Here is a 144,179-nt window from a genome sequence, read left to right on the forward strand (position 1 = left end):
GCAATGTTTAACACATCTCTCATAGCCTCAATCATGAGCTGCACCCTCTTTGCAAGGGATGCTGTCCCCCCCCCCTCAGCACATCCCCATCACCGTCTGCCGTGTCAGAGTCGGTATCCGTGTCATCTTGCATAATCTGGGCAAGAGCACGTTTCTGTGGGTATAAGTTAGAGGGTTTGGAAGAAATAGGAACAGAACCTGACCAAACAGCCATAGAATTCTTTAAAACCTGCGTTTCAGTCTCAGTATGAGCTACCCTAGTAGATATCTGAGAGATCATTCCCTTAATAGAAGTTAGCCATTCCGGCTCAGTAATGGGAATCTGAGACAAGGCATTACATTCCTGGGTACAAGGAATTGATTCCTCTGGAGAAGAAATGTCCTCTGCAGCATAAGAGACCGAATCCCTTGATATGGCTATGTGAGAAATACACACACACACACACACACACACACACACACACACACACAGGAAAATGTCAGACACAGTTTCCCCCCAAGTATGCCACAGAGAAGCACAGAGCTTGGAGCCAGCACACACACAGCGCTTCTGTAGGTAGATATAATACAACTACCTCGCGCTGTGTACCTTAATAGACTACACAGTAATTACACAGCATCCCCCCTTCTACAACCCCCTGGTACCGCACAGCATAGATGGAGTTGCGTGGAGGGACAGCTCTCCATGTCAGCGTCTCTGTAGCTGGATCTGCAGGCAGAAAAATGGCGCTGAATGCTGCTGGGTCTGCTCTGAGGAGAAGCTACGCCCCCTGAACATGGCGCTGCTTCCCACACTTTATATCTTTATACTGGCCGGAGGAATGGTGCTGGCAGCGTTACCGAGGTCCCTGACAGCCTGAGTGACCAGTGTAGGGTATAGGAGCTGGCTCAGGGAGCCTTTCATAGCGCCGCACTGTGTACCGCTGAGCCTCCGGAGCGCAGTTAGTACTGCGCTCCCACTCTGTTGCCACCATCTTCACACCGGCTCCCCGCTTGCCAGGGGGTCGGGGACTCACTCGCCACCCTGGTACCACAGAGGTATGCTGGAGTTATGTGGAGGACAGCGCTCCCGGTCAGCGTCTCTGTCTGTATGATCTGCAGGGAGAAAATGGCGCTGGTGAGTGCTGGATCCACTCTGAGGAGAAGCCCCGCCCCCTGTAATGGCGTGCGGCTTCCCGCACTAATTGTATTATACTGGCCTGAGGATTTTTTTCGCTAACAGCGGGATAAGCCCGTTAGCTGCTTGACCAGTGTAGGGTGATCCGCGCTGGCTCAGGAAGCCTCTCAAAGCACCTACACTGTGTGTTGCTGAGCCTTCCCAGAGCGCAGCCTGTCAGAGCTGCGCTCCCACCCTTGTGCCACCATTCCCACCGGTGACCTGCTAACCGGGCCGCCGGCGCTGTACTCATCACTCTTCTTTCTTCTGGCTCTGTTAGGGGGTGGCGGCATGCTGCGGGAGTGAGCAGTCGCCTGGGGCGGCTAACGATCATCACCCTCAGGAGTTCAGTGTCCTGTCAGCGGAGATAGTGGCCATTAACCTCTCAGGGTTGGACACTACTCCCCCCCTAAGTCCCCCGAAGCAGGGAGGCTGTTACCAGCAGCCTCCCTGTGCCTAACTCTATGAAAAATAATAATACTAGAAAAACTCCTATGGAGCTCCCCTAGCTGTGACCGGCTCCTCCGGGCACATTTTCTAAACTGAGTCTTGTAGGAGGGGCATAGAAGGAGGAGCCAGCCCACACTGTTAAACTCTTAAAGTGCCAATGGCTCCTAGTGGACCCGTCTATACCCCATGGTACTAATGTGGACCCCAGCATCCTCTAGGAGGTAAGATAAATTGTGTAAATAAACCAATAATTGGTACTAATTGGCCCTTTTAGACTTTTGTTTGGGTGATTTTCTTGTGAGGGCATATCTGTTTCAGGATCCCGGGAAAACAATCTTTATAAGAATTCTCCAATCTACAGTCTACAACTATTTTGGAAGATTTGAAGAATAAATATTCAATGAATATAGCGCACTTGGGAATCTTGTTTTTTTCTATGTATATCTGAGATCTTACAACAGAGATCTCTCCTGTAGTGCTGCTCTTGTTTGTGTGCAAGATAAGGATATCGTTTTTTATTTTATATAAAACATAGCGCGGTCCTAGACCGGAGGTATATATCAGAATACTCGTACAATGTATCCTGTAAGGTATCCGTTCAGATGGTCGACTATGTCATGGTCGACAGTCATTAGGTCGACCACTATTGGTCGACATTGACATGGTCGACATGGACACATGGTCGACACATGAAAATGGTCGACACATGAAAAGGTCGACATGAGTTTTTTAACTTTTTTTTCTTTTGGGAAACTGTTCCATACTTGACGATCCACGTGGACTACGATTGGAACGGTAATCTGTGCCGAGTGAAGCGGTAGCGGAGCGAAGGCACCATGCCCGAAGCATGGCGAGCGAAGCGAGCCATGCGAGGGGACGCGGTGCACTAATTGGGGTTCCCGGTCACTTTACGCTAAAAACGACACCAAAAAAAGTAAAAAAACTCATGTCGACCTTTTCATGTGTCGACCTTTTATGCGTCGACCATGTGTCCATGTCGACCATGTTAATGTCGACCAATAGTGGTCGACCTAATGACTGTCGACCATAACATGGTTGACCATTCATACCGGAACCATCCTGTAAATAGGTACACTTTTTCTTAACTAACGCTGTCTGTATAAAGACATGTAGAATACCATACCTCCCAACTTCTTGGTTTTCTAAAGAGGGACACACGTGCGGCACAGCCTCGCGCGCTCCCGAAAAAGGGGCGTGACCTAAGAAAAGGGGCGTGGTTTCGTGGGAGGACCCGCGGTCGTGAGCCACGTCCCCGTTTTCGTCACTGAGGGGGCATGCCCAGCGCTCTGTGAGCCGCTGGCATGCCCCCTCTCCCTTTGACTCAAGTGAATAGACGCGTCTATTCACCGCTGCTCTGCTAAGCAGGGCAGCGACAGACAGAGCCTCCCAACTGCCCCCCCCCCCCACCGCGGGACACTGCGGCCCACGGGTGGAACAGCGGGACAGTCCCCAAAAAACGTGACTGTCCCGCGAAAGTTGGGGGGTATGGAATACTCAAGTGTTTGTAAAGTCACAGTGCTGTATACAGGAGGCTTTACAAGGGAGACTTTGCCCTGCAGTCACAGAGACTAGCCGCAACTATGCTTATAAGATGGCGACCAGCGTCTCAGTCAGGGAGTGAGGGAGAGTGTGAGGCAGCTCCAGGGCGGGAAAATCTGTAGTACTAGATATTGCCCTGGGCCGGGGAGAAGCTACAGGTCAAGCACCAGCTCCCCTATGCCTGACTTCCACACCAGGTACTAGCGAGTCTTATTAAATGGAACGTTAGTACACCCGACCTGTGCTCTATTGCCCTGGTGGTCTTGTGGGGTCCCTGCTCGGTGACAGTGTCCACGCCAGTGCCGCGACCCTTCTCCCTAGGTCATGGACGGAACGTGATTTAATGGCAGGTCCCGCTTGGGGGACCCTCTTGCCTCCTTCCAGTAGCAGCCACGCGAACCAGGAGAGCGACTGCGACCGTGTGCCTAAAGCCGGAGCGTCTCTGCCGCAAGTACCCGGGAACAGGCTGTGACGCCGCTTGGGAGGTGATGGAGCTGCAGCGCTAAAGTGTCACCCTGACATACAGCACTGAGAGCCCAGTTCAGAAAAAGCTTTTTCAGTGCCCGCCAGTGCAGCCCACCTGTTAAGTGACCTACTGCTGCAGACACCAACTGAAACTGAGCTCACAGTGCCTGGAGGCGGGGTTATAGAGGAGGCCCCAATGAATCCTGTACCAGCCTAAAGCTTTAGCCTATTGGTGCCTCTGTATCAAGATCCACTCTACACTCTTGATGTTTCCCTGTGGAAACCAATGTAACCTGCTGCAGAACTATGTATCGTACGTATGTACAGTTTGTATCAGAGGCGGAACTACCGCCAGTGCAACCAGTGCATTGCACTGGGGCCCGCCACTGTCCAGGGGCCCAAAGCATGTAATGAGTCAAACTGACTCATTACATGTCGCTGTATGCTGCGGGCAACTGCTGACTGCAGCACACAGCCACCCGCAGGACACAGGAGTCGGAGAGGAGCGCAGCGCAGTGGTCACGGGCACAGGGGGAAGGAGGAGGAGGGAGGTGGAGGAGGGAGCCGCAGCAGCGCTTTGCTACAGGTTGACGCGCTGCTGCTGCTGTCCCTCTGCTTCACTATAGGCTGTCTTCCGAGAACAGCCTATAGTGAAGCAGAGGGACAGCAGCAGCAGCGCCTCAACCAATAACACAGCGCTGCTGCGGCTCCCTCCTCCTCCTTCTTTCCTGCCCGGGAACTCTGCCAGAAGCTGCACCGAGGAGCCTGAGCCAGCGGAGAGGGTAAGTATAATTCATTCTTTCTTTCTTTCTTTCTTTCTTTCTTTCTTTCTTTCTTTCTTTCTTTCTTTCTTTCTTTCTTTCTTTCTTTCTTTCTTTCTTTCTTTCCAAGTTGATCGCAGCAGGATATTTTTTAGCAGTTGGGCAAAACCATGTGCACTGCAGGGGGGACAGATATAACATGTGCAGAGACAGTTAGATTTGGGTGGGTTATTTTATTTTTTGTGCAGGGTAAATACTGGCTGCTTTATTTTTACACTGCAATTTAGATTGCAGATTGAACTCACCACACCCAAATCTAACTCTCTCTGCACATGTTATATCTGCCTCCCCTGCAGTGCACATGGTTTTGCCCAACTGCTAAAAAATTTCCTGCTGCGATCAACTTGGAATTACCCCCTATGTGCAAAAAGGGGGACTGTCTGCCACAATGTGTAAAAAGGTGGAATCTGACTGCCGCAATGTGTAAAAAGGGGGAATCTGCCTGCCGCAATGTGTACAAAGGGGGAATCTGCCTGCCGTAATGTGTAAAAAGGGGGAATCTTTGCCGCAATGTGTAAAAAGGGGGAATCTGCCTGACGTAATGTGTAAAAAGGGGGAATCTGCCTGACGTGATGTGTAAAAAGGGGGAATCTTTGCCGCAATGTGTAAAAAGGGGGAATCTGCCTGCCGTAATGTGTAAAAAGGGGGACGCTGTCTGCCGTAATGTGTAACAAGGGCACGCTGTCTGCCGTAATGTGTAAAAAGGGGACGCTGTGTGCCGTTATGTGTAAAAAGGGCACGCTGTCTGCCATAATGTGTAAAAAGTGTACTGTCTGCCGTTATGTGTAACAAGGGCACGCTGTCTGCCGTTATGTGTAACAAGGGCACGCTGTCTGCTGTTATGTGTAAAAAGTGTATGCTGTCTGCCGCTATGTGTAACAAGGGAACGCTGTCTGCCTTTATGTGTAAAAAGGGCACGCTGTCTGCCATTTTGTGTAAAAAATGTACGCTGTCTGCCGCTATGTGTAACATGGGCACGCTGTCTGCCGTTATGTGTAAAAAGTGCACGCTGTCTGCCGCTATGTGTAAACAGGGCACGCTGTCTGCCGTTATGTGTAAAAAGGGGGACGCTGTCTGCCGTAATGTGTAAAAAGGGGACGCTGTCTGCTTTAATGTGTAAAAAGAGGAATCTGTCCGCCGTAAGGTGTAAAAGGGTCTCTACCTGGTGTAGTGGTGCTACTGTGCGGCGTAATTTGAATAATGGAGACTACTGTGCACTGTTTCATGAATTGGTATTATTTTGTGGCCACACCCCTTCCCCACGAAGCCACGCCACTATGCGTTGGCCGGACCGCGCCCTGTAAACGGCAGCAAAACGCAGCCGTGCCAACCCCTCCTGCCCAGCGTCCGCCTCTGCCTGTCAATCAGGCAGAGGCGATTGCTAGGCAAAGACGGCCGTCTGGCATGTGCTGGCGCACAGCGGCACCGGCGCATGCGCAGTTCTGACCCGATCTCTCCGCTGCCAAAAATTGCAGTGTGCGATCGGGTCGGAATGACCCCTAATGCCAAAGACTGGAATGTGGATAGGAAAATCGCTATATGCCGGGGCAACAAATGCACTGCACTCAAATTTTTCTCCAGTTCATAAATGACCATGTGAGTTACACTAAATGTAGTCTTCCCACAGTCTTAGACCTTGGCGCTTGAACTTTGGTAAAAAGTCATGTACTGCATATTAGTTATACAAACCTAACATAATTAATATGATAGCCTGCCACCATATTGCCAGTTCACACATCACCATAAAAGTCCATGGGCTCTCATATAAAAGACAAAAACAATAAAAAACCATATAGTGTATTCTATTATGAACTTTATAATAACCAGTGAACTGAGCAAATATTGGCCTCGTACTATAAAAAATTGTCTACTGTTTAAGGTAGACAATAAACGTATGTGGGAGCGGGTCCAACCCAATATGGATATTTCTCCTTATTCCTCTTCCCGATTTCGTCCTTTATTCTCAGCAAATCATATGTAAGAAAATGGAGATTTTCTCATAGTGTAACACCATTTTATTCTAAACAATGATTAAAAACATTTATAGATTGTATAGGTGGTCTCTCACCAATCCAAATGGTCTACAAAACAAGTAGACAAAACAGCAAGATTTTAAATAGGCCAGTCATCCCCGTGATTCAAATGGTGGTTCTCCTCCTTCCTTCTGTCAAACCCTCCTACCCAACGCGTTTCAACACCTTTAATGGTGTCTTTTTCAAGGCATAATGAGGGTAAACTCCTATCCCTACCTTTATACCCCTTTTTATTAGTATTAGGGTAAAACCTATTTCCAGACATAGATCTTCTACCGTCTATTTCCTCCACTAATCCTGCCTAAAAGGAGCCTTTCCATATATCCACTCCGGTAAACCACTATGTCTTTTATTTCCCGTCATTTCACACGTGGGTAAGTCCCGGCCATTATCCAATCGGTCATGATCGGAAGTTGTCATATCCATGGTGCCGGGAGGAAGATGTCATACTCGGTGAGCCGCGAGTAGTCCTCCCTGGTTGCTTATATTGTCGCTGCCGGAAATTGTCATCTCGATCTCCGGCGGAAGTATTACTCTGTGTACCGGAAGTTCACTCGTCCGTGCAAGATCAATTAATTCCACAATATCAAATGTCCTCTGGTGACCGGGCGGCCATTTTTCAGTAGATCCTTATTTTTAACATGTATGCCGCGGGCATAATGTTGTAGTCATATGTGGAATGACAAAAAACATATATGAATAAATATAAAAACATACATAAATGTAACACCTAAAAACAATATATACTAATCATTTTAAAGTGCATTTGAGGAAAAAAGGGATTATTTAGAATTCTGCCTTAAAACTGATCATAAAAACCACTTTAGCTCAAAATCCTTGTTAAGCCCTAACGGGATTAAAGTCTTACAGTCATATATCATCGACATTTTGCTTTGGGACAACTTTTGAGCTATATTATTTCCTCTTACAACCCCCTTAATTTTTTTAAGACCATAAAAGATCTTTATTTGATTAACATCACAATTGTGAACATCCTCAAAATGAGAAGATAAAGCATGGGTCTGAACCCCTTTTTTTATATTTTTCAGATGTTTGCCTATCCTAATTTTCAGGGGTCTACTTGTTCTACCAATGCAGAACTTCTCACATGTACATTCAATGCAATAAATGACATTAGATGTATGACATGTGATTAAATCTATTATTGTGTTTTTCTTTCCATTGATGTTAACTTCTGAAATTTTCATTCCATAACGATTGGTGATATTTTTACACCCCATGCATGACCCACATCTAAAGTATCCCGCGGTGACTACTTTTACGCCCTTAGGGGACGTTGGGCACAAACTCCGTACTAGTTTAGATTTTATATTGGGAGCTTTTCTAAAAATACGTGCTGGTTTGGGTGGAAGATCATCTCCTATCACGGGATCTTTTCGTAAGATTTTTCAGTGTTTCTTAAGGATATTTTGTACTTTGTTGTGTTGAGAGGAAAAAATCAGTTATAAATGCCCATTTGTATCTGTCAGTCTTTTCTTCTTCCCTTTCCCTTAGTAGTTATTTTAGTAGTGTCTTTCTATCAAGGTCTGTAACATATTTCAAAACTAAATTAGTTTTTATTTTATCATAGCCACATTTTTTAAATTGATGTTCCATCTCCTTTGCCTGAGACTCAAAAACTTTAACATCTGAACAGTTTTTCCTTAGCCTTCTAAACTGTCCCGCTGGAATGGATTCTAGCCATCTATCATGGTGGCAACTATTTCTCTTGATGTAAGTCCCTGAATCACTAGGTTTAATAAAATTCTTTGTTTTTAATTTCCCATCCTCCACATAATCAAATCTAAAAAGTTAACATTAGTTTGACTAATATCAAAACTATATTATTTTCATTAGTGTTCATATAGGTACAAAAGAGGTCTAGGTCTTCCCTACTTCCTTGCCATATAAATAAAATATCGTCTATATATCTACGCCAGGACACTAGGTTCGCCCCATATGCGTTATTTGCCCATATGCAATTGGTTTCCCACCAACCCATAAAAATGTTTGCATAACTTGGGGTGAATAAAGTGCCCATAGCGGTCCCTCTTTTCTAAATATAGAATTCCTCTTTAATAATAAAATAGTTGTTTGTTAGAATGAAATTAATCTCTTCAATTAAAAATTATTGTAAACTGGTGTCTAAATTAGTTTGTTTAAAAATTTCTTTGACTGAGTCCACCCCTTGTTGGTGTTCTACAATGGTGTATAAGGAACTGACGTCTGAAGTGACTAGAAAATAATCCTCACACCATGTTATTGTTTCTAAGACCTCCAACACATCTCCAGTATCTTTCAAGTGAGATTTGTTATCTAAAACCAAAGGTTGAAGATGAGAGTCAATATATAGGGACAGGTTGGCAGTTAGAGAATCAACCCCGGAAATGATTGGCCTTCCCGGAGGATTGAAAGGATTTTTGTGCACTTTTGGCAACACATATATGTTTGGAATTATAGGGTATTCAATTAGAAGGAATTTCATTTCCGTTTCTGTTATGGTGCCCCTCTTCATATATCTTTCTATTAAGTTTCATAATTGTAATTCCATCCTTTTTGTTGGGTTTCCCCTAATCTTTTTGTATGTGACCTTGTCTTCAAGCCGTCTGAAGACTTCTGCTTCATATTTATCCTTATCCATAAGAACTACCGACCCTCCCTTATCTGCGGGTTTTATGATAAATTTGTAATTCTTCGACAGATTTTTAAGGGCTCTTCTTTTTCTATAGATTAAATTACTTTTAATCTTATTTATATTACATTTTTCCATATCTTCCATAACTAGTGCACTGAAAGATTCTAAAAAGCACCCTTTTAAATGGGAGGGGAAAAAACTTGATTTGGGTTTAAAAGGGATTATATTGGAGAGGTCTTGAACCTGTTCTTCACCTGATTTGATTTTAAAGAATTTTTTAAGCGTTAATTTCCTAATAAATCTTTGGATGTCAATAAATGTGTTGAACTGGTTAATCTTAGTGGATGGCAAAAATTTAAGACCCTTCTCCAATAAAGATCTTTCTTCTAATAATAATATATGACTGCTTAAATTAAATATTTTTACTTTATCCTCAAAACCTTCTTTATCAACATTTGTTGAGGGATTTAAATTAATTTGTTTCTTATTGGGAAGTCTTTTATTATGTTTCTTTATTTTTTTTTTTTACTGTTATGTTTGCCTCCTCTTTTACCTCTATGTTTTGTCCTTATCTCCCTATGGGGGCCTCCCTCTCCTTTCTAAAAAAAAAAGGTGATGAAATATCTTGTAGGGAGACAAATCTATTCGGATGTTCAAAATTGTAGTCCTTTCTTCTAGATGAATAGAGATCAATCCTTTCACTTTCCTCATTGAAATTTCTACTTCTCCGTTCTGGAACATTCCTTCTATTATACCATCCCTGTTTATCTGAATAATTGGGGTGTCTAGATTTCCTCAAATCCTGTTGAGACATCCCATTATTTCTTCCCCTTGCATTATCAAAGCGTTTATTTGATTTATCACTCCTATATTGATGATTCCTATTCCACTTAAATTTATCTTATACTATCTCCCTAGGGCGTTGTGGTGTTTTATCTTGATAATCAATATCTATTCCATCTTGTTCGCCCCCATTTTTATCCCTTTGAAACTTTTTCATTTTACTATTAATTATGATCTTTTCTGCTTTGGACATTTTGTCCTCGATAATTCTCTTTTTCTTTAAAATCAGGGAGATTAAAGAAAGGGGTAGTCAGTCTTTTAAACTCTTCTATCTCACTATCTAATTTTGTTAGTTCTTTCTTTCATCTATAATTAAATACATCAAATCAAATGAACAATTTTCAATTATCATGTCCCATTTCATTTTAAAACTTTCTGTGGCTGTCGTAAAACTGGCCTTTTTCGTGATTTTTAAACCTTTCGGAATCATCTTATTTGCCAGATATTTTTCAAGTGTCACTACCTCCCACCACATTTTATTCTCTTTGATGAGAGTATTTTCTAATCTATGTAGCACATTATCTAAATCTTCATCAGCCACATTAATATCCATAATATGATTCTCAAATAAATTATGTAATTTGCTTAATCTTTCTTCTCTAATTCTAAACATGATGGCAGCACAAAATTATCTTATTAGGTGATGAATACAAATGTAGAAACAAAGAAAAAGGTAAGATAAAATGAAGTGCGCCAAGGCTGCTCCTTGGACTACAATGGAGAAAGAAAAGTGTCACCTTACACTTGAATGGATATGGACAGTTCACACATCACCATAAAAGTCCATGGGCAATCATATAACAAACAAAAACAATAAAAAAACCAAGTGTATTCTATTATGGACTTTATAATAACCAGTGAATTGAGCAAATATTGGCCTCGTACTATAAAATATTGTCTACTGTTTAAGGTAGACAATAAACGTATGTGCGAGCGGGTCCAACCTAATATGGATATTCCTCCTTATTCCTCTTCCCGATTCCGTCCTTTATTCTCAGCAAATCATATGTAAGAAAATGGAGATTTTCTCATAGTGTAACACCATTTTATTCTAAACAATGATTAAAAACATTGACAGAATGTATAGGTGGTCTCTCACCAATCCAAATGGTCTACAAAACAAGTAGACAAAACAGCAAGATTTTAAATAGGCCAGGCGTCCTCGGAACCAGCTGTGATTCAAATGGTGGTCCTCATCCTTCCTTCTGTCAAACCCTTTCCTACCAATGCGTTTCAACACCTTTAATGGTGTCTTTTTCAAGGCATAATGAGGGTAAACTCCTATCCCTACCTTTATACCCCTTTTAATTAGTATTAGAGTAAAACCTATTTCCAGACATAGATCTTCTACTGTCCATTTCCTCCACTAATCCTGCCTAAAAGGAGCCTTTCCATATATCGACTCCGGTAAACCACTATGTCTTTTATTTCCCGCCGTTTCACACATGGGTAAGTCCCGGCCATTATCCAATCGGTCATGATCGGAAGTTGTCATTTCTATGGCGTCGGATGGAAGATGTCATACTCGGTGAGCCGCGAGTAGTCCTCCCTGGTTCCTTCTATTGTCGCTGCCGGAAATTGTCATCTAGATCTCCGGCGGAAGTATTACTCTGTGTACCGCAAGTTCACTCGTCCGTGCAAGATCAATTAATTCCACAATATCAAATGTCCTCTGGTGACCGGGCGGCCATTTTTCAGTGGATCCTTATTTTTAACATGTATGCTGCGGGCATAATGTTGTGATATGTGGAATGACAAAAAACATATGTGAATAAATAAATATAAAAACATACATAAATGAAACACCTAAAAACAATATATACCAATCGTTTTAAAGTGCATTTGAGGAAAAAGGGATTATTTAGAATTCTGCCTTAAATTTGATCATAAAAACCACTTTAGCTCAAAATCTTTGTAAAGCCCTAACGGGATTAAAGTCTTACAGTCATATATCATCGACATTTCGCTTTGGGCCAACTTTTGAGCTATATTATTTCCTCTTACATTCCCTTAATTTTTTTTAAGACCATAAAAGTTCTTTATTTGATTAACATCACAATTGTGAACATCCTTAAAATGAGAAGATAATGCATGGGTCTGAACCCCTTTTTTATATTTCTCAGATGTTCGCCTATCCTAATTTTCAGGGGTCTACTTGTTCTACCAATGTAGAACTTCTCACATGTACATTCAATGCAATAAATGACATTAGACGTATGACATGTGATTAAATCTATTATTGTGTTTTTCTTTCCATTGATGTTAACTTCTGAAATTTTCATTCCAAAGCGATTGGTGATGTTTTTACACCCCATGCATGACCCACATTTAAAGAATCAACAAGATAGGAGTTATAAATCAAATAAACGCTTTGATAATGCAAGGGGAAGAAATAATGGGATGTCTCAACAGGATTTGAGGAAATCCAGACACCCCAATTATTCAGATAAACAGGGATGGTATAATAGAAGGAATGTTCCAGAATGGAGTAGAAATTTCAATGAGGAAAGAAAAAGGATTGCGCTCTATTCATCTAGAAGACAGGAGTACAATTTTGAACATCCGAATAGATTTGTCTCCCTACAAGATGATATTTCATCACCTTTTTTAGAAAGTAGAGGGAGACCCCCCCCCCATAGGGAGATAAGGACAAAACATAAAGGTAAAAAATAAAAAAAACAAAAGAAACATAATAAAAGACTTCTCAATAAGAAACAAATTAATTTAAATCCCTCAACAAATGTTGATAAAGAAGGTTTTGAGGATAAAGTCAAAATATTTAATTTGAGCAGTCATATATTATTGGAAGAAGAAAGATCTTTATTGGAGAAGGGTCTTACATTTTCGCCCCCCACTAAGATTAACCAGTTCAACACATTTACTAAAATCCAAAGATTTATTAGGAAATTAACGCTTAAAAAATTCTTTAAGATCAAATCAGGTGAAGAACAGGTTCAAGACCTCTCCAATATAACCCCTTTTAAACCCAAATCAACTTTTTTCCCCTCCCATTTAAAAGGGTGCTTTTTAGAATCTTTCAGTGCACTAGTTATGGAAGATACGGAAAAACTGAATATAAATAAGATTACAAGTAATTTAACCTATAGAGAAAGAAGAGCCCTTAAAAATCTGTCGAAGAATGACAAACTTATCATAAAACCCGCAGATAAAGGAGGGTCGGTAGTTCTTATGGATAAGGATAAATATGAAGCAGAAATCTTCAGACAGCTTGAAGACAAGGTCACATACAAAAAGATTAGGGGAAACCCAACAAAAAGGATGGAATTACAATTATGAAACTTAATAGAAAGATATATGAAGAGGGGCACCATAACAGAAACGGAAATGAAATTCCTTCTAATTGAATACCCTATAATTCCAAACATATATGTGTTGCCAAAAGTGCACAAAAATCCTTTCAATCCTCCTGGAAGGCCAATCATTTCCGGGGTGGATTCTCTAACTGCCAACCTGTCCCTATATATTGACTCTCATCTTCAACCTTTTGTTTTAGATAACAAATCTCACTTGAAAGATACTGGAGATGTGTTGGAGGTCTTAGAAACGATAACATGGTGTGAGGATTATTTTCTAGTCACTTCAGACGTCAGTTCTTTATACACCATTATAGAACATCAACAAGGGGTGGACTCAGTCAAAGAAATTTTTAAACAAACTAATTTAGACACCAGTTTACAATAATTTTTAATTGAAGCAATTAAATTTATTCTAACAAACAACTATTTTATTTTTAAAGAGGAATTCTATGTTCAGAAAAGAGGGACTGCTATGGGCACTTGATTCACCCCAAGTTATGCGAACGTTTTATGGGTTGGGGAGAAACCAATTGCATATGGGCAAATAACCCATATGGGGCGAACCTAGTGTCCTGGCGTAGAGATATAGACAATATTTTATTTATATGGCAAGGAAGTAGGGAAGACCTAGACCTCTTTTGTACCTATTTGAACACTAGTGGCAAAAATATAGTTTAAACTTTTGATATTAGTCAAACTAATGTTAACTTTTTAGATTTGATTATCTATGTGGAGGATGGGAAATTAAAAACAAAGAATTTTATTAAACCTAGTGATTCAGGGACTTACATCAAGAGAAATAGTTGCCACCATGATAGATGGCTAGAATCCATTCCAGCGGGACAGTTTAGAAGGCTAAGGAAAAACTGTTCAGATGTTAACGTTTTTGAGTCTCAGGCAAAGGAGATGGAACATCGATTTAAAAAATGTGGCTATTATAAAATAAAAACTAATTTAGTTTTGAAAGATGTTACAGACCTTGATAGAAAGACACTGCTAAAAAAAAAACATTAAGGGAAAAGGAAGAAGAAAAGACTGACAGATACAAATGGGCATTTATAACTGATTTTTCCTCTCAACACAACAAAGTACAAAATATCCTTAAGAAACAGTGGAAAATCTTACGAAAAGATCCCGTGATAGGAGATGATCTTCCACCCAAACCACACGTATTTTTAGAAAAGCTCCCAATATAAAATCTAAACTAGTACGGAGTTTGTGCCCAACGTCCCCTAAGGGCGTAAACGTAGTCACCACGGGATTCTTTAGATGTGGGTCATGCATGGGGTGTAAAAATATCACCAATCGCTTTGGAATTAAAATTTCAGAAGTTAACATCAATGGAAAGAAAAAATAAGAATTTACTTACCGATAATTCTATTTCTCGTAGTCCGTAGTGGATGCTGGGAACTCCGTAAGGACCATGGGGAATAGCGGCTCCGCAGGAGACTGGGCACAAAAGTAAAAGCTTTAGGACTACCTGGTGTGCACTGGCTCCTCCCCCTATGACCCTCCTCCAAGCCTCAGTTAGGATACTGTGCCCGGACGAGCGTACACAATAAGGAAGGATTTTGAATCCCGGGTAAGACTCATACCAGCCACACCAATCACACCGTACAACCTGTGATCTGAACCCAGTTAACAGCATGATAACAGAGGAGCCTCTGAAAAGATGGCTCACAACAATAATAACCCGATTTTTGTAACAATAACTATGTACAAGTATTGCAGACAATCCGCACTTGGGATGGGCGGCCAGCATCCACTACGGACTACGAGAAATAGAATTATCGGTAAGTAAATTCTTATTTTCTCTGACGTCCTAGTGGATGCTGGGAACTCCGTAAGGACCACGGGGATTATACCAAAGCTCCCAAACGGGCGGGAGAGTGCGGATGACTCTGCAGCACCGAATGAGAGAACTCCAGGTCCTCCTCAGCCAGGGTATCAAATTTGTAGAATTTAGCAAACGTGTTTGCCCCTGACCAAGTAGCTGCTCGGCAAAGTTGTAAAGCCGAGACCCCTCGGACAGCCGCCCAAGATGAGCCCACCTTCCCTGTGGAATGGGCTTTTACAGATTTTGGCTGTGGCAGGCCTGCCACAGAATGTGCAAGCTGAATTGTACTACAAATCCAACGAGCAATAGTCTGCTTAGAAGCAGGAGCACCCAGCTTGTTGGGTGCATACAGGATAAACAGCGAGTCAGATTTTCTGACTCCAGCCGTCCTGGAAACATATATTTTCAGGGCCCTGACTACGTCCAGCAACTTGGAGTCCTCCAAGTCCCTAGTACCCGCAGGTACCACAATAGGCTGGTTCAAGTGAAGCGCTGAAACCACCTTAGGGAGAAATTGAGGACGAGTCCTCAATTCTGCCCTGTCCGTATGAAAAATTAGGTAAGGGCTTTTATAGGATAAAGCCGCCAATTCTGAGACACGCCTGGCTGAAGCCAGGGCTAACAGCATTACCACTTTCCATGTGAGATATTTTAAGTCCACAGTGGAGAGTGGTTCAAACCAATGTGATTTTAGGAACCCCAAAACTACATTGAGATCCCAAGGTGTCACTGGAGGCACAAAAGGAGGCTGTATATGCAGTACCCCCTTGACAAACGTCTGAACTTCAGGAACTGAAGCCAGTTCTTTTTGGAAGAAAATCGACAGGGCCGAAATTTTGAACCTTAATGGACCCTAATTTTAGGCCCATAGACAGTCCTGTTTGCAGGAAATGCAGGAAACGACCCAGTTGAAATTCCTCTGTAGGGGCCTTCCTGGCCTCGCACCACGCAACATATTTACGCCAAATACGGTGATAATGTTGTACAGTTACATCCTTCCTGGCTTTGATCAGGGTAGGGATGACTTCATCCGGAATGCCTTTTTCCTTCAGGATCCGGCGTTCAACCGCCATGCCGTCAAACGCAGCCGCGGTAAGTCTTGGAACAGACAGGGTCCCTGCTGGAGCAGGTCCTTTCTTAGAGGTAGAGGCCACGGGTATGAGAGGCAGAGGAGGGAACACATACACTGACTGGTACACCCACGGTGTTACCAGAGCGTCCACAGCTATTGCCTGAGGGTCCCTTGACCTGGCGCAATACCTGTCTAGTTTTTTGTTGAGGCGGGACGCCATCATGTCCACCTTTGGTTTTTCCCAACGGTTCACAATCATGTGGAAGACTTCTGGGTGAAGTCCCCACTCCCCCGGGTGGAGGTCGTGTCTGCTGAGGAAGTCTGCTTCCCAGTTGTCCACTCCCGGAATGAACACTGCTGACAGTGCTATCACATGATTTTCCGCCCAGCGAAGAATCCTTGCAACTTCTGTCATTGCCCTCCTGCTTCTTGTGCCGCCCTGTCTGTTTACGTGGGCGACTGCCGTGATGTTGTCCGACTGGATCAGCACCGGCTGACTTTGAAGCAGAGGTCTTGCTAGGCTTAGAGCATTGTAGATGGCTCTAACCCTCCAGGATATTTATGTGAAGTGATGTCTCCAGGCTTGACCACAAGCCCTGGAAATTTTTTCCCTGTGTGACTGCTCCCCAGCCTCTCAGGCTGGCATCCGTGGTCACCAGGACCCAGTCCTGAATGCCGAATCTGCGGCCCTCTAGAAGATGAGCACTCTGCAACCACCACAGGAGAGACACCCTTGTCCTTGGTGACAAGATTATCCGCTGATGCATCTGAAGATGCGACCCGGACCATTTGTCTAGCAGATCCCACTGGAAGGTTCTTGCGTGGAATCTGCCGAATGGGATTGCTTCGTAAGAAGCCACCATCTTTCCCAGGACCCTTGTGCATTGATGCACTGAGACTTGGCCTGGCTTTAGGAGATTTCTGACTAGTTCGGATAACTCCCTGGCTTTCTCCTCCAGGAGAAACACCTTTTTCTGGACTGTGTCCAGGATCATCCCTAGGAATAGAAGTCGTGTCGTCGGGATCAGCTGCGATTTTGGAATATTGAGAATCCAACCGTGCTGGCGCAGCACTATCTGAGATAGTGCTACTCCGACTTCCAACTGTTCCCTGGATCTTGCCCTTATCAGGAGATCGTCCAAGTAAGGGATAACTAAAACTCCCTTCCTTCGAAGGAGTATCATCATTTCGGCCATTACCTTGGTAAAGACCCGGGGTGCCGTGGACAATCCAAACGGCAGCGTCTGAAACTGATAGTGACAGTTCTGTACCACAAACCTGAGGTACCCTTGGTGAGAAGGGTAAATTGGGACATGTAGGTAAGCATCTTTTTTTTTATGTAAACTGTTTTTTATTAATTAAAGCAGCAGACAAAACATTACAGCAATTATTTTCCAAAAAGAAAGGAGGATGGACACAAACATCACATATCATATATGTCAGTACAATACACATAGAGCGTCCAGAGTAGAAAAATAATTTGTCTGCTTCGCTTACAACATCAGAACTTATAAATGAGGAACATTTTAACAAAACAGCATAGGAAAATGGGAAAGAAGAAAAAGAGAGAGAAGAGGAGAAGAAAAAAGGAGAAGAGAGGGAAAATTAAGACGGGTAGAGTCAGGTGTGAGAGTCTGCACAGTAGGGACAGGTTGTTTGGGGGACAGGGGGGGGGGTCTCCACCAATTAAGGGTTTGAGCCATATTATAGAGACATCGTAATCGGAGTATGAATATGGATATGAAAATGGATATGAATATGAATATGAATAGGAGGGGGGTTATGTCGCCATGTAGGACCGATACAGAGGTGTGTCCTTAAAGTCGTACCAGGGAAACCAAATAGCTATAAAGTTAACGGTTTTCCCGGATGAGAAGGAGACAAGGTCTTCCATATCTAAAAAGTAATCGACCTTTGTGAACCATCATTTAATCGAGGGTGGTGAGGTGGATCTCCAAAGGAGTGGAACAACCGCTTTTGCTGCGTTGCTAAGGTGTCTCAACAGGGAATGTTTGTAGGAGTGTGTTCCTGTGGGGGTGTGATTGAGGAGCCAAAAACCTGGGTCTTTCGGGATCTCATCTCCCACTATCTGTTCGGTGCATTTAAATACCTCTGCCCAAAATGGGGTTATAAGAGGGCAATCCCACCAAATATGTATGAAACTCCCTGGGGCGTTTTTGCATCTCCAACACAGGTTCGAGAGAGAGGGAAACATTTTATTGAGAACACGAGGAGTCCTATACCACCTATATATAAGTTTATAGAGGGTCTCTAGTGTCGATAAGCATAGAGAACTCGACTGGGCGTTCTTAAATACGGATTCCCAGTTAATCTGCGAAGGTAGCCCTGATAGTTCCTTTTCCCAGGAAGCCAGAAAGGTAGGGGGTTGCGGGAAAAAGTTTTCCATGATAAGCACATAGATTTGTGAGATAGTATGTGTGGGAGAACTGGGAGAGGTGCATAGTTTTTCAAACCCGGTGAGATCCCTAGTTATGTCAGAGAGGTTCTTAGAAGATGATATGAAATGATGAACCTGCAGGAACCTCCAAAACTCAGCACTATGTAGGTTCCAAGAAGACTGAACATCTGAAAAGGAGCGCACCCTACCCGAGCTCACCAGCTGACCGACTCTAAAAATCCCGGCTTCCGCCCAAGGAGCGAAAGCTGTCCCATGAAGACCTGGAGCAAACTCGGAGTTATAGAGAAGGGAGGTTAGAGGGGACCATTTGGAGGATATATGGCTCTGGGATCTCAGCATGGCCCATAATTTGAGCGTGGGGGAGACCGTGGGGTGTGAAACCTTCGGGAGGGTAGGAAGCCAAGGTGCAATTTCAATATAATGTGGGAGACAGCCCTCCTCTAGTAAGACCCATTGTTTGCGGTCTTTAGCACGCGTCCATTCCAGAATCCTATTCAAATGTACTGCATGGTAGTAGTTAGGAATATGTGGGAGTTGTTGCCCCCCTTGGTGTTTTCTCCTAAATAAAATGTCGTGTTTAAACCTGGGTGTCTTACAGCCCCATACAAACGCACGAATAAGATTCTGGACGTCTCGGAGCCAAAGCAGGGGGATGTCTATCGGAAGTGTCTGGAGAAAGAATAGTATCCTAGGGAGGGCATTCATTTTGACAACGTTAATCCTGCCGAACCAAGACAGTCTTAATTTCTTCCATTTCTGGAAGTCTAGGCGAAGCCTAGCCAATAGGGGGATAAAATTTAGGGAGAATAATTTGGATAAATCGTTGGTCAGTAACACCCCCAGATATTTTAATTTGTGATCATGCCAGGTAAAAGGGAAGGCATGTTTCAAGCCCTCTACTATATCAGGAGGAGTAGTTAAATTCATGGCAATAGATTTGGAATAATTTATTTTGAAGTTAGAGAGGGCTCCAAACTTATCAAATTCTACCATCAAGTTTGGCAAAGAAGTGACCGGTTTTGTGGTTATAGCAAGTAGATCGTCGGCATATAATGCCAGTTTGTATTCAGTCCCTTTTACCAACAGACCCGAAATACTCGGGTTCGCCCTAATGCTTCGAGCTAATGTTTCCATGCAAAGGACAAAGAGCAATGGGGATAGTGGACAACCCTGTCGTGTGCCATTGGATATTGGAAAAGAATCAGAAAGGGAGCCATTAATCCTGATTTTGGCGGACGGGGAGGTATAAAGAGATAAAATTCTGTGAAGACATGCGTTACCGAGTCCCAGATGCTTCAGTATACCAGCCAGAAAGTCCCAGTCCACTCTGTCGAATGCTTTTTCAGCATCGGTCGACAGTATGATTGATGGGGATGAAAGCTGGCCGGCATAGTGAATCATGTTGAGCACTTTAGAGGTATTATCCCTAGCTTCTCGGCCTAAAACAAATCCAGCTTGATCACCATGTATCAGACCAGGTAATAATAGTTTAAGGCGGTTTGCAATCAGTTTGGCAAAAAGTTTTATGTCTATATTTAATAGTGAGATTGGCCGGTAACTGGAGCAAAGACTGGGGTCTTTACCCTCCTTGGGTAGAACAGCAATGTGGGCTTCAAGAGATTGTGGGGAGAAAGGCGATTGTTCTGATATGGTATTAAAGGCTCTTGTGAGTATAGGGACTAATTTCTCTTTAAAAGCTTTGTAATAGGCAGTGGTAAATCCATCGGGACCGGGGCTCTTGCCGTTGGGGGAGGATTCAATAGCTTTCTTAACCTCCTCAGTAGAAAACGGGGCGTCTAGATCTTCTACTTCTTTTGTGGATAGCGTGGGGAAGTCTAAGGCCCGTAAGTAGTCAGCTATAGCTGTTTGATGGGACAACTTATCAATTCTTCCGGTCGGGCCGGAGAGGTTATACAGAGTGGAATAATATGCCCTAAAGGCCCTAGCGATGTGGGGTGTCTGGTGTTGGGATTGGCCGTGGCTATTTTTAATCGTGTGAATAAAAGTAAGAGCACGTTGTTCTCTAAGTGCTTTGGCTAGTAATTTCCCAGGTTTATTGCCCCATTGATAGTATCTGCTACGGCACTTCCGATAAGAAAACTTGACTCTATCAGAGAGTAACTTATTCAGATCTGCCCTAGCAGCTTCGAGATCGGCATAATGTTGTGGGGTTTGGGATTTTTTGTGTAGGAGCTCGAGAGATTGTATTTTAGACAATAAATCACCCCTAAGTGTCTCCCTCTGCTTTTTGCGGAAGGATCCTATCTGAACACAAACCCCCCCTAATGACACATTTGTGAGCTTCCCAGACTGAGACTTTGGAAATATCATCGAAGTCATTGGTACAAATATAAGAATCTAAAGCGTTATCGATTCGGGACCTACAGTCTGCGTCCTGCAGAAAAGTGTCATTAAAACGCCAGGACCATTGGCGATGTGTATTGGGAGGCAAGCGTAAAGTGAGGTTAACTGGGGCATGATCTGACCACACAATCTGTCCTATAAAGGCATCAGAAAGGAGGTGTAAGTGCCGGTGGCTCAGAAACAAGTAATCAATTCTGGAATATGTCTGATGAGGGTGTGAGAAAAAGGAGTAATCTATCTCAGTAGGATGTGTCAGTCTCCATGTGTCAATCAGCTGGTGGTCGAGCAGGGCGCGTCTCACTCCCCTATGCCCCTTCTCCGGCCTGCAGGAGGTCTTTTTAGAATTGTCCTGGCGGGGATCTAGGGTCCAATTTAGATCACCTCCCATCACCACCACCCCCTCCAAGAGAGGTTCCACGTTATCTAGAACTGAGGATATAAAGGAAGGTTGTTTAGCGTTAGGAGCGTATATGTTCAGGAAAGAGAAACGTTGACCATGTATGTCGCATTTCACCAGCAACCCCCTACCTTCAGCTATTCTATGGGAGGCCACATTAAGAACAGGCAGGTGGCGAGCCAGTAATATGGCTACGCCCAATGTCTTACCAGCAGAGTTATTAGACAGGAAAACATGAGGATAATAGTGACATTTTAGGGACGGGACGTGTCCCATCCTGAAATGTGTTTCCTGAATAAAAGCAACGTCAACTTTCTCATCTCTAAGCCATTTGAGAAGTTTAGACCTTTTCTCAGGAACATTCAACCCTTTAACATTAAGGGTAGTTACATGTAGATCATTCACCCCCATTATCAGGCGGATCTAATTGCTTCAAAATAGTCTTCCCTACGGCAGACACTGGGGGAGGGAAAGGAAGAGCAGCAAGGGAAGGAAATAGGAAAAAAGGGAAAGAAGAGAAAAGAAGAAAAAAAAAAAGATGCAGCGTGGGAACCCACGCCGTAAAGTACTTTGACAAAAAAACAGAGATGATAATACTACAAAAAGGACTGCTGCAAAAAGGACAGGAGCGGAATCCTGCCGACTCCCAGTCCAAAGAGACAGGGGATGCAGCATAGTGGGGTCCTACGGGGGGCCCAGGACAGTGACCATCCACAAGACATAATCTAAACAAATGTGTGATATTACCGAGGTGTGCACAAGGCACAAGTGAAACAAAAATAAAAATATAAAAGCTTATATAAAAGTGTACATATAATCCTTAAACTATCAAACCAGGTTTCATGAAGGCTGGTCAATTGTGTATGTGAGTATCGACAACAAGATAATGAATTCGGTATAGAAATAGACCAAAATAACATGTCGACGATACCACATCGCTTATCTATGAAACCATAGCAACTGTGTACTATTACTAAGTTACAAAAACCGATCTCACGTGTGAGCAACACATAGCACTATTTAGGAAAAAACAACAACAACAAAAACTCAGTGTATAGCATGGGTAGCAAGTAAGTTTACGTCCACTCGGGACGAGACTTCTCATTCAGGGAGGCTCTGAAGAACGTGGACTAGGAGTAGCTCCCCGCATCCGTGGGGAACGAACTTGTTGCCACGCGTCGTCTGGAGGGAGCACAACAGGCAATTCCGGTAGGTGGTGAAAAGCGTCCCAATCTGGTAACGGTACCGGAGGAATTCCTAAGATCGTGAAGAAGGCCTGTGAATCCGAAGGTCTAGAGAGACTCGCGACTTTGCCACCATGAGAGACCTGGAGGGAGAAAGGGAAGCCCCATCTGTATTTCAGCTCGAGTTTCCTGAGAGAGTCCGTAAGAGGTTTCAAGGCTCGACGTTGTTGTAAGGTCGACCAGGCGAGGTCAGGAAATATCTGAATCTTGTCCCCTTGAAAGTCAATGCTGTCCAGCTGACGGGCCGACCTCATTATTTCCTCTTTTTGGACATAATAATGGAGCCTGCAAATCACGTCTCGTGGTCTATCAGAGGGTAAGCCACGAGGACGGAGGGCTCGGTGGGCTCTATCAAATATAATGTCCTTGTTCGGATCCAGGTCAATAAGTTCTCCGAATATCGCAGATAAGGCGGTTGTCAGGTCAGCCTGTTGGACACTCTCAGGTAAGCCCCTGACTCTGATATTGTTTCGCCGGCCGCGATTATCCATATCCTCAATGCGTGATTTTAGAAAAGAAATATCGTCCCGTTGGTGAGATAGCACCTCCCGAAATTTAGTCAGAGAATCCACAGTAGACGATTCATGGCGTTCCAGGACATCAACACGAGTCGCAATTTGGGACATATCTTGTCGGAGCGCTGTCACTTCCTGAGTGATGGTGGAAAGTAAGCGAGTCTCCAAGGCTGAGAAGTCTTGCTTCGTGGGGAGTGACCTTACATGAGATAATATCTCGCTTATCTCCGCAGACAGAGAGGGGGCCTGTGGAGGCAACGGAGTCCCGGGGGATGTCATGTCGTCCACCGGACCGTGCAGATTCGGGGAGGTCGGGACAGTTGAGGGAGTAGCGGGGATTGAGGTTGGAGTAGATAAGAACTGACGTAGGTCCGACGAATGTCGGGTCGCAGGGGATGGGGTCGCGACCGGCTTGGTCTTGGCCTTATTTTTCTTAATCCCTCTCACCATGAGATCGGTCTTCAAATAAAGCAATATAGAATTACACTTTCACATATCCTCGGCAGAATGCAGCATGTGGGTCGTCACCGTGCAAAAGCCCCCACGTGGCCTTAGGGCAACATCAGGTAGGCAGGCACATAGCTAGGGAACCAATGGCCCCGTGGGTCCGCAGGCAGCGGGAGAAGGTGTTCCAGTCACAGGGAGTTAGGAGGGGAGAGTTCCTCACCGCACCGTCGACGATCCGCAACAGTGACAGTGCAGCTCCCGTCTCCCTCCGTCTCAGGTCTTCTGAGAGCAGCCTGCAGCAGTGGAGGTAAGATGGCCGCTGGTCAGTGTGGGGTGCCGGGGACGCAGTTTTCAGCTCAATCCTCCGGGTGGCTGGGGTAAGGCAGCTCTGTTTGCCTTTGAGATCCACTAGCAGTGGGGGAGCTTGCAGGCAGCCTTGGAATGGGAACCAGCCATTCAATGTGTGGAATGCAGAAACACAGCATATGCAGCAGCCCAGCAGCAGTGTGCCTGGAGATCAGTAAGCGCTGCAGTCTAAAGATGGCCGCCCTCTCTTACCTCCTGGGCCAGGGAAACAGTGGAGGAACAGGGGCAATATCCTGTGGAGACGAGGGGCATGAGGGAGATGACCAAGGAGGGGTGCAGGGGCAGCTAATTACCGCTACCACACGGCTCCCCGGGCTCCCGTTTCCGCCGTCGCGTCTGCGATCTGGCCACGGAGCTCGTCGCCGGGCAGGAGTGAAAAATCTAGTCCCCGGCTTCCGGTTCAGGAGTAGGCCGCGGATCAGGAGAGCTCTCACAGGCCTTCCCGCGACTCGGGACGATTGCCGTGGGCTTGCTACTGCTGTGGGCAATGGCAGGGGTGATGTAGAGGAGTCCTGAAAGAGGGATTCCCACACTTTAAGGGGTGAGTAGAGGGAGCTCCCTGAGTTTGCTGCCGATCAGCTCTGACGCTAGGCCACGCCCCCCGTAGGTAAGCATCTTTGATGTCCAGCGACACCATATAGTCCCCTTCTTCCAGGTTTGCAATCACTGCTCTGAGTGACTCCATCTTGAATTTGAACCTTTGTATGTAAGTGTTCAAGGATTTTAGGTTTAAGATTGGTCTCACCGAGCCGTCCGGCTTCGGTACCACAAATAGTGTGGAATAGTACCCCTTTCCCTGTTGTAGGAGGGGTACCTTGATTATCACCTGCTGGGAATACAGCTTGTGAATGGCTTCCAATACTGCCTCCCTGTCTGAGGGAGACGTCGGTAAAGCAGACTTTAGAAAACGGCGAGGGGGAGACGTCTCGAATTCCAATTTGTACCCCTGAGATACCACCTGAAGGATCCAGGGGTCCACTTGCGAGTGGGCCCACTGCGCACTGAACTTCTTGAGACGGGCCCCCACCGTGCCTGAGTCCGCTTGTAAAGCCCCAGCGTCATGCTGAGGACTTTGCGGAGGCGGGAGAGGGCTTTTGTTCCTGGGAACTGGCTGTTTGTTGCAGCCTTTCTCCTCTCCCTCTGCCACGGGGCAGAAATGAGGCGCCTTTTGCCCGCTTGCCCTTATGGGGCCGAAAGGACTGCGCCTGATAATATGGCGTCTTCTTAGGTTGAGAAGCTACCTGGGGTAAAAATGTGGATTTTCCAGCAGTTGCCGTGGCTACCAGGTCTGATAGACCTACCCCAAATAACTCCTCCCCCTTATAAGGCAATACTTCCATGTGCCTTTTAGAATCCGCATCACCTGACCACTGCCGCGTCCATAAACCTCTTCTTGCAGAAATGGACAGCGCGCTAACTCTTGATGCCAGTCGGCAAATATCCCTCTGTGCATCACGCATATATAGAAATGCATCCTTCAAATGCTCTATAGTCAGTAATATACTGTCCCTATCTAGGGTATCAATATTTTCAGTCAGGGAATCCGACCACGCCAGGCCCGCACTGCACATCCAGGCTGAGGCGATTGCTGGTCGCAGTATAACACCCGTGTGAGAGTATATACATTTTAGGATATTCTCCAGCTTTCTATCGGCAGGTTCCTTTAGGGCGGCCGTATCAGGAGAGGGTAGTGCTACCTGTTTAGACAAGCGTGTGAGCGCTTTATCCACCCTAGGGGGTGTTTCCCAACGTGCCCTATCCTCTGGCGGGAAAGGGTACGATGCCAATAACCTTTTAGGAATTATCAGTTTTTTATCGGGGGAAACCCACGCCTCATCACACACTTCATTTAATTCCTCAGATACAGGAAAAACTACAGGCAGTTTTTTCTCACCAAACATAATACCCTTTTTAGTGGTACTTGTATTATCAGATATATGCAATACATTTTTTATTGCTTCAATCATGTAACGTGTGGCCCTAGTGGAAGTCACGTTTGTCTCCTCATCATCGACACTGGAGTCAGTATCCGTGTCTGTGTCTGCTATTTGAGGTAACGGGCGTTTTAAAGCCCCTGATGGCGTTTGAGACCCCAGGACAGGCACAAGCTGAGTAGCCGGCTGTCTCATGTCGTCAACTGTCTGTCGTAAGGAGCTGACACTGTCACGCAATTCCTTCCACAAGCTCATCCACTCAGGTGTCGACTCCCTAGGGGTGACAACTGTATAATAGGCAATTGCTCCGCCTCCATCTCATTTTCCTCCTCAAACATGTCGACACAATCGTACCGACACACCGCACACACACAGGGAATGCTCTGATAGAGGACAGGACCCCACTAGCCCTTTGGGGAGACAGAGGGAGAGTATGCCAGCACACACCAGAGCGCTATATATATACAGGAATACCACTATAAAATGTGCTTTTCCCTTTATAGCTGCTGTTAGTATAAAACTGCGCCAAATTAGTGCCCCCCTCTCTTTTTTACCCTTTTCTGTAGTGCAGGACTGCAGGGGAGAGTCAGGGAGACGTCCTTCCAGCGGAGCTGTGATGGAAAATGGCGCCCGTGTGCTGAGGAGATAGGCTCCGCCCCCTTCTCGGCGGCCTTTTCTCCCGCTTTTTAGGTGAGTTCTGGCAGGGGTTAAAATACACCCATATAGCCTGGGGGTTATATGTGGTGTATTTATGCCAGCCAAGGTGTTTTACATTGCTGCTCAGGGCGCCCCCCCCTAGCGCCCTGCACCCTCAGTGACCGGAGTGTGAAGTGTGCAGAGTAACAATGGCGCACAGCTGCAGTGCTGTGCGCTACCTTGTTGAAGACTGATGTCTTCTGCCGCCGATTTTTCCGGACCTTCTTGCTTCTGGCTCTGTAAGGGGGCCGGCGGCGCGGCTCCGGGATCGAGCTCCGAGGCTGGGCCTGTGTTTGGTCCCTCTGGAGCTAATGGTGTCCAGTAGCCTAAGAAGCCCAATCCACTCTGCACGCAGGTGAGTTCGCTTCTTCTCCCCTTAGTCCCTCGATGCAGTGAGCCTGTTGCCAGCAGGTCTCACTGAAAATAAAAAACCTAAAACTAAACTTTCACTAAGAAGCTCAGGAGAGCCCCTAGTGTGCACCCTTCTCGGCCGGGCACAAAAATCTAACTGAGGCTTGGAGGAGGGTCATAGGGGGAGGAGCCAGTGCACACCAGGTAGTCCTAAAGCTTTTCTTTTGTGCCCAGTCTCCTGCGGAGCCGCTATTCCCCATGGTCCTTACGGAGTTCCCAGCATCCACTAGGACGTCAGAGAAACACAATAATAGATTTAATCACGTCATACGTCTAATGTCATTTATTGCATTTAATGTACATGTGAGAAGTTCTACATTGGTAGAACAAGTAGACCCCTGAAAACTAGGATAGGCGAACATCTGAGAAATATAAAAAAAAAGGGGTTCAGACTATATGTTTTTTTATTGTTTTTGTCTGTTATATGAGCGCCCATGGACTTTTATGGTGATGTGTGAACTGTCCATATCCATTCAAGTGTAAGGTGACACTTTTCTTTTTCCATTGTAGTCCAAGGAGCAGCCTTGGCACACTTCATTTTATCTTACCTTTTTCTTTGTTTGCCACCATATTGCGTCTTAGGTGACATGACATATTGGTGATTCCAGTGTAACAGAGCAACTATTATACTGAAAATATCCAGGAAAATTATCCTTAACCACTAAACTGGCATGGTTAGATCACATGCGACTGCGCCACTCTACTGTGTCCCCCTAGGAGAGACAAGGAGATCTGTTCTGCAGATGTGCATAATATATTTAAATATAAAAAAAAAACTTTTGAAACTATATAAAAAAAAATGTTATGAATGGTTAATTATGAACACAGGTGGTTATTCAGAGATAAACACAGCCAGATCTGCATTCATCTCTGCATATGTTGGGGGCCACAAAGCACAGGGTAAGGCCGCCCAGCATGTGTGAGGCCGCCTCCTGATGCGTCCACAATTAGATTGCGGATGCATCAGATCTTAAGGGGGGTACACACGGAGAGATCCGTGCTTAAAATCTAAGCAATCTTGCTAGATTGCTTAGATTTTAAGCACGGATCTGCCGTGTGTATGCCCTCCAGCGATAGCGATGCGCGGCCCCGCGCATCGCTATCGCCGATGCTAGATTGAGCTGCATGCAGGCTCAATCTAGCGGGTTGCTCACTTCACCGTTGTGTGAAGTGAGCGGCCCCTCGTCGGCTTTCCCCCTCGCTCAGCACATCGCGCTGTGCTGAGCGGGGTGAGAGATGTGTGCTGAGCGGTCTGTGTTAAGATCGCTCAGCACACATCTCTCCCGTGAGTACCCCCCTTAAGGTTCTAATACCTTGAAAAAGATCCTCTGGTCGAAACGCGTTGATTTGGTGCACTGCAGCAACATCCAGGACCTTTCATTGGGGACATCCATCTCCCACACCTCTGGGTAAGACTTTTTTCCCGGGACTGTTTAACATCAGCACCAGCGGTGTGTATAGAGATGAGGACATAACACCATTGACTCCCTGTAAATGAATTGGATGTCTGCTTTTTTTTTTGTTTGTTTGGAATAAAAGTGTCTTTTTTACGTATCCTGGATATTGAGAGTTTTTTGGATAAGGATCATATTTGGTGAAAAACATACCTTGATGTGTGAGCATTAAAGATACAAGAAGCTTTCATGTGAGCACCTGATTTTATCAAAGATACCTTTATATGCACTAGCGTCAGTATACGTATGTAAGAAAAGTGAGAAGCTTTTTTGAAACAACCACAAGTGGTGATCCCTAAAGACTAATTGTCAGAAATCACCACCCCATAAAAGGATAGTGTTTTATTTTCCCAGGGAGTGTCATATGTGTTTAGCTAAGTGTTAAAAAGTTTTCACACTATGGGGGTCATTCCGAGTTGATCGATAGCTGAAAATGTTCGCTGCGCAGCGATGATGCAAAAAAAACGGCACTTCTGCGCATGCGGCACAATGCGCACGCGCGACGTACTTTCACAACGGCCGATGTAGTTTCACACAAGGTCTAGCGACGCTTTTCAGTCGCACTGCTGGCCGCAGAGTGATTGACAGGAAGTGGGCGTTTCTGGGTGTCAACTGACTGTTTTCAGGGAGCGTTCGGAAAAACGCAGGCGTGCCAGGAAAAACACAGGTGTGGCTGGGCGAACGCAGGGCGTGTTCATGACGTCAAAACAGAAACTGAACAGTCTGAAGTGATCGCAAGTGCTGAGTAGTTCTGAAGCTACTCTGAAACTGCACAAAATTATTTTGTAGCCGCTGTGTGATCCTTTCGTTTGCACTTCTGCTAATCTAAAATACACTCCCAGTGGGCAGCGGCGTAGCGTTTGCACGGCTGCTAAAAACAGCTAGCGAGCGATCAACTTGGAATGACCCCCCATGTGCGGATTCCATTTCTTCTTTTTTTACATGTAAACACGCTGAGAAAAATCCAGTGTTTGTGAAATGTTTATCTGAAGAATCCATTACCTTTACATACAACAAGATATTCCAATACTCATCTGAATAGGGAAGTATTATTCTTTATGAATTGAAAGTTATTGAATGTACCCTGCATTGTAAATCTAACTGTGGAGCGCAGAGTTATTACTTTTTCTACGTAATTATTTTCCATTCACCAGGTGGTGATAGCCCCTGACCAAAATTCTTAGCTGCTCCTATCCTGCGCAATAGAGGTCCATTTCGTTTCTTTGGCTCTAAGGTTGACCCCTGGTAGCGCAGCCTGGGGGACAATTTTTTTCTCGGAGTGGCTGCATGCGACGTCACACGCAACCATCCCGCCCCCGTTTTTCCTGCACCGCCCCTGCAATGCTGTCGGCTGTCAATCACAGTGCGGTCGTATCCATTGGCACTGTGCGCATGCCGAGGATGCGCAGTTTGCCGACACCGGCAAACTGCGCTGCGGGCCGCAGTTGCTGCCAGGTATCAAAATGCATCTCTCAGACATAAAAACGCTGGTGTTGCAGAATTATATAACCAATCTGTTATATACAGTCCCATAAAACACTATCCACAGACAGTGAGTCCCACTTCAATGGTTATAGTCACAATATCACTAGCCGGTTAGAAAGAAAAGACAGAGCGGTGGTCCTGCCCCTGCTGTGTCAGCAGGTCTGTCATGTCCTCAGTAAATGATGCGGATCCACAGAGGAGAGTGTAGGGTTTCCGCCTGCAGGTCTCCAACACCATTGCTAAGAAGGCGGAGTCTATTCTTCCAAGCTTTGAGTTCTCCCTATAGCTCAGGGGCAGGTTTTCTAGCGATTGCTCCTGTAGAACCCAAATAACAATGAACAATACATAGGACGTAAACAGCAATGTAATATTAATAAACAATGCAGGAAATGGTGCACGTGGCTACTTAAGAGAATAGTAAAATACTGCAATGTAATTACAACAGTATAAAAACACCTCGCACATTCATCACTTTCTTACTAAAGGGTCTACAAGACTGGTCCATGCTTTAATAACTTATTGTCTAGACCTGTGGTTCCCAAACACGGTCCTCAAGGCACCCCAACAGTGCAGGTTTTATGGATATCCTTACTTATGAACAGATGGTATAATCAAACTGACTTAAGTACTACTTAAGTCACCTGTACCCAAGCATTGATAGGGGGTCATTCCGACCCGATCACTCGCTGCAGTTTATTGCAGTGCAGCGATCGGGTCGGAATTGCGCATGTGCCGGCGCCGCAGTGTGCCGGCGAATGCCGGGCGGCCGAAGGCCGTCGTTTCTGTAGCAATCACCTCTGCCTGATTAACAGGCAGAGGCGGTCGCAGGGCGGAAGGGGGCAGGACGGCGGCGTTAAGCAGCCGTTTAGGGGACGCGGTCCGGCCAACGCAGGCGTGGCCGGACCGTTGGGGGGGCAGGCCGCAGCGGCTGTGTGACGTCTCACGCAGCCGCTTCGGCCAGTGGCAGCTACGATCAACTCCTGGCCAGCCGCAGGAGCTGCGCTGGCCGGGAGTTCCTCCACAAATACAAAAGCATCGCCACTGTGCAATGCTTTTGTATTTGTGCGGGAAGGGGCCGGACTGACATGCAAAGCAGATTAGTCCTGTGCTGGGCGTCCCCCCGCCTGTCAGGGAAGATGATCATAGCTGTGCTAAATTTAGCACAGCTACGATCAACTCGGAATGACCCCCCGATATCCGTAAAACTTGAACTGTTGGGGTGCCTTGAGGACCACGTTTGGGAACCAATAGTCTACACAATTTTAACACAGTCATCTGTGGTGTCCCACAAAACAACTGGCTATACTTCATATACTGCCAGTGGTCTTATAGTCCACACATATTTTCGAGCACGTCCCATATGGAAAACTCCACTCTGCTCATATATCTTTCTCTCTGTTTAATTTTAATGCTCATGCCTCAAGAATTTATCTTGTGCTGCACCTATTCTCTGGAACTCTCTACCTTAGCCTTCCAGACACTCCAAGCTGCCGCTGCCTTACGAATCATATATACCATGAACTACATACCTGATTTGTGTAGTGTACTGCTATGAATTTAATACACACTTACCCTATACTATAAGGATTGATTCTTGTGTATGTTCAAACATTAACATTCCTTAATTATCTTAAAAACATGTATATTACTTGTACTATGCCAGTGACCTAACTAATAGGCAAACAAGTTATATGCCAACTTACCTAACATAGGAGCAAACACTGAGCACTCACCTGACTAAGGACATAAAAGGTCCTGACATTCCAGTATCTGGCCTGTTCCTTTAGAAAGCTCTTCATATAAAGATTTTTAAAAGTCCGAGTGCAAACGATCAGGGTGATGAAGGTCTCGTCATCTTCACTGTCTGTCACATGGGTCAGGATAGGAAGCATTGGAGCTATTCCTGTTCCTGAGCACAGCATAAGTAGCTCCCCGTACTAAGAAGGAGAAGAGAGGGTTAATTCACAGTATTGCATTCCATCACAACTGCTGCTTGCCAATTACACCTCCTGTTTTGAAGTTGATAACCTTTAGCCACTTGGATAATCTGAATGCAAACAGCAATGCAGAGTATTTCAGGAGAAGTGTCTTGATGATCTTGTTAGAGGAAGTGACCTGTGCACTTATGTGATTATGTTAGTGAGGACAGTAGTACTGTTGTGATGTGAGGAGCAGGGACCCCCAGCAGCACAGAGTACTGACGTGAGGCTCCTGTCACAACGATGGAGAAAGGTGGAAAAACCATATGAAATAAGGCTCATACACAGAACTGTAGCCGGGTTATCAGCCCTGCACGGTCATCATAACAATCACCAATACAAAAATGTTTTATTACCATCTGAACCACAGGCAGCAAATTATGTAAACTTGCAAATTTAGTTTTTTTTTAATGGCCACAAAATCTGTGTTCATAGAATTTGAGAAAACATCCAATAAAGTGAGAGATCCGCAGAGACTTGCCAGAGATGCTTTGACTGTGTAATAGTTCTAATGTTCCCTCACTCTACTTGTTAATTTAAGACATAAATGTAGCTAAACCGATATATTAAAGGATAAATGCATGGAAATCTAGGACCAGATCATTTTATGGGCAGCTCATTGAACTGAAAGTGGACGATCACCTTGAACTATGCCAGGCGGACTAATAGAAAAGCATGGTGGAACCACATTTATGGTGTTTCCTAACAAAGTCTTATAGATGAAGAACATCCCATAATATTGGCATTTCTTCATTAGCTTCCAGCACTATTACACTATTATAATACATACAGTAATACATCTAAAATCTGACCTTGTTGGGTGTGTATGAGAAGCCCCCAAAGGGTCCCCTCCATGCTATAGATGCTCCTGGTCTCCAGCATTTTATACACTGTGACATCAAGCCGTGCTCATAAATCTGCAACAATAAACCCATACATTAATATATGTAATATCTTTTACAGACTGCTGCTAGATCTAAGCCAGGGTTGTCCAGAGTCTGGTGTCCACAAAACTTCCCAGACTTCCAGCTTCTCTCAAAAGATTTATATGACAGTATATTTAGAAGGTTAATTTGCGCTCCCCCAAGTTATTTCATTTGGTTATGGGTCATTAGGTCGACATGGTCAATAGGTCGACATGTACTAGGTCTACATGGAAAAAGGTCGATATGAGGTTTTTTTTTACTGTTTTTGGTGTCGTTTTCTTCGTAAAGTGACAAGGAACCCCAACTAGTGCACCGTGTCCCCTCGCCTTACTTCGTGCAAGGTGCCTCGCTCCGCTACCGCAGTGCTCGGCACAGGTTACCATTCCCAACTGTAGTCCACGTGGATCGTAAAGTATGAAAAAGTAAAAGAATAAATAAAATAAAAATGAAAAACTCATGTTGACTTTTTCCCATGTCAACTTATCACACGTCGACATATTGACCACGTCGACCTAATGACCATATCCCTTTCATTTTATGCTGCATTAAAGCTGGAACGCAGCATTTACAGGCATAAGAGTCTTTTTCACTGCAAAAAAGAGTGCTCCCAACACTGAGGCTCATTTCCAGGTCACACCACATGTGCTCAGAACGTACGCAGGAAAAAAACGTATTTACATGCACACGTTAAATCTGACGAACCTCAAGATGCGTCCAGCTTAAAAACAAGTGTCTCTAGCAGAGTTTCCCAAAAGTCCAGGTTTTAAGGATCTCAATGCTTGTACACATATGTAATGATGGGCAGCCACAAGCACTGGCTTTCCCTATTACATTGACCATAAATAATTTGAATTGGTCCTGGACCACCAACCCAGGGCACCCCTGCAAGTGTCCCAAGGCACCCAGTTTGGGAACCACTGCTCAACCTTATAACTTTACTATACATGTGATTTCTACAAAAATCTATTCCTTTAACTACCCATCTGAGAACGAGCTGCATCGTATGAAGCTGTATGGGTAACTAACAAGGAAATACATTTACCTTTATTAATACCTCAAAGTAGCCCGTCACATCTATGGCACTAATGGGGGTATATGCTCTTTGTATCTCCAATCCATTGACTGTTCCCCTAGGATAACAACACAATAAGACCACAAGTGTAAGGCAAATTAAATATAATACTCCTGTGACAGGGAAAAATAGGATTTTGGTTACCTACCGGTAAATCCTTTTCTCGTAGTCCGTAGAGGATGCTGGGGTCATTAGTACCACGGGGTATAGACGGGTCCACTAGGAGCCACTGGCACTTTAAGAGTTTGAGAGTGTGGGCTGGCTCCTCCCTCTATGCCCCTCCTACCAGACTCAGTCTAGAAACTGTGCCCGAGGAGAAGGACATCTTCGAGAGAAGGATTTAACACAGATAGTGGCGAGATTCATACCAGCTCACACATACTGTACAAGGCAAATCAAGCTTACTAGCTTGAAAAACTCAGCAACTGCTGAAACATTACTTACCAAGTAACAATGCAGCACATAACTAAACAAAGTTGTACTGAACCAGATAACGGTTGCAGGAAAACGAAGCGCTGGGTGGGCATCCAGCATCCTCTACGGACTACGAGAAAAGGATTTACCGGTAGGTAATCAAAATCCTATTTTCTCTTACATCCTAGAGGATGCTGGGGTCCACATTAGTACCATGGGGATGTACCAAAGCTCCCAGAACGGGAGGAAGAGCGCGGAGGCTCCTGCAGAACTGAATAACGGAACTTCAGATCATCAAAGGCCTAAGTATTGAACTTGTAGAACTTAGCAAATGTGTTCGACCCAGACCAAGTTGCCGCTCGGCAAAGTTGTAACGCCGAGACACCACAGGCAGCTGCCCAGGAAGAACCCACCTTACGAGCAGAGTGGGCCTTAACAGATTTTGGACACTGCAGTCCTGCCGCAGAATAAACATGCTGGATAGTGAATCTAATCCAGCGAGAGATCGTCTGCTTTGAAGGAGGACATCCAATTTTCTTGGGATCATACAGGACAAACAAAGAGTCCGATTTCCTGTGACGAGCAGTCCTCTTCACATAGATTCTCAAAGCCCTCACAACATCCAAGAACTTTGGCAAAATTGAGGAGTCAGTAGCCACTAGCACCACAATAGGTTGGTTGATATGAAATGCCAACACAACCTTTGGAAGAAACTGCTGACGTGTCCGGAGCTCAGCTCTATCTTCGTGGTAGATCAAGTAAGGGCTTTTACAAGAGAAAGCCCCCAATTCTGACACACGTCTAGCAGAAGCTAAGGCCAACAACGTGACAGCCTTCCATGTAAGAAACTTGACCTCAACCTCCTGTAGAGGCTCAAACCAGTCTGACTGGAGGAACTGCAACACCACGTTAAGGTCCCAAGGCGACGTAGGCGGTACAAAGGGAGGTTGAATGTGCAGAACTCCCTTCAAAAAGGTCTGAACCTCAGGGAGGGCAGCCAATTGTTTCTGGAAGAAAATGAACAGGGACAAAATCTGGGCCTTCACAGATCCCAACCTCAGGCCCATATCCACACCTGCTTGCAGGAAGAGGAGGAAACATCCCAGTTGAAACTCCACCGTAGGAAACCTCTTGGACTCACACCAAGAGACATATTTCTTCCAAATACGATGTTAATGCTTAGACGTTACCCCTTTCCTAGCCTGCATCAGTGTAGGAATGACCTTCTTCGGAATGCCCTTCCGAGCAAGTATCAGGCGCTCAACTTCCATGTCGTCAAACATAGCCGCGGTAAGTCTTGATAGGCGAACGGCCCCTGCTGCAGCAGGTCCTTCCGAAGAGGAAGAGGCCTCGGCTCTTCCTGCAAGAGATTCAGAAGGTCCGCGTACCAAGCCCGCCTTGGCCAGACTGGAGCAATGAGGATCGCTTGAACTCTTGTTCTCCTTACGAGCTTTAGAACTCTTGGAATGAGTGGAAGTGGTGGAAACACGTACACCGACTGGAACTCCCACGGAGACACCAGGGCGTCCACTGCCACTGCTTGTGGGTTCCTCCACCTGGAACAATAGCATCAAAGCTTCTTGTTGAGACAAGAGGCCATCATATCTATTTGGGGTAACCCCCAAAGGTCTGTTATTTCCTTGAACACCTCCGGATGGAGACCCCACTCCCCTGGGTGGAGAACGTGTCTGCTGAGGAATGAAGATTGCTGAGAGCGCCAACGCGTGTCTTTCTGCCCAGAGGATGATTCTTGTCACCTTTGACATTGCCGCTCTGCACTTTGTTCAGCCCTGTCGGTTTATGTAAGCCACCGTCGTTACATTGTCTGACTGTACTTGAATGGCCCGATCTCTAAGAAGATGGGCCGCCTGAAGAAGACCGTTGTAGGCGGCTCTTTAGTTCCAGGAGGTTGATCGGCAGGCCGGCTTCCAGACTTGACCACCTTCCTTGGAAGGTTTCCCCTTGAGTGACTGCGCCCCAGCCCCGAAGACTCATATCCGTGGTTAGAAGGACCCAGTCCTGAATCCCAAACCTGCGGCCCTCCAGAAGGTGAGGCAATTGGAGCCACCAGAGGAGTGAAATCCTGGCCTTTGGCGACAGACGAATTCTCTGGTGCATGTGGAGATGAGATCCTGACCACTTGATTAGGAGATCCAGTTGGAAGGCCCGAGCATGGAACCTCCCGTACTGGACAGCCTCGCAAGAGACCACCATCTTTCCCAAAAGGCGAATGCATTGATGAACCGACACCCGGGCTGGCTTCAGGACATCCCGGACCATTGTTTGTATCACCAACGCCTTTTCCTGCGGAAGAAACACCCTCTGCACGTCTGTGTCGAGGATCATCCCCAGAAAAGACAACCTCTGGGTTGGTTCCAAATGTGATTTTGGAAGGTTCAGAATCCAACCGTGGAGTCTGAGTAGGAGGGTTGTGAGAACAATGGACTGCAACAGCTTCTCCTTGGACGATGCCTTTATCAGCAGATCGTCCAGATGTGGAATGACGTTCACCCCTTGTTTGCGGAGGAGAATCATCATCATCTCTGCCATCACCTTGGATTTAACTCGACCTCCCCTAAAGAAGGTATTGGACGGTTTGGCCTTTCTAGGCTTGTTAGGCCGAAAGGACTGTGATGCTGATGAAGAGAAGTATTTCTTTGGAGCAGGTGCAGCTGAGGGAAGAAACGGAGACTTACCCGCTGTAGCCGTGAATATCCACGCATCCAAAGCTTCCTCAAAGAGAGCCTGACCTGTGTAGGGTAGGGACTCCACACTTTTCCTGGATTCTACGTCGGCCAACCACTGGTGCAGCCACAGTCCCCGACGAGCTGAAACAGACATGGAAGAGATTCCCGCAGCCATGGAACCCAGGTCTTTCATGGATTCTACCATAAAACCTGCTGAATAGTGAATGTTATGCAAAAACCATTCAACATCGCCCTTATCCATCGTATTCAATCCTCAAGTAAGGTGCCTGACCACTTTACTATAGCTTTTGCAATCCATGCACTAGCAATAGTGCGAAGTAATATGGTCCCCGAAGCGGTGTACATTGATTTAAGTGTATTATCAATTTTACGATCAGCCGGCTCCTTTGAGGCGGTAAATCCCGGAACAGGTAAAACCACCTTTTTTGAGAGTCTGGACACAGATGCGTCAACAATTGCTGGGTTTTCTCATTTTTTTCTATCCTCCTCAGGGAAAGGAAACGCCACCTGGACCCTTTTAGGGATCTGGAATTTTTTCTCAGGGTTTTCCCATGCTTTCTCTAATATAGCATTTAATTCCTTTGACGCAGGGAAGGTTAGCGAGGCTTTCTTATTTTCAGTGAAAAAAGCCTCCTCAACCTGCTCAGGTGTGGTATCATTAATATTCAACACATCCCTGATAGCCTCTATCATCAATTGCACCCCCTTTGCAAGAGAGGCAGACCCCCGCAACACATCCCCATTACCGCCTGTGGTGTCAGAATCGGTATCTGTGTGATCTTGCATGACATGAACAAGCGCACATTTGTGGGGATATAGGGGGTAATTCCAAGTTGATCGCAGCAGGAAATTTTTTAGCAGTTGTGCAAAACCATGTGCACTGCAGGGGAGGCAGATATAACATGTGCAGAGAGAGTTAGATTTGGGTGTGGTGTGTTCAATCTGCAATCTAAATTGCAGTGTAAAAAGAAAGCACCCAGTATTTACCCTGCACAGAAACAAAATAACCCACCCAAATCTAACTCTCTCTGCACATGTTATATCTGTCCCCCCTGCAGTGCACATGGTTTTGCCCAACTGCTAAAATATTTCCTGCTGCGATCAACTTGGAATTACCCCCATATAGCGGGGTATCCTGAGGTACCAGAATCGGGCCATACTGCCATAGAGTTCTGTAATACCTGGTTTGCATATTCATTACTTGCAACCCTGTCTGAGATCTGAGAAATCCAAGATATGATAGAGGAAAACCACTCAGGTTCCCTTGCTGGAATCTGTGCTAAACCAGTGCTATCCTAATTACATGGAATGGGATCATCCTGGGAGGACATATCCTCCGCAGCATATGACACAGTGTCCCTGGACATAGCTAAAGGAGACCACCAAACACTCCACACACACACAGGGGAGGGCAGACAGATTTTCTTCCCCCAAGAATGGCAAGAGAGACACAGAGATTGGAGCATACTTGCCTACTCTCCCGGAATGGTCGGGAGGCTCCCGAAAATCGGGTGACCCTCCCGGCCCCCCGGAAGAGCAGGCAAGTCTCCCGATTTGCGGGGTCCCCCCTGCCCGTCCGCCCACTTAGTGTGTAAAGTGGGCGGTCCGGGCAGTCGATGACGCGATTCTTGCTGAATCGCGTCATCATAGCCACGCCCCCTGCAGTGTATCGCGGCATTACAGGGGGCGTGGCTTAGAGGAGGTGTCACGGTGACCCCGTCCTTGCTCCACCCCCGTCCCGCCCTTGCTCCGCCCCTGTCCCGCCTCCGGCCACCCCCTCCTTTACAGCACAGCCTCCCCTGCCCGCCCGCTGAGCCGACCTGGCTGCTCTCTCCCGCAGAGAGCAGCCAGAATATCGGTAAGTATGGATTGGAGCCAACCCACACACAGCGCTTCTAACCAAAGGGAGGCCCCTTGTCAGCGCTGACTGTGCACCTTAATAGGATACACAGTCGTATTGCAGCCCCCCCGTCCCACTTCTACAACCCCCTGGTACCATTTACAGATCGCTGGAGTTGCTGTGGAGGGACCTGTTTCTCCTGATCAGCGCTGTGCAGGCAGGAAAATGGTGCTGAATGCTGCTGGGTCCACTCTGAGGAAAAGCTCCGCCTCCAAAATGGCGCTGTCTTCCCGCTCTTCCACTGATAATACTGGCCTGAGGATTGAGTGCTGGCTGAGATCCGAGAACCCCCGACAGGCTTTGGGACCAGTGTAGGGTGTAGCGCTGGCTCAGGGCGCCCCTCACAGCGCCGCACCATGTACCGCTGAGCCTCTCGAAGCGCAGTTAATACTGCGCTCCTACCCTGCTGCCGCCATCTTCACACCGATCCCCCGCTTGCTAGGGGGGTCGGTGTCTCCCTCGCCACCGATTCTTTAGCTCTGTAAGGGGGTGGCAGCATGCTGCTGGGGCGAGCGATCCCCCTTAGTCCCACGAAGCAGTGAGGCTGTTGCCAGCAGCCTCCCTGTAAAATAATAAACTCTAAATAAAACTTTTCTAGGGAAACTCTGGAGAGCTCCCCTAGCTGTGACCGGCTCATCCGGGCACATTTTCTAAACTGAGTCTGGTAGGAGGGGCAAAGAGGGAGGAGCCAGCCCACACTCTCAAACTCTTAAAGTGCCAATGGCTCCTGGTGGACCCGTCTATACCCCATGGTACTAATGTGGACCCCAGCATCCTCTAGGACGTAAGAGAAATGTCATATGGAATATTTGTACTGCTGGTGTCCTTAGTTTATGGGGGTGAATGTATGACCTGTCGATATGGGGAAGAAGCAGTATCAGTGCACGTTATGTGCACTGATACCGCTTCTCCCCCATGTATTACAGCAGTGGTGCGGGCACAGTGATATATCGGCGCTGCTAGCTAAAAGATATCAAGCTGATATGAGGGGCAATGTAGGAACGGGCAATATTTCCGGCAGCTGCAGGTGGCGATGCCCATATACCACAGTAGGGACAGAGCTGTCCCTGCCGGTTGCCAGCTCCGGACTGCTCAGGAATGAGTAGCGAGATCCCGTACATGCGCAGTGGAGGCGGCAAGGCAGGGAGACACAGCGCGTCAGCACTAAGGTGATGCGCCGTGTGCTCAGGGGGCATAGCTGGAGGGAGGAGTTTTCACTCCCCCGCTTCGGCAGACAAGATGTTCATACATATTGTCGATGTCTCTTCCTGTTTCGCCTCGGTAATGACGATCCGTGCCGCTATAATACATTTACCCTATTATCTCAATTAAGTGTATGTCTGTTGTGTTACAGGACCCTTCATGCAACAACATATTAGTAATGGCTTTCCAGGTAGAAAAAGCGATTTACATATGGAAGAGGAAGTTACTTGTGGGCTGAACCATACTTCATGAGCATGCAGCCCATGAATTCGCTAGGAACTTGAGCTTCAGGAATATTAGCCATGATGTACCTCAGTGATTGTTCCTAGTGAAATGATAATTAATTCTCATTATTACTGATACTAAGCCGAGCTGTAAAACCCAGAGCTCCTGATTGTGTTTATGCCTAATATTAAAAAGGGCAATGCTTTTACTATCAAGACACAGCTAGTAAAAGCATTGTCCTTTTAAATATCAGGCAAAAACACCTTCACACAGGCCAGGTTTTACAACCTGATGCTTCGCAAATAAACCCCTATGTCTCCATAGGGTCAACCTGAGTAAGGTCGACAGTCATTAGGTCGACACCAAAAGGCCGACAGGCACTTGGTCGACATGCCAAATAGTTCTACATTACAAAAAGGTTGACCCATGAAAAGGTCGACATGGGTTTTTGTGGGGGGTTTTGTGTTTTTTGTTACGCTGTAAAGTGGCCAGAAACCTCAATTAGTGCACCGCGTTCCCTTGCATGGCGCGCTTTGCTGCGGACAAGTTGCCTTGCTGCACTCTGCACAGGTTACTATTCCCAATCGTAGTCCACGTGGATAGTAAAGTATGAAAAAATTGAAAATGAAAACAAAATTGTAAAAAAAAGCATGTCGACCTTTCCTGTGTCGACCTAATGCATGTCAACCAATAGTGGTCAACCTAATGACTATCGACCTTAGTTATGTCAACCTAGCATCCGGATGCCGTCTCCATCGTGTGAACAGCAGGTGACAGGGTTTTTTTTCAATAATTAGTTAAAGCAGCATTTTAAAATTAGGGGATACATTTTAATAATTACCATTTATCCTTTATTTGTTCTTAATGCTGCTATTAATGATTTCTAATTCAGTGCCATGGACAACAATGGGAACCACACTCACATTATGGAGAGAGCAGAGAGGCTTTGGAACACCCATCCGCCCTCTTCCTGTGCTGTACAATCCTCCCCATCTTCCTTTGCCTACACATGACATGATGGGAGCCTGTAGACCTGATGCAGAGGTGGACGCAATGGCGACATTTGTGCAGTTCTGTTGTGAGCGGAGCCGCTGGCGTTAGATCTGGTAACACAGATCCATGGGCGTTCCTGGAGGTGACCTGAATTGAACTCAAAAAAGTCCATCTCATGGGTGTGTCCCCAGTGTGCCAGGGAACACGTCTGCGTTCCCAAACGCAGAGCTGCAGCCACAGAGGCCATGTTTAGAGGAATATCAGAATGCGTCTGCCATAGCCTGGGACATGCGTCAGTGGTGCATGCGATGGTGTGCCAAAGGTGGAGTGTTTAGAACCATAGCAGAGTTGCTCTGTCCACAGCGTAGAAAGTGTGCGCCTCGGTGGCCTGGCCATAGAGAGGGGAACACGTGCTGAATCAGTGCTCCTGACAATATAAATCACCCTCCCGGCAACAGATATAGCCTCATAACCAACACCCCAAGGCTGTTGAGCTCCTGCTGGCTGTGGAGCGGTGGGTTGCGGAGCCGGCGGGTGCCCCTGAGACCCGTGCGGGTTGCGGCCTACCTGCTCGGCAGAAGCCGGGGGCGGGAGTAGTGCGGCACCCGGACCGTAAGTGCCGCGGCGAGATTGTGAGCGGGGCCGCAGCGGTGGATCGGGGTCTCTGGACAGCTTCCCCGAGGTGCGGTCTCCCCATCTGCAGTGAGCCGACCGGGCCGGAGGACTCCCCCGGAGCTGATCACGACCCCGCTGGGTGGCCGGACGGCGCGGGAGCGCGGAACCGCGGCTGTGCCGCTCGATCTGTCCGTGGCTGCTGCTGCCGCTGTACCCAACCTCATTGCGGACGCCAGACCCGGCGGGGGAGGCTGTGACCGCGGGGATCAGACCCACTAACACCACCACCGAATCTGGAGGGAATCTCCTCTCCCTTCCACTAAGGCCTGTGACAGGAATCCAAAGCCGCCATCTTGCTCCCTGGTAATCGGCCGGAGTAAAGGTAAAGCTGCACTGCTTCATACTTTCCTCACCCCTGCAGGATTGCAGAACCAGCTCGCACTACCGCCCGTAGCTGAGACGGCCATAGAAATGCTTTAATACCCACCATGTGTACCTAGGCCACTGAATGAGAGGTTGGGCTGCGATTTACCCCAGCTGCAGGGATAGCACCTGAAAGAGTTACGGCTCCATTATTGTGACACACAGATCCATGTATCCTCGAATCATTCTTATGATGATATAATACAATATAATAAAATACTACGTGTGCCATAATTATGTAGCTGGACTTTATATATAATACTCTTTGGCACCTTCCTCCCGACTCCTTTGTTGGTGTACCTGAAGCTGACAATCCGTCCCCCTCTGGTGGCCGCTGCTGTTAACTACTTGAACTACACTAACTGAAGCCTGGAATAACTCACAATTTGGACCTCGGTTAATCTCTACGAATTTGCTGCGGCTCCCTCCTCCACCCTACGAGCTACCTAAAGCCTGAAATACTTGCTTTCCCGCCCTTGCATGGCGCGCTTTGCTGCGGACAAGTTGCCTTGCTGCACTCTGCACAGGTTACTATTCCCAATCGTAGTCCACGTGGATAGTAAAGTATGAAAAAATTGAAAATGAAAACAAAATTGTAAAAAAAAGCATGTCGACCTTTCCTGTGTCGACCTAATGCATGTCAACCAATAGTGGTCGACCTAATGACTATCGACCTTAGTTATGTCAACCTAGCATCCGGATGCCGTCTCCATCGTGTGAACAGCAGGTGACAGGGTTTTTTTTCAATAATTAGTTAAAGCAGCATTTTAAAATTAGGGGATACATTTTAATAATTACCATTTATACTTTATTTGTTCTTAATGCTGCTATTAATGATTTCTAATTCAGTGCCATGGACAACAATGGGAACCACACTCACATTATGGAGAGAGCAGAGAGGCTTTGGAACACCCATCCGCCCTCTTCCTGTGCTGTACAATCCTCCCCATCTTCCTTTGCCTACACATGACATGATGGGAGCCTGTAGACCTGATGCAGAGGTGGACGCAATGGCGACATTTGTGCAGTTCTGTTGTGAGCGGAGCCGCTGGCGTTAGATCTGGTAACACAGATCCATGGGCGTTCCTGGAGGTGACCTGAAGTGAACTCAAAAAAGTCCATCTCATGGGTGTGTCCCCAGTGTGCCAGGGAACACGTCTGCGTTCCCAAACGCAGAGCTGCAGCCACAGAGGCCATGTTTAGAGGAATATCAGAATGCGTCTGCCATAGCCTGGGACATGCGTCAGTGGTGCATGCGATGGTGTGCCAAAGGTGGAGTGTTTAGAACCATAGCAGAGTTGCTCTGTCCACAGCGTAGAAAGTGTGCGCCTCGGTGGCCTGGCCATCGAGAGGGGAACACGTGCTGAATCAGTGCTCCTGACAATATAAATCACCCTCCCGGCAACAGATATAGCCTCATAACCAACACCCCAAGGCTGTTGAGCTCCTGCTGGCTGTGGAGCGGTGGGTTGCGGAGCCGGCGGGTGCCCCTGAGACCCGTGCGGGTTGCGGCCTACCTGCTCGGCAGAAGCCGGGGGCGGGAGTAGTGCGGCACCCGGACCGTAAGTGCCGCGGCGAGATTGTGAGCGGGGCCGCAGCGGTGGATCGGGGTCTCTGGACAGCTTCCCCGAGGTGCGGTCTCCCCATCTGCAGTGAGCCGACCGGGCCGGAGGACTCCCCCGGAGCTGATCACGACCCCGCTGGGTGGCCGGACGGCGCGGGAGCGCGGAACCGCGGCTGTGCCGCTCGATCTGTCCGTGGCTGCTGCTGCCGCTGTACCCAACCTCATTGCGGACGCCAGACCCGGCGGGGGAGGCTGTGACCGCGGGGATCAGACCCACTAACACCACCACCGAATCTGGAGGGAATCTCCTCTCCCTTCCACTAAGGCCTGTGACAGGAATCCAAAGCCGCCATCTTGCTCCCTGGTAATCGGCCGGAGTAAAGGTAAAGCTGCACTGCTTCATACTTTCCTCACCCCTGCAGGATTGCAGAACCAGCTCGCACTACCGCCCGTAGCTGAGACGGCCATAGAAATGCTTTAATACCCACCATGTGTACCTAGGCCACTGAATGAGAGGTTGGGCTGCGATTTACCCCAGCTGCAGGGATAGCACCTGAAAGAGTTACGGCTCCATTATTGTGACACACAGATCCATGTATCCTCGAATCATTCTTATGATGATATAATACAATATAATAAAATACTACGTGTGCCATAATTATGTAGCTGGACTTTATATATAATACTCTTTGGCACCTTCCTCCCGACTCCTTTGTTGGTGTACCTGAAGCTGACAATCCGTCCCCCTCTGGTGGCCGCTGCTGTTAACTACTTGAACTACACTAACTGAAGCCTGGAATAACTCACAATTTGGACCTCGGTTAATCTCTACGAATTTGCTGCGGCTCCCTCCTCCACCCTACGAGCTACCTAAAGCCTGAAATACTTGCTTTCCCGCCCTTGCATGGCGCGCTTTGCTGCGGACAAGTTGCCTTGCTGCACTCTGCACAGGTTACTATTCCCAATCGTAGTCCACGTGGATAGTAAAGTATGAAAAAATTGAAAATGAAAACAAAATTGTAAAAAAAAGCATGTCGACCTTTCCTGTGTCGACCTAATGCATGTCAACCAATAGTGGTCGACCTAATGACTATCGACCTTAGTTATGTCAACCTAGCATCCGGATGCCGTCTCCATCGTGTGAACAGCAGGTGACAGGGTTTTTTTTCAATAATTAGTTAAAGCAGCATTTTAAAATTAGGGGATACATTTTAATAATTACCATTTATACTTTATTTGTTCTTAATGCTGCTATTAATGATTTCTAATTCAGTGCCATGGACAACAATGGGAACCACACTCACATTATGGAGAGAGCAGAGAGGCTTTGGAACACCCATCCGCCCTCTTCCTGTGCTGTACAATCCTCCCCATCTTCCTTTGCCTACACATGACATGATGGGAGCCTGTAGACCTGATGCAGAGGTGGACGCAATGGCGACATTTGTGCAGTTCTGTTGTGAGCGGAGCCGCTGGCGTTAGATCTGGTAACACAGATCCATGGGCGTTCCTGGAGGTGACCTGAATTGAACTCAAAAAAGTCCATCTCATGGGTGTGTCCCCAGTGTGCCAGGGAACACGTCTGCGTTCCCAAACGCAGAGCTGCAGCCACAGAGGCCATGTTTAGAGGAATATCAGAATGCGTCTGCCATAGCCTGGGACATGCGTCAGTGGTGCATGCGATGGTGTGCCAAAGGTGGAGTGTTTAGAACCATAGCAGAGTTGCTCTGTCCACAGCGTAGAAAGTGTGCGCCTCGGTGGCCTGGCCATCGAGAGGGGAACACGTGCTGAATCAGTGCTCCTGCTCCTGACAATATAAATCACCCTCCCGGCAACAGATATAGCCTCATAACCAACACCCCAAGGCTGTTGAGCTCCTGCTGGCTGTGGAGCGGTGGGTTGCGGAGCCGGCGGGTGCCCCTGAGACCCGTGCGGGTTGCGGCCTACCTGCTCGGCAGAAGCCGGGGGCGGGAGTAGTGCGGCACCCGGACCGTAAGTGCCGCGGCGAGATTGTGAGCGGGGCCGCAGCGGTGGATCGGGGTCTCTGGACAGCTTCCCCGAGGTGCGGTCTCCCCATCTGCAGTGAGCCGACCGGGCCGGAGGACTCCCCCGGAGCTGATCACGACCCCGCTGGGTGGCCGGACGGCGCGGGAGCGCGGAACCGCGGCTGTGCCGCTCGATCTGTCCGTGGCTGCTGCTGCCGCTGTACCCAACCTCATTGCGGACGCCAGACCCGGCGGGGGAGGCTGTGACCGCGGGGATCAGACCCACTAACACCACCACCGAATCTGGAGGGAATCTCCTCTCCCTTCCACTAAGGCCTGTGACAGGAATCCAAAGCCGCCATCTTGCTCCCTGGCAATCGGCCGGAGTAAAGGTAAAGCTGCACTGCTTCATACTTTCCTCACCCCTGTCGGATTGCAGAACCAGCTCGCACTACCGCCCGTAGCTGAGACGGCCATAGAAATGCTTTAATACCCACCATGTGTACCTAGGCCACTGGATGAGAGGTTGGGCTGCGATTTACCCCAGCTGCAGGGATAGCACCTGAAAGAGTTACGGCTCCATTATTGTGACACACAGATCCATGTATCCTCGAATCATTCTTATGATGATATAATACAATATAATAAAATACTACGCGTGCCATAATTATGTAGCTGGACTTTATATATAATACTCTTTGGCACCTTCCTCCCGACTCCTTTGTTGGTGTACCTGAAGCTGACAATCCGTCCCCCTCTGGTGGCCGCTGCTGTTAACTACTTGAACTACACTAACTGAAGCCTGGAATAACTCACAATTTGGACCTCGGTTAATCTCTACGAATTTGCTGCGGCTCCCTCCTCCACCCTACGAGCTACCTAAAGCCTGAAATACTTGCTTTCCCGCTCCCATAGGAGCCCGGGTTGGAGCCGTAAGTCAGCAACCTGACCTGCCTGGGCCGCTCGCCTACTATACAATTTACGGACTGTGTCCTTTCTTTAATAATTTTTTCTTCCTTTTTTTTTTCTTTTTTCTTTTTCTCTCCCACTCCTTTCCCCTTTTATATGTACCATTATGTCCAAAAACAAGAAAGTAACGCAAGCCCCGACTAACTTCTCTGGCTCAAAATCAAAGGGCCCGCAGAACCCCAACATGACCACAAACTCCCCTCCCTCTCCGTGCTCTTCAGAAGCTGGGATCGACCCCCAGATTCAGGCGGTAATGTCGAGCCTACTGGAGGGAGTGCAGTCGGTGTTCAAACAGGAACTCTCTAACGCTATTGCAGAATTTAAACAGCTCTCGGTAACTGAACGGATGCATTGGAAACGAAGACTGATGATCTCTGCCGCTCCCAACATTGCCTTGACAGAGAGCTCATTAGGTTGCACGAAAAAATGGAGACTCTTAAAGAGCGACAAGAGGACCAGGAAAATCGCTCGCGTAGGAATAACTTACGAATACGCAAAGTTCCGGAATCGGTCCTCGGCCCATCGCTGCCGTCTTTCCTGAGAGAATTCTACACACACCTCGTACCAGACCTCACAGACGAAGAGTGTCTCTGTGATAGGGCTCATAGAGCACTTCGTGCAAAACCCTCTCCCGCTCAACCGCCCAGGGATGTTATTGTCCGTTTCCATTATTTCCGTTCAAAAGAGAAAATCCTGTCCTCTGTCCGAGACTCCCCAGAGATCCTGTTTAAAGGTATGCAGTTACAAATCTTTCAGGATCTGGCTCCCTCCACTATCCAAAAACGACGGGACCTCCAATCGGTCTCCCGGGTCCTGCGACAGCACCAGATAAGATATAGATGGGGATTCCCCTTTCAACTTCATGTTTCAGTCAACAACTCTGTTCACTCTGTCAAAACTTTGACTCAAGGACAGGAATTACTGGCAAATCTGGATCTCCTCCCAGTATCATCTGCAGTCGACTTGGCGACCCCATCATCTAAATCGTCACACCCTCAGCCTCCCCTTCCTGACTGGACAAGGGTGACCCGCCAGCGCACTGTGGACAGTGATCCTCCCTGACCTGGGGGGACCCCCCCCCCGCAGTGGTTTGCCCTCAAAATGTCGGAGCAGCGCCTCCGTGCCTCGTAATGAGCAATGGCTGCGGAGGATTTGACCTCCGTCCAAAATCCTATGTCGTAACTATCTTCTGTTACTGCTGTTACAGTTAAGTTATATTAGTTTGTACTCCCGTGGTAACCCCCCCCCCCCTTTTTTTTTTTTTTTTTGTATTGTCTGGACACAGTCCTATATGTTCTATATTATATTATGTTTTTTATAGCTGTAAAGTGGCCACGACCACACTCATCCCTTGTGGTCCGGGTAGTCTACCCTCTCTCACATGGTACCTCAGTTACCCCCCAACACTCCCTTTCTGTTGTATACATTGTTACTTATGCAGTTTTCTTTTCCTGCGGTTCTCGAAAGGGACCCACAATTTCAGGGATTTGTCCCCGTTTGGGTTTTTTCTTCTCTATGTTTCTCCCCTTCTCTTTTCTCTTGTGGCTTCTGTCTGACCCTTCCGCTCCTTCTCTCTCTCTGTCCCGAGGGGTGGCCTCCTCCTGGCTCAAATAGTATTTTATCTGATCATGTTTTGCAATATGTCGTACTCCCTCATGTGAATAGCCATGTCCCTTAAAATATTTTCGGTCAATGTAAATGGCCTGAACTCCCCTAGGAAGCGTAATGTGTTTCTGAGTGCTTGCAGGCGAGAGAAAGTCGACATAGCCTTTCTTCAGGAAACACATCTCACTGGTTCCCATACTCAGCTTAAAGGTAAATGGTTCTCCCAGTCCTACTTTGCCTCGGCAGACTGTAAAAAACGTGGGGCAGCCATTTTAATTCACCGTAATATTCCGTTTATCCACTCTAGGACAGTGACGGACCCAGACGGACGGTTTCTTATGGTGATGGGTACCCTCCGCTCTGTGGCTCTCACTTTGGTCTCCATTTACGCTCCCAACCAAGACCAATCTCTGTTTTTTGACTCTCTGTCTAAACGCCTGTCCCGAGAAGCATAGGGGGCCCATTATCATGGGCGGTGATTTTAATACCATCATCGACCCGTTGTTAGATAGATCCGGCCCTCCACCTCACGCTTCCACGACATCCCTGCTTCGGGCCTCCCGCACTCTCACTGCTACCTTGAAACACCACGGCCTCTGTGACACCTGGCGATCCCAACACCCCCACACCAAAGATTTTACCCATTTCTCGGCTCCACACCAACACTATTCCAGGATCGATATGATCCACATCTCCTCTGCCCTTGTACCACTGATTTCTGATGCGGGTATCACGCCACTGGCATGGACGGACCATGCTGGGGTTTACCTTCTCATAGATATATACCGCTCACCACGTAGGAAATACAAATGGCGTCTTGACGATTCGCTTTTGCAACACCCTTCTGCACTGGAGGAAATTCGACTAGCAATTACACATTACTTCACCGAAAATACATCTCCTGACATCTCGCTTAGTGTCCTGTGGGAAGCTCACAAGGCCACGATTCGCGGCGCTTTGCTGGCGAAATCGTCGGCAACTAGGAAAAAAGCTGCGCAGGAGATTACCTCACTCAAATCAGAGATAGCCACCTTACTAACTAGACATAAAGCATCCCCCGACGCTTCCCTGCTCTCTCAGATTGACTCCCTCCGGGGACAACTTAATACCCTTCTTTCTAACCGTGCAGCACTAATTCTTCGGAAGCTACAGCAACACTTTTATGATAAAATGGATAAAATAGACTCCCTACTGGTCAACAAACTACGTCGTAAACAGGCGCTGGGCGCAATAGATAAGTTGTACTCGCCACAAAGGGGAACCTACACATATGACCCTGAAGTGATGACCGAAGATTTCCGCTTGTTTTATAGCTCCCTCTATAACTTGTCTGACTCGCCCCCTCTGTCTCCTGACGGGATTGGAGGAGTACACTCATACTTGTCTGAGACCCCCCTCCCAGCCCTATCTGACACTCAGAAAGACGCCCTTAATAGTCGGATCTCGGATGAGGAGACAATAGCCGCTATACGCTTCATGCGTTCGTCAGCCGCTCCGGGACCGGATGGTTTCACAGCCCAATACTATAAACTGTTTGCGAAAGAGCTGGCCCCACATCTATCCTCTTTATTTAACAATATTCTTGAGGGAGCCTCCTTTCTGCCGGAGACGACCAGGGCCGACATAGTGGTAATCCCAAAGCCTGACAAAGACCCGACTAGTTGCTCAAATTATAGACCAATCTCACTATTGAATGTCGATCTGAAGATATATGCGAAAATATTAGCCAACCGCCTGGCTCCCCTAATGCCCGGTCTGGTCCATCCGGACCAGGTCGGCTTCATTCCTGGACGCCAGGCGTCTGACAACACTAGAAGGGCTATAGACCTATTTTACTCCATTCAAAAGCGGAAGTCTCCCTCTCTCATTCTGGCTCTCGACGCGGAGAAGGCTTTCGACCGCATTTCGTGGTCTTTTGCCTTCGCAGTCCTTGGCAAAATGGGATTCTCTGGAAAATTTCTAGAGGGGATTAAAGCACTCTACCGCTCCCCATCTGCCCAGGTTTTGGTTAACGGTGTTTCCTCCGCCAGTTTTGGGATTGCCAATGGCACCAGGCAGGGATGCCCCCTCTCACCTTTAATTTTCGCACTAGTCATGGAGCCCCTTGCAGCAAAGATCCGTAATAACACCACTATCCACGGAGTATCCACAGGCCTATCCGAGCACAAGATAGCGTTATATGCTGATGATGTCCTGATTTCCCTCACAAATCCAGCCCAGTCCCTCCCCTCTCTTTTAACTGAGATCCGTTCATATTCACGGTTTTCCGGTTATAAAATCAACGTTAACAAAACAGAGGTCCTTAACTTTCATATCCCGGCAGCTCTCAAACAAGACCTACAAATTATCCTACCCTGTAACTGGTATACAAAGAAAATCAAGTACCTCGGTACGTACTTGACCCATCATCACCACCAACTTTTCCAAGCAAATTACCCCCGCTTATTGCAGAAAATCAAGGATGATTTGCTGGAATGGTCCAGCTACTTCATCTCATGGATAGGCAGAATAAATTCTCTCAAGATGAGTGGGCTCCCCCGACTTCTGTATTTGTTTCAGACACTCCCGATTTATGTTCCTACCTATGTCTTTAAGACTTTGCAACGCCAATCCTCCTTTTTTGTCTGGAACCGTAAACGCCCCCGCATCAGCCTTAAACTGCTTCAGCGCCCTTCCAGAGGTGGGGGGCTGGGTATCCCGGACTTTAGGAAATACTTCTATGCTGCGCAACTCTTTCAATGTGTACAATGGTGCAACGAGGGCGGGACGGGGAAAGTTTGAGTGGGGATTGAGACAGAGGAGATGGGTCTAGCTACACTATCCTCCCTACTATGGCTTCGCCGGAACCAGCGCCCCCGTGCGGCCCTCTCACACCCTGTGGTAAGTCGCTCATTAGCGACATGGGACCTGGCAAACAGACGGTTCACTTTGGCCCCACATCCGTCCCCGCTAATTCCGTTATTTCACAATCCAGCCTTCCCCCCGGGTACGTGTAGATCCTCGTATACATCCTGGCGCTCGAGCGGTATGCTATATGTTAATGACATCACTTCTAACGCTACCTTCCCACAATTCGCAGATATTCGAGAAGGAACAGTAATCCCTCCTTCGGACTTCTTTCGCTATCTGCAAATTAGACATTTTCACTCCACCATTACCACTACCCTTCTCCACAGACAATTATCCCCCTTCGAATACATTAGCTGGAAACGCACCAACACTAAGGGCCTCATTTCAGATATTTATGCTTTACTTAGCGACCACCCTACTTCATCCCGGGCCCCTCACGAGTTGGCATGGGAAAAGGAGCTGGGATTCACTATAGACAATGAAGATTGGGTGGATATCTGGGATAATGCAGCCTCCAGTTCCATATGTGTAAGAATTAAAGAAAATATCTACAAATTACTCTATCGCTGGTATTATGTCCCTTCCCGTTTACACACTATGTTTCCAGACACTCCGGATAGATGCTGGAGGGGTTGTGCGGACGTTGGCTCGTTCATACACATCTGGTGGACCTGCCCAAAAATCTTTAAAATTTGGGGTGAGCTTATTACCTTGCTCTCGCGCTTATTTGACACCTCCATTTCTCCTGACCCCCAATACTTTCTGCTCCCTATGACCCTCCCTACTCTTAACAGACACCAAAACAAGCTATTTCGACATGTAGTTTCGGCAATGACATGCCAAATAGCCACGGACTGGAAGAGCCCGACTCCCTCCCCAATGCCGGTGATAATCTCCCGAATTTGGTATGTACATAAAATGGAATACATGACCGCTGTTATCCGTAACACCTCGAAACAATTTGATAAAGTATGGTCCCCATGGCTAACCTTACAACAGGCTCCTTCCCCATTTGCAATTTGACACCATGCATCGCAGCTCTACCTACCTCTTGTCTCTGGAGGCCACCCCTCCACCCCTTTCTAGCCCTTTCTTTCTCTTTTGACTGGATTTGCTCTATTTCCTCTATTTTTCTGACCCCTTCTATTCTCTCTCCGAGTATTATTTTCTTCTAATTTCCACTGTCAACTCTCTTAGACGGACGGCCACTCCGTTGCCGAGAGTTACCCATTTCAATTGCCTTAACTTTAATTAAAAAAAAAAAAAGGGATCCACTCAGTTGATGTTACAACTCACTGTAGTTACATTTGTACTTTGATTATCCACTTTGCCTGGTATGTTCTGTTATTAATGTAACAATTGTGTGATCCATCTAATAAAATGTGTTTGAAAAAAAAAAGAAAGAAAGTGTGCGCCTCAGGTCTTGCACAACCTGGCACATGCAAGTACACAAGGCAAATAATTGCATTTGTATATTACTGTCACTGCGACTCCTCAAAAAGCTGCAGCTGCACGCGCATTAGCCTAAACCTCTGAACCAGGTGTGTGTGTTACTCCAGAGAGATTTTGAAAAAAGAGTTAATGATTTGCAAGACACATGCATGCCTAATATGTACTTAATTTTCTATTTAAAGATAAAAAAGATTGCGAGTGGTCCTTACTGACAGGATAAAACTCCTTTCAACATGGGTAGGGGGTATGTAGTCATGTGACTGGCGGTCACAATACAGACCCGTACATCCCTCCCACTCAAAATCCCGACAGTGGGAATAGAACCTGTGGCTTCGTTGCACTTGACACCCCCCCACAACCCCCGTGCCGGCATTCTGCGGCCTGGATCACGGCGTCGAGATGCTGAGTGCCGGGATCCCAGCAGCGGTAACACAACCTCAACCCAGATGGGGCACATGCTACCTTAGCACTAGGTGTTGTCCCAACTTCAGTCCCAAACCAGCCCCAGGCGGCAGCTGAAATCTGTAGCGGTTGGTGTCATCCGTCTCTTGTTCTACTAAGCAGAGCGTAAACTCAGTGAATGTTTCTGAACTCAAAGGCAAGTTGTGGCTCTGTGGGACAAAATCACACATTATACAACAGAATTATTATCTGTAAATGGACGGATAAAGCTTACACCATGAGACACCCTCCTGATGGTCTGCTTTAAGCATCTGTATTCATTGCAACAATTAACAATTCATTTTATATAATGTTTTCATTTGTTTCCTAATTAAACAGTTAAAATAAATGATAAGTAGAGAGTAGGGTTCTATGGGGGGAATTCAATTCGGCAGCACAGGTACTTTTGTGCGAATCCGGCATTTAAACACCACGGCAACAGCAATTTGCACACTTGGCCGGCAACTGAATTCACCCCATATATACAAACATAATGTACTCTAGCAGTCCAGGATTTCCAATTTAGGAGTTCACTCCGAGGGAACACGTGTGATAGTTACTGATCAAGCCAGATAGATACCTTCATCTGACAGCTCCTACCAATAGTTTAACAAGTATCCCAACAATGGTAATGACTAATTGCAAAACTGGATTAGGAACCATTGTGTTGGAAATTATCAAATTGCCTTCTTCGTGTATACGAGTGGTCAGTAAACCACACATGTGTCTCCATTATTTAATTAAGACACTGATTTATGCTTATGACCTCCTTTATTCAGTTGTTAGGTTTGGTTTGAATGTGTACACTTTTGCGACTACCAGAAAGAGCAATTCGTATGGATCTACTTTATTACGATACAATATATTTGCCCAGATTTATCAAGCCTTAGATAGTGATAAATTGCATGGTGATAAAGTGCCAACCAATCAGCTCCTAACTGTCATTTTTACCAAACACAGCCTGTAACATGTCAGTTAGGAGCTGATTGGCTGGTACTTTATAACCGTGCAATTTATCACTCTCCAAGGCTTGATAAATCTGGGCCATTGTTTAAATTATTGCTGAATATATCTATTGTTTATTATATAGCTTAAATGTACTATTTATTAAAATTGTTATTTGCTTTTAATGTCGGATTTGGATTTAGTATTTAATTGAGTTACTGCTTAGCGCCGTTTCCATACTGTTCGTCCCTTGCACTATGGGGGTCATTACGAGTTGATCGCTAGCTGCCGTTGTTCGCAGCGCAGCGATCAGGCTAAAAATCTGCATTTCTGTGCATGCACCGCAATGCACAGGTGCGTCATACGGGTACAATGAGCATCGTGGGTTTGCACAGAGTGTAACGAACATTCCAGTCGCACGGCTGAACGCAGGAATATTGACATGAAGTGGGCGTTTCTGGGTGTCAACTGACCGTTTTCAGGGAGTGCTTAGAAAAACGCAGGCGTGGTTTGGCGTTCGCTGGGCGGGTGTGTGACGTCAAAAGCCGTCCCTCCGTCGTTAGAATCAACGCACACGAAGAGTAACTACAGGGCTGGTCTTGTTTTGCACAAAATTATTCTGCAGGCGCTCTGCTGCACAGGCGTTCGCACTCCTGCAAAGCAAAAATACACTCCCAGCGGGCGCGACAATGCGTTTGCACGGCTGCTAAAAACTGCTAGCGAGCGATCAACTCAGAATGACCCCAAATATATTTTAAATCACAGATATTTGGCATCTTGTATTCTGCATTACCCTCACTCCCAGGCACTGCCTCTCTTCTGCTTCCCACCCTTGTGAATGGCGCAGTAAGAAGGCTGCCGCCTAGCTCTGGGTATAATGCAGAATGCAGGCTGACTTTGAGCAGAGTCCCCACATAATCACGCAGCACTCTCTATCTCCTGAGAGAAAGGCACATAGAATTCCTTAACAAATTATAATACATTTTTTCTCTGAGAAAGCAGCAGAGGCAGAACTCTGGGAGGCAACGGAGTCAGCTGCCGTCGGGCTCCTGCTTTGAAGGGGGCACCTCTCCTCCTTTTCCGTGTGTTCAGTGACATTAATCAATTAAGTTAATTGACAGCAGCCGGTATCTCTTCCGTAGCCGACTTCCCCACTAGTCACTACACCTTACAAATCACACCCTCTTTATTACAGATACACTGGAAGCAGACACCTTACTGATGAAGCTATTTGCTCCTATAAAGGAAGCATGAGAAATCTAACTATGGTGGTTATTCCGAGTTGTTCGCTCGCTAGCTGTTTTTCAGCTGCCGCCTCCCACTGGGAGTGTATTTTAGCTTAGCAGAAGTGCAAACAAAAGGATCGCAGAGCGGCAGCAAAGTTTTTCGTGCAGTTTTAGAGTAGCTCAAAACCTACTCAGCGCTTGCGATGACTTCAGACTGTTCAGTTCATAGGCGAATCCAGGGGGGGGGGGGCACTTGGGCCCGTGCCCCCCCTCCCATCCCCCCCCCCCCCCTGTCGAACAGCAGCAGCACTACTGCTATTTCCGTCAGTCAGATTTGATAAAAGAGCCAGCAGGCACTAGGACCCGCCGCAGCTCTAATAGCAAGTCCGTGTGATAACCAATGGGGATGCTGGAGCTGCAGCTCCAGCCTCCCCATGCTCACACTGCAACCTACCTCCCCTACTGCCAGCCGTCCAGAGTCCAGCCCAGGCACGGGGTTCAAATGCCAGCATCGCGTAAGACTGTTACTTATGAAGGCACAGAAGGCTTCATTAGCCCTCACTGCACCGCACAGTATCCCAGTGCTTCCTCCTCCACTTCCTTTACCACCATGCTAGGTGCAGTCAACCTCAGACTCAGCTTTGAGAAGGCGGCCTGTGTGATTGTGACAGGGCTGTCCTGCAGATGTCTTATGCTGCTTGTTGGAGATCCAGCTGGCTGCTTCTGCTAATCAAAGATGGGCAGTTCGCGTCCTGCAGTCTGAGTCTCTGTGCAGTGCCAAAAACAAGGTATGCTGCTCCTGCCACCACCAACTAAAAACTTTAATAATTATATTGTGCTGGGGTGCCTTCCAGGCTCCCATACCTAATGGAACAGGTGACCAACATTTCAAGGCCCAATCAGCCTTTTCATCAGGGTGAAACATTGGCAATAAACCAGGATGCACTCCTACAACCAATCATTACCTGATGGCGTATTCTGTGAGGCCACGCCCCCTGTGATACCACACCCCTTATCTGGGAGCACTTGTGCCTTAGGTGCATGTAAAAATAACTATTACCGTTACCCTATCATGGTGCCCCCCCTTTCATTTTCTTCTGGATCCGCCCCTGGTTCAGTTCCTGTTTTGACATCACAAACACGCCCAGGTCCCCATGGACAGGTGTAAGATAATATTATTGCAAGATGGCTTTACCTAGCAGCAGAAAGCAAAGCTCAATGGATAAATTGTACAGACACTGTAGCACCATGGTGGTCATTCCGAGTTGATCACTCACTAGCAGTTTTTAGCAGTCATGCAAACGCTATGCCGCCGCCCGCTGGGAGTGTATTTTAGCTTAGCAGAAGTGCGAACGAAAGGATCGCAGAGCGGCTACAAAATAATTTTGTGCAGTTTCAGAGTAGCTTCAGACCTACTCAGCGCTTGCGATGACTTCGGACTGTTCAGTTCCTGTTTTGACGTCACAAACACGCCCTGCGTTCACCCAGCCACGCCTGCATTTTCCTGGCACGTCTGCGTTTTTTCGAACACTCCCTGAAAACGGTCAGTTGACACCCAGAAACGCCCACTTCATGTCAATCACTCTGCGGCCAGCAGTGCGACTGAAAAGCTTCACTAGACCTTGTGTGAAACTACATCAGTCGTTGTAATAGTATGTCGCGCGTGCGCATTGCGCCGCATACGCATGCACAGAAGTGCTGCTTTTTTGCATCATCGCTGCGCAGCGAACAATTCAGCTAGCGATCAACTCGGAATGACCACCTATGTGCAGTTATTTCTCTGACAATTACAAGTAACTTCATATAGTTAGAATTCTCACACTTCCTATGCAAGAGCAGATACCTCCATCAGTAAGGTGCATGCTTCCAGTGTAATAGGTTGTGGGTTCTAATCCTGGGTATGACACTTGCAAATTAACTGTCAGAGAAATAATCAGCATTGTGAGTGAATGAGCAGATCTATGTAGTGTGTGGCTGGACCCCTACAAAGATCTCCCTAGTTGCAATGGTTTTGTAGTAGCTTCATATAGTTAGAATCGGCAGGCTTGCTATGCAGGAGCAAAAAAACAAGAATTTACTCACCGGTAATTCTATTTCTCGTAGTCCGTAGTGGATGCTGGGTACTCCGTAAGGACCATGGGGAATAGACGGGCTCCGCAGGAGACTGGGCACTCTAAAAGAAAGATTAGGTACTATCTGGTGTGCACTGGCTCCTCCCTCTATGCCCCTCCTCCAGACCTCAGTTAGGGAAACTGTGCCCGGAAGAGCTGACACTACAAGGAAAGGATTTGGAATCCAGGGTAAGACTCATACCAGCCACACCAATCACACCGTACAACTCGTGATAACTATACCCAGTTAACAGTATGAATAACAACTGAGCCTCACTGAACAGATGGCTCATAACAATAACCCTTTAGTTAAGCAATAACTATATACAAGTATTGCAGACAATCCGCACTTGGGATGGGCTCCCAGCATCCACTACGGACTACGAGAAATAGAATTACCGGTGAGTAAATTCTTATTTTCTCTGACGTCCTAGTGGATGCTGGGTACTCCGTAAGGACCATGGGGATTATACCAAAGCTCCCAAACGGGCGGGAGAGTGTGGATGACTCTGCAGCACCGAATGAGCAAACTCAAGGTCCTCCTCAGCCAGGGTATCAAACTTGTAGAATTTTGCAAACGTGTTTGACCCCGACCAGGTAGCAGCTCGGCAAAGTTGTAATGCCGAGACCCCTCGGGCAGCCGCCCAAGAAGAGCCCCCTTCCTCGTGGAATGGGCTTTTACTGATTTAGGATGCGGCAGTCCAGCCGCAGAATGTGCAAGGTGAATCGTGCTACAGATCCAGCGAGCAATAGTCTGCTTAGAAGCAGGAGCACCCAGCTTGTTGGGTGCATGCAGGAGAAACAGCGAGTCAGTATTTTCTGACTCTAGCCGTCCTGGAAACAGAAATTTTCAGGGCCCGGACTACATCCAGCAACTTGGAAGCCTCCAAGTCCCGAGTAGCCGCAGGCACCACAATAGGTTGGTTCAAATGAAACGCTGATACCACCTTAGGGAGAAATTGGGGACGAGTCCTCAATTCTGCCCTGTCCCTATGGAAGATCAGATAAGGGCTTTCACACGACATTCTGACACACGCCTAGCCGAAGCCAAGGCCAAATATATATATGTGACCACTTTCCACGTGAGATACTTCAACTCCACGTTCTGAAGTGGCTCAAAACAATGTGATTTTAGGAAATCCAACACTACGTTGAGATCCCAAGGTGCCACTGGAGGCACAAAAAAGGGGATGAATATGCAGCACTCCCTTAACAACGTCTGAACTTCAGGCAGCGTCTTTCCTAGCCTTTAACAGCGTAGGAATCACTTCACCTGGAACGCCCTTTACCGTTAGGATCCGGCGTTCAACCGCCAAGCCTTCAAACGTAGCCGCGGTAAGTCTTGGAACAGACAGGGCCCCTGCAGTAACAGGTCCTGTCTGAGAGACAGAGGCCATGGGTCCTCCGAGATAATTTCTTGTAGTTCCGGGTACCAAGTGCTTCTTGGCCAATCCGGAACTACTAGTATAGTTCTTACTCCTCTCTTACTTACTATCCTCAGTACCTTGGGTATGAGAGGAAGAGGAGGGAACACATAAACCGACTGGTACACCCACGGTGTCACTAGAGCGTCCACAGCTATCGCCTGAGGGTCTCTTGACCTGGCGCAATACTATTTTAGCTTTTGTTGAGGCGGGACGCCATCATGTCCACCTGTGGCTGTTCCCAACGGTTCACAATCTGCGTGAAGACTTCTGGATGAAGTCCCCACTCTCCCGGGTGGAGGTTTTCCACACCCGGAATGAACACTGCTGACAGTGTTAGCACGTGATACTCCGCCCATCGGAGAATCCTTGTGGCTTCTGCCAACGCCATCCTGCTTCTTGTGCCGCCTTGTCGGTTTACATGGGCGACAGCCGTGATGTTGTCTGACGGAATCAGCACCGGCTGGTTTTGAAGCAGGGGTTCTGCTTGCCTTAGGGCATTGTAAATGGCCCTTAGGTCCAGAATATTAATGTGTAGGGAAGTCTCCTGACTCGACCACTGTCCTTGGAAGTTTCTTCCTTGAGTGACTGCTCCCCAACCTCGGAGGCTTGCATCCGTGGTCACCAGGACTCAGTCCTGAATGCCGAATCTGCGGCCCTCGAGAAGATGAGCACTCTGCAGCCACCACAGCAGAGACACCCTGGCCCTTGGGGACAGGGTGATCAGCCGATGCATCTGAAGATGCGATCCTCACTTGTCTAACAGGTCCCACTGAAAGTTCCTTGCAAGGAACCTGCCGAAGGGAATTGCTTCGAAAGAAGCTACCATCTTTTCCAGGATTCGCGTGCAATGATGCACCGACACCTGTTTTGGTTGCAGGAGGTCTCTGACCAGAGATGACAACTCCTTGGCCTTCTCCTCCGGGAGAAACACCTTCTTCTGTTGTGTGTCCAGAAACATGCCCAATATCAGCAGACGCGTCGTAGGAACCAGCTGCGACTTTGGGATATTCAGAATCCAGCCGTGCTGTTGTAGCACTTCCTGAGATAGTGCTACTCCGATCAACGACTGCTCCTTGGACCTCGCCTTTATAAGGAGATCGTCCAAGTACGGGATAATTATAACTCCCTTCTTTCGAAGGAGTATCATCATTTTGGCCATTACCTTGGAACACACCCTCGGTGCCGTGGACAGACCAAACGGCAACGTCTGGAATTGGTAATGGCAGTTCTGTACCACAACCTTGAGGTACTCCTGGTGAGGTGGGTAAATGGGGACATGTAGGTAAGCATCCATGATGTCCAGCGACACCATAATATCCCCCTCTTCCAGGCTTGCAATAACCGCCCTGAGCGATTCTATTTTGAACTTGAACTTCCTTATATAAGTGTTCAAGGATTTCAAATTTAGAATGGGTCTCACCGAACCGTCTGGTTTCGGTATCACACACATTGTGGAATAGTAACCTCGTCCCTGTTGAAGGAGAGGAACTTTGATTATCACCTGCTGGAGGTACAGCTTGTGAATTGCCGCCAGTACTACCTCCCTTTCCTTGGGAGTAGCAGGCAAGGCTGATTTGAGGTAACGGCGAGGGGGAGACGTCTCGAACTCCAGCTTGTATCCCTGAGATACCTGTAGAACCCAGAGATCCATCCGTGAGCGAACCCACTGGTCGCTGAAGTTCCGGAGACGGGCCCCCACCGCACCTGGCTCCACCTGTGGAGCCCCAACGTCATGCGGTGGACTTAGTGGAAGCAGGGGAGGATATTTGTTCCTGGGAACTGGCTGTCTGGTGCAGCTTTTTCCCTCTACCCCTGCCTCTGGGCAGAAAGGACGCGCCTCTGACCCGCTTGCCTTTCTGAGGCCGAAAGGACTGTACTTGATAATACGGTGCTTTCTTAGGCTGTGAGGGGACCTAAGGTAAAAGGTCGACTTCCCAGCTGTTGCTGTGGACACGAGGTCCGAGAGACCGTCCCCAAACAATTCCTCACCCTTATAGGGCAAAACTTCCATGTGCCTTTTAGAATCAGCATCACCTGTCCACTGCCGAGTCCATAATACTCTTCTGGCAGAAATGGACATTGCATTAATTCTAGATGCTAGCCGGCAAATGTCCCTCTGTGCATCTCTCATATATAAGACTACATCTTTAATATGCTCTATAGTTAGCAAAATAGTGTCCCTGTCAAGGGAATCAATGTTATCTGACAGGGAATCAGACCATGCTGCTGCAGCACTACCCATCCATGCTGAAGCAATAGCAGGTCTCAGTATAGTACCTGAGTGTGTATACACAGACTTCAGGATAGCCTCCTGCTTTCAATCTGCAGGCTCCTTTAAGGCGGCCGTATCCTGAATCGGCAGTGCCACCTTTTTTGATAAGCGTGTGAGCGCTTTGTCCACCTTAGGGGATGTCTCTCAGCGTAACCTATCCGTTGGCGGGAAAGGGTACGCCATTAGTAACCGCTTAGAAATTACTAGCTTCTTATCTGGGGAACCCCACGCTTCTTCACACAATTCGTTTAACTCATCAGATGGGGGAAAAGTCACTGGCTGCTTTTTCTCCCCAAACATAATACCCTTTTTTGTGGTAACCAGGTTAATGTCAGAAATGTGCAACACATTTTTCATTGCCGTAATCATACATCGGATGGCCCTAGTGGATTGTATATTTGTATCATCCTCGTCGACACTATAGTCAGACTCCGTGTCGACATCTGTGTCAGCCATCTGAGGTAGTGGGCGTTTTTGAGCCCCTGACGGCCTCTGAGATGCCTGGGCAGGCGCGGGCTGAGATGCCGGCTGTCCCAAAGCTGCGTCATCGAACCTTTTATGTAAGGAGTTGACACTGTTGGTTAATACCTTCCACATATCCATCCACTCCGGTGTCGACCCCGCAGGGGGTGACATCACACTTATCGGCACCTGCTCCACCTCCACATAAGCCTCCTCATCAAACATGTCGACACAGCCGTACCGACACACCGCACACACACAGGGAATGCTCTGACTGAGGACAGGACCCCACAAAGTCCTTTGGGGAGACAGAGAGAGAGTATGCCAGCACACACCACAGCGCTATATAATCAGGGATTTACACTAACACAAAGTGATTTTTCCCTATAGCTGCTTTACATGTACAGTTTGCACCTAAATTTAGTGCCCCCCCTCTCTTTTTTACCCTTTGAGCCTGGAAACTGCAGGGGAGAGCCTGGGGAGCTGTCTTCCAGCAGAGCTGTGAAGAGAAAATGGCGCCAGTGTGCTGAGGGAGATAGCCCCGCCCCTTCACGGCGGACTTCTCCCGCTCTTATATTAATATTATGGCAGGGGATTTTTGCACATATATAGTTTTTTAGACTATATTATGTGCTGTTTGCCAATGTAAGGTACTCTAATTGCAGCCCAGGGCGCCCCCCCCCCAGCGCCCTGCACCCATCAGTGACCGGAGTATGTGGTGTGCATAGGGAGCAATGGCGCACAGCTGCAGTGCTGTGCGCTACCTTAATGAAGACCGGAGTCTTCAGCCGCCGATTTCCAGGAAGTTCTTCTTGCTTCTGGCTCTGCAAGGGGGACGGCGGCGCGGCTCCGGGACCGGACGACCGAGGCTGGGCCTGTGTTCGATCCCTCTGGAGCTAATGGTGTCCAGTAGCCTAGAAGCCCAAGCTAGCTGCAAGCAGGTAGGTTCGCTTCTCTCCCCTAAGTCCCTCGTAGCAGTGAGTCTGTTGCCAGCAGATCTCACTGAAAATAAAAAACCTAACAAATACTTTCTTTACTAGAAGCTCAGGAGAGCCCCTAGTGTGCAACCAGCTCGAGCCGGGCACAGATTCTAACTGAGGTCTGGAGGAGGGGCATAGAGGGAGGAGCCAGTGCACACCAGATAGTACCTAATCTTTCTTTTAGAGTGCCCAGTCTCCTGCGGAGCCCGTCTATTCCCCATGGTCCTTACGGAGTACCCAGCATCCACTAGGACGTCAGAGAAATAAAAAAAATATATTTATTTACATATATATATATATATATATATATACACACATAGGGGGGCACCAATATTTTTCTTGCCTCCGGGCAACTGTGACAAGCTTACGCCACTGGAAAGCAGCATATTATTACAGAGATAGCAGCTTGTGTAATGTTTATTATATGCTATAAACCTATGCTCTGCTTTATTACCTGTACTTTGCTTTTAGTGAGGAGGTTCGGATCTTGCCTCTCTTTGGCTTTCTCCCACAATTCCAACTGGGCTTCGTAGAGATCATACACACAGGGGGTACAGCCGCTGCCACAGCACTGGGCGGGCGTGGGTTCCACTGGTCTCAGTGACAGCCAGTCAGTGTCATGGTCACACATACTCTGGAGAATAAAACATAGGGGGACATGTACTAAGCAGTGATAAAAGTGGAGAAGTGAGCCAGTGGAGAAGTTGCCCATGGCAACCAATCAGCTGCTCTGTATATTTTTATAGAATGCAAATTATAAATGTTACGTCAATGCTGATTGGTTGCCATGGGCAACTTCTTCACTGGCTCACTTCTCCACTGCTTTATCACTGCTTAGTACATGTCCACCATAGTGTGAAGTGTCCGCTACAGAATACTGAGAAGTCGAGGAAAAGTGCAGCATCAACTAAACTAGGGTTCAACTACTCCCTCCCCAACCCATGGTGCTGCAGGCCTCGCCAACAGGGTTAGAGCTGACACTCTAAACATGGAGTCTCAAGCCAAAATGATTTACATATTTCACCGTCTGCGTAAAACCAAACCATCATTACACAAACCAGACCCACCTACTTACTGTCCACTTTCAGATTGTAAAAATAGTGATGGGGGGGGATATTTGTAGCAATCAAGTTTATTTACTGCGTAACTACTATCCTGTCTTATGAATTTAAATTCCTAACAAACTGCAAAAGACAAATCATAATGCTTAATGCAAACTTATGTGGTGTTTTTCATTCCTTACGGTTATATCGGTTGGTGGACGATAAATAGACATTTAAAAGGTCGACAGTCATAGGTCAACACCATAGGGTTAACAGTCAGTAGGTGTTGGGTCAAATATATTTAAAAACACAAAATAACAACAACAACAAATTTAAAAAAATTGTCAACTTTTTTGTGTCAACCGTTTTTCTGTCAACCTTTTGATTTTGTCGATCTTTTGTATTTGTCATCTTTTTCTATGGCCGACCTTTTGACCCTGTTGACCTCTTGACTATAGACCTTTTAACTGTCTATAAATCCGCACCCAATATACCATTGGGCAAAGTATTTTTTGGTGCCTGCATATGTCCCTATTGATCATTCTCCAGACATGATCGCTCATGATATAAAACCTGGTGGTCTTATTTACAGTGAAATGGTGCAACTATGCACTTAGCTAAACCATGTTGCAATACAAGGGGTGCAAATGTATTTTTATAGTCTTTTTTTTAATTTTATTTTTAGACGAAAGGAACATGGGGGGAATTCAATTGTTTTATCCCTGCGGCCGCTACTAGATGGCACCCAACAAAGCAATTTATTTGTTGCTCCATTCGAGGGCAATGAACCGTGGGAGACACATTTCTGCTCGCAGCCCCCCTTGCTGGCGACCAGAAATGTGCAAAAAGTGACCTGATTGGGCGCCCCAAACGGCACCTTTCACATCACGCCCAGCACTTTGGTTTTGTTGAGCCATTTTAGAGTTAAACCCAACACTTATGGGTGCGATCAGCATGAAATAAATAAATAAATAAAGAACAATTGAATATGCCGCCCCTGATCTCCCATCACTATAGACAGAAGAAAGGACGCGAATAAACAACTGAATTACCCCCACAATGATTGTATTTTGCATATAGTACCTAAATACTTAACCCCATTTCGCCCTGGACTTGAAAATGGAGCACAATGGCTGCAAACCTCTGTGAGTTCGGCACTATATGGCCGCACTTAGTCGTGGGGTGAGCCGACTTATGACTAATTGAATTGAGCCCTAAGAGTAAAACCGGGTACACACTAAGCAATTTCACCCTAAAAAATAAACGTCACAACATAAATGTTATCGTTTATTTTTAGGCTTATACCATCCAGTGTGTATGGCGTTCAGCGATCACAAATATTAAACTGATAGGCAGCTCAACCCGTCAAGGTCGGGCTGAGCTGCACGTCCGGGACTGCCGGCGGTGACATCACTGATCATTATCGTTGAACAATAACGTTCAGTGTGTACGCGATATATCGCTGAATGCTAAATCGTTCAATGATATAGTCGCTCATCGCCGGCATTTCAGCATCGTCTAGTGTGCACCCGGCTTAACAGCTAATTTAGAGATCACCTTCTTCCCAACCATACACAATGTGGAGATTAACAATTTCCTGACCTAAATTTACTATGCAGCTCTTTTCAAAGCCTTCACCTTGTTCTGCCTCTGGCATTAAAGCGGGGATTCTCTTCACTACAAAACATTGTTGAATATAAATGCCCATTTCTCTAACGTCCTTGAGGATGCTGGGACTCCGTAAGGACCATGGGGAATAGACGGGCTCCGCAGGAGATAGGGCACTTTAAGAAAGCTTTGGACTCTGGGTGTGCACTGGCTCCTCCCTCTATGCCCCTCCTCCAGACCTCAGTTTTACACTGTGCCCAGAGCAAGATGGGTGCACTGCAGAGAGCTCTCCAGAGTTCTCTGCCTAGAAGCATTTTTGTTTGGATTTTTTTCTACCTTTTACTACTTTTTCACAGGGAGCACTGCTGGCAACAGGCTCCCTGCATCGAGGGACTGAGGAGAGAGGAGCAGACCTTCTTGTCAAAGATAGGCTCTGCTTCCTCGGCTACTGGACACCATTAGCTCCAGAGGGGGTGAACGCAGGTTCTTACTGGGCGTCCACCCCCAGAGCCGCTCCGCCGTTCTCCTCACAGAGTTAGAAGTACAGAAGACAGAAGTTGTCAGGCAGCAGAAGCCTTCAGCTTCACTGAGGTAACGCACAGCACTGCAGCTGTGCGTCATTGCTCCCATACACCTCACATACTCCGGTCACTGTAAGGGTGCAGGGCGAAGGGGGGGGGGGGGGGGGGGCGCCCTGGGCAGCAATATAAACCTCTGCATGGCAAAAAGACTATATACATGTACAGGTGGGCTCTGTACATGTATCTAAAAGAGCCCCAGCCATATTTTACTAAGTTTGAGCGGGACAGAAGCCCGCTGCCGAGGGGGCGGGGCTTCTCCCTCAGCACTCACCAGCGCCATTTTCTCTCCACAGCACTGCTGAGAGGAAGCTCCCCGGACTCTCCCCTGCTTACACACGGTGAAAGGGTGCTGAAAAGAGAGGGGGGGGGGCACATAATTGGCGGTTTACATATTATACAGCGCTGCTGGGGAAAAACATTTTGTGTTGGTCTCCAGGGTCATTGCGCTGGGGTGTGTGCTGGCATACTCTCTCTCTGTCTCTCCAAAGGGCCTTGACAGAGATACTGTCTTCAGGAAAGGGGTTCCCTGTGTGTGTGGGAAGTGTGTCGGTACGCCTGTGTCGACATGTTTGACAAGGAAGGCTCGCTTAATGTGGAGGGGGAGTGCTTGAATGTCAGGTCGCCGTCGGCAACGCCGACACCGGAATGGGTGGATATGCTGAATGTCTTGAATGCAAATGTCAATCTATTGCATAAAAGGTTAGACAAGGCAGAAGCTAGGGATCAGTCAGGTAGCCAGTCCATGCCTGTCCCTGGGGCGCCAGGTCCTTCTGGGTCTCAGAAGCGCACCATATCCCAGATCGATGACACAGATACCGACACAGATACTGACTCTAGTGTCGACTATGAAGATGCAAAATTACAGTCGAAGGTGGCAAAGGGTATACGGTACATGATTATTGCCATTAAAGAGGTTTTGCATATTACTGAGGAACCCCCTGTCCCTGACACGAGGGTACACATGTATGAAGGGAAAAAGCCTGAAGTCACTTTTCCATCCTCATTTGAATTAAGTGACTTGTGCGAAAAGGCTTGGGAATCTCCGGATAGGAGACCACAAGTTCCCAAAAGGATTCTCATGGCGTATCCTTTTCCACAAACTGATAGGATACGCTGGGAATCTTCGCCAAAAGTTGACAAGGCGCTGACACGTTTGTCCATAAAGGTGGCACTGCCTTCTCAGGATACGGCTTCCCTCAAGGATCAGCGATCAGCAGGTAGGAAATTACCTTAAAGCACATTTACAATCATTCCGGTACTATTGCTCGACCGGCTATGGCGTCGGCCTGGGTTTGTAGTGCGGTTGTGGCATGGGCAGATTCCTTATCTACGGAAATTGACACCTTAGATAGGGATGCCATTCATATGACCATAGAGCATATCAGAGATGCTGCCTTGTATATGAGGGATGCTCAGAGAGACATTTGTTTATTAAGCTCCAGAATAAATGCTATGTCTATTTCTGCTAGGCGGCTCTTGTGGACCCGACAGTGGACGGGAGATGCCGATTCAAAGCGGCATATGGAGTCCTTGCCTTACAAAGGGGTGGAGTTGTTTGGAGACGGCCTCTCGGATCTTGTCTCTACGGCTACAGCTGGTAAGTCAAATTTCTTACCTTATGTCCCCCCGCAGCATACAAAAATGGCACCTCATTATCAAATGCAGTCCTTTCGTTCCAATAAAAACAAGAAGGTACGGGGATCATCCTTTGTTGCCAGAGGGAAAGGCAGGGGAAAAAAGCTGCACACAGCTAGTTCCCAAGAGCAGAAGTCCTCCCCTGCGTCTGCAAAGTCCACCGCATGACGCTGGGGCTTCCCGAGGGGAGGCAGATCTGGTGGGCGCTCGTCTTCGGTTTTTCAGCCACGTCTGGGTTCACTCGCAGGTGGATCCCTGGGCGTTAGAGATTGTTTCTCAGGGATACAGGCTGGAATTCGAAGACTTGCCTCCTCGCCGATTTTTCAAATCGGCTCTGCCGGCTTCCCCGTCAGAGAGGGAGCTAGTGTTGGCAGCAATCCAAAAATTGTGTATTCAACAGGTGATTGTCACAGTTCCTCATCTCCAGCAAGGAGAGGGATATTACTCAACCCTGTTTGTGGTCCCGAAACCGGACGGTTCGGTCAGACCCATTTTAAACCTGAAATCTCTGAACCTGTACTTGAAGAGGTTCAAGTTCAAAATGGAATCACTCAGGGCGGTCATCGCCAGCCTGGAGGGGGGGGGATTGGATGGTGTCCCTGGACATAAAGGATGCTTACCTTCATGTTCCGATATTCCCCCCGCATCAGGCGTTCCTGAGATTTGCAGTGCAGGACTGTCACTACCAATTTCAGACGTTGCCGTTTGGGCTTTCCACGGCCCCGAGAATTTTCACCAAGGTAATGGTGAAAATGATGGTGCTCCTGCGCAGGCAGGGGGTCACAATTATCCCATACTTGGACGATCTCCTCATAAAGGCGAGATCTCGGGAGAGGTTGCTGGACAGCGTGTCTCTGTCCATGAAAACGTTGCAGATACACGGCTGGATTCTCAATATACCGAAGTCCCAGCTAGTCCCTACAACGCGTCTGACCTTTTTGGGGCTGATTCTAGAAACAGACCAGAAAAAGGTTTTTCTTCCGATCGAAAAGGTTCAGGAACTCATAGCCATGGTCAGGAACCTATTAAAACCAAAAAAGGTTTCAGTGCATCAGTGCACGCGGGTCCTGGGGAAGATGGTGGCTTCCTACGAGGCCATCCCTTTCGGCAGGTTCCATGCGAGGACTTTTCAATGGGACCTCTTGGACAAGTGGTCCGGGTCCCATTTACAAATGCATCAAAGGATCACCCTGTCTCCCAGGACCAGGGTATATCTCCTGTGGTGGCTGAACAGTGCTCACCTACTAGAAGGTCGCAGGTTCGGCATTCAGGACTGGGTCCTGGTGACCACGGACGCAAGCCTCCGAGGCTGGGGAGCAGTGACACTGGGAAGAAATTTCCAAGGTCTCTGGTCAAGCCTAGAGTCTTGTCTCCACATCAACATCCTGGAGTTGAGGGCCATATACAACGCCCTGCGTCAAGCGGAGGAATGGCTTCGGAGAAAACCGGTTCTGATTCAGTCAGACAATGTCACGGCAGTGGCTCATATAAACCGCCAAGGCGGAACAAGGAGCAGAATGGGCATGGCAGAAGCGACCAGGATACTACGCTGGGTGGAAGGCCATGTAAGCGCGATATCAGTGGTGTTCATCCCGGGGGTGGACAACTGGGAGGCGGACTTCCTCAGCAGGCACGACCTGCATCCGGGAGAGTGGGGACTTCATCAAGAAGTCTTCGCACAGATCACGGATCGTTGGGGACTGCCTCGAATCGACATGATGGCATCCCGTCTCAACAAAAAGCTAAAGCGGTATTGCGCCAGGTCAAGGGACCCTCAGGCGGTAGCGGTAGACGCTCTGGTGACACCTTGGGTGTTCAGATCGGTCAATGTGTTTCCTCCTCTTCCTCTCATACCCACGGTGTTGAGAATAATACGAAGAAGCAGGGTCAGAACAATACTCATTGTACCGGATTGGCCACGGAGGACTTGGTATCCGGAGCTGCAAGAGTTGCTCGCAGGGGATCAGTGGCCTCTTCCTCTAAGGCAGGACCTGCTGCGGCAGGGGCCCTGTCTGTTCCAAAACTTACCGCGGCTGCGTTTGACGGCATGGCGGTTGAACGCCGGATCCTAGCGGAAAAAGGGATTCCGGAGGAAGTAATTCCTACCCTGATCAAGGCTAGGAAAGACGTGACATTGAAACATTATCACCGTATATGGCGGAAATATGTTTCTTGGTGTGAGGCCAGAGCTGCTCCTACGGAGGAGTTCCATTTGGGCCGTCTACTTCACTTCCTTCAAACAGGAGTGACTTTGGGCCTAAAATTAGGGTCCATAAAGGTCCAGATTTCGGCCTTATCCATTTTCTTTCAAAGAGAATTGGCCTCTATTCCTGAAGTACAGACCTTTGTGAAGGGGGTGCTGCATATTCAGCCTCCCTTTGTGCCTCCGGTGGCGCCTTGGGATCTTAACGTGGTGTTGCGTTTCCTCAAGTCACATTGGTTTGAACCACTCAAAACTGTGGAGTTGAAATACCTCACGTGAAAAGTGGTCATGTTGTTGGCGTTAGCTTCGGCAAGACGTGTTTCCGAATTGGCGGCTTTATCACATAAAAGCCCATACTTGGTTTTTCACGTGGATAGGGCAGAGTTGAGGACTCGCCCTCACTTTCTGCCAAAAGTGGTCTCATCTTTTCATGTGAACCAACCTATTGTCGTGCCTGTGGCTACACGGGACTTGGAGGATTCCGAGTCCTTGGATGTAGTCAGGGCTTTGAAGATTTATGTGACCAGAACGGCTAGAATCAGGAAGACTGAAGCTTTGTTCGTTCTGTATGCGGCCAACAAGGTTGGCGCTCCTGCTTCAAAGCAGACTATTGCTCGCTGGATCTGTAACACGATTCAGCAGGCGCATTCTACGGCAGGATTGCCATTACCGAAATCGGTTAAGGCCCACTCCACTAGGAAAGTGGGCTCTTCTTGGGCGGCTGCCCGAGGGGTCTCGGCATTACAGTTGTGCCGAGCAGCTACTTGGTCGGGGACAAACACCTTTGCAAAGTTCTATAAGTTTGATACCCTGGCTGAGAAGGACCTCCTGTTTGCTCAATCGGTGCTGCAGAGTCATCCGCACTCTCCCGCCCGTTTGGGAGCTTTGGTATAATCCCCATGGTCCTTACGGAGTCCCAGCATCCTCAAGGACGTTAGAGAAAATAAGATTTTACTTACCGGTAAATCTATTTCTCGTAGTCCGTAGAGGATGCTGGGCGCCCGTCCCAAGTGCGGACTTTTTCTGCAAGACTTGTATATAGATATTGCTTACATAAGGGTTATGTTATAGTTTTTCGGTTGAACCGTGGCTATGTTGTTGTTCATACTGTTAACTGGGTAAGTTTATCACAAGTTATATGGTGTGATTAGTGTGGCTGGTATGGATCTCGCCCTTAGATTTACAAAAATCCTTCCTCGTACTGTCCATCTTCTCTGGGCACAGTTTCCATAACTGAGGTCTGGAGGAGGGGCATAGAGGGAGGAGCCAGTGCACACCCAGAGTCCAAAGCTTTCTTAAAGTGCCCTATCTCCTGCGGAGCCCGTCTATTCCCCATGGTCCTTACGGAGTCCCAGCATCCTCTACGGACTACGAGAAATAGATTTACCGGTAAGTAAAATCTTATTTTAAATTCAGCAGCAGCAGTAACCAGTAAAGATACTACGGTTTTAAAAGACACTGCATATGAAATGCAAGCCTAAATCTTTCCTGTCCTGTGCAAAAGATACCCCTACAAACAGGTATATTTTTGCTTCTGTACAACTCTACATAGCCCACGGTTGTGTTGAGTCTGTCTTTACTTTGACTACGTGAGAGCACCCCTCTTCAGACGTAAATGTAGAAACAATTGAAATACACACGCCTGCACCTCCTGTACTTGCACGCACTCCGTTTTGGTGCATAGGAAGTGCAAAAATATGCAAGATACGTATTTGTGTTTTGCAAGGCTGTCAAATAGAAACTATTTCAACTCAGGACTGCCCAGACATACGCAGAGCCGGCCATAGGCATAGGCAAACTAGGCAATTGCCTAGGGCATTTGATATGCCTAGGGGCATCAGCAGCTTCTGCTGATTAACATGATATGCGTCATGCCTATATTCTATGTGTAGCATTTTATATGCAGATACAGCCACAGTCTCACACAGTATATTGGCATGCTATATATCATTTAATCAGCTGAAGCTGATTGTGCATACTAGCCACATAGCAATGCAAATAAGATGCATTTTCATTAAAAAAAAGGTGCCCGACGTTAGCATTGAGGAAAGATTTATGAGTACATATCTGTATCCAAGCAGAGGCAGAGGTCACAGTGTTAGTGGCAGTGTGAGTGCTGTGTGCATGTGAGTGGGTTGGTTGTGCAGTAGTGTTCAGAATATATGTAAGGAGCATTATGTGTGTCATGAAAAAATGCATTAATAATGTGCAACATATGAGTAAGGGGCACTATGTGTGTCATTATGTGTATAAGGGCATTAATAATGTGCAGCATATGTGTAACAGGGTACTACTGCATGTGTGTCATTATGTGTAAAGGGGCACTAATAATGTGCAGCAAATGTGTAGGTGGCACTATGTGTGTCATTATGTGTATAAGGGCAATAATAATGTGCGGCATATGTGTAAGGGACATTATGTGTAAAAGGGCATTAATAAAGGTTGTCATAATGTGTAATGTGCATTATGGCCCTCATTCCGAGTTGTTCGCTCGGTATTTTTCATCGCATCGCAGTGAGAATTCTCTTAGTGCGCATGCGTAATGTTCGCACTGCGCATGCGTCAAGTAACTTTACTAAGAAGAAAGTAATTTTACTCACGGCTTTTTCGTCGCTCCGGAGAACGCATTGTGATTGACAGGAAATGGGTGTTACTGGGCGGATGTACGGCGTTTTAGGGGCGTGTGGCAGGAAACGCTACCGTTTCCGGAAAAAACGCAGGCGTGTCTGGAGAAACGGTGGGAGTGCTTGGGCGAACGCTGGGTGTGTTTATGACGTCAGCCGGGACCGAAAAGCACTGAATTGATCGCACAGGCAGAGTAAGTCTGGAGTTACTCAGAAACTGCTAACTCGGTTTTGATCGCAATATTGCGAATACATCGGTCGCACATTTAAGATGTTTAGATTCACTCCCAGTAGGCGGCGGCTTAGCGTGTGTAACTCTGCTATAATCGCCTTGCGAGCGAACAACTCGGAATGAGGGCCTATGTTTATATGGACATTAATAAGGTGTCTCATATGTGTAAGGGGCATTACTGTGTGGAATTATGTGTATAAATAAGAATTTACTCACCGGTAATTCTATTTCTCGTAGTCCGTAGTGGATGCTGGGAACTCCGTAAGGACCATGGGGAATAGACGGGCTCCGCAGGAGACTGGGCACTCTAAAAGAAAGATTAGGTACTATCTGGTGTGCACTGGCTCCTCCCTCTATGCCCCTCCTCCAGACCTCAGTTAAGGAAACTGTGCCCGGAAGAGCTGACACAACAAGGAAAGGATTTGGAATCCAGGGTAAGACTCATACCAGCCACACCAATCACACTGTACAACTTGTGATAACCATACCCAGTTAACAGTATGTACAACAACTGAGCCTCAGTAACAGATGGCTCATAACAATAACCCTTGAGTTAAGCAATAACTATATACATGTATTGCAGAGAGTCCGCACTTGGGACGGGCGCCCAGCATCCACTACGGACTACGAGAAATAGAATTACCGGTGAGTAAATTCTTATTTTCTCTGACGTCCTAGTGGATGCTGGGAACTCCGTAAGGACCATGGGGATTATGCCAAAGCTCCCAAACGGGCGGGAGAGTGCGGATGACTCTGCAGCACCGAATGAGCAAAGGCAAGGTCCTCCTCAGCCAGGGTATCAAACTTGTAGAACTTAGCAAATGTGTTTGAACCCGACCAAGTAGCAGCTCGGCAAAGCTGTAAAGCCGAGACCCCTCGGGCAGCCGCCCAAGAAGAGCCCACCTTCCTTGTGGAATGGGCTTTTACTGATTTAGGATGCGGTAACCCTGCCGCAGAATGAGCTTGCTGAATCGTGTTACAGATCCAGCGCGCAATAGTTTGCTTTGAAGCCGGAGCACCCAGTTTTTTGGGTGCATGCAGGATAAACAGCGAGTCAGTTTTCCTGACTCCAGCCGTCCTGGCTACATAGATTTTCAAAGCCCTGACTACGTCCAGCAACTTGGAAGCCTCCAAGTCCCGAGTAGCCGCAGGCACCACAATAGGTTGGTTCAAATGAAATGCTGATACCACCTTTGAGAGAAATTGGGGACGAGTCCTCAATTCTGCCCTGTCCATATGGAAGATCAGATACGGGCTTTTACATGACAAAGCCGCCAATTCTGACACACGCCTAGCCGAAGCAAGGCCAACAGCATGACCACCTTCCACGTGAGATACTTTAGCTCCACGGTCTTAAGTGGCTCAAACCAGTGTGATTTCAGGAAATCCAACACAACGTTAAGATCCCAAGGAGCCACTGGAGGCACAAAAGGGGGCTGAATATGCAGCACTCCCTTAACAAACGTCTGAACTTCAGGCAGTGAAGCCAGTTCTTTTTGAAAGAAAATAGATAGGGCCGAAATCTGGACCTTTATGGACCCTAATTTTAGGCCCATAGTCACTCCTGACTGTAGGAAGTGCAGGAATCGACCCAGCTGGAATTCCTCTGTAGGGGCCTTCCTGGCCTCACACCAAGCAACATATTTTCGCCATATACGGTGATAATGTTTTGCTGTCACGTCTTTCCTAGCCTTTATCAGCGTAGGAATAACTTCATCCGGAATGCCCTTTTCCGCTAGGATCCGGCGTTCAACCGCCATGCCGTCAAACGCAGCCGCGGTAAGTCTTGGAACAGACAGGGCCCCTGCTGTAACAGGTCCTGTCTGAGAGGCAGAGGCCATGGGTCCTCTGAGATCATTTCTTGTAGTTCTGGGTACCAAGTTCTTCTTGGCCAATCCGGAACGATGAGTATAGTTCTTACTCCTCTCTTTCTTACTATCCTCAGTACCTTGGGTATGAGAGGAAGAGGAGGGAACACATAAACCGACTGGTACACCCACGGTGTCACTAGTGCGTCCACAGCTATCGCCTGAGGGTCCCTTGACCTGGCGCAATATTTTTTTTTTTGGTTTTTGTTGAGGCGGGACGCCATCATGTCCACCTGTGGCCGTTCCCAACGGTTTACAATCTGCGTGAAGACTTCTGGATGAAGTCCCCACTCTCCCGGGTGGAGGTCGTGCCTGCTGAGGAAATCTGATTCCCAGTTGTCCACTCCCGGAATGAACACTGCTGACAGTGCTAGCACGTGATTCTCCGCCCATCGGAGAATCCTTGTGGCTTCTGCCATCGCCATCCTGCTTCTTGTGCCGCCCTGGCGGTTTACATGGGCGACCGCCGTGATGTTGTCTGATTGAATCAGCACTGGTTGGTTTTGAAGCAGGGGCTCTGCTTGACTCAAGGCAATGGCCCTTAGTTCCAGTATATTTATGTGTAGTGAAGTCTCCTGACTTGACCACTGTCCTTGGAAGTTCCTTCCCTGAGTGACTGCCCCCCATCCTCGGAGGCTTGCATCCGTGGTCACCAGGACCCAGTCCTGTATGCCGAATCTGCGGCCCTCGAGAAGATGAGCACTCTGCAGCCACCACAGCAGAGACACCCTGGCCCTTGGGGACAGGGTGATCAACCGATGCATCTGAAGATGCGATCCGGACCATTTGTCTAACAGATCCCACTGAAAGATCCTTGCATGGAACCTGCCGAAGGGAATTGCTTCGTAAGAAGCCACCATCTTTCCCAGGACTCGCGTGCAGTGATGCACCGACACCTGTTTTGGTTTCAGGAGGTCCCTGACCAGAGATGACAATTCCTGGGCCTTCTCCACCGGGAGAAACACCTTCTTCTGTTCTGTGTCCAGAATCATGCCCAGGAAGAGCAGACGCGTCGCAGGAATCAGCAGCGACTTTGGGATATTCAGAATCCAGCCGTGCTGTTGCAACACTTCCCGAGAGAGTGCTACGCTGACTAACAACTTCTCTCTGGACCTCGTCTTCATAAGGAGATCGTCCAAGTACGGGATAATTATAACTCCCTTCTTCCGAAGGAGTATCATCAATTCGGCCATTACCTTGGTAAATACTCTCGGTGCCGTGGACAGACCAAACGGCAACGTCTGGAATTGGTAATGACAATCCTGTACCACAAACCTGAGGTACTCCTGGTGAGGTGGGTAAATGGGGACATGCAAGTAAGCATCCTTGATGTCCAGCGACACCATAATATCCCCCTCTTCCAGGCTTGCAATAACCGCCCTGAGCGATTCCATTTTGAACTTGAACTTCCTTATATAAGTGTTCAAGGATTTTAAATTCAGAATGGGTCTCACCGAACCGTCTGGTTTCGGTACCACAAACATTGTGGAATAGTAACCCCGTCCCTGTTGAAGGAGGGGAACCTTGATTATCACCTGCTGGAGGTACAGCTTGTGAATTGCCGCCAGTACTACCTCCCTTTCCCTGGGAGCAGCTGGCAAGGCTGATTTGAGGAAACGGCGAGGGGGAGTCGCCTCGAACTCCAGCTTGTATCCCTGAGATACAATTTGTACAGCCCAGAGATCCACTTGTGAGTGAACCCACTGGTTGCTGAAGTTTCGGAGACGTGCCCCCACCGCACCCGGCTCCGCCTGTGAAGCCCCAGCGTCATGCGGTGGACTTAGAGGAAGCGGGGGAGGATTTTTGTTCCTGGGAACTGGCTGCCTGGTGCAGCTTCTTTCCTCTACCCCTGCCTCTGGGCAGAAAGGATGCGCCTCTGATCCGCTTGCCTTTCTGAGGCCGAAAGGACTGTACATGATAATACGGTGCTTTCTTAGGCTGTGAGGGAACCTGAGGTAAAAAAGTTGACTTCCCGGCTGTTGCCGTGGATACGAGGTCCGAGAGACCGTCTCCAAACAATTCCTCACCCTTATAAGGCAAAACCTCCATGTGTCTTTTAGAATCAGCATCACCTGTCCACTGCCGAGTCCATAATACTCTCCTGGCAGAAATGGACATTGCATTAATTCTAGATGCCAGCAGGCAAATGTCCCTCTGTGCATCCCGCATATATAAGACAACGTCTTTTATATGTTCTATGGTTAGCAAAATAGTATCCCTGTCGAGGGAATCAATGTTGTCTGACAGGGTATCAGACCATGCGGCTGCAGCACTACACATCCATGCTGAAGCAATAGCAGGTCTCAGTATAGTACCTGAGTGTGTATACACAGACTTCAGGATAGCTTCCTGCTTTCTATCCGCAGGCTCCTTTAGGGCGGCCGTATCCTGAGACGGCAGTGCCACCTTTTTTGATAAGCGTGTGAGCGCCTTGTCCACCCTAGGGGATGTTTCCCAACGTAACCTGTCCGTTGGCGGGAAATGGTACGCCATCAGTAACCTCTTAGAAATCACTAGTTTCTTATCGGGGGAACTCCACGCTTCCTCACACAATTCATTTAATTCATCAGATGGGGGAAGGTCACTGGCTGCTTTTTCTCCCCAAACATAATACTCTTCTTGGTAGTAACCGGGTTAACATCAGAAATGTGCAATACATTTTTCATTGCAGTAATCATGCATCGGATGGCTTTTGTAGACTGTGCATTTGTCTCATCCTCATCTACACTGGAGTCAAACTCCGTGTCGACATCTGTGTCTACCATCTGAGCTAGCGGGCGTTTATGAGCCCCTGATGGCCTCTGAGACGCCTGGGCAGGCGCGGGCTGAGATCCCGGCTGTCCCAAGGCTGCTGCGTCATCGAACCTTTTATGTAAGGAGTTGACACTGTCTGTTAAGACCTTCCACATATCCATCCAATCCGGTGTCGGCCCCGTCGGGGGCGACACCACACTTATCTGCCCTTGCTCCGCCTCCACGTAACCCTCCTCATCAAACATGTCGACACAGCCGTACCGACACACCGCACACACACAGGGAATGCTCTGACTGAGGACAGGACCCCACAAAGTCCTTTGGGGAGACAGAGAGAGAGTATGCCAGCACACACCACAGCGCTATATAACACAGGGATTTACACTATAATGAGTGATTTTTCCCAATAGCTGCTTATTATCTTATTTGCGCCTAAATTTATGTGCCCCCCCCTCTCTTTTTTACCCTTCTTGTACAGGATACTGCAGGGGAGAGCCTGGGGAGCGTCCTTCCAGCGGAGCTGTGAAGAGAAAATGGCGCTGGTGTGCTGAGGAAGAAGGCCCCGCCCCCTCAGCGGCGGGCTTCTCCCGCGTTTTGTATAGCTTAATGGCGGGTATTTTTACACATATACAGTTTTCCAGACTGTATTATGTGTATATATTGCCAAAAGGTATTCTTATTGCTGCCCAGGGCGCCCCCCCCCAGCGCCCTGCACCCTACAGTGACCGGAGTGTGTGGTGTGCAGTGGGAGCAATGGCGCACAGCTGCAGTGCTGTGCGCTACCTTAATGAAGACCGGAGTCTTCTGCCGCCGATTTCATCTCCTTCTTCTGTCTTCTGGCTCTGCAAGGGGGACGGCGGCGCGGCTCCGGGAACGGACGATCGAGGTCAGGCCCTGTGTTCGAACCCTCTGGAGCTAATGGTGTCCAGTAGCCTAAGAAGCACAAGCTAGCTGCAAGCAGGTAGGTTTGCTTCTCTCCCCTCAGTCCCACGTAGCAGTGAGTCTGTTGCCAGCAGATCTCACTGAAAATAAAAAACCTAACAAATACTTTCTTTCTAGCAAGCTCAGGAGAGCCCACTAGGAGCACCCAGCTCTGGCCGGGCACAGATTCTAACTGAGGCCTGGAGGAGGGGCATAGAGGGAGGAGCCAGTGCACACCAGATAGTACCTAATCTTTCTTTTAGAGTGCCCAGTCTCCTGCGGAGCCCGTCTATTCCCCATGGTCCTTACGTAGTTCCCAGCATCCACTAGGACGTCAGAGAAAATGCATTACTAATGTGTGGCATTATGTGTATAAGGTGCTCTACTATGTGGCGTTGCGTTTAGAAAGGGCACTACTGTGTAGTCTGATGTGAATAAAGAGCAATAGGGTGTGGTGTAATGTGTATAAGGAGCAATTCAGTTTGATGTAATGTGAATAAGGGGCTCTACTGTGAGGAGTAATGTTTATAAGGTAAAGTGATACTACTGTGGGATGTAATATGAATTATGGACACTATCGCATGATCAAATGTAAATAAAGTTGCAGTACTGTGTGGAGTAATTGGAATTGCGGTTACTATTGTGTGGCCATGCCCCTTGACAGCAAAAACACACCCCTTTTTGGGCTGTGCGCCAAATGTGCGAGCTGTTCCTATTTAAAGTATAGGGGGTACAAACACCAAAATAAGGACTGCTATAGGTGAGGGGTGATGGTGCTAGGAAAGAGGTTCAAGGTCAGAGGTGGAACCAGCGGTGGTGCTAGGGGGCACCAGCCAAAATCTTGCCTAGGGCATCATATTGGTTAGGGCCAGCTCTGGACATACGCATGTGTTAGCGATAATGGGTGTGATTCCGAGTTGTTCGCTCGCTAGCTGCTTTTAGCAGCATTGCACACGCTAAGCCGCCGCCCTCTGGGAGTGTATCTTAGCAGAAGTGCGAACGAAAGATTAGCAGAATTGCGAATAGAAATTTCTTAGCAGTTTCTGAGTAGCTCCAGACTTACTCAGCCATTGCGACCAGCTCAGTCCTTTTCGTTCCTGGTTTGACGTCACAAACACACCCAGCGTTTGCCCAACCACTCCCCCGTTTCTCCAGCCACTCCTGCGTTTTGCAACTCCGCACACTCCCATAAAACGGCCAGTTTCTGCCCAGAAACACCCACTTCCTGTCAATCACACTACGATCAGCACAGCGATGAAAAAGCTTTGTTATGCCGTGAGTAAAATACCTAACTTTTGTGTAGAATAACTAAGCGCATGCGCTCTGCAAACCTTGCGCATGCGCAGTAAGCGACTAATCGCAGTATAGCGAAAATCGGCAACGAGCGAACAACTCGGAATGACCCCCATTATGTAGTTTGATCAAATGCGCTACATGCTGCACCATTCACAGAGATTCAGGTCCATTCTGCGGGTAATTTCTGTGGCATGAATGCAGGTAAAATGTACTACGTATAAGGAAAAATGGACATTGAAATGTATTAAATCAGTAGTCCCAAACTCAACCTCAAGGCACCCTAACATTTCAGGTTATGTTTGAGCTCTGATGGCTTAATTAGTACCTCATACCTTCCAACTTTTCTATGGGGCAGAGGAACAGCTGAAAATAAGATTTTACTCACCGGTAAATCTATTTCTCGTAGTCCGTAGTGGATGCTGGGGACTCCGTAAGGACCATGGGAAATAGCGGCTCCGCAGGAGACTGGGCACAGCTAAGAAAGAATTAGGACTACCTGGTGTGCACTGGCTCCTCCCACTATGACCCTCCTCCAGACTTCAGTAAGGATACTGTGCCCGGAAGAGCTGACACAATAAGGAAAGGATTTTGAATCCCGGGTAAGACTCATACCAGCCACACCAATCACACCGTATAACTCGTGATATTATACCCAGTTAACAGTATGAACATAACAGAGCCTCTCAACAGATGGCTCAACCATAACCCTTTTAGTTAACAATAACTATATACAAGTATTGCAGACAGTCCGCACTTGGGACGGGCGCCCAGCATCCACTACGGACTACGAGAAATAGATTTACCGGTGAGTAAAATCTTATTTTCTCTAACGTCCTAGTGGATGCTGGGGACTCCGTAAGGACCATGGGGATTATACCAAAGCTCCCAAACGGGCGGGAGAGTGCGGATGACTCTGCAGCACCGAATGAGAGAACTCAAGGTCCTCCTCAGCCAGGGTATCAAATTTGTAGAATTTTGCAAACGTGTTTGCCCCTGACCAAGTAGCAGCTCGGCAAAGTTGTAAAGCCGAGACCCCTCGGGCAGCCGCCCAAGAAGAGCCCACTTTCCTCGCGGAATGGGCTTTTACAGATTTAGGCTGCGGCAGGCCAGCCACAGAATGCGCAAGCTGAATTGTGCTACAAATCCAGCGAGCAATAGTCTGCTTTGAAGCAGGAGCACCCATCTTGTTTGGTGCATACAGGATAAATAGCGAGTCAGTCTTCCTGACTCCAGCCGTCCTGGAAACATAAATTTTCAAGGCCCTGACTACGTCCAGTAACTTGGAGTCCTCCAAGTCCCTAGTAGCCGCAGGCACCACGATAGGTTGGTTCAAGTGAAAAGCTGATACCACCTTAGGAAGAAACTGGGGACTAGTCCTCAATTCTGCCCTATCCATATGGAAAATCAAATAGGGGCTTTTGCATGACAAAGCCGCCAATTTTGCCACCCGCCTTGCCGAAGCCAAGGCCAAAAGCATGACCACTTTTCACGTGAGACATTTTAAATCCACGGTTTTGAGTGGCTCAAACCAATGTGACTTTAGGAAACCCAACACCACGTTGAGGTCCCACGGTGCCACTGGAGGCACAAAAGGAGGCTGAATATGCAGTACTCCCTTGACAAATGTCTGAACTTCAGGCAGTGAAGCCAGTTCCATTTTGGAAGAAAATCGATAGAGCCGAAATCTGGACCTTAATGGAACCCAATTGTAGGCCCATAGTCACCTCTGACTGTAGGAAGTGCAGAAATCGACCTAGCTGAAATTTCTCCTTTGGGGCCTTCCTGGCCTCACAGTACGCAACATATTTTCGCCATATGCGGTGATAATGGTTAGCGTTCACTTCTTTCCTAGCTTTAAATAGCGTAGGGATAACTACCTCCGGAATTCCCTTTTCCTTCAGGATCCAGCGTTCAACCGCCATGCCGTCAACGCAGCCGCGGTACGTCTTGAAACAGACAGGCCCCCTGCTGCAGCAGGTCCTGTCTGAGCGGCAGAGGCCATAGGTCCTCTGAGATCATTTCTTGGAGTTCTGGTTACCAAGCTCTTCTTGGCCAACCCGGAACAATGAGTATAGTTCTTACTCCTCTCCTTCTTATTATTCTCATTACCCTGGGTAAGAGAGGCAGAGAAGGGAACACATACCCCGACTGGTACACCCACGGTGTTACCAGAGCGTCCACAGCTATCGCCTGAGGGTCCTTGACCTGGCGCAATATCTTTGTAACTTTTAGTTGAGGTGGGACGCCATCATGTCCACCTGTGGCCTTTCCCAACGGTGTACAATCATTTGGAAGACTTCTGGATGAAGTTCCCACTCTCCCGGGTGGAGGTCGTGTCTTCTGAGAAAGTCTGCTTCTCAGTTGTCCACTCCGGGAATGAACACTGCTGACAGTGCTAACACATGATTTTCCGCCCATCGGAGAATCCTTGCAGCTTCTGCCATCGCCATCCTGCTTCTTGTGCCGCCCTGTCGTGTACATGAGCGACCGCCGTGATGTTGTCTGACTGGATCAGCACCGGCCGGTGTTGAAGCAGGGGTCTAGCCTGACTTAGGGCATTGTAAATGGCCCTTAGTTCCAGAATATTTATGTGTAGGGAAGTCTCCTGACTTTTCCATAGCCTTGGAAGTTTCTTCCCTGTGTGACTGCCCCCCAGCCTCGAAGGCTGGCATCCGTGGTCACCAGGACCCAGTCCTGTATGCCGAATCTGCGGCCCCCTAGAAGATGAGCACTCTGCAGCCACCACAACAACGACACCCTGGCCCTTGGAGACAGGGTTATCCGCCGATGCATCTGAAGATGCGACCCGGACCACCTGTCCAACAGATCCCACTGGAAAATCCTTGAATGGGACCTGGCGAATGGAATTTCTTCGTAAGAAGCTACCATCCTTCCCAGGGCTCGCGTGCATTGATGCACCGACACCTGTATACGTATTAGGTCTCTGTCTAGAGACGACAACTCCTTGGACTTCTCCTCCGGGAGAAACCCTTTTTATCCTGTTCTGTGTCCAGAACCATACTCAGGAACAGTAGACGCGTCGTAGGAACCAGCTGCGACTTTGGAATCTTCAGAATTCAGCCGTGCTGTTGTAGCACTTCCCGAGATAGTGCTACTCCGCCGAACAACTGCTCCCTGGACCTCGCCTTTATAAGGAGATCGTCCAAGTATGGGATAATTATTTCGGCCATTACCTTGGTAAATACCTCGGTGCCGGGGACAGACCAACGGCAACGTCTGGAATTGGTAATGACAATCCTGTACCACAATTTTGAGGTACTCCTGGTGAAAAGGGTAAATAGGGACATGCAGGTAAGCATCCTTGATGTCCAGTGATACCATCCAGGCTTGCAATAATCGCCCTGAGCGATTCCATTTCGAACTTGAACCTTCGTATATAAGTGTTCCAAGGCTTTCAATTTTAGTATGGGTCTCACCGAACCGTCTGGTTTCGGTACCACAACATTTTGGAATAGTAACCCCGGCCTTGTTGAAGGAGGGGTACCTAGATTTCACCTGCTGGAAGTGCAGCTTGTGAATTGCCGCCAGTACTACCTTTCTCCGAGGGCAGCAGGCAAGGCTGAGGTGAGGTAACGGCGAGGGGGAGTCGCCTCGAACTCCAGCCTGTATCCCTGTGATACTATTTTCAGAACCTAGGGATCCACCTGTGGGCAAACCCACTGGTCCCTGAAGTTCCCGAGACGCGCCCCTACCGCACCTGTCTCCACCTGTGGAGCCCCAACGTCAAGCGGTGGACTCAGAGGAAGCGGGGGAAGATTTTTGATCCTGGGAACTGGCTGCTGGTGCAGCTTTTTCCTTCTTCCCTTGTCTCTGTGCAGAAAGGAAGCGCCTTTGACCCGCTTGCTTTTCTGAAGCCGAAAGGACTGTACCTGAAAATACGGTGCCTTCTTAGGCTGTGAGGAAACCTGAGGTAAAAAAAAAATTCTTCCCAGCTGTTGCTGTGGATACGAGGTCCCAGAGACCATCCCCAACAATTTCTCACCTTTATAAGGCAGAATCTCCATGTGCCTTTTATAGGCAGCATCACCTGTCCACTGCCAGGTTTCTAATACCCTCCTGGCAGAATGGACATTGCATTAATTCTGGATGCCAGCCGGCAAATATCCCTCTGTGCATCCTTTATATATAAGACAACGTCTTTAATATGCTCTATGTTAGCAAACTATTTTCCCTGTCTTAGAGTATTAATATTATCTGACAGGGTATCAGACCACGCTGCAGCAGCACTATTTATGCTGAGGCGATTGCAGGTCTCAGTATATAACCTGAGTGTGTATATACAGACTTCAGGATAGTCTCCTGCTTTTTATCAGCAGGCTCCTTAAAGGTGGCCGTATCCTAAGACGGCAGTGCCACCTTTTTTGACAAACGTGTGAGCGCCTTATCCACCCTAAGGGATATCTCCCAACGTGACCTATCCTCTGGCGGGAAAGGGTACGCCATCAGTAACTTTTTAGAAATTACCAGTTTCTTATTGGGGGAACCCACGCTACTTTACACACTTCATTCATTCATCTGATGGGGGAACAAAACACTGGCTGCTTTTTCTCCCCAAAAATAAAACCCCTTTTATGTGGTACTTGGGTTCATGTCAGAAATGCGTAACACATTTTTTTATTGCCGAGATCATGTAACGGATGTTCCTAGTGGATTGTGTATATGTCTCAATCTCGTCGACACTGGAGTCAGACTCCGTGTCGACATCTGTGTCTGCCATCTGAGGTAACGGGCGCTTTCTTGAGCCCCTGATGGCCTTTGAGACGCCTGGGCAGGCGCGGGCTGAGAAGCCGGCTGTCCCACAGCTGTTTTACGTCATCCAGCCTTGTAAGGAGTTGACATTGTCGTTTAATACCTTCCACCTATCCATCCACTCTGGTGTCGGCCCCACAGGGGACGACATCCCATTTATCGGCCTCTGCTCCACCTCCACGTAACCTTCCTCATCCCACATGTCGACACAGCCGTACCGACACACAGCACACACACAGGGAATGGTCTGACTGAGGACAGGACCCCACAAAGTCCTTTGGGGAGACAGAGAGAGAGTATGCCAGCACACACCAGAGCGCTATATAATGCAGGGATTAAGACTATAACTGAGTGATTTTTCCCCCAATAGCTGCTTGTATAAACAATATTGCACCTAAATTTAGTGCCCCCCCTCTCTTTTTAACCCTTTGAGCCTGAAAACTACAGGGGAGAGCCTGGGGAGCTGTCTTCCAGTTGCACTGTGAAGAGAAAATGGCGCCAGTGTGCTGAGGGAGATAGCTCTGCCCCTTTTTCGCGGACTTTTCTCCCGCTTTTTTATGGATTCTGGCAGGGGTATTTATCACATATATAGCCTCTGATATATTTGCCAGCCAAGGTGTATTTATTGCTTCTCAGGGCGCCCCCCCCCCCCCCCCCCCCCAGCGCCCTGCACCCTCAGTGACCGGAGTGTGAAGTGTGTATGAGGAGCAATGGCGCACAGCTGCAGTGCTGTGCGCTACCTTGGTGAAGACTGATGTCTTCTGCCGCCGATTTTCCGGATTTCTTCTTGCTTCTGGCTCTGTAAGGGGGCCGGCGGCGCAGCTCCTGGACCGAACACCAATGGCCGGTTCCATGCGGTCGATCCCTCTGGAGCTAATTGTGTCCAGTAGCCTAAGAAGCCCAAGCTACCACCAGTTTGGTAGGTTCGCTTCTTCTCCCCTTAGTCCCTCGCTGCAGTGAGTCTGTTGCCAGCATATCTCACTGTAAAATAAAAAACCTAACATATACTTTCTTTCTAGGAGCTCAGGAGAGCCCCTAGTGTGCATCCAGCTCGGCCGGGCACAGGATTCTAACTGAAGTCTGGAGGAGGGTCATAGTGGGAGGAGCCAGTGCACACCAGGTAGTCCTAATTCTTTCTTAGCTGTGCCCAGTCTCCTGCGGAGCCGCTATTCCCCATGGTCCTTACGGAGTCCCCAGCATCCACTAGGACGTTAGAGAAATTAGGAGACATGGACCAGCTGCAAGGGGTATGACCTTTCAGGAAATGGCATGCCGTGAGCCATGCCCCCATTTTCTTTACGTTCTCCTGTGAATAGATGCCGTTTGTTTATGCACACGACATCTATTCACCGCTTGCTAAGCAGAGTAGCGGATGCAGAGAGGGCCTCCACCTCCATGCCATGCTTGCGTCATACGACGCATCCGCGTGAAAGGATTCCTGGAAAGTCCCCAACAAACTAGGAAGTCTCCAACCGCAAAGTACAGCTCTTATCAGAAGAGCTGTTCTGTGCGTAAATCTTCATGCATAGTGGCCCTCATTCCGAGTTGATCGCTCGCAAGGCGAATTTAGCAGAGTTGCTCACGCTAAGCCTACGCCTACTGGGAGTGTATCTTAGCTTCTTAAAATTGCGACCGATGTATTCGCAATATTGCGATTACAAACTACTTAGCAGTTTCAGAGTAGCTTCAGACTTACTCGGTATCTGCGATCAGTTCAGTGCTTGTCGTTCCTGGTTTGACGTCATAAACACACCCAGCGTTCGCCCAGACACTCCCCCGTTTCTCCGGCCACTCCTGCGTTTTTTCCGGAAACGGTAGCGTTTTTATCCACACGCCCCTAAAACGCCGTGTTTCCGCCCAGTAACACCCATTTCCTGTCAATCACACTACGTTCGCCGGAGCGAAGAAAAAGCCGTGAGTAAAAATACTATCTTCATGGTAAAATTACTTGGCGCAGTCGCAGTGCGATTATTGCGCATGCGTACTAAGCGGAATTTCACTGCGATGCGATGAAAATTACCGAGCGAACGACTCGGAATGAGGGCCAGTGTTAATAAATGGCACTATTTTAGAGATGAGCGCCGGAAATTTTTCGGGTTTTGTGTTTTGGTTTTGGGTTCGGTTCCGCGGCCGAGTTTTGGGTTCGACCGCGTTTTGGCAAAACCTCACCGAATTTTTTTTGTCGGATTCGGGTGTGTTTTGGATTCGGGTGTTTTTTTCAAAAAACCCTAAAAAACAGCTTAAATCATAGAATTTGGGGGTCATTTTGATCCCAAAGTATTATTAACCTCAAAAACCATAATTTACACTCATTTTCAGTCTATTCTGAATACCTCACACCTCACAATATTATTTTTAGTCCTAAAATTTGCACCGAGGTCGCTGTGTGAGTAAGATAAGCGACCCTAGTGGCCGACACAAACACCGGGCCCATCTAGGAGTGGCACTGCAGTGTCACGCAGGATGTCCCTTCCAAAAAACCCTCCCCAAACAGCACATGACGCAAAGAAAAAAAGAGGCGCAATGAGGTAGCTGACTGTGTGAGTAAGATAAGCGACCCTAGTGGCCGACACAAACACCGGGCCCATCTAGGAGTGGCACTGCAGTGTCACGCAGGATGGCCCTTCCAAAAAACCCTCCCCAAACAGCACATGACGCAAAGAAAAAAAGAGGCGCAATGAGGTAGCTGACTGTGTGAGTAAGATAAGCGACCCTAGTGGCCGACACAAACACCGGGCCCATCTAGGAGTGGCACTGCAGTGTCACGCAGGATGTCCCTTCCAAAAAACCCTCCCCAAACAGCACATGACGCAAAGAAAAAAAGAGGCGCAATGAGGTAGCTGACTGTGTGAGTAAGATAAGCGACCCTAGTGGCCGACACAAACACCGGGCCCATCTAGGAGTGGCACTGCAGTGTCACGCAGGATGTCCCTTCCAAAAAACCCTCCCCAAACAGCACATGACGCAAAGAAAAAAAGAGGCGCAATGAGGTAGCTGACTGTGTGAGTAAGATAAGCGACCCTAGTGGCCGACACAAACACCGGGCCCATCTAGGAGTGGCACTGCAGTGTCACGCAGGATGGCCCTTCCAAAAAACCCTCCCCAAACAGCACATGACGCAAAGAAAAAAAGAGGCGCAATGAGGTAGCTGACTGTGTGAGTAAGATAAGCGACCCTAGTGGCCGACACAAACACCGGGCCCATCTAGGAGTGGCACTGCAGTGTCACGCAGGATGTCCCTTCCAAAAAACCCTCCCCAAACAGCACATGACGCAAAGAAAAAAAGAGGCGCAATGAGGTAGCTGACTGTGTGAGTAAGATAAGCGACCCTAGTGGCCGACACAAACACCAGGCCCATCTAGGAGTGGCACTGCAGTGTCACGCAGGATGTCCCTTCCAAAAAACCCTCCCCAAACAGCACATGACGCAAAGAAAAAAAGAGGCGCAATGAGGTAGCTGACTGTGTGAGTAAGATAAGCGACCCTAGTGGCCGACACAAACACCGGGCCCATCTAGGAGTGGCACTGCAGTGTCACGCAGGATGGCCCTTCCAAAAAACCCTCCCCAAACAGCACATGACGCAAAGAAAAAAAGAGGCGCAATGAGGTAGCTGACTGTGTGAGTAAGATAAGCGACCCTAGTGGCCGACACAAACACCGGGCCCATCTAGGAGTGGCACTGCAGTGTCACGCAGGATGTCCCTTCCAAAAAACCCTCCCCAAACAGCACATGACGCAAAGAAAAAAAGAGGCGCAATGAGGTAGCTGACTGTGTGAGTAAGATAAGCGACCCTAGTGGCCGACACAAACACCGGGCCCATCTAGGAGTGGCACTGCAGTGTCACGCAGGATGGCCCTTCCAAAAAACCCTCCCCAAACAGCACATGACGCAAAGAAAAATAAAAGAAAAAAGAGGTGCAAGATGGAATTGTCCTTGGGCCCTCCCACCCACCCTTATGTTGTATAAACAGGACATGCACACTTTAACCAACCCATCATTTCAGTGACAGGGTCTGCCACACGACTGTGACTGATATGACGGGTTGGTTTGGACCCCCCCCAAAAAAGAAGCAATTAATCTCTCCTTGCACAAACTGGCTCTACAGAGGCAAGATGTCCACCTCATCATCATCCTCCGATATATCACCGTGTACATCCCCCTCCTCACAGATTATCAATTCGTCCCCACTGGAATCCACCATCTCAGCTCCCTGTGTACTTTGTGGAGGCAATTGCTGCTGGTCAATGTCTCCGCGGAGGAATTGATTATAATTCATTTTAATAAACATCATCTTCTCCACATTTTCTGGATGTAACCTCGTACGCCGATTGCTGACAAGGTGAGCGGCGGCACTAAACACTCTTTCGGAGTACACACTTGTGGGAGGGCAACTTAGGTAGAATAAAGCCAGTTTGTGCAAGGGCCTCCAAATTGCCTCTTTTTCCTGCCAGTATAAGTACGGACTGTGTGACGTGCCTACTTGGATGCGGTCACTCATATAATCCTCCACCATTCTTTCAATGTTGAGAGAATCATATGCAGTGACAGTAGACGACATGTCCGTAATCGTTGTCAGGTCCTTCAGTCCGGACCAGATGTCAGCATCAGCAGTCGCTCCAGACTGCCCTGCATCACCGCCAGCGGGTGGGCTCGGAATTCTGAGCCTTTTCCTCGCACCCCCAGTTGCGGGAGAATGTGAAGGAGGAGATGTTGACAGGTCGCGTTCCGCTTGACTTGACAATTTTCTCACCAGCAGGTCTTTCAACCCCAGCAGACTTGTGTCTGCCGGAAAGAGAGATCCAAGGTAGGTTTTAAATCTAGGATCGAGCACGGTGGCCAAAATGTAGTGCTCTGATTTCAACAGATTGACCACCCGTGAATCCTTGTTAAGCGAATTAAGGGCTCCATCCACAAGTCCCACATGCCTAGCGGAATCGCTCCGTGTTAGCTCCTCCTTCAATGTCTCCAGCTTCTTCTGCAAAAGCCTGATGAGGGGAATGACCTGACTCAGGCTGGCAGTGTCTGAACTGACTTCACGTGTGGCAAGTTCAAAGGGCATCAGAACCTTGCACAACGTTGAAATCATTCTCCACTGCACTTGAGACAGGTGCATTCCACCTCATATATCGTGCTCAATTGTATAGGCTTGAATGGCCTTTTGCTGCTCCTCCAACCTCTGAAGCATATAGAGGGTTGAATTCCACCTCGTTACCACTTCTTGCTTCAGATGATGGCAGGGCAGGTTCAGTAGTTTTTGGTGGTGCTCCAGTCTTCTGTACGTGGTGCCTGTACGCCGAAAGTGTCCCGCAATTCTTCTGGCCACCGACAGCATCTCTTGCACGCCCCTGTCGGTTTTTTAAAAATTCTGCACCACCAAATTCAAGGTATGTGCAAAACATGGGACGTGCTGGAATTTGCCCATATTTAATGCACACACAATATTGCTGGCGTTGTCCGATGCCACAAATCCACAGGAGAGTCCAATTGGGGTAAGCCATTCCGCGATGATCTTCCTCAGTTGCCGTAAGAGGTTTTCAGCTGTGTGCGTATTCTGGAAACCGGTGATACAAAGCGTAGCCTGCCTAGGAAAGAGTTGGCGTTTGCGAGATGCTGCTACTGGTGCCGCCGCTGCTGTTCTTGCGGCGGGAGTCCATACATCTACCCAGTGGGCTGTCACAGTCATATAGTCCTGACCCTGCCCTGCTCCACTTGTCCACATGTCCGTGGTTAAGTGGACATTGGGTACAGCTGCATTTTTTAGGACACTGGTGACTCTTTTTCTGAGGTCTGTGTACATTTTCGGTATCGCCTGCCTAGAGAAATGGAACCTAGATGGTATTTGGTACCGGGGACACAGTACCTCCAACAAGTCTCTAGTTGGCTCTGCAGTAATGATGGATACCGGAACCACGTTTCTCACCACCCAGGATGCCAAGGCCTCAGTTATCCGCTTTGCTGTAGGATGACTGCTGTGATATTTCATCTTCCTCGCAAAGGACTGTTGGACAGTCAATTGCTTGGTGGAAGTAGTAAAAGTGGTCTTACGACTTCCCCTCTGGGATGACCATCGACTCCCAGCAGCAACAACAGCAGCGCCAGCAGCAGTAGGCGTTACACGCAAGGATGCATCGGAGGAATCCCAGGCAGGAGAGGAATCGTCAGAATTGCCAGTGACATGGCCTGCAGGACTATTGGCATTCCTGGGGAAGGAGGAAATTGACACTGAGGGAGTTGGTGGGGTGGTTTGCGTGAGCTTGGTTACAAGAGGAAGGGATTTACTGGTCAGTGGACTGCTTCCGCTGTCACCCAAAGTTTTTGAACTTGTCACTGACTTATTATGAATGCGCTGCAGGTGACGTATAAGGGAGGATGTTCCGAGGTGGTTAACGTCCTTACCCCTACTTATTACAGCTTGACAAAGGGAACACACGGCTTGACACCTGTTGTCCGCATTTCTGTTGAAATAGTTCCACACCGAAGAGCTGATTTTTTTGGTATTTTCACCAGGCATGTCAACGGCCATATTCCTCCCACGGACAACAGGTGTCTCCCCGGGTGCCTGACTTAAACAAACCACCTCACCATCAGAATCCTCCTGGTCAATTTCCTCCCCAGCGCCAGCAACACCCATATCCTCCTCATCCTGGTGTACTTCAACACTGACATCTTCAATCTGACTATCAGGAACTGGACTGCGGGTGCTCCTTCCAGCACTTGCAGGGGGCGTGCAAATGGTGGAAGGCGCATGCTCTTCACGTCCAGTGTTGGGAAGGTCAGGCATCGCAACCGACACAATTGGACTCTCCTTGTGGATTTGGGATTTCGAAGAACGCACAGTTCTTTGCGGTGCTACTGCTTTTGCCAGCTTGAGTCTTTTCATTTTTCTAGCGAGAGGCTGAGTGCCTCCATCCTCATGTGAAGCTGAACCACTAGCCATGAACATAGGCCAGGGCCTCAGCCGTTCCTTGCCACTCCGTGTGGTAAATGGCATATTGGCAAGTTTACGCTTCTCCTCCGACAATTTTATTTTAGGTTTTGGAGTCCTTTTTTTACTGATATTTCGTGTTTTGGATTTGACATGCTCTGTACTATGCCATTGGGCATCGGCCTTGGCAGACGACGTTGCTGGCATTTCATCGTCTCGGCCATGACTAGTGGCAGCAGCTTCAGCACGAGGTGGAAGTGGATCTTGATCTTTCCCTAATTTTGGAACCTCAACATTTTTGTTCTCCATATTTTAATAGGCACAACTAAAAGGCACCTCAGGTAAACAATGAAGATGGATGGATACTAGTATACAATTATGGATGGACTGCCGAGTGCCGACACAGAGGTAGCTACAGCCGTGGACTACCGTACTGTACTGTGTCTGCTGCTAATATAGACTGGATGATAATGAGATGTAGTATGTATAAAGAAGAAAGAAAAAAAAAACCACGGGTAGGTGGTATACAATTATGGATGGACTGCCGAGTGCCGACACAGAGGAAGCTACAGCCGTGGACTACCGTACTGTGTCTGCTGCTAATATAGACTGGTTGATAAAGAGATGTAGTATGTATGTATAAAGAAGAAAGAAAAAAAAACCACGGGTAGGTGGTATACAATTATGGACGGACTGCCGAGTGCCGACACAGAGGTAGCTACAGCCGTGGACTACCGTACTGTGTCTGTTGCTAATATAGACTGGTTGATAAAGAGATGTAGTATGTATGTATAAAGAAGAAAGAAAAAAAAACCACGGGTAGGTGGTATACAATTATGGATGGACTGCCGAGTGCCGACACAGAGGTAGCTACAGCCATGGACTACCGTACTGTACTGTGTCTGCTGCTAATATAGACTGGATGATAATGAGATGTCGTATGTATAAAGAAGAAAGAAAAAAAAAACCGCGGGTAGGTGGTATACAATTATGGACGGACTGCCGAGTGCCGACACAGAGGTAGCTACAGCCGTGGACTACCGTACTGTGTCTGCTGCTAATATAGACTGGTTGATAAAGAGATGTAGTATGTATGTATAAAGAAGAAAGAAAAAAAAACCACGGGTAGGTGGTATACAATTATGGACGGACTGCCGAGTGCCGACACAGAGGTAGCTACAGCCGTGGACTACCGTACTGTACTGTGTCTGCTGCTAATATAGACTGGATGATAATGTGATGTAGTATGTATAAAGAAGAAAGAAAAAAAAAACCACGGGTAGGTGGTATACAATTATGGATGGACTGCCGAGTGCCGACACAGAGGTAGCTACAGCCGTGGACTACCGTACTGTGTCTGCTGCTAATATAGACTGGTTGATAATGAGATGTAGTATGTATAAAGAAGAAAGAAAAAAAAAACCACGGGTAGGTGGTATACAATTATGGACGGACTGCCGAGTGCCGACACAGAGGTAGCTACAGCCGTGGACTACCGTACTGTACTGTGTCTGCTGCTAATATAGACTGGATGATAATGAGATGTAGTATGTATAAAGAAGAAAGAAAAAAAAAACCACGGGTAGGTGGTATACAATTATGGATGGACTGCCGAGTGCCGACACAGAGGTAGCTACAGCCGTGAACTACCGTACTGTGTCTGCTGCGACTGGATGATAAATAATGATATAAAAAATATATATATATCACTACTGCAGCCGGACAGGTATATATTATATAATGACGGACCTGCTGGACACTGTCTGTCAGCAGAATGAGTTTTTTATTTTATAGAATAAAAAAACACCACACAAGTCACACGACGTGTGTTTAACTTTTACAGGCAGACATTCACAATACAATATAGTATACTATATACTGGTGGTCAGGTCACTGGTCAGTCACACTGGCAGTGGCACTCCTGCAGAAAAAAAGTGTGCACTGTTTAATTTTAATATGTACTCCTGGCTCCTGCTATAACCTAACTGCTCCCCAGTCTCCCCCACAATTAAGCTGTGTGAGCACAGTCAGATATTATACATAGATGATGCAGCAGCACACTGGGCTGAGCACAGATATGGTATGTGACTGAGTCACTGTGTATCGTTTTTTCAGGCAGAGAACGGATTATATTAAATAATATAAAACTGCACTGGTGGTCACTGGTCAGTCACTAGTATAACTAACTAATACTATCAGCAAAATTCTGCACTCTCTGTCTGAGTACTCCTCCTAAGCTCCAGTAAATGAAGTGTCACTGTCTCACTCTGTCACTAGTATAACTAACTAATACTATCAGCAAAATTCTGCACTCTCTGTCTGAGTACTCCTCCTAAGCTCCAGTAAATGAAGTGTCACTGTCTCACTCTCACTCTCCTATCTATTTCTTCTCTAAACGGAGAGGACGCCAGCCACGTCCTCTCACTATCAATCTCAATGCACGTGTAAAATGGCGGCGACGCGCGGCTCCTTATATAGAATCCGAGCCTCGCGAGAATCCGACAGCGTCATGATGACGTTCGGGCGCGCTCGGGTTAACCGAGCAAGGCGGGAAGATCCGAGTCGCTCGGATCCGTGTAAAAAAAGCTGAAGTTCGGGCGGGTTCGGATTCCGAGGAACCGAACCCGCTCATCACTACTATTCATGTGATCAGTGGCGGGACACACTGCATTCAAAATGCGATGCTTGATGCATCACTATACCTCCCAACCGTTGAGGCGCACATATTGTGCCTGAAAAGGGGTGTGGCCTCAACAGAATTGGGTGTGGGGTGGGTGGCATGTGCATGCCATCTAATCAGGGGTTATCTGCTGCTTTGCGCCGTGTGCATGGGCAAGCCATCTATTCAGGGGTTATCCGCTGCTTTGTGTGCATGGGCACGCCATCTATTTAGGGGTTATCCGTTGCTTTGCGCCATGTACATGGGCACACCATCTATTCAGGGGTTAACCTCAGCTTTGCTCCTTGAGGACCGAGTTTGGGGATCACTGCATTAAATAATGAGGGGTCAGTGGAAAAAAAGTGTGAATTCCAGGGAAGCATAACGCAGGGACTGCAGCATGGGCACAGATATAGCAGCACTGTATCAGGCGTGTCTATGTAGAGTAGAGCAGGGGCAGAAATGACTGTAACACAGGGGTAAGTGTCCCTGCCGGGGGGTGTTTGGGCGCAGGAGGTCATGCTGCAGGGTCTGCTGCTGACACTGTGCCCGGAATAACTAGAGAGCGACCCGGGCCCCAGCCGCAGACACTGCAGACCACACAGTACTCACTGGGAATCATCATCCTGGAAGCCGGAGAGTAAAGTTGATAGGTAATAGTTTCCCATCAGCCCCTGCGCGGCAAGATGGCGGCGGCCATACTCACCCGTCCTGTGCCCGCAGCCGGCGTGCTATGTGTCGGGAAAAGCGGGCTCCGGTGCCTCAGTGTGTCCTCCGGCCGCTGCAAGAGGCAGCAGCTATCTCACAGGGTGAAGCTGGAAGCACCTCCAAAGGTGAGGAAGGAGCCCATGGAGATCCCGGGCCTGGAGCGCATCACGTACGAGGATCGCTGCTACCATGTGCCCTGGCTGGCGCGGCCCCAGCTCCCCAAGTTCAGGGTGGACTGGAACCCGCAGTATTACCACTCGCCCCCTGCGGAGGAGATGCCGTTGTACAAGGACGAGACGTCCTACATCTTCAACCCCAAATGTCGGCTGCTCGGAGGTACCGGGGGGGAGGGGACGGGGGAATCATGGGTCTGCAGTGTCCCCTCGGTGACTGGTAATATACCCCGATGACACCCTAACATTGTAACGACTGCCCTCCCAAGTGACGAGTCGCTGAACCCCCCCCCCCCCAAGTGACAGGTCACTGTAACCCCTCCTACCCTTTCTCCCCCCCCCCCCCCCCCCATTCTTACAACACAAGTGGCAGGTCAATGTAACCTATCCCCCATTCTTACACCTCAAGTCAACAGGTCACTGTAAACCCCCCCCCCCCCCCCCCTTCTCCATCACCCCTCCGCCCCTTCCCATTCTTACACCCCAAGTGACAGGTCACTGTAACCCCCCCTTCCCCCCCAAGTGACAGGTCACTGTAACCCACCTTCTTCCCCCCCAAGTGACAGGTCACTGTAAACACCCTCCCCCGTCGTCGTCCCCCAAGTGACTGGTCACTGTATCTTCCCCTTCTCCCCCCCTCCCACAAGTGACCGATCACTGTAAAGGCCCGTGCACACTGGCAGATATATCGTCCGTTCTCTTGAACGGCCGATATATTGCGGGTCCGTCGGCCAGTGTGTACGGCTGATACGTCTGTGAACTCCGTCGTTCACAGACGTATCGCGTCGGCCTCGCAGCACAGCCGACGGCCAATATATCTACCGATATATTGGTGCAACGCTGTGTGTGTACGGCGGTCGGCCGACCGCCCGTACACATGCTGCGGCGGCCGGCGGTGATTTACAGCTGAACTGGGCTTCATGACGTCAGTCCCCAACGGATCGGGCAGTGTGTATGCTCAACACACTGCCCGATCCGTCCATAGATATATCTGCAGATCAATTGATCTGCAGATATATCTACTAGTGTGTACCCACCTTAACACCTCTTCTTCCCCCCAAGTCAGTGGCAAACGCAGGATTTGTATGGGGGGTTTCCAGAACTGGGTGGAGCCAATCACGGGGGTGGGGACTGAGGTGACCCAGTATGTACATACACACATATATATACCGTATATACGGGTGGTCTTCAGTATACCGACTATTGGGATCCCGGCGCACAGTATACTGGCGCCGGAATCCCGACAGCCGGCATACCGACAGATTTTCTCCCTCGTGGGGGTCCACGACCCCCCTGAAGGGAGAATAAATAGCGTGCCACCGAGCCCGAAAGGAGCTCATTTGTGCTCGCCACGCAGTCGGTATGCCGGCGGTCGGGCTGCCAGCGCCGGTATGCTGGTCGCCGGGAGCCCGGCCGCTGGCATACCATACTACACCTGTATATACACACATATATATATATATATATATATATATATATATTTATTACACGTATATATATTACACGTATATATACACATGTATATATATCATCAGGGCCGGTTGGAGCGCTTGCAGCGCCCCGGGCAGGCAATGGGTGCGTGGCTTCATACAGGGGGCGTGGTCGGTTACGCCCCCTGTACAGTATGAGCACCGCTGAAATGATGTGCGGTGCGCGATGACGTCATCGCGCACAGCAAAGGTCCTCTCCACGAAGGGAAACTAGACGCTACGCGTCTAGTTCCCTTCACAGCGGGGGGCAGCGGGACAGACCGGGCAGCGGGGGGCACAGCAGCAGCGGATCTTGCCATGGTGCGGCGCCCTCCGGATGGCGGCACCCCGGGCAAAAGTCCTGCTTGCCCGTGGCAAGATCCGCTACTGTATATCATGTGTGTGTTTATATGTATGTATATACATGTGTGTATATATATATATATATGCATGCACATGGATATATAATGTATGTACTATAATTAAAATAAAGTAAACTTTTTTTAAGCACTTACAAGTGCCACCGGGAAGACAGCAGGCTGCAGAGGACGCTAGACGGTCATTAATAATACTCAAGCAGCAAAAAAAAAAAAAAATTTTTTGGGGTGGAGGGGGGTTTCTGGGTGCTCGGAAACCCCCCTTGGGTGCGCCACTGCAAGTGACAGATCATGTACATTCTCCCCCCATACACATACATCACCCCTAGTGACAGATCATTATTATAACCTCCCCCCCCTACCTTCAAGTGACAGGTCATTGTAAACTTTTCCCTGTACGCCAAGTGACATGCATTTTTTAACTCCCCACACACAGACACCCAAGTGACGGGTGGGTTTACAATGACCTCTACACTTGGGTGGGCTTTACGTTGACCTAAATGACAAGTAATTGTAAGCTCCCCTCCTCCATCCAATGTGACTAGTCGTTGTAGCCCCTCACCCTCCCAAGTTACCAGTTCTTTTGGAGAACCCACCCCAAGTGACCAGTCATTGTAGACACCCCCCCCCCCCCCCCAAGTGACAGTTCTGTTAGACCCCTCCTGTGCCAAGTGACAGGCCTAGTCCTAGTGGTATTCTTGTGAGATTCCATATCTGCAGATATGTGTTTCCGTTCACTGTGTATAAGTAACATAGATGTGATGGAAGTCTCCATAAGAACAGTATACACTTTCTGTATTGTATAATTACAGTTGCGAGCTCTGCTGTAGAATGATGCTTAGCACGGTCTGTGTACAGCTATGCCTCTCTCCGTTCAGGTGTAAAGCAGGCACTTTGGTTGACAAAGACCAAGTTAATCGAGGGCTTACCACAGAGGATACTGAGCATATGTGAGGACCCGGCCTATACGTTGCCAAACCATGAAGAGCTAGTGCAGAATATCATTTACAATTCCTGCTTATGGAGCACGACTGAGGAACAGCGTGAGAGAGAGGAGTACTGGTAAGTGTGAGGGGGCATAGGAGCCCATCATGGTGACCTTATCTGAAGGAGCTGGCTGAGAATGTTAAGTGTGTGTCAGTGTTACAGCTATATCCCTTGCAGGAATCGCAGTGTGTGAAGATCCACTACTGCATGTTTGCATGGGAGCATCCAGATCACAGTATATGAGATCTGTTGTCATTTACTCGTAGCTGGGCCATAGACAACACGATCCATTAAAGGACCAATGACCCCTTTCCCTAATACACGCCGGAATGTATGTATTAACCCCTAGTTTTCACCTGTGTGCTGACCTGGGGTAGCCGACCTGTGCCGACGTGATGGGGTCCTGCACCCCAGACCCATACCAGGTATTAGGGACCCCCAGTGACAGAGACGCCTTGCCGTTCGGCCTGGGGGCTTAACCCTATATCTGCAGATATACGCAACTAAGATCTCTGTATTATCTGATTATTATGTAGTGTTATTTTTCACTCAGTGTGCGTTAGGGATACTACACTGGAAACTTAACAGTTCACCCCAGTAAAGAAAAATCGGCCTCTGATCCCTAAGGCACAGCGCCCCCCAGTGTCCACAATGTTATTTATGGTAGCATGCCTTTTGTGTGACATTATGTATCATCTTCAGAACACACTTACTGCAACAAAGGGCTATTACAGCTAAAGCCTTTGCCTTTCTCTATACTGTTCAATGAAAGTATGTGTATGAATCTCTCCCCTTGCAGTCCGAAGCTGCTGCAGGGATTACTGCACTTGTGCCGGTTACAGAGCTGCACACACACCGCCCTTTCCCAGAGGAGCTTCCTAGACAATTGGCGATTGACAACTTTTTGGCGAAAGGGTAAGCTCCATCTTATAACACTCCGCTAATTGTAAATATCCGGATGTCCCATCTCCTGCCAGACATTATATATACTTTATTAGCGTTAGGTCATTTTATATTGTAAAGTGTGTTTTGCCGGTGGGACGAATTGTGTTTTTGGCCCCACCCCAAAATGTCTGTTTTTATGTATTCAAGAAAAAATGCTAATCCACTTGTGTCATTTTACTGAACATTTTCCATAAAGACTTGCACTGTAAAGGCCTGTAAATGCCAAAGCACACCTACCTACCGGAATTACTGGCTTCTTCCTACTGTATTTGTTTTGCAGATTCAACACTTTATCATGTGAGAGGTACGAATGGTTTACTGATGAGTGCCAAAACCTCGTTAGACCCACTGGCCTCCTCCAGTGAGATTCAGGCTACAGAACAGCATACACTGGAATCCTTGTATCCACTATCCCCTGCTATTGATTTACAGGAAGTGAATGTATATGAGGAACGGAACCATTTAGGTATGTTGTTTCCATGTAGTTATTAATGAAGGAATGCCTTACTCCCTTTGTCACACATACAATGGAAAACTTCCACTCTGGGGAAATTAGCACCAGGAATCCGCAATGGGAGAGTCATTCTAGACACATACTGTATAGAGAGATGCTGGTCATGTGCTTTATGTAGACAGCAATTGCACCAGTGACCTCTATAGGCTAAAACAAGGGACAGCATCCAAAGAAAATCATTCTAAGGCGTTCAGATTTCATATTACACTGCAGCTCTAAAAATGTTGATGTTTCCTTCTAAATAAAAATGTAACCTTTTTGTACGATTGTTCTTTGGATTTTATCAATTACATTTTTATTTTTTTAATACTATTTTGTATTGTTGCTACAGGTTTTAAAGCAGAGTACCCATTCTCCAACCCGCACACTATATATCTCACGGAACCTTGCAGCACCAGAGCAAAATTCCTTCCAGACCAGCTAAGGGCCAAAATGATCATGTTTGCCTTTGGTAGTGCTTTGGCTAAAGCGAAGACCCTCTATGGAGTGAGTTCTGTATTCTACTTTCAGCATTTGTCCTGCATATTATAGATCAGATGACCATCCAGTTGTTCTCAGGCTGGTGTGCAAGTATTGGCCCCAGCTTTTAGGTTCCTCCAGATGATGTGGTACTGTAATGCTATGTACACACTAGACGACTTGCACGCAATGCAATGTAATCAGTTTCGGGACCCGGCGGGGGGTGCCGGCATTGGTTAGTGCATACACACTTGCTTATGCCTGCAGCGATGAGCTGGGGGAGGGGGGGCATGCTGGCCCCGGACGGAGATGACTCAGATGGGAGCGCGCATAGTCAGGGGCATCATGCGCACACACTGAACGATATCTTGATTGATGTGTCTGAATCGGGCACATCGTGCCGATATCGTCCTAGAGTGTACGCGCCTTTTAGTCTGTTGTCCTGATGTGAACACCCACATAAGCTGATGAGCCCCTGGATGACTAATTCTGATATTTATTGTTATATGCATGTAAACATGTTGTTGTATTTTACCTATTTTCAGGATGATGCAAAAGTCTTACCGCAACCAATCGTGGTGCAAAGTGTTTCAACTGATGGGCAGCTGTTCCATTTCATGGTGCTACAGCTCAATACTTTGGACTTAGAATCCAATGATGGTGTTAAAAATATTGTCTGGATGGATGGAGACCAACCCCTGTATGATACTGTTGCGCCTAAAGCAAAAATTAAGAGGAAAGTGGTTTTGGTAAGTAGTGCAGATGGAGTTGCCTAAACAGTACAGCCTCCTGACCCATCAGACCAGGTCCAACAAGTTATCTTACATTTTCTAGTAAAGTCAAACCAGTAAAGATTAGCAGGTGGTAGTGGTTAGAAAATGGGTCTCGTTTGTACATATTCTTTAAAGAAATAAACCTGGCGTATCCTTCAAACTTGTCTAATCTGCAACAAATATAGGTTCTAATTCAGACCTGAACGTTTGGCTGCAAATTTTGCTGCCCTGCGTTCAGAAAGTCGCCGCCCAAGTGGAGTGTAAATTTGCCTGTGCAAGTGTGCAATTGCATGTGTACGCCATGCTACAAATGTCCCTCAATCAGGGGACAGCTGCAAATCCGTTAACACCTCACTCACCATCGAATGATTTTAATACTGCGTGCAGTGTGCGCAGCCCAGGACTTACTCCTCCAGTGCGATGAGAACAGGTTGATCGGGGCCGGAGCTGACGTCACACACCCTCCCCGAAACCGTTTGGGAACGCCTGCGTTTTCCCGGACACTCCCAGAAAATGGTCAGTTACAACCCACAAACGTCCGCTTCCTGTCAATCAGCTTGCGAAAGGCTTTGCAATCGAAATTTTCGCACCAGCTTGTCACTGTTTGGCGATGCGGTGCATACGCAGTCTATCGATAATCGCTCACTGTGGGAAAATGCACAGCACCGATCAGGTCTAAATTAGGCCCATAGTTATGTGTTATATAAAGCTGTTTAAACATATCTGAAAGCGGTTTTTATTTTCTCTTAATTTCAGGTACCTGCTGGACTTGCTGGTTTCAAGCCAGAAACATTTGTGAAATTTTGGGCAATGTACCTGAATGGAGCCATCTGAATTTATAGTGAAATCTGTATATACCATTTATCGAATAAACTAGAATATTTATATAAGATTGTGCTTTTCAGTATGTGTCTACAGATTTGCAAACCTTGGTGTATCAATGGTTTCTGTAATAAGTAAGCAAACAACATCCCAGCATGCTCTCGGTTAGATATCTAAAATAGTTTGATAGCTTGGTACCCTCCTTGCCATTAGGGCAGCCATTTTGTGGTCTAGCTATTTGAGTGTCCTGCAGCTCAATAGGAACTATCTACTTCATTATTTGGAACTAGTTCCTAGACTATAGACATTACATGCGTCTGTGGCATTTACAAGCCTTTATAAACTCTACTAACTGCTGTGTAGTTTAGGCAAAACTCGTGTTGGCTGCAAAAGAGACTACTGTAACAATGAGCATGGACACTTCTGAGGCAGCTTAGTATGTTGACGTTTCTAAGGTGATGGTATTGTGGAAGACATCAGAAATAGATATCAATGATTGACAGAAATGGCCCTATTGCTTATACATGAGGTAGCCATTCATGTAGCCTAATCAATTCATTTTGGACCAGCACCTCCTGAACAATAAAGCAACACATAACCGGTGTCACTGTTTCCTGGTCCGAAGTGGCTGCTGCCACTATCTATGTAGGTAACAGATACACTTTTTATTTTGATGGACAATACATAGGGGCAGAGGTTCCCAAACAATGGGGCAGATATATTAAGCCTGGAGAAGGCAATCAGAAGTGATAAATGTAAGGTGATGTCGCACCAGCCAATCATTATGGATTTAAAAAATGACAGGAGCTTATTGGCTGGTGCGTTATCACATTGCACTTATCACCGCTTTATTACTTCTTTATGCCTTCTCCAGGCTTACTACATCTGCCCCTCTGTCCTCAAGGCACCATTACAGTCCAGGTTTTAATTACAACCATGCTTGGGCACAGGTGACTTAATTAGTACCTCAATCAATTTGATTTAATCGTCTGTGCTCAACCATGGATAGCCTTAAAACCTGGACTGTTAGGGTGCCTCGAGGACTGAGTTTTGGAACCACTGCATAGGGGGAAAGAGGCTACAGAAAGAAAAGGGAGCTGGGGGGTGGGGTAACAGTGTTATAATGATAGTCAAACAGTAGATCTACAGAACATAAAAATGTGGTGTAAGCAATGTGGTTAAGAGTCTGACAACACAAGACACAGACCAGTGCAGATTTAATACTCCTGACCTATAATCACTGAACCCCATAATACCAGTATCTCTGTAAGAAAGGTAAGAGGTGTTGTGTGTTTAGGGAGCAGAAGCTTTGAAGCGGCCCTGCATGGTAGCTAAGAGAATATTAATAAGTTGCACATGTTGAGCGGCCGGGGTGGCCTCACATTGGGGCAGATGTATTAACCTGGAGACGGTATAAGGAAGTGAAACATCAAAAGATAGTGGGGCAGATGTACTAACCTAGAGAAGGCATAAGGAAGTGATAAACCAGTGATATGTGCAAAGTGATAAAGGCACCAGCCAATTAGCTCCAATATGTAAATTAACAGTTAGGATCTGATTGGCTGCTGCCTTTATCACCTTGCACATGTCACTGGTTTATCACTTCCTTATGCCTTCTCAAGGTTAATACATCTGCCTCAGTGTTCTTAGCGCTGTGCTTGAAAACTCCCCAATGATCATATTTCTCTATCGTCCTAGTGGATGCTGGGGTTCCTGAAAGGACCATGGGGAATAGCGGCTCCGCAGGAGACAGGGCACAAAAAAGTAAAGCTTTACTAGGTCAGGTGGTGTGCACTGGCTCCTCCCCCTATGACCCTCCTCCAGACTCCAGTTAGATTTTGTGCCCGAACGAGAAGGGTGCAATCTAGGTGGCTCTCCTAAAGAGCTGCTTAGAGAAAGTTTAGTTTAGGTTTTTTTCTTTACAGTGAGTCCTGCTGGCAACAGGATCACTGCAACGTGGGACTTAGGGGGAAAGTAGTAAACTCACCTGCATGCAGAGTGGATTTGCTGCTTGGCTACTGGACACCATTAGCTCCAGAGGGATCGAACACAGGCCCAGCCGTGGAGTCCGGTCCCGGAGCCGCGCCGCCGACCCCCTTGCAGATGCTGAAGCGTGAAGAGGTCCGGAAACCGGCGGCTGAAGACTCCTCAGTCTTCATAAGGTAGCGCACAGCACTGCAGCTGTGCGCCATTTTCCTCTCAGCACACTTCACTGGGCAGTCACTGAGGGTGCAGAGCGCTGGGGGGGGGCGCTCTGAGAGGCAAATATAAACCTTATACAAGGCTAAAAATACCTCACATATAGCCCATAGGGGCTATATGGAGATATTTAACCCCTGCCTGACTGGAAAAATAGCGGGAGAAGAACCCGCCGAAAAAGGGGCGGGGCCTATCTCCTCAGCACACGGCGCCATTTTCTGTCACAGCTCCGCTGGTCAGAACGGCTCCCAGGTCTCTCCCCTGCACTGCACTACAGAAACAGGGTAAAACAGAGAGGGGGGGCACATTAATGGCTATATATATATATATTAAAGCAGCTATAAGGGAGCACTTAATATAAGGATATCCCTTGTATATATAGCGCTTTGTGGTGTGTGCTGACAGACTCTCCCTCTGTCTCCCCAAAAGGGCTAGTGGGTCCTGTCTTCATTAGAGCATTCCCTGTGAGTTTGCGGTGTGTGTCGGTACGTGGTGTCGACATGTATGAGGACGATATTGGTGTGGAGGCGGAGCAATTGCCAAATATGCAGATGTCACCCCCCAGGGGGTCGACACCAGAATGGATGCCTTTATTTGTGGAATTACGTGATGGTTTATCTTCCCTTAAACAGTCAGTTGAGGACATGAGGCGGCCGGACAAGCAATTAATGCCTGTCCAGGCGCCTCAAACACCGTCAGGGGCTGTAAAACGCCCTTTGCCTCAGTCGGTCGACACAGACCCAGACACGGGCACTGATTCCAGTGACGACGGTAGAAATTCAAACGTATTTTCCAGTAGGGCCACACGTTATATGATTTTGGCAATGAAGGAGACGTTACATTTAGCTGATACTACAGATACCGTAAAACAGGGTATTATGTATGGTGTGAAAAAACTACAAACAGTTTTTCCTGAATCAGAAGAATTAAATGACGTGTGTGATGAAGCGTGGGTTGCTCCTGATAAAAAGTTGATAATTTCAAAAAAGTTATTGGCATTATACCCTTTCCCGCCAGAGGTTAGGGCGCGCTGGGAAACACCCCCTAAGGTGGACAAGGCGCTCACACGCTTATCCAAACAAGTGGCGTTACCCTCTCCTGAGACGGCCGCACTTAAGGATCCATCAGATAGAAAGATGGAAGTTATTCAAAAGAATATATACACACATGCAGGTGTTATACTACGACCAGCTATAGCAACTGCCTGGATGTGCAGTGCTGGAGTAGTTTGGTCAGAATCCCTGATTGAAAATATTGATACCCTAGATAGGGACAATGTTTTACTGTCGTTAGAACAAATAAAGGATGCATTTATCTATATGCGTGATGCACAGAGGGATATTTGCACACTGGCATCTCGGGTGAGTGCTATGTCCATTTCAGCCAGAAGAGCCTTATGGACACGACAGTGGACAGGCGATGCGGATTCAAAACGTCACATGGAGGTTTTGCCGTATAAAGGGGAGGAGTTATTTGGAGTTGGTCTATCAGACTTGGTGGCCACGGCTACTGCCGGGAAATCCACTTTTTTACCTCAAGTCACTCCCCAACAGAGAAAGGCACCGACCTTTCAACCGCAGCCTTTTCGCTCCTACAAAAATAAGAGAGCAAAGGGCTTGTCGTACCTGCCACGAGGCAGAGGAAGAGGGAAGAGACACCAACAGGCAGCTCCTTCCCAGGAACAGAAGCCCTCCCCGGCTCCTGCAAAAACCTCAGCATGACGCTGGGGCCTCTCAAGCGGACTCGGGGACAGTGGGGGGCCGTCTCAAAAATTACAGCGCGCAGTGGGCTCACTCGCAGGTAGACCCCTGGATCCTGCAGATAATATCTCAGGGGTACAGGTTGGAATTAGAGACGGATCCTCCTCATCGTTTCCTGAAGTCTGCCTTACCAACCGTCTCTTCCGAAAGGGAGAGGGTGTTGGAAGCCATTCACAAGCTGTACGCTCAGCAGGTGATAGTCAAAGTACCCCTATTACAACAAGGAAAGGGGTATTATTCCACTCTATTTGTGGTACCGAAGCCGGATGGCTCGGTAAGGCCTATTCTAAATCTGAAGTCCTTGAACCTCTACATAAAAAAGTTCAAGTTCAAGATGGAGTCACTCAGAGCAGTGATAGCGAACCTGGAAGAAGGGGACTTTATGGTATCCTTGGACATCAAGGATGCGTATCTACACGTTCCGATTTACCCCGCACACCAGGGGTACCTCAGGTTCATTGTTCAAAACTGTCACTATCAGTTTCAGACGCTGCCGTTCGGATTGTCCACGGCGCCTCGGGTCTTTACCAAGGTAATGGCCGAGATGATGATTCTTCTTCGAAGAAAAGGCGTATTAGTTATCCCATACTTGGACGATCTCCTAATAAGGGCAAGGTCCAGAGAACAGCTGGAGACAGCTTTAGCACTATCTCAAGAGGTGCTAAGACAACACGGGTGGATTCTGAATATTCCAAAATCCCATTTAATCCCGACAACTCGTCTGCTGTTCCTAGGAATGATTCTGGACACGGTTCAGAAAAAGGTTTTCCTTCCAGAGGAAAAAGCCAAGGAGTTATCCGATCTGGTCAGGAACCTCCTAAAACCAGGAAAAGTGTCAGTACATCAATGCACAAGAGTCCTGGGAAAAATGGTGGCTTCTTACGAAGCAATTCCATTCGGCAGATTCCATGCAAGAATATTCCAAAGGGATCTGTTGGACAAATGGTCAGGGTCGCATCTGCAGATGCACCTGCGAATAACCCTGTCACCAAAGACAAGGGTGTCACTTCTGTGGTGGTTGCAGAAGGCTCACCTATTAGAAGGCCGCAGATTCGGCATTCAGGATTGGATCCTGGTGACCACGGACGCCAGCCTGAGAGGCTGGGGAGCAGTCACACAAGGAAGAAACTTCCAGGGAGTATGGACGAGTCTGGAAAAGTCTCTTCACATAAACATTCTGGAACTAAGAGCAATCTACAATGCTCTAAGCCAGGCGGAACTTCTCCTGCAAGGAAAGCCGGTGTTGATTCAGTCGGACAACATCACGGCGGTCGCCCATGTAAACAGGCAGGGCGGCACAAGAAGCAGGAGTGCAATGGCAGAAGCTGCCAAGATTCTTCGCTGGGCGGAGAATCACGTGATAGCACTGTCAGCAGTGTTCATCCCGGGCGTGGACAACTGGGAAGCAGACTTCCTCAGCAGACACGATCTTCATCCGGGAGAGTGGGGTCTACATCCAGAAGTCTTCAACATGTTAATAGACCGTTGGGAAAGACCAATTGTAGACATGATGGCGTCTCGCCTCAACAAGAAACTGGACAAATATTGCGCCAGGTCAAGAGATCCACAGGCAATAGCTGTGGACGCACTGGTAACTCCTTGGGTGTACCAGTCAGTGTATGTGTTTCCTCCTCTGCCGCTCATACCAAAGGTATTGAAGATCATACGGCAAAGAAGAGTAAGAACAATACTAGTGGTTCCGGATTGGCCGAGAAGGACTTGGTATCCGGAACTTCAAGAGATGCTCACGGACGAACCGTGGCCTCTACCTCTGAGAAGGGACCTGCTACAGCAGGGTCCCTGTCTTTTTCAAGACTTACCGCGGCTGCGTTTGACGGCATGGCGGTTGAACGCCAGATCCTAAAAGGGAAAGGCATTCCAGAAGAAGTCATTCCTACCTTGATTAAGGCACGGAAGGAAGTCACCGTGAAACATTATCACCGCATTTGGCGAAAATATGTAGCGTGGTGCGAGGATCGGAGGGTTCCGACGGAGGAATTCCAACTGGGTCGTTTCCTACATTTCCTGCAATCAGGATTATCTATGGGTCTCAAATTGGGATCCATTAAGGTTCAAATTTCGGCCCTGTCAATATTCTTCCAAAAAGAATTGGCCTCTGTCCCTGAGGTCCAGACTTTTGTCAAGGGAGTACTGCATATACAGCCTCCTGTGGTGCCTCCGGTGGCACCGTGGGATCTAAATGTAGTTTTAGATTTCCTCAAATCCCATTGGTTTGAACCATTGAAAAAGGTGGATTTGAAATATCTCACATTGAAAGTGACTATGTTACTAGCCCTGGCCTCTGCCAGGAGAGTATCTGAATTGGCGGCTTTATCTTATAAAAGTCCTTATCTAATCTTCCATTCGGATAGGGCAGAACTGCGGACTCGTCCGCATTTTCTCCCTAAAGTGGTATCAGCATTTCATCTGAACCAACCTATTGTGGTGCCTGCGGCCACTAGCGACTTGGAGGACTCCAAGTTGTTGGACGTTGTCAGAGCCTTAAAAATATACATTGCAAGGACGGCTGGAGTCAGAAAATCTGACTCGCTGTTTATATTGTATGCACCCAACAAGTTGGGCGCACCTGGTTCTAAGCAGTCGATTGCTCGTTGGATTTGTAACACAATTCAACTTGCACATTCTGTGGCAGGCCTGCCACAGCCTAAAACTGTAAAAGCCCACTCCACAAGGAAGGTGGGCTCATCTTGGGCGGCTGCCCGAGGGGTCTCGGCATTACAACTCTGCCGAGCAGCTACGTGGTCAGGGGAGAACACGTTTGTAAAATTTTACAAATTTGATACCCTGGCAAAGGAGGACCTGGAGTTCTCTCATTCGGTGCTGCAGAGTCATCCGCACTCTCCCGCCCGTTTGGGAGCTTTGGTATAATCCCCATGGTCCTTTCAGGAACCCCAGCATCCACTAGGACGATAGAGAAAATAAGAATTTACTTACCGATAATTCTATTTCTCGGAGTCCGTAGTGGATGCTGGGCGCCCATCCCAAGTGCGGATTATCTGCAATACTTGTACATAGTTATTGTTAACTAATTCGGGTTATTGTTAAGGAGCCATCTTTAAGAGGCCCTTTCTGTTGTCATACTGTTAACTGGGTTTAGATCACAAGTTGTACGGTGTGATTGGTGTGGCTGGTATGAGTCTTACCCGGGATTCAAAATGCCTCCCTTATTGTGTATGCTCGTCCGGGCACAGTACCTAACTGGAGTCTGGAGGAGGGTCATAGGGGGAGGAGCCAGTGCACACCACCTGACCTAGTAAAGCTTTACTTTTTTGTGCCCTGTCTCCTGCGGAGCCGCTATTCCCCATGGTCCTTTCAGGAACCCCAGCATCCACTACGGACTCCGAGAAATAGAATTATCGGTAAGTAAATTCTTATTATTTCTTGAGTGCCTGGATATCCAGCTTTTAGACAGACATTTACATTTGGGTTCTCACCCGTAGGCACTGAAAGGTTTCTTTATACACTCAGATGGAATCAATGCAGCCCGCCCGTCACCAGAAATACACTTACATTAATATTCACTCTCGAGTTCCCATAAAAGTATCTTTCAGTAAGGATCCAGGTGCTTCCACACTGCTTTAATGTCCAAAAAAGTTTTAATAAACACTTAAAACACTGGTAGATTTTCACCATACAGGTAGACCCGTAAGCAGTACAGAGTGAAATGCCCTGCTCAATCCGGCTGCAGACATGGACTGGATGGAATGATAGCAGGAGCTCCAATGTCTCTGACTCTTCGGATCTCCCTCTGGTCTGGTCAGTAGCGGCAGAAGCTATAACGCGTTTCAAGGGACTTCCCTCTTCGTCAGATAGCACTTTCTCTGTATTATGGTATAAGGAAGTGATAAACCAGTGATAAGTGTAAGGTGATAAACGCACCAGCCAATCAGCTCCTAACTGTTAATTTACATATTGGAGCTGATTGGCTGGTGCGTTTATCACCTTGTACTTATCACTGGTTTATCACTTCCTTATGCCTTCTCCAGGTTAATACATCTACCCCAGTGTGATTTCCAGGGAAGCCTAGTACTCATGGAGCTTCTCCGGGAATTATGTAGAATTTTTGTAATAAACTCTATTTCCTGTTCTAGCCACACTTTATTAAGGCTTCACGTAAGCAAGGGAAGGTTTTTTCTTTTTTACAATGTGTCGCTATTACACATTTTGTGTTGGTAAATATATGGCAGATAGGTTTCTGCGTGTGTTTTAAGGACATCTGGAATGTACTGGGGAAAGGTAAAGTTATACATTTCCTACCATAGAGCAGTTCCACAAAATATGGATAGGGTATCACAACTATGGAAGACACCTTATTGTTGCATAGCGATTCCAGGGGAGCTTGGGTATTGGTAAAAGCTGGCATTAGAAAATATAAAGTGATCTTGGAGGTTAGAGAATTTTGTGAAAAATGGGAAGTCAGCAAGAGTCCACAGGAACTGAATAAGGAGATTTATGGTAAGAACTTACCTTTGTTAAATCTTTCTGTGAGGTACACTGGATTCCACAGGGGATAACATTGGGGTGTAGAGTTGGATCTTGATCCGAGGCACCAACAGGCTAAAGCTTTGACTGTTCCCAGGATGCCTTGCACCGCCTCCTCTATATCTCCGCCTCCAGGCATTGGAGCTCAGTTTTGTTAACCAGTCCAGTGCAGTAGCAGGTAAAAGAGATGATAACAGTAGCCACAGCGAACCACATTCTCACGAAAGGAGAAGGTACCAGCGGCTAATGCCATACAAACCCAAAGAAGCTAAGTGTGTCAGGGTGGGCGCCCTGTGGAATCCAGTGTACCTCGCAGAATGAGATTTAACAACGGTTAAGTTCTTACCATAAATCTCCTTTTCTGCAGTGGGGTACACTGGTATTCCACAGGGAATAACATCGGGGTTGTCCTAAGGCAGTTCCTCATGGGAGGGGACGCACTGTAGCGGGCACAAGAACACAGCGTCCAAGTATCCTGGGAGGCGGAAGTATCAAAGGCATAGAACCTAATGAACGTGTTCACTGAGGACTACGTAGCCGCCTTGCACAATTGTTCTAGGGACGCACCATGGCGAGCCGCCCAAGAAGGTCCAACAGACCGAGTAGAATTAGCCTTATTAGTAGCAGAAGCTGGAAGTCCAGCCTGTACATAAGCTTGTGCAATCATTATTCTAATCCATCTGGCCAAGGTCTGCTTATTCGTAGGCCAGCCACATTTATGAAAACCAAAAAGAACAAAGAATCAGATCTCCTAAGGGAGGTGGTTCTCTTCACATAGATACGGAGAGCCCATACCACATCCAAAGACCGCTCTTTGGAGAACAAATCAGGAGAGATAAAGGCTGGAACCACAATCTCTTGGTTAAGGTGGAAAGATGACACCACCTTAAGTAGATAACCAGGGAGAGTTCTGAGAACCGCACGGTCACGGTGAAAAAACAGAAAGGGAGACCGACAGGATAAGGCACCCAAGTCTGAAACCCTTCTAGCAGAGGCAATAGACAGCAAAAACAAGACCTTAAGTGTAAGCCATTTAAGGTCCACAGACTCGAGGTTCAAACTGAGACATTTGTAGGGCATCCAGAACAACCGACAAATCCCAAGGAGTCACAGGAGGAAAATAGGGATTTTGAATCCGTAAAACATCCCGAGTGAAGGTACGAATGTCAGGCAGAGTCGCAATTTTTCTCTGAAACCACACCGACAAGGCTGAAATATGAATATTAAGGGAGGCCAGACGAAGGCCTGAGTCCAGGCCCTGTTGCAGAAACGCCAAAAGTTTGGCACTACTGAACTTGTATGCATCCAAATTCTTTGCTGCACACCAGGTGAAGTAAGGATTCCAAACTTTATAATAAATCCGAGCTGAAGCCGGTTACGGGATTTCAACATCATTTGAATAACCGCCTCAGAAAAACCTTTGGCCCTCAGAACTGAAGCTTCAAGAGCCACACCATCAAAGCCAGTCGGTCAAAATCCTGGTAGACACATGGGCCCTGATCGAGGAGTTCTGGGCGTTGCGGAAGCAAAAGAGGACGCTCTATCGAGAGATCCTGTAGATCTGAGAACCAATGCCATCCGGGCCACGCTGGAGCGGTCAGAAGTAGGTTTCCTCCTTGCTTGAACTTCCGAATTTCCCTGGGTAGGAGTGACACCAGAGGGAACACGTACGGCAGCCGAAAGTTCCATGGAATTGCCAGTGAGTCCACGAACGCTGCTTGAGGATCCCTTGTTCTTGCTCCGAAGACCGAAACTTTGTTATTGTGATGAGACGCCATCAGGTCTACATCTGGTAGGCCCCACTTGTCCACTAGGAGTTGAAATACTTCTGGATGAAGGCTCCACTCTCCGGCGTGTATATGCTGATAACTGAGGAAATCCGCTTCCCAGTAGAGGACCCCCGGAATGAACACTGCCGATATGGCTGGCAGATGGTGTTCCGCCCATCGAAGAATCTTCCAACATTGCCATGCGGCTTCGAGTGCCGCCTTGATGATTTATGTACGCCACCGTGGTGGCGTTGTCCGACTGTACTTGAACAGGCCTGTTCTGTACCAGAGGCAGGGCCAGGTTCAAAGCATTGAACACTGGCCCTCATTCCGAGTTGATCGCTCGCTAGCAGTTTTTAGCAGTCGTGCAAACGCTAAGCCGCCGCCCTCTGGGAGTGTATTTTAGCTTAGCAGAAGTGCGAACGAAAGGATCGCTGAGCGGCTCCAAAAAAAAATTGTGCAGTTTCAGAGTAGCTCCAGACCTACTCAGCACTTGCGATCACTTCAGACTGTTCAGTTCCTGTTTTGACGTCACAAACACGCCCTGCGTTCTCCCAGCCACGCCTGCATTTTCCTGGCACGCCTGTGTTTTTCCAAACACTCCCTGAAAACGGTCAGTTGACACCCAGAAACGCCCACTTCATGTCAATCACTCTGCGACGAGCAGTGCGACTGAAAAGCTACGCTAGACCTTGTGTAAAACTACATTGGCCGTTGTGAAAGTACGTTACGCGTGCGCATTGCGCCGCATACGCATGCGCAGAACTGCCGTTTTTTAGCTTGATCGCTGTGCTGCAAACAAATGCAGCTAGCGATCAACTCTGAATGACCACCACTGCCCGCAACTCCAGAATATTTATCGGGAGGAGAGATTTCTCCCTGGTCCACCGACCCTGAAGAAAGTGTTGCTCCAACACCGCACCCCAACCCCGCAGACTGGCATCCATCGTTAGAAGGACGCAGTTGGAGATCCAGAAGGGATGACCCCTGTTGAATTGTTGGTCCTGTAACCACCAGCTCAGCGACAGACGAACTACTGGAGTCAAGGAAATCATGTGAGATCTGATCCGGTGAGGGAGGCCGTCCCACTTGGCAAGGATTAGCTTCTGCAGAGGACGAGAGTGAAAATGAGCGTACTCTACCATGTCGAAAGCAGACACCATGAGGCCTAGTACTTGCATCGCCAAGTGTATTGACACATGGGCGAGAGAGGAAGCATCTTATCCTGTCCTGAAGCTTCAGGACCTTCTCTGGAGACGAGAACAAACGGTGGTTGTGTGTCCAGTAATGCCCCCAGGTGCACCATGCTCTGAGCAGGGACCAGTGTGGATTACTTCCAATTGATGAGCCAACCGTGTGCTTATAGGAATTGGACCGTCCATTCCAGATGACGTGTGAGAACCTCTGGTGAATTCACCAGGATCAGCAAGTCGTCCAGATATGGCAGGATCCTGATACTTTGCCGACGGAGAATGGCCGTCATGACTGCCATGACCTTGGTGAAGATCCAAGCAGCTGTAGTCAGTCCAAAGGGCAATGCTTGGAATTAAGAATGTAGGTTGCCAATAGCAAACCGCAGATACTGCTGATGCGAGACGGCAATAGGTATGTGTAGGTAAGCATCCTGTATGTCCAGGGATATAATATAGTCCTTGGGCTCCAAGGCCAGAACAATAGAGTGAAGAGTTTTCCATATGGAATTTGGATACCTTCACAAATTTGTTCAAAGACTTAAGGTTGAGAATGGGTCGGGACGATCCATTCTGTTCCGGAACTAGGAACAGCATTGAATAGTACCCCCCTGCCTCTCTGAGCCAGAGGCACCAGCACTATCACTTCTGTGTCCAGAAGGGATTGTACCACCAACTGTAGAGCTTTTTCTTTTAACGGATCCGAAGGGATAACTGTCAAGCAAAACTGGTGAGGGGGACGTGTCTTGAAAGAGATGGCGTATCCGTGAGTGACAACTTCCCTCACCCAGGCGTCTGAAGTGGTCTGTAACCATACCTGGGCGAACCGCAGAAGCCGGCCTCCCACCCTAGGGTCCGCCAGGGGGAGGCCAGCCTGTCACGCAGCAGGCTAGTCTGGTTTGGAAGCAGGCTGACGGGCAGCCCAGGAACGTTTAGGTTTGGGCTTAGAGGTTTTGGAAGTGCAAGCCTGTTTTGGGTTTGCCTGACCCTTTTTTTACTTGGAGGTCGAAAGGAACGGAAGGTGGTACTCTTAACCTTTGGAGCCAAAGGATTAGTACACGGCAGACATGCAGTTTTAGCAGACGCCAAGTTAGAAACAATCTTGTTCAGATCTTCCCCAAAAAGGATGTTTCCCTTAAAAGGGACCACCTCCAAGGTCTTTTTAGAGTCCAGAGCCACAGACCAGGGCCGCAACCACAGAATCCGGCGAGCCAGAATGGACGTAGTAGACGCTTTGGCTGCCAGCACACCGGCATCAGAGGCCGCCTCCTGAATGTAATGAGAGGCTGTGGTAATACATGAATGACACTGTCTGGCACTATCAGAAAAATTAGGAGGTAGCTCGGCTTCAACTTCTTGAACCCAGGTTTCAATAGCTTTTGCAGCCCAAGAAGCCTCTATAGTAGGTCAATGTACAGCACCCGCAAGAGTGTAAATAGGCTTCAAGCAACCCTCCACACACTTATCCGTCGGTCTTTCAGAGAGGTAGTGACAGGCAGAGTACAAGACACCACAAGACGTGCGACATGTGAATCCACCGGAGGTGGAGTTTCCCAATTTTTACTTAACTCTGCAGTAAGGGGATACCGAGCTAGTATCTATTTAGACAGGGAGAATTTCTTTCCTGGAGACTCCCAGGATTCCTGACGTATGTTAACTAAATGGTCAGAATGTGGTAAAACTAATTTAGTAACCTGCTAACGTTTGAACTTATCAGGTTTCTTAGACATAGCTGGAGGGTCATCACTCTGAAGAATCAGTGTGATAGCATCCACTAGGTCAGGTACATAAACCTGTGTTATAGAATCCTCATCAGAAGCAGCCGCATAAGTGTCTGATAGATCAGTATGTTCCCCATCTTTATCGGAAGAAGTATCTGAACCAGGAGTGGATTGTGAGGAAGAAAGTGCCCGCTGAGATGACCCTTTGGTCCTAGGAGGGCGAGGGTTAGGTGTTTTTTTTAACCAAGGACTGATTTAATTGCTTTAACAGAGTTGACAGAGTATTCACCCCTGGCGGATTAACTACAGGGACAATATGTGGCTGTAGTGGCACAGGAGATCCCACAGGGGGCGTAAGTCTTGTTACCAGCATAGTCAGCATATTAGAAAAAGTAGCCTAAGGTGGGTTTTGTGTGCCACCGGTGCTGCAGGCTGACTAGGGGGTGCAGAACACCCAGTACCTGGACCCTCAGCTGAAATATTTTCCTCCGGTAAAACCGTGGCGTCCGCACTGCATGAGGCAGGAGCGTCCACAGAATTCCCACCCTGTATAGCAGACATGAGGAAACGTAGCCTTAGGGTGTAGTAGTACCATATAGCCAGACAAACAGTACCAGACAAAAACCCTGTGTAAGGTGACTGCAAACGCAGAACACAAACAGGATTTAAGCGGTATAGGGTGACTAAAAATGCACAGAGAAAAACACCAAATAGTATATCCTGTGAAACTCTATATCTACCTATATATATCTCTATATATATATATATATATATATATATATATATATATATACACACACACACATTATCTGTCTATCTATCTATCTCTCTCTATATATATATATATATATATATATATATATATAATGACCCTGACGTACTTAGCCCCCCTCAAGATACAGAATATAGGGATAGCAATATGTGTGAGATACACTGAATGGAAAACACACTGCAGCTATTGGCACACACACAGTCACATGTACAATGCAGAAATTATTACAAACAACAATAAAACTGCACTGATAATACTACATAGAGCTATGTATGTATACAGACAACAATGCACAGTAAACACTGGATGTATTTCACAGAATACTTGTACTAAATATTCATACAGTTATGCACTTTTTATTAACTAACACGGTCTAAACTACATGTAGAATACTTAAGTGTCCTGTAAAAGCATAGAGCTGATGAGGCAGGCGGCTTTACAGAGGAAACTGTGCCCAGCAGTCCCAGAATCAGCACAGTAGTGTGTAATGGCGCCCAAACGCTGACAGGGAGTGAGGGAAAGAGAGAGATTCAGCTCCAGAGCGGGAACATCTGCTGTAGATGGCGCCTGGGGGAGGGGCTACAGGTCAGCGCCTTATCCCCTCTGCTAGACTTCACCACCAGGTACTATGGAGCCTATGTGAAACGGATTTTAGTAAATCCGACCTGTGCTCCTTGCCCTGGTGGATATAGTGGGGTCCCTGCATGGCCACAGTGTCCACGCCACCGGTGCGGTCCGTGTCCGGATCGTGATTTTGGCGGGTCCCGCCTGGGGGACCCTCTTACCTCCTCCCTAGATGTGCGGCCACGCGATCCAGCAGAGCAGCGACGGTATGTGTGCCTGATGAAACCGGAGCGCCTCCGCTGTAAGTACCCGGCAACCAGGGCGCGGGAGTATACAGCGCCACTGGGGGAGGTTAGGGAGCCGCAGCACGGTATGTCAGCATGACGTATAGCAACTACTGCCTGTGCTGTGGCCCTTGAAGTCTTTTTTCTTCTCAGAAAAGCTCTTTTTAGGGCTGCTTAGAGCAGCCCATCCAGTTAGCTGCCTGCACTGCAGGCACCAACTTACAAACTGCGCTCCAGTGCCTGGAGGCGGGGCTATAGAGAAGGTGGTGCAAGGCATCCTGGGAACAATCAAAGCTTTAGCCTGTTGGTGCCTCGTATCAAGATCCAGTTCTGCACCCCAATGTTATTCCCTGTGGAATAACAGTGTACCCCGCTGCAGAAATTGTGCTTAGTCCAGTGGTTGAACTGTATGAAGAGGAAATTCATAAATTGGATTATTCTACATGGGCAGCATTTGGAGAGTAATTGGTTGAGATGGACACCACACTGGAAGAGAAAACCTGAGAGTAAGGTGCTGTTTAGCCATCATTGGTTGTTGCAGGGTATTAATCCAGAGAAGAATTAATGAGAACTGAAAGGCAACCAAGTCTGTCTCAAACCCTGTCCAGATTTGGAAACTACGATGTTAAATGAGGCACCCCTTAAAAGTCTCCCTCTCTAGAGTCTGTGGAGCAAGCACTGTATCAAGCAAATAGACTTACAGTATTGTAACAGGAAAGGTGTGAATGCAGTAAGATTCTACAAAGGTAAGATGTAGGTTGATAGTTCCACCTCTAATGATCATCTTCGTTTGTGATCAGTAATTTTGTAAAGTTGGTAAAATAAATTTGTGAGTACTCATTGGTCAATTCACTTCAACAGTTGCACGAGGATCTGCTTTCATTCTATATGCATGATAAAGCAATCATGCTGCAGCTGTCTTGCTTGTACAGTACACTTAAGCCATGGGCTGCCATGAAATAATAATGAGCAGAAATGTTTTACAACATGCGTTTTATTACTGTTTTTCACCATCCTTTACTTAGCAACACTAATGGACATAAGCTGGAAACACCTGGGGAGGGTTATGGATAGGGAAAAAAAAAAAAGAATCAGTAAGTGGTGGCTCAGTCACACATCTGCGCTGTAACGGCTTGTCACATGACCGCCGGGTCCTAGAAGACGACACTGGAGACCAGGTACGTGACTGTTGGGCCACCAGGTTGACATGCTGCATCTTGACATGACAACTGTCAATCTAACATACCATACCCATTCCTGAAAGTATTATGGAGGAGAGAGAGTATGCAGTGACCAGGAAGCAGCTGCCGATCTGAAATGTACCCTCACATTTAGAAACATTTTAGTTAACCTACCTCAATGTACGACTTATGAACTACTGAAGTAATCCGCTTGGTAATGGTCTGTGTAGATACAGGCCAACTTCTTTTGTGAGCATCATAAAGGAGCAACAAGTAATCCCAATGTGTAATTCCCTGAGTCTATGGATATAGGTGCTCACTGTCTAGAGAGTTAAGCGGTCTTCCTATGGAGACTTTCCAGGCTGAGGATAGGATCACAATTTACTGGATTAAGTTAGAACTTGAGACCACCTTGGGCTGAAATAAATTCTAAGAACATGCCTGTCCTAATAGAAGATGACGAACTGGAACCTCCATAGCCCCCAGCTCCAAAAGTTTCATATCTGCATAGACAACCTACAGAAATGCAGTCTCCCAGGTAAGGAATTTTAACTTCACAGAATCAACGTTTCAAAATGAAGTTGTTGTAATGTGTCAGGACCAGTTTGAGATTCCAAGGAGCTTCTGGGGGTATGTACGGAGCCTGCACATGCATCACTTGTAAGAAGGTCTGTATTTCACGTTAAAGCCACTTTTCTTTGAAGGAAAACCAAGATGACTAAGAGCTAAACCTTCAAAGTGCTGAGTTTCAAACTCCCAGAAACAGCAGTAACCAGTCTAAAGATGGGTACACATTAGACAATACGCAATATCGTCCAGTAGTGTTTGCCTTTAACTCCAGGGAGGCCGATATAGTGCGTACACACTGACCGATATCGGTCAGTGACATCACCTGGCCACCACCCCAAACATGCAGTTTTGGACGACATAGTCCAAATTTTACTGCATGCACAGACAACAGAGGGGCTCGTTAACGATACAGTGCATACCCATTAAACGATATGCACGAAAATATCATTAACGTGTATATCGTTGAAAAATCTCATCTAATGTGGTGCATGAATCCTATCCCACCCCCATAATACAGCACTGTGACGGGACCTGCTCATCCTTTGCTAGCATGTGTTCCTGTGATGTCACACACTCTACCCCCATGCGTAAATTACCCAAGCCACACGAAATTCCAGGAGAGCATGCATGCCATGTATCCCTCCCCTCCAAGCATGGCACTGTTGTGCAAGTGAGATATATACGTTCTGGTAAGAACTTACGTTGATAACGGTATTTCGCCTAAGTCCACAGGATAACATTGGGATATGATGAAGCGACAGCAGATTTGCACCAATCGGTCAAAGCTTTTTGGCCTCCCAGCATGCAACGGGCCCGTCCATATATCCCCACCTCCTGGCTCAGGCAAATCAGTTGTATTCTAAAGCTCAAGGCAGGAGCATCATAGATAGCCCTAATCAGGCGAGATGAACACACATACACACCCTTTCGTACAAGAAGGAAGAGGTTAGTGAGTAAAACGATCCTCAAATCAGGTGCGTCAGGGCAGGATCCCTGTGGATCCTGTGGACTTAGGAGAATTACCGTTATCAACGGTAAGTTCTTACCATAACGTATATTTCTCCGACAGGGTACACAGGTTATCCACAGGATAACTTTGGAATTTCCCAAAGCAATTTAGTGGTGGGGACGCTCCTGATTGGACAGGAGAATCCTTTGCCGGAATTCAGCATCCTGAGAGGCAAAGGTATCCATTGCATAATGTCTAATGAATGTGTTAATGGAAGACCATGTGGCTGCCTTACATATCTGTTCTGCTGAAGCACCACGTTGTGCTGCCCATGATGGACCTACCTTACGAGTAGAGTGAGCAGAGACATTGGGGGTAATTCCAAGTTGATCGCAGCAGGACATTTTTTAGCAGTTTGGCAAAACCATGTGCACTGCAGGGGGGGCAGATATAACATGTGCAGAGAGAGTTAGATTTGGGTGTGGGTTGTTTAATCTGCAATCTAGATTGCAGTGTAAAAATAAAGCAGCCAGTATTTACCCTGCACAGAAACAAAATAACCCACCCAAATCTAACTCTCTATGCAAATGTTATATCTGCCCCCCCTGCAGTGCACATGGTTTTGCCCAACTGCTAAAAAATTTCCTGCTGCGATCAACTTGGAATTACCCCCATTATCCGGAACAGAGAGATCAGCTTGGGAATATGCTTCTGAAATCGTCATCCGAAGCCACTTTGCCAGTGTCTGCTTATCAGCAGACCATCCTCTCTTGTGAAATCCGTAGAGAATGAAAAGAGAATGTCTTTCTGAGGGCACTGGTACGATCCACGTGAATCCTTAAGGCACGGACCACGTCCAGCAATGCATCTCCCGCAGCAAGGGTGGAATTTAGACACTACCTTGGGAAGATACCCAGATCTAGTTCTGAGAACTGCTTTATCTGGCTAAAAATCAGAAATGGGGAACGACATGACAATTACCCTAAATCTGATACTCTTCTAGCTGATGCCATGGCTAGTAGAAAGAGAACTTTAGCTGTCAACCATTTAAGATCCACTTTATTAAGTGGTTCAAATGGGGCAACTTGAAGGGCCTTTAGGACTAAATTTAAGTCCCAAGGCACTGTAGGAGGAACAAAAGGAGATTGAATGCACAGCAGTCCCTGGAAAAAAAAGTATGCACATCATGTAAGTTGGCAATTTTCTTTTGGAACCATACAGTTAGTGCTGACACTTGCACTCTCAAGGAAGCCACCTTCAAACCTTTATCCATTCCTGCCTGAAGGAATGCTAAGACCCTGGAAACTCTGAGAGACTTGGGGTCCATTTTTCGTTCACTGTACCAATGAATATAGGTTTGCCATATTCTGTGATAAATGCGAGCTGAGGAAGGTTTCCTTGCGCTGAGCATTGTTTGAATTACCTGTTGTGAGAATCCTCCTGACTTCAGGATAGATGTTTCAAGAGCCACGCCATCAGAGACAGTTGATCCAGATGTCTGTGATAACAAGGACCCTGCATCAGTAGATCTGTGGGAGCAGGAGTGGGGCATCCATCGACATTCTCTGCAGATCTGTGTACCAATGCCTTCTGGGCCAAGCCAGAGCAATTAGTACCATGGCACCCTTTCCTTGCTTTATCTTTCTCACCACCCTGGGTAATAGGGTGATTGGAGGAAACACATAAGCCAAATGAAAGTCCCATCTCACTGACAGGGCATCCACAAAGATCGCTCTACGATCCTTTGTTCTTGACCCATATGTGAAAACTTTGTTGTTCTGATGGGACACCATGAGATCTATCTCTGGCAACCCCCACTTGTTTGCTAGGGTCTGGAAGACCTGCGGGTGTAGAGCCCATTCGCTTGCCTGAATGGCGTGTCGACTGAGAAAATCCGCTTCCCAGTTTAGGACTACCGGAACGAACACTGCGGACAAGGCTGGATGATGAAGATCTGCCCACTTTAGTATGAGACTTACCTCCATCGCTTTTTGGCTGCGAGGTCCTCCCTGATGGGTGAGGTACGCAACTGCTGTCACATTGTCCAAGTGGATCTCAACTGGTTTTCCCCAAAGAATGTCCTTTGCCTGAATCAGTGCCATGTATATGGCCCAAAGTTCCAATATATTTATTGGCAGGCATCCTTCTTCCTTGGTCCACTGCTCCTGGAAACACAACCTTCCTGACACTGCTTTCCAGCCCTGGAGACTGGCATCTGTTGTCAGAATTTCCCAATCTGATATCCAAAATGGTCTCCCCTTGTCCAGATGGGATGTCTGTAGCCACCAGGCTAATGACCTTCTTTTTTTTTTCCAAAATGTTTTTATTTTAATTTTCACTTAAAACATTTTCCAATACAATGTCAACAAAGCATTAAGTAAGATAATACTTAAGAGAACAATACAGTAGAAAATAATTGTAGTTCAAATTGTTATATCCAAAATATAGGATTTGTGTATTATCAAAATCTTATACATTCAATCAATAAGAAAAGAGTAAGGGAGAATTTATTCTTCCAAGGAAAGAAAATATAGAGAAGAAGGAGAGAAGAAGAGAAGGAATAGAAGAGCATAAAATGACAAATGGATGTTCGTATGATATAAAGGGAGGAAGGTGGGAAAGGGGTCGCCTGTAGCCCCGTGATCAAGAAGAAGAGGGAGGGGGGGGGGGGGGGGGAGAGGTACTAGGGAAATGGGCGTTAACTCAGTCGGATCGGAGGTTCGGATATAAATACTGCAGTTTCATACCATAGAGTTGTACGAAAACAATTATGAATCTGAGTTTTTGTTGAAATGTTTAAAGTGTCAATAAAAGAGTCCCAAATCTCAAAAAATTTCGCTATGCGTTGTTCTTTATGTAACGAAGTTTCCATCCAATCCATTTTGAATACATGAAAGAGTTTATCTTTAAACATTTGTAAGGAAGGGGGAGATGGGTGTATCCATTGTTGTAATATACATTTTTTTGCCACAGCTGATAAAATCAACAGTAGCTTGCGACAACCCGGAGATATTCTAGAAGTGGTTGTCAATATTCCAAAAACGGCCCATTCAGGGGACAGTGGTAGAAAATTAACCAAGTCTGAAATAGCGAATTGTTTTATTTGAAACCAGAATTTTTTGATATAAGCACAATCCCATAGACAGTGATAAAGAGTAGCTTCAGGTCGAGTGCATTTTGGACATGTTGAAGTGGAGGACATCCCCACTAACTGACAACGAGAAGGTGATAGGTATCCTCTATAAAAGATTTTAAAAAACATTTCCTGGTACATAATGGTTGGGAGGGTACGATTGGAATATAAAAGCGCCTCTAGAATGGTTGCTTCGCTAAGATCAGGAAAGTGTCTCTGCCATCTGGTGATGCCTGTGTCATAGTGGCCTTCATAATATGGTGTCCGCAATATTTTATAGAATCTTGAAATATCTCCTTTAGTGTTAGATGTAGATCGAAGGGAGGTATCCAACTGGTTCCTCCAGTCCATGGGAGAAAGACAAGAGGTCACCTTTGAGACATAGTGCTGTGCTTGCAAAAAGGCTAAATTGTGAATTTTTAGAAAAGAAAATTTAGATTGAGCCTGAGAAAACGTAATAGTACGTTGTGTAATTGTATCGGTAAGTTGGTGAATTGTGGTAAGCCCCTGCTGAGCCCACAGAGAAAAGGGGCTAGATGCCAAACCATGTTGAAAGTTTACATTGCCAAGCCAAGGAAGAAACAAAGAGTATGAGGCATTGAGTTTCCATTTATTACGAATTGTATGCCAAACTGACCACGCTGACATTAAGAGAGGGTTATCTAGTACTCCTGCTGGTATGTCGGATTTATGGAGGTGTAAAAAACAAACTAAATCTATATTGGTTAGAAAGGACTGTTCTACTAAATAATTGGAATATAAATCAGAGTGCGAGATCCAATCCTTAATATGTCTGCATACAGCAGCATAGTTATAGATTTCCATATTTGGAAAATTAATACCTCCTTCTGATTTAGTTCTTTGTAGCAATCGGAGACTAAGGCGCGGTTTCATTTTTTTCCAAATAAATTGTCTGAAGGCTGCCTCAATTCTTTTGAGATCTGTCTTGGTAAATACGAGTGGTAGAACCTGAATAGGATATAGCAGCTTCGGGAAGGTAATCATCTTTATAAGGTTGGCTCTACCTAGAAAGGATAATTTTAAGTGTTGCCACCCGTCCAATTCTTTAAGAACTGTATCAATATTACTTTTAATATTCATGATATATAAATCATGGATATTTCTAGGGAGGCGAATTCCTAAATAAGGGATGTAAGTATCTGCCCATTTCAGATCACCAACCGATAATGTATTTCTACGAAAGGAGGCGCTTAGGGCCATGATGGTAGATTTGGAGTGATTTATGGTAAAACCTGATATCCTTCCAAAATCTTCTAGTTTACAGAGAAGGGGCATTAAACATTCGTGTGGATTAGAGATAAACAAGAGAAGATCGTCTGCAAAAGCAGCTATCTTGATTTCCGCATTGTCATAGGACATACCTCGGAAAAGGGGCCAGGATTGGAGTACTCTCAACAAAGGATCTAGTGCAAGGTTAAAAAGTAAGGGGGATAGAGGGCATCCCTGTCGAGTTCCCCTAAACATTTGAATAGGGTCACCCAAAAGTCCATTAATTAATAATTTTGTTTTAGGGGAGCTATATAAATATTTGAGTAAATTAATAAAGGAAGAACCAAACCCTCGTTGTTGTAATATGGCATATAAATGTGGCCATAAAACTTTATCAAAAGCTTTTTCGGCATCTAAACTCAACAATATGTTAGTGGAGTGGTCTTGAATTGTTGAGGAATATAAAGCCGCTATTGCCATACGGACATTGCGAACCATATTCCTGCCATGAGTAAATCCAGATTGGTGGGGTGTCAGGAGAGAAGGAAGGATTGTTTGTAGGCGAGAAGCCAGAATTTTAGAGAGAATTTTGTAATCCTGATTCAGGAGAGTAATGGGTCTATATGAGGCTACTAAATCTGGATTTTTATTGGGTTTCAATAATAATATGGTATAGGAATCATTAAATGTAGGGTAGTTGAGTTTTCCCTCCTGAATCTGTTTAAAAACATGAGTCATGGAAGGAATGATATCATCTTTTAGTATCTTATAATAGTTCCCATTAAATCCATCAGGGCCCGGTGACTTGTTGAGATGTAGACTATCAATGGCAACTCTGACATCCTCTTCTGTTATGTCACTAGAAAGGAATTCTTTCTGTTGAGTTGTTAAATATGGTAAATTGGCTTCTTTAAAAAAGGATTCTGACAAAAGGGGGTCAATTGGTGCGTCTTCATAAAGAGAAGTAAAATATGAATGAAATATACTGTTAATGTCAGCAGGTTTAGCGGCCATTGTATTAGAGCTTGGATCTAGGATTTTTATAATGAATTGTTTCTTCCGTTGTCGACCTGCCATGTAGGCCAAAATTTTCCCCGATTTACCCCCCCAGCGGTAATAAGTATTTTTAGAATAATCCACTTTAATTTGAGCTTCCTTTAAAAGGAAAGATTCCAAAATTTGTTTATGATGTAGATAATTAGATTTATTATCTGCTGTTGAAAATCGCAAATAATAACGGTACGCTTCCTTTAGTCTATTTTTCAAAGAGAGTAATGTTTCTCTATGGGCTCGGTTACGTTTGGCTATGTAAGATATCACGTGTCCTCTCATCACCGCCTTTGAGGCCTCCCAGAATAAGACAGGATCGTTCCAATGTTCTAAGTTATCGTCTACATATTCCCTCCACTTGGTCTTCAAATATAATTGAAAATCATCATTTTGGGAGAGGAAAGATGGGAAGCGCCAAAGGCGCGAGGAGTGCCAAGGAGTATGTCTAGTTAAGTCAAAAAGTATGGGGGCATGATCCGATATAATGATAGGGTCTATTATAGTATTACAGACTCGCTGGAATAGAGTATCCGCTACCAGTATATAATCTATTCTGGTAAATACATCATGAACCCTAGAATGAAATGTGAAGTCTTTGCAAGAGGGATTATGCAGTCTCCACTGATCAACCACATCATGGTTGGAACAGAGAAAATCAATCCCATTTGCACGATTGGAAGGGATGGGGGATGCATGGGCGGAGTGATCCAATAAAGGATTATGTAAGCAATTAAAATCGCCACCAATTATTAAATTAGGGTTATCATATTTCATAAGAAGATTTGATATTTTTTTATAAAAGGTTAAATTAGACATGTTGGGAGCGTAAATATTTAGAATCGTAAATTTCTCACCATGAACTGAAAGATGTACCAGCAAGAACCTCCCCTCCTTATCAGCTACTACATTATCAATAGTATATTGAAGATGTCTACTAAATAAAATCGCCACACCACGTTTCTTTTTATCAAAAGAGGCTGAGACACATTCCTGAATCCATGCCGCTTTGAGTGTCGTATGGGGACCACGCAACCAGTGCGTCTCCTGTAATAAAGTGATATCGGGGGTTAATCGTTTGAGATGAGATAGTACCCGTCGTCGTTTACATATGGAATTTAATCCTGCTACATTCCATGACAGAAACCGGATAGAAGTCGATGATAGTTGGGGGGCTAAATTAGAAATGTCAGCATGGGCCGTCATCCAATTCCACACCTACCAAAGGAGAATGTAAACAGTGTATCTTTAATTCGGGTGCCCGTCACATCCCAGCGAGTGCGACCGGCGTTCTGAATGTAGGTTGAGGATAGTATCTGCATGGGGAGAATGGAAAGGGGCCACAGGCGATTCAGGAGAATGGGAGAAAGGGATGAAAAAGAAGATGAGAAAGAAAATAAAGAGCACCAAAAATAACATATGAATAAACTGCAATGCATCATAAACATAGTAAGCATATGGTTACTGCAATAATTCCGACAATTTATTAATAATAGATTAACCCCTATTTCACAAAGAGGGGTAAGAAGCTACCATTTTGCCGGAAGTCCTGGATAAATCGTAAATAGTCGAGATGACAATCCATCAATTCATCCATTTGGGGGTGGATTTTTAGAGGAACCTTGTAATGGAATCTTTAGGTGATCTCTAGCTTGGTCAGGATTATCAAAAGTAAGGGTTCTTCCATCGGTGAAGACCCGCAGTTTAGCTGGGTAGAGGAGGGCAAATTTAACATTCTCAGTGAACAAATGTTTGCATATTGGGGTGAATTCTTTTCTCCTCTGAGCCACGGAGGCCGAAAAGTCTTGAAATATCAGCACTTTAAAGTTTCGTACCTCAAGAGTGCGTTTTTTCCTGTACGCCATAAGTATGTTCTCTTTATCTCTAAAATTAAGAAATTTGGCAATAACAGGACGGGGGCGTGTTTGGGATGAAGGGGGCCCTCTATCAGGACCAATTCGATGTGCCCTTTCAATAATCACTGTTCCCGAAGTACTGGGAACATTAAGGATTTGAATTATATCAACACTGAGTAAATCGAAAAGATCTGAACCTGATATTGATTCTGGGATTCCTATAAATCTGAGATTGCTCCGCCTATCTCTGTTTTCAAGTTCATCAATCTTTGAGGTTAGGAAAGCTATTTGTTGATAGTGGGAATCATCAGAATTTTGCAGAGATACAATAGCATCTTCTGCCGTACTAACACGTTGTTCCACTTCCACTAATCGTTTGGTATGTGATTCTAAATGGGACAGGACCGTATTCAAACTTGTTTGAATTGCGTCTAACTTTTTCTCCAGAGTTGGGTTTAAAGGCATGGAGCTCTCCACAGGGAAAGAGGGTATATTGGGTGAGGAGGAAAGATCTTGAGAGGCTGAAGGAGGTGAGCGGCTGGGTTGGGGAGCGCTAACCTTTTCCCTAACAGAAGGGGTTTTGGATTGAGATTTCCCGTTCCTGACCATATTATCAGTTGGATATTTGTCTACAAACTTGTCCATACTATGGGACAATAACCAGATTAGCTAGAGATCCTGTACCACCTATGGATGTAAATCTTTGAGGTAACTACATAACTAAAAATATATCCAGAGTCAATTCGGTGGGAATTAAATCTCTAAAACAATATCCAACGAGACTTACACCAATATATAATTGGAAGTAGATATAGTGTATAGAGAATTATGATCTTGGAATTAACGTAAATTGAATTGAATACCAGTAACGTGGAGTATATAAGTTATCCCACGTCTCTTTTGCGGGAAGTTAAGTGATGTTTAATGGTAACGTCTAACCTCTGTGATCAGTGCTATTTAACGTGTTAGGGGAATAGCGTATAGCACTTATGGCTAGAAGTTATAATAATGACTACTACCTTAGTTAACAGTAATCTAAACAATATAGATATGAAACAGTACAGCACATAAACATGTCACTCTGTGCAGAATTTTAGTCAGAGGCTTTGTCACCACTTTAACCTTTGTTATGATAAATTATTTTGAAACAAGCTCTTTGCAATCATCAATCACAGTATGCTTTCTGATATATGCCAGATTGGAAGGGTAATGCTGGCTTTTATGATTAAACACCACTAGATGGCAGTATTTGCTTTCTGTAGCACGGTTGAGTGACGTACTATTAATTTATGGCACAGGTAGCTGCAATATAGCTTGAGAAAATTTGCAATAGTATACTTATTACATACAGTGGTTTTATATTCACATTAAATCATAAGTTCCTTGGGTCAAAGCATGTTTTGTCTTGAGGTATGGAGTAAAGATAAGAATATATAGGAGAGAAGAGGGCTTATAGTAGAGAGAAAATGAAAGAGGGAGATGGGTAATTGATACCAGATTAGTCAATTCGCGGTTATTAGAGGTAGTACCGCTCCGTCCGTCACCAGCTCTGGTCTCGACAATCCCGATGGGTGATCGATGGGTAGAGGAGATCAAAAAGAAACTCTGCAGCAAAGGGTGGGATCCGTCCTCCCAGAGCCGCAGTTCCAATGCCAGGACAGGGGATCTCCGCACAGAGGTCTGAGTCTGCCGCAATCAGGGTTCGATGACCGGCCGCGGCCGCAGGCCCGTCTTCCACAAGTCCCCACCGGGGCTCTCAGCAGCAGACCTTCCTCCGATATCTGGGTAACAACAGGGGTGGGCAGCACGTCGATCAGTTTCAGTCCGTCCAATCGCCAGCCCAGCAGGCAGCCCCGCCAGCACTCCACACACCACACTAGCAGGTAAGTTCAGCGGGTAGTCGGTTAAAGCTGTGTTTTGGGGATGAATGCCCGTTGCTACCGGAGCACCGCTGCGTCTTCTTCATACAGGGGAATGTGAGGCATGTATCCGATACGTCCCTGAGGTCTTATACAGGGCTGAGTAATCCTCCGTCCCCTCTCTTCACCCGACGGCAGTGGGTCGTATATCCGCCACTAAGGTTACGGGGAGTGGGCTCTAGGGGCAGTCGTCTCCGGCAGTGTCCGCCAGACTGCGCCAGTCAGTTAGGTCCCGGTCACTGCCTACTCGGCTCCGCCACCGAACGGGGGGTAGTCTCGGGATTTCACTACTTTCCCCGATATTAAGTCAAGGTCTCTCTCTAGGCAGCTCAGAGCCACCTCCAACAATGGCTATACCTCGCCACGAGGCACGTAGAGGCGCCGTCTGTGTGGGCCGAGTTCCGGTGGAAATATTTCTCCGCTGTCTCCAATATATGGCTTGCTGTGTGCAGCCAGTCTTCCCACGGCTCTCCGTGCGGATTATATTTGTCAATCAGCCGTTTTAAGGAAGGATGGTGGAAGATTTTGTACAGGAGAGACGGAGAGAGGACTAAAACGCGGCCATCTCGATGCTCCGCCCACCGGAAGTCCCGGCTAATGACCTTCTTACTTCTATCGTAAGAACCATAGTCTGCGTTTTTATCATCTGATGCAACCCATTCCATTTGGCAAGAATCAGATGCTGCAGAGGCCTCGAGTGGAACTGTGCATACTCCACCATGTCGAACGTTGCCACCATCAATCCCATCACACGCATTGCTACGTGAATGGATACCTTTTGACTGTGTAGCAAGTCCTGAATCCTTGATTGAACCTTGGATATCTTGTTCAGAGGTAAGATTACTCTCTGAAGACTTGAATCCAGTACAGCCCCCAAGTGAGTCATCCGCTGTGATGGAACCAGAGACAATTTTGCCCAATTTATGAGCCACCCGTGCCTTTGCATACACGTTATTGTCTGTTGCAGATGACATAGGAGCAATTCCTGCGACTGTGCCAGGATTAAAAGATCGTGGAGGTATGGAAAACTTCTTATCCCCTGCTGGCGGAGATAAGCTGCCATTACCACCAAATCTTGGTAAATTCACTGGGGCCCTACCAAAGGGCAGGGCCTGGAACTGAAAATGCTGTTGGAGAATAGCAAACCTGAGAAAGCATTGATGGGACAGTGCTATAGGAACATGTAGGTAAGCATCCTGTATATCCAGGGATACCATATAATCCCCTGGCTCCATGGCCAAATGATGGAACGTAAAGTTTCCATATGAAACCGAGGTACCCAAATGTACTTGTTCAGCACTTTGAGATTGAGAATGGGCCAAAATGACCCATTTTGTTTCTGAACTAGAAACAGGTTGGAGTAAAAACCCTGTCCTCGTTGTGCAGCAGGAACTGGAATGACTACTCCTGACTGAAGCAAGTTCTGAACTGCCTCTTGCAAAGCCCTGGCCTTCGTCTCTACCCGAGATGGGCTGGTACAAAAAAACCTTCGAAGGAGGGTGCTTCTTGAAGGCAAAAGCATAACCTAGAGATACTGCTTTCTGCACCCTGGCATCTGTTGTAGACTGCTGCCAGATCTGTGCAAACTGAAAAAGTCGGCCCTCCACCCTGGGATCCCCCAGGTGGAGGCCCGCACCATCAGGCTGGTGGCTTGTTATCTGTTTTACCACCCGGTCCACTGGTAGCCCAATGCTTGTTAGTCTTACCAGACTTGTTGTATTGGGACTGCCTGCCATCACTTTTTCCTTTAGCTTTTCCTTGAGGCCGAAAAGCCGAAACTTTAGGTTTGAAATTGTATGTGGAAGGAAACTTTACCTTCTTGGAGTCTGCTTCTGACTCCAAAATATCCGTCAATTCTTTACCAAAAAGAATATCTCCAGAAAAAGGCAAAGATTCCAAAACCTTCTTAGATTCTGAATCAGCTTTCCACGTACGTAGCCAAACTGCTCTGCCAGCAGGATAGTTGAAGCTGGTGCAGCCTGTTTTATATGTGTTCTATGGGATTTTTGCTCTCTAGATACTATTGAAAAATCCCCCTCCAATGCATCAGCCCAGGCAGCCACTGCCTTTGCCATCCAAGCTGAAGCAATGGCTGGCCTTATGACTGCCCCAGACAAGGAAAAATGGTTTTTAAAAAACCGTCCACTCTCCTATCCGTTACATCATTTAATGATGTTGAAGGCAAAGGTAATGTAGATTTTCGCACTAATCGAATCACATGCGTATCTACTTTAGAAGCCACCTCCCTTTTTAAACAATCCCCAGCTGAAAGAGGATAATTGGAATTCCATTTCTTAGGAATTCTAAACTTCTTATTGGGCGTAGCCCAAGCCTCTTCCATGATTTCCGTCAGCTGATCTGACCCTGGAAACTCAGTCTTTACTGTTTTGGGACGTTTAAACACAGGTGCCTTGATTTTAAACAAGGAAAGAATGTCTTTCATTGCTTTAATTAACTCAGCTATATCCACTGAGCTGAGACCTTCCTCCTCCTCTTCGTATGCCGAAGCAGAGTTTATTGAGCTTTCATTCTCCGATGAATCCTCATCTGAAACATGTGTAGCCTGTGAGGATGAAGATTTACTTACCACTGGTTATCAGTCTGTTTTTTTTGAGAGGCTGCTGCTGGAAGTGATAAACCGCAGGTGGGAAGCTGCATGTAAGGGTTAATCGTGTAACCTATCCCTGGTACAGGAGTTGGAGGAATTATCTGTTCAGCTATACTGGATAATGTCTGTGCAAACATAGCCCAAGGTGGATCAACCTGCACCTGAATCTGCTTTGTATTTTTCAAGAGACCCTGGTAAAAACTAAAACAATTTGCACACAAACCATCCTGAACCAGATCCGGAGAGGTTAACACAGCTTTGCAAGTCAAACATGATATGAGTGTTGGTGTTGCTGTATGTGTACCTTCCTCACCTTTGCTGCTCTTAGACATGATAAGTAATCAACACTTCCACAGTGTACTACACAATATGTGACTGTAATCACTTTAAGATTTTTAAATTGACCTTCAATCCGACCCCACCAATGCACCAGCATTGAGGGTCGGAATAGAACAAAACTGACACAATATATAGTAAAGTATACATTAGTATAATAAGTAATATGAGCACATCATCAACTACAACTACATTTCAAGTATGTAGGAGAACATATTACTGAATCATGTTTAAACAGATCTACCGTATTCAGACGCATTGCAAAGGAAACCATAGTAATAGTATACAGACTCATATGCAATAGGCACTTATCTAACTATTCGTACTCAAAAAGGTAGATAGAGACTTGGGGCCTAATTCAGACCTGGTCACACGCAGGCTATTTTTTGCACTGCTGCGACCAGGTAATTGTGGCCTACAGGGGGAGGGGGTAAGGGCTTTGCAGGGGTGTGATGGGCTGTGCAGTGAGCTGCACAAACAAAAGTTTGTGCAGTTTCTGCACAGTCCGGGACTGCAGCGGTGATTGGGGCCGGCGGTGACGTCAGGATCCCTCCTCTGCAACGGCTGGGCACACCTATGTTTTTCATGACACTCCCAGAAAACGGTGAGTTGCCGCTCAGGAACGCCTTCTGCCTGTCAAACTTCTTGCGATTGCTTTCGTCATTGAAGCCGTTGCTCTCTGGTGACCCCCGTCGCAGGGCTGCGACATGCCTGCGCATTGCGGGTCACACGCATGCACAGTTCAGACCCGTTTGCGAGAAAATGCAGCGTGCGAATGGGTCTGAATGAGGCCCTTAGTGCTGTATTACCCATACTCCGTAGAGTGGGATACAGGGAGACTCACCTCGCTTCCAGGATCGATCAATACGTTAGCGAACGCTGAGTGGATCCAGACGCTACTAGTGTACACTGCCGCTCCATGAACCTATAGTGAACACATATGCTCAGTGAACACAGATGCACCCGTCACACAGCCGCCTATACTGCGACTGGGTCCCCTTCGTGTACAGCGTCCAAGACGGAAGCGGGAAACAGTTCATGGCGGAAGACTCGTTGGAAACTGGTCATAAACTGGGGGGGAGGGGTGACCAGGAGAGCATCTGACTCCCCACTGCTGACATCAACCATAGGGATCGCGGCCTCATACTATTCCTGGAGCCTCTGATCCCTAAGGCCTAGCGCTGGTGCACCCGAGGTGGCAGCTGCGTCAGTGACTGTTTGGTGGTCACCTCCCAAAACAGTGCAGCTGTGTCCATATTCCCCTTCTAAGCGCAACCGATGCCTTACCTACTCCCCGTGCTCCGGCCACAGCCTGGTAACGTCTGCTGGACCTGCTAGTATATCTGACGCAGACACCCGCCGAAACAGCACTGTACTCGTGGGTGAGCATTGTCGCGACCCGGCGGAGAGTTGTTGGAGCGACTCTTTCTAAGGTACGTATAAGACGCTTTTTAGAAAGGTCACGCAAGAAAAAATAGTAAGACTATAAAAATAAAATAAGAAAGCTTAGGGCTGCTAAAAACCAGCAGCCCTTCTGACCATGGTCCGGCTCCTGCCGCACCAAACAAAAAACTGATTTGCCTGAGCCAGGAGGCGGGGATATATGGACGAGCCCATTGCATGATGGGAGGCTGAAAAGCTTTGACCGATTGATGCAAATCCGCTGTCGCTTAATCATATCCCAATGTTATCCTGTGGATAACCTGTGGACCCTGCTGCAGAAAGAGCAGGTTATAGTCAAAATATTATGGTTACTTTAATTTTCTTGAAATACCCATTTTCTGTCATAGCAAATGGTTTAACTCCTCTGAGTGGGTGTGGATCATGGGGTTGACAGTAACTAGGTCGACAGTCATTAGGTCGACCACTATTAGTCAACAGTGACTAGGTCGACACCTGAAATAGTTCAACATGGTCATTAGGTCGACATGGAGAAAGGTCGACATGAGTTTTTTATATCTTTTTTGTGTCGTTTTCTTCGTTATGTGACCGGGAACCCTAATTAGGGCACCGTAGCCCCTCGCATGGCTCGCCATGCTTCGGGCAAGGTGCCTCGCTGCACTTGCACAGGTTACTATTCCCAATCGTAGTCCATGTGGATCATAAAGTATAAAAAGGTTCAAAATATTAAACAATATGTAAAAAACATGTCGACCTTGTCCAGATCGACCTAGTAACCATGTTGACCTAATGCATGTCGACCAATAGTGGTTGACCTAATGAATGTCGACCTAAAGACTGGATCCCCATCTGAGTAGAGGCAGGAAACACACCCGGGGAAGTTATATAAAGTGACACAAACTCTTCCCTTTTGTTTTGTGTCTTGAGAATTGTCATACAAATCACAGACTGAAAATCTAGCTGGTAACATACATCTTCCATGGATTATTACAAGGAAATTAGATTAACTGTAATCATTTGACCATTTTCTTTTCGAACCATAACAAATGAGATGTGCCCAAGGCAGTGGCGGAACTAGCGAGCAGTGGGCCCAGGTGCGACAAAATGCATTGCCCCCCCCCCTCCCCTCAGGGCCCGAGAAATGGATACCTAGCAACAGTGCCGTAACTAGACATTTTAGCACTGTGTGCAAGAAACGGCATCGGAGCCCCACCCCTGCATGCAAAACAGGGGCAGTGCGCGCTGTAGGCGCGCGCGCAAAAATACATAGGGGCGTGGCTTCGTGGGGAAGGGGTGTGTCCACAAAATAATACCAATTCATAAAACGGTGCACAGTAGTCTCCATTATTCAAATTATGCCGCACAGTAGCACCACTACACCAGGTAGAGACCCTTTCACACCTTACGGCAGACAGATTCCTCTTTTTACACATTACGGCAGACAGTGTCCCCTTTTTACACATTACGTTAGACAGCATCCCCCTTTTTACACATAACGGCAGACAGCGTGCCCTTTTTATACATAGCGGCAGACAGCGTCCCCCTTTTTACACATAACGGCAGACAGCATCCCCTTTTTTAACACATAACGGCAGACAGCGTCCCCTTTTTACACATAGCGGCAGACAGCGTGCCCTTGTTACACATAGCGTCCCCTTTTTACACATAACGGCAGACAGCGTCCCCTTTTTACACATAACGGCAGACAGAGCCCCCTTTTTACACATAACGGCAGACAGCGTCCCCTTTTTACACATAACGGCAGACAGTCCCCCTTTTTGCACATGAAGAAAGAGAAAGAAAGAAAGAATGAAAAAGAAAGAAAGAAAGAAAGAAAGAAAGAAAGAATTATACCTACCCTCTCTGCTGGCTCAGGCTCCTCGGTGCAGCTTCTGGCAGAGATCCCAGGCAGGAGAGAAGGAGGAGGAGGGAAGTGGAGGAGGGAGCCGCAGCAGCGCTGTGTTATTGGTGGAGGCGCTGCTTCCCCTGTCCCTCTGCTTCACTATAGGTTGTTATCCGCCGATGTGAATGCTGGGATGCGCTTCACAGCGGCGGAAGACAGCCTATAGTGAAGCAGAGGGACAGCAGCAGCAGTGCCTCAACCTATAACACAGCGCTGCTGCGGCTCCCTCCTCCACCTCCTTCCCCAGTACCGCCGCGCTCCCCTCCTCTCTCTCCGGGCGGCTGTGTGCTGCGGGCAGCGGTTGCCCGCAGCACACAGCGGCATGCAATGAGTCAGTTTGACTCATTACATGCTTTGGGCCCCTGGACAGTGGCGGGCCCCAGTGCAACACACTGGTTGCACTGGCGGTAGTTCCGCCTCTGGCCCAAGGAACATAAGCAAGGCAATATTTATATATGACATACTTCTTATTGTATAGCTTTCAAAGGATATTCCATGCAAACTGAGCATGAGGATCTCCCATTCAGAATAGAACATCCGGTGAAGGTCATCAGGGTGTGCGGTCAGGCTACCATCGGGTCCATATTAAGGAGCTGGAACAGATCTTCCGAAAGAAATACATAGATGGTTCCTTACATCCATTCAACTCACAGGCCTGTAGAAACATATCCTTGATCCATCTTGCAAGACTATTTGGGTGGAACATGTCCTTTTCCAGGTTCTACAGGATGACCAAAAATTATCTGGTTTCCTGACATTTCATCAGGACAGGTACATAGAAATGGCCCATAACAGATCCACCTTACGTAAATGCCTTTCTTCATCATTGATGGATTGCGTACAAAGAATGAAGTAGGGTTTTCTTTGCTATATGAAAAGTGGAGACTAACTTTGTTTATTTTTGTAAATTTTTTTATCAAAGAGGATTAGTTCACAACCCCACTTTATCCATCCTGGGGGTATATTTACTAAGAATCGTATTTGTGTCGATTTGGTGGGAGTTTCATCTCGAATTGTATCGGTCGTGTTTTTTTGCAACTTTTGAATAAATTGCATGTAATTTACTAAGCTGCCGAGTTGTCTTCTTTCGTATTTTCCGACGTTGCTGTGATTCGTATTGTCAGGCAGTGTTTTACGGGAGTGATTAGTAAAACACTGCCGGACATAACACAATGTATCCCAGCCGGATCAGTGAGATCCGTGCAGGGCTTAATTGTGTGCATTATGAGAAGTGTTTAAAGGGTTAAAAAATAAAAATAAAATTGTGTGGGGTCCCCCCTCCTAAGCATAACCAGCCTCGTGCTCTTTGAGCCGGTCCTGGATGTAAAAAATACAGGAGGAAAATAGCGTGGGGTCCCCCCATAGTTAAACAACCAGCACCGGGATCTGTGTCCGGTCCTGGATCAAAAAATACGGGGGACAAAAGATGTAGGGGTCCCCCGTATTTTTTAAACCAGCACCGGGCTCCACTAGCCAGAGAGATAATGCCACTGCCGGGGGACACTTTTATACCGGTCCCTGCAGCCGTGGCATTACCCCACCAACTAGTCACCTCTGGCCGGGGTACCCTGGAGGAGTGGGGACCCCTTAAATCAAGGGGACCCCCTCTAGCCATCCAAGGGCCAGGGGTGAAGCCCGAGGCTGTCCCCCCATCTGTGGGCGGTGGATGGGAGGCTGATAGCCTTTGTGTAAAAATAAAGAATATTGTTTTTTGTAGAACTACAAGTCCCAGCAAGTCTTCCCCGCAAGCTGGTACTTGGAGAACCACAAGTAGCATCATGCGGGGAAATAAGGGGCCCGCTGGTACCTGTCGTTCTACTACAAACCCCCCCCCCCCCAAAAAAAAAAACGTACACAGACACCGTGACAGTACAATTTTAATTACACACACTTACACACTCACATACTTACCTATATCCAACGCTGTGATTCACGTCCACTTGTCCAGTAGAATCCACGGATTACCTGTAAAAATAAAATTATACTTACAAACAATCCAGTGTAGATCTGTCCTCTTCTTTCTCGTCGTATACCATGTACTTGTTTAAAATAAAAAAACGAAAACCCGAGCCTCGCTACTAAAGGGGTTCCATGTTTACACATGGAACCCCTTTCTCCGAATGGCGAGACCCCCGTGACTTCTGTCAGTGAAGGTCCCGCCAGCCAATCAGGGAGCGCCACATCATGGCGCTCTCCTGATTGGCTGTGCGCTCCTGCCCTGTCATTCAGGAGGAGCGCACAGGTTACAATGTAGCTTAGCGCAGCTCCATTGTAATCAATGATGGGAACTTTGCGGTTTGCGGTTAACCGCAAAGTTAATTGGGGTCACTCTTGTGTGGGACCCCTACACCTTTTGTCCCCCTTATTTTTTTGAACCAGGACCGGACGCAGAGCCCGGTGCTGGTTGTTTAAATATGGGGGGACCCTACGCTATTTTTCCCCTGTATTTTTACAACCAGGACCGGCTCAAAGAGCCAGAGGCTGGTTATGCTTAGGAGGGGGGACCCCACGCAATTTTTTCCTTTGATTTCCCTTTCACACCCCTACCCACAGATAAGCATGCACGGATCTCACTGATCCGTACATGCCTATCAGAATACGGATTTAAAAAAAGCAGGTCTATTTTAAAAATGCTTTTTTATACGAATTTGAATATTTATCGGCAGTGTTTGGCTATTGCCGGCAGTGATTGTGAATACGAATTCTTTGTAAATTACAGAGTTGTATACAATAACAGGCGTGTTTGACCGATTGTGTATTCATTCGTATTTGTGAACTCTGCCGTTAAAACAAATACGAATGCCCTCATCACTGCCGAGATTTCTGTTTAGTATATTCCCGAGATGACACTTTGAAAAAAATAATAAAATCGTACACAATCGGGAGCTTAGTAAATATACCCCCAGGTTTAGGAAAGACTCTTTAGATCAGAGCATGTACAGTAGTTCTCCCTCCTGTTGGCAGACGTGACTGCTACATGAAATAACACTTTGCAAGAGGTTTCTCTCACATGGCTTGCATGTAAAGGTTCAAAGGGATCACCAGTTACATAATTTAACACTGGATTACGATATCACGAAAGCTTTGATATGAGACCTATTCTCATTATTGATTTAATAAAAAAAAAAAGACGTAATGCATACCCTATAGTTCGCAGATATGGCATCTGTGGCACTCCAGCTACTGCAGAACTACTCATGCCAGTCTGCAATACCACAGTTTTGGTGTTAAGACATACTAAAACCCTGGCAAGGCATGTTTGGATGCTAATTCACCTGGAGTGTCACGGGTTGCCTACCTAGTTTAAAGGTCCATGGATTCCACAGAACACCTATTACCTTTGTTTTGGTGTCCCTGTGACAGGAAGGGGGGGGGGGGGGGACCAGCTTACTTTGGTGTATGCGGATGTCACCACTAAATTTATTACAGGGAGTGCAAAGCTCTTTACTAAGGGGGAATTAGTCAAAGCTTGGAGAGAAAGTACCAACCAATCAGCTCCTGTCATTTTTCAAACACCACTTGTCACCTGACAGAAGCTGATTGGTTAGTCTTTACTGTCCAAGGTCTGATAAACCTCGTTTTCCTAGACGGAAATATATACGTTATGGTAAGAACTTACCGTTGATAACGGTATTTCTCCAAAGTCCACAGGTTTCCACAGGATAACATTGGGATATGATGGAGTGACAGCGGATTGGCACCAAATGATCACAAGCTTTCTGGCCTCCCAGAATGCACCGGGCTCGTCCATATAATCCCGCCCACTGACTCAGTCAAATCAGTTGTTTCCAAAGCATTTAGGCAGGAGCATTATGTAGATCCCTATTCAGGCGAAAAACACACATATGCACACACTCTTCCATGCAAGAGGGAAGAGGTTAGTGAGTATACAGATTCTCAAATCAGGTGCGTCAGGGTGGGATCCCTGTGGAAACCTGTGGACTTAGGAGAAATACCGTTATCAACGGTAAGTTCTTACCATAACGTATATTTCTCCGGCAGGGTCCACAGGTTATCCACAGGATAACATTAGGACTTCCCAAAGCAATTTTTAGTGGTGGGGACACTCCTGATTAATTGGAGAACCTTACGCCCGAATTGAGCATCATGAGAGGCAGAGATATCCCAGGCATAATGTCTGATTGAATGTGTTTATTGGAAGCCATGTGGCTACCTTACATATCTGTTCTGCTCAAGCACAATATTGTGCTACCCATGAATGACCTACCTTACATGTAGTGTGAGCAGAGACATTAGCCGGGACAGGGAGATCAGCTTAAGAATATGCTTCTGAAATATTCATTCGAAGCCATCTTGCTGGCGTCTGTTTAGTAGCAGGCCATCTCCTCTTGTGAAAAAAAAGTAGAGGATGAAAAGAGAATTTGTCTTTCTAATGGCACTGGTACAATCCATGTAGATACTTAATGCCTGAACTACATCCAGCGACGCATCTCCCGCAGAAAATCCTGATTCCTGAAAAACCGGGACCATAATATCTTCATTAAGGTGGAATATAGATCACTCCTTAGGAAGATACCCAGACCTAGTTCTGAGCAGTGGCGGAACTGTGGGAGGCAGTGGAGTCAGCTGCCGCCGGGCTCCTGATCTCAAGGGGGCACATCTCCTCCACTGTCTCCCGCTGCCTGACGATCGCTCGCTGCTATTGCAGACGGAGGAGCTGTGTCAGTGACACGGAAGCTGCCTTCTGTATATACAGAGAGCTGGCACTGGCTGCAGCTAGGGGGAGCTCCAGAGCGCAGTTAAACAAGCTAGCCGTCCCTCTGTTCCTCCGTCAGCCTGATGATAGCCAAAGGTAGGCACTGTGTGGGGGTGGGGGAGAGGTGTAGTTGGGGGTGCTGGGGGTGCTTTAATAAATGTTGGAAGCACTGTGTTTTGTATGTGCTTGTTTTTAAGTGAGGTGTGTGTGTGTTTTTAAGGAAAGTTGTGCATTCAAGTAAAAGTGTGTGTGTGTGTGTGTGTGTGTGTGTGTGTGAGAGGCGTGTGTGTGTGTAAGTGAGAGGTATGTGTGTGAGAGGCTAGGATTAAGGGAGGCATTTGAGCATTTCTACAGGACTATATACAGAGCACACACCTGGTCTGGGTGTGTGTGTTTAAGTGAAAGCGGCGTGTGTGTGTTTTTAAGTGAAGGAGGCGTGTGTGTGTGAGAAAGCGGCATGTGTGTTTTTAAGTGAATGAGGCATGTGTGTGTGTGTGTGTGTTTTTAAGTGAAAGCAGCGTGTGTTTAAGTAAAAGAGGCGTGTGTGTGTTTAAGTGAATGAGGCGTTTGTGGTTTTTTATATATTTCTAGTGTTCACGCTAGGTGTCTTTCACAGGGCGCTGCACCCTGCCCGTTTTTTAGATAGCTGAATCCCGCCCTGCCCGTTTTTGTGCGCCCCGCCGTTTGCTGCCCGCCAGACCCCGCCACGCCGCCGGACCCAGCCGTGCGCCGCCGGACCCGGTAAGCACATGAGAGTCCCCCGCGGCCTGACCCGCCCGTACGTAGCTGTCAGCCGCCGCTGTCTCAGCCTTGCGCTGACACAGTGACTATAGGTCTGCTCATGATCTGGTGTGACAGGAGAGCTGGGTTTGCGTCTCCCGCCGAGGCAAACCCAGCCCTCCTGTGTATGAATGTTTAAAATGACTCGGAGATGCCAGGGAGGATCAACAGGTCGCCATCTTTAATGCAGCTCTGCAAGCGTGGCGGTGATCAGCCCCCCTATGTGTCCTGGGCTAAATTTACCTTGTAAGTACTGCAGCTGTAAACTTAAATCTCAGTGCTCTCTACCTGGTGCAATGTGTCTCAGTGCTCTCTACCTGGTGCAATGTGTCTCAGTGCTCTCTACCTGGTGCAATGTGTCTCAGTGCTCTCTCCCTGGTGCAGTGTGTCTCAGTGCTCTCTACCTAAGCAGTGTGCCTCAGTGCTCTCTACCTGGTGCAGTGTGTCTCAGTGCTCTCTACCTGGTGCAATGTGCCTCAGTGCTCCCTACCTGGTGCAATGTGTCTCAGTGCTCTCTACCTGGTGCAATGTGTCTCAGTGCTCTCTACCTGGTGCAGTGTGTCTCAGTGCTCTCTACCTGGTGCAATGTGTCTCAGTGCTCTCTACCTGGTGCAATGTGTCTCAGTACTCTCTACCTGGTGCAATGTGTCTCAGTGCTCTCTACCTGGTGCAATGTGCCTCAGTGCTCTCCACCTGGTGCAATGTGTCTCAGTGCTCTCTACCTGGTGCAGTGCGTCTCAGTGCTCTCTACCTGGTGCAGTGTGTCTCAGTGCTCTCTACCTGGTGCAGTGTGTCTCAGTGCTCTCTACCTGGAGCGGTGTGTCTCAGTGCTCTGCCTGGTGCAATGTATATAACATGCTCTATCTGTCGCAGTGTGTATAGGAGGTTCTACATGGTGCAATGTGTATTAGGTGCACTACTGTGTGGTGTAATGTGAATTGCCACTATTATGTGGCCACGCCCCTACCCCACGAAGCAACACCCCTAAATTTTTGCTGCGCGCCTTCGCCGCGCACTGTCCATGTTTTGTCCTATAGGGATGGGAGCACCAAGCATTATAGTATGTACCTAAGTTTGCCCAGCTAACTAAAAAATGTGCCCCCCCTAAATGAAAAATGTGGCCTCCCCGTGATCAACACAGTGGCGGTTCTTGCCACGGGCAAGCGGTACTTTTGCCCGGGGCGCGGCCTTCCGGAGGGCGCCGGCGCCATCCGGAGGGCGCCGCACCAGGGCAAGATCCGCCACTGTGCCCCCCGCAGTGCCCTGCTGTGCCCCCCGCTTTGAAGGGAACCAGACGCGTAGCGTCTAGTTTCCCTTCATTGAGAGGACCTTAGCTGTGCGGTGCGCGATGACGTCATCGCGCACCGCACAGCAAAGGTCCTCTCCATGAAGGGAAACTAGATGCTACGGTCTAGTTTCCCTTCGTGTAGAGGACCTTTGCTGTGCGATGCGCGATGACGTCATCGCGCACCGCACAGCATAGTGGCACAGACACTAGGGGTCATAATTGACCTCTAGTGTCTATGCTGTTCTATGGGAGAGACGTAATAACGTCTCTCCCATAGATCGAAGAGAAGAGAGGAGAGGAGAAGAGCGGTGCCGCCGGCGGAGGGGGTCTGGATCAGGAACGGGGATGGTAAGTATACTTTTTATTTTTTTCTTTCAGCGTCGTGACCACGCCCCCATATTTTGCCCGGGGCGCAAAAAGTCTTAGAACCGGCCCTGGATCAACACCCTGCCCTAACAAAATTCTAGAGTGAACACTAAGTATATCGGCACACCGCTGCGCCAAAGCATCTCCATCGAGACCTGCTAGCGGGTGAGGGAGCACTGTAGGTGTACTATAATGGTATGCTGGTGTCTGTTTTATTGTAATGACTGACTTGGAGTGCGTCCACTTTCTATGTGTATCTATATTACTATTGGGAAAGGTACCTGAGCACGCTACTACTGTTCACCCTGAGTGTCGGATAGTTACATATGGTATGTGTGTGTATATGTAGGGGGGCACCAACATTTATCATGCCTCCGGGCGACTGGGACGTACTTACGCCACTGGTTCTGAGAACTACTTTATCTGGATAACATCAGAAAAGGAGATTAGCATGAAAGTGCTCCTAAATCTGACTCTCTTCTGGCTGATGCCATAGTCAGCCGAACGAGAACTTTAGCCATCAACCATTTAAAATCCACTTCACTTTGGGGGTCATTCCGAGTTGATCGCTCGCTAGCAGTTTTTAGCAGTCGTGCAAACGCTAAGCCGCCGCCCTCTGGGAGTGGATTTTAGCTTAGCAGAAGTGCAACAGAAATAATCGCAGAGCGACTACAAAAAAAAATTGTGCAGTTTTAGAGTAGCTCCAGACCTACTCCTAGCTTGCGAACCCTTCAGACTATTCAGTTCCGGATTTGACGTCACAAACACGTCCTGCGTTCTCCCAGCCACGCCTGCGTTTTTCCTGGCACGCCTGTGTTTTTTCGAACACTCCCTGAAAACGGTCAGTTGACACCCAGAAACGCCCACTTCATGTCAATCACTCTGCGGCCAGCAGTGCGACTGAAAAGCTTTGTTAGACCTTGTGTGAAACTGCCTCGGCCATTGTGAAAGTACGTCGCGCGTGCGCATTGCGCCCCATACGCATGCGCAGAAGTGCCTTTTTTTGCTTCATCGCTGCGCAGCGAACATTTTCAGCTAGCGATCAACTCGGAATGACCCCCTTAGTGGTTTAAACAGAGCAACTTGACAGGCTTTTGAGGACTAGATTTAGATTCCCTGACCCTGTAGTAGGAAAAGGGGAAGGTTGAATGCACAGCATTCCCTGGGAAAAAGTGCACACATCCTGTAATTTGGCATTTTTCTTTCGGAACCATACAGTCAAATGCTGACAGTTGTATTTCCAAGGAAGCCACCGCTAAACCTTTATCTATTCCTGTTTGAAGGAATGGTAAAACCCTGGAAACTCTGCAAGATTTCGGGTCCATACCTCTTTTATTGCACCAATGCATATAAGCTTGTCATATTTGGTGATAAATACGAGTCAAGGAAGTTTTTCCTTGCTCTGTGCATTTGTGAGAATCCTCTGGACCTCAGTATATAGATTTCAAAAGCCACGCCATCAAAACAGTTGATCCAGATATCTGTGGTTAATCAAGGACTCTGTCTTAGTCTGGGCGTAGAGGAAACAGAAAAGGTATTCAACATTTTCTGCGGATCTGTGTACCAATTCCTTCTGGGCCAAGCCCAGTGGCGCACGCAGGGGGGGTTTCTGAGCACCCAGAAACCCCCCTTCCCATGGACTACATGTTTTTTCTAATGTCCGCGAATCGCGATCGCAGCATTTTGCCGCGATTCGCGGGTCCGTGGGGAGATGGCAGAGGCACTGTGAGTCTGTGATGTTTCATAGAATTAATTATTAGGCCCCGCCCCCGCCGGCATTTTGCCGTGATTTGCGGGCCTGTGGGGAGGGGGCGAAGCCTAATTATGTAAGGTGGCTGGCTCCACTGAACAATCTCAACTCGTGCTGCAGTGTCTACAAAGTGTACAGTAAGTGAAAGTGTGTGTGATGCATTTGCTTCTAGTTAATGTATTGATAGAAGGAATAATGCATATATATGTGTAATGTTAGTATATATATATATATATATATATATATGCAAAAGAACAAATGAGGAGCACGGAGTGTAAGTAAAACAGTTGTAAGCATTTAATTACAAGAAGTATATGCATACATACATCTCAGTTAGAGACAAGCGGCTCGATGTATCACACCGAAACGCCTCCGGACAGCGTCAGTGGAGCGGCCACTATTCTCGGCTCATCAACCGATCCCTGGCTCGGGACCACACACGATCAAGTCAGCAGTAACGTTATTACGTCTAGTGTCCAGTTACCACGCCCAACGCGTTTCGTCACGAAGTTCCCGCACAGAAACACACCGCACAGTGGATTGCATCAACATTTCATTCTTAATGATTTTCGTCATAATAACCTGATAACCAGATGAAAATCATTAAGATTGAAACGTTGATGTGTTTCTTTGTAATTCCGGAGTCCCGCACATTATGCCGTTTATATATATATATATATATATATATATATATATATATATATGCACAACGAACTTTCCTTCAGATAGGATGCATGAGCTCAGTAATCCGTGCGTTTGCCTGGCTCCCTGCTCCCCCGACTCTCCCAGCTCCGTGAATGGTCTGTGACAGCAGCTCCATCTGACGGAAGATGGCAGCCATGGGCGCCAAACACACCGCCCCCCCATATACCCCACAGATGTCACTTGTCATGTCTGTACCTGTGTCTGTATAGTAATGGTGGCTACGCGTGCACTGGGAGGTCAGGAAACCCCCCCTTATAAATCCTGCGTTTGCCACTGAAGCCGGGGCTTATTAGGATCCCGGCATCTTTGTTGTATTTTCCTCACTATCCTGAGTAGCAGGATGATTTGAGAAACACGTAAGAGAAATAAAATTCCCATTAAAAAGATATCCACAAAGATCACTTTCTTTGTTCCTGACCCGATTATGGCTTTTGTTGTTCAGATGGGACACCATGGGGTAAATTTACTATTAGCAGGCACCTTTTTTCTGTGGTCCATAATCCCCGGAATCATAATTTTCCGGAAAATGGCCTCCATAGCCGTGAAGACTTGTATTTGTCGTCAGGCTTTCCCCACCTGATATCCAAAAACAAAAAAGGTATCTTCTGATCTAAATGGAATGGTGTAGCCCCCAGGCTACTTCTTACCTTTTTTGCCAGTACCA

The 144,179-nt window shown here is 47.2% G+C and overlaps 2 protein-coding genes across 4 annotated transcripts; one reads left to right on the forward strand and one right to left on the reverse strand.

The window, feature by feature from the left end:
• Positions 1-29,401: 29,401 nt before the first annotated feature.
• LOC134957622 (NADH-cytochrome b5 reductase-like) lies at positions 29,402-94,574 on the reverse strand. Of its 3 annotated transcripts, none has more exons than XM_063939641.1 (7): positions 94,494-94,574; positions 63,123-63,302; positions 53,267-53,415; positions 33,869-33,956; positions 32,713-32,817; positions 31,655-31,858; positions 29,402-30,236 (listed from the first exon to the last, which is right to left on the reverse strand). In XM_063939641.1, exons 2-7 carry the CDS (start codon positions 63,297-63,299, stop codon positions 30,033-30,035), a joined length of 927 nt encoding a protein of 308 aa, XP_063795711.1. In that variant the 5' UTR covers positions 63,300-63,302; positions 94,494-94,574; the 3' UTR covers positions 29,402-30,032. The 3 variants fall into 3 exon arrangements, with proteins under 3 accessions (XP_063795711.1, XP_063795712.1, XP_063795713.1); XM_063939642.1 differs by having other exon boundaries at positions 94,400-94,500; XM_063939643.1 differs by lacking the exons at positions 53,267-53,415; positions 94,494-94,574 and having other exon boundaries at positions 63,123-63,296.
• Positions 94,296-101,082, forward strand: MRPL37 (mitochondrial ribosomal protein L37). The gene is made up of 7 exons (XM_063939640.1): positions 94,296-94,831; positions 97,393-97,576; positions 98,301-98,416; positions 98,727-98,912; positions 99,292-99,446; positions 99,965-100,168; positions 100,949-101,082. The coding sequence occupies exons 1-7, from the start codon at positions 94,474-94,476 to the stop codon at positions 101,024-101,026; spliced, it is 1,281 nt and encodes a 426-aa protein (XP_063795710.1). The 5' UTR covers positions 94,296-94,473; the 3' UTR covers positions 101,027-101,082.
• The last annotated feature ends 43,097 nt before the right edge of the window (positions 101,083-144,179 follow it).

The sequence above is a fragment of the Pseudophryne corroboree genome, chromosome 9 (genome assembly GCF_028390025.1).
Source record: "Pseudophryne corroboree isolate aPseCor3 chromosome 9, aPseCor3.hap2, whole genome shotgun sequence".
Lineage (NCBI taxonomy): Eukaryota > Metazoa > Chordata > Amphibia > Anura > Myobatrachidae > Pseudophryne > Pseudophryne corroboree.

Excerpts from the sequence above, each read along its gene's own strand:
- LOC134957622 (XM_063939641.1), bottom strand. The coding sequence starts at position 63,299 with ATGTGTGACCATGACACTGACTGGCTGTCACTGAGACCAGTGGAACCC. Across the intron at positions 32,818-33,868 it reads ACTTTGAGGTATTAATAAAG|ATTTATGAGCACGGCTTGAT; the intron begins GTAAATGTATTT and ends TTATTGTTGCAG. Across the intron at positions 31,859-32,712 it reads TCTCATACACACCCAACAAG|TACGGGGAGCTACTTATGCT; the intron begins GTCAGATTTTAG and ends TCTCCTTCTTAG.
- MRPL37 (XM_063939640.1), top strand. The coding sequence starts at position 94,474 with ATGGCGGCGGCCATACTCACCCGTCCTGTGCCCGCAGCCGGCGTGCTA. Across the intron at positions 99,447-99,964 it reads AAGCGAAGACCCTCTATGGA|GATGATGCAAAAGTCTTACC; the intron begins GTGAGTTCTGTA and ends ACCTATTTTCAG. Across the intron at positions 100,169-100,948 it reads TTAAGAGGAAAGTGGTTTTG|GTACCTGCTGGACTTGCTGG; the intron begins GTAAGTAGTGCA and ends TCTTAATTTCAG.